The sequence below is a fragment of the Urocitellus parryii genome, chromosome 3, assembly GCF_045843805.1.
Source record: "Urocitellus parryii isolate mUroPar1 chromosome 3, mUroPar1.hap1, whole genome shotgun sequence".
In the NCBI taxonomy this organism is placed as follows: Eukaryota; Metazoa; Chordata; class Mammalia; order Rodentia; family Sciuridae; genus Urocitellus; species Urocitellus parryii.
The window spans coordinates 185,270,676-185,414,854 of record NC_135533.1 but is presented as its reverse complement, the minus strand read 5'-3'; the positions used below and the strand labels follow the sequence as shown (position 1 = coordinate 185,414,854).

Here is a 144,179-nt window from a genome sequence, read left to right as displayed (position 1 = left end):
AGACTGAGGCAGGTGGATCTCAAATTTAAGGCCAGGCTGGGTAACTTAGCAAGACCCTGTCCAAAAATAAAGGATGGGGATATAGCTCAGAGGCAGAATACTCCTGGGTTCAATCCACAGTAAAATAACAGTAATAGTAGTAGGAGTAGTGATAATAATAATAATAATAATAGCAAAAGAAGGAAAAGGAGGAGAAGAAAGGATTCTTCAACCCATCTTATCTGATAATAGATCGTAAGGCACCCATTTCACTAGGGATCCTGCCCTACCTGGAAGGAAGAAAGGTTGTGTAGAGGCCAAAAAGCACTAGACAGACCTTACTAGATTTCCCACCCCCTCAGTCTATGAGCATCAGATCAAAAATTAGCATTTTTGTCCGATCACATTTTTACACTGTTATTAGTACTTAAATCATGCCCATGAGAAAAATTCTCCATGAAAACCCAAAAGAGCAGAACTTCTGCACAGCCAAACACGTGGAGATACCTGGAGGGTGGTGAACCTACAGAGGGCATGGGAGCTACACTTCCCCTCCCACCTCCCCTGCCCTCTGCATCTCTTCATTTATGTTCTTTGTAATATCCTTTGTAATAAACTGATAAATGTATTGCCCTGAGTTCTGTGAGCCACTCTAGCAAATTGGCCAACTGAATCTGTGAGAGCAAATACTCTTTCCAGACAGAATCAGAATCGAATTGAGTTCAGGAACACCCAGCTGGTATCTGATGCAGAACTGATGGCTTGCATGGTGTGTAGGGAAATCCTGCACACATTTGGCGTCAGAAGTGATCTGTATCAGTATAGCTGGAAAAACTGAGTTAGAGTTTATTTTTCCTTAATACCACCAGATATATACAATTGAATCATGTGAAAAAGCAGATTCTGGTTTATTTGGTGTAGGATGTGGCCAAACAGAATTTCTTTTTCCTCTACTAAGGATTGATCCCAGGGGTGTTCTACCACTAAGCTATATACCCAGGCTCTTTTATTTTTTATTTTGAAAGGATCTCACTGAATTGCCAAAGCTAGCCACAAATTTGGTGATCCTCCTGCACCAGCCTCCGGAGTCACTGAGATTATAGGTACATACCACCACACCTGTCTTTGAGCAGGACTTTTTGTGGGGGATGACTGAGGATTGATTTCTGGGGCACTCGACCATTGTGCCACATCCCCAGCCCTATTTTGTATTTTATTTAGGGACAGACTTTCACTGAGTTGCTTAGTCCTTTGTTTTTGCTTAGGCTGGCTTTGAACTAGTGAGGCTTTGAACTGCTTCAGCCTCCCAAGCGACTGGGATTACTGGTGTGTACCACTGTGCCCGGATGAACAGGTGTTTTAAAAGCTTCCCAAATTAATTTATTGTGTAGTGGGGACTGAAAACCATTCTAGATTGGGTTTCAGAGCAAGAATCTGATCCATTTCTTGGTGAATCTTGCTAGCATCTTTTTTTTTTAGAGGGAGCTGTTGTTTCAAGGGGGCCTTGTCCCATAATTCTGATCTACCACATATTTCTGATATTCCTCTTTGGGCCGAGTGAATGCATTTACAACACATGCATGGCACATAAGGTGTCTACTCAAATTGCTTCCCAGATCTGACTTAATACATTTGCTGGGTCAATATAGAACAAATATGTCATTGTCCCTTGCTATCTCTGACTTATTACCCAATGCAGTCCACATAATCTCAAGTAAGGTGATAGCATGCTCTCTGGAACAGTGTGCTCTTAGATTCCATGTTCTAGGTCACTGCCTTCCTCTAGAGATCTTCCTCAAAGAGATCACAGCAAACACCTAATTTTGCTATTTTCCTGTTAAAAGCAGTCTAAAATAATCATTATTAGCTCTTTATTGCAACTAAGCACTCTGATAAGTTATTTTTTTATCAAAATTGTGTCCTTTTTATCAAAATTGTTCATGCTTTAAAAGTTAAATTAAGTTTGCTTCAGAAAAACACCAATTTGCTTTTATCCTTCTTCTTCCCCAATTTCCATTCCTCAAAAGCAACTACATTTATCCCTTAAGGTATTCCTCTGATATCTGCCATTATATTTATAGATTATGGGCTTACCCTGCAGTTTTGTGATTTTTTTTCCCATTTTTGGAAACAATCTGTTGGCTACTTGGCCTATAATCCCAGTAATTTGGGAGACTGAGGCAGGAGGCTCACAGGTTCAAGGCCAGCCCCAGCAACATAGCAAGGCCCTAAACTATTTAGCGAGACCCTGTTTGAAAATAAATAATAAAAAGGGCTGAGGCTAAATAGCTCAGTGGTAAAGCATCTCTGGGTTCAATCCCTAGTACCTCCCCACAAAATATATTGGCTTCCTAACATGAAAGGTAAGAAGTTAACTGTTACTCTACCTCTATCACACAAATACTTCTTGACATTCTAATTTAGGCACAGTCTTTTTTTCAGATCAATATGCAGTAAAATATGTAATATTAGTCACAGCTGGGCAATGTAGTATGCTAATTCTTTTTTTTTTTTTTTTTTTTTTTTGTAGTTCCAGGGCCTCAAACATTCTAGACAAGTGCTCTACCACTGTGCTACATCATCAGGAGCCCCAATTACATTTTGCTTCTTGAATAACTTTGTTGTCTCTAGATTTAATAATGATCTCATTTTTATTTGTTCAATTTTTCTGTGTCTCTTAAAATAATCAATCTTTAAACTCTCTTCCAGAATACATGTTCTGTGAATGTGATTAAGTGCACCAAATACTCTATCAAATTCAGTGTTTTTTAAAAGAAAGATTGAACTGGAGTCCTCTTGTGTATGCTCTAATCTCAACTGATTTACTCTAGATTTGAGATAGCTGATGTCCTAGAATTTCCCTTGATTGTCTTCTCAGGAATAAGCTGATTTCTTGCATCTCATATATTCCTCCTTCTTAGTTTACTCTCTCATTTTGGTAGAGCATATCCTCCAATAGCTTCTTAAGCAACGTTGCATGGGAGAGAAATTATTTTAGACTTTGTATATTCAGAAATATCTTTATTTTAACTTCATAGTTGATGAATAGTTTGGCTGGGTATAGAATTCCATATTGGAATTCATTTTCTTTGAGAATTTTTAAGACATTGTCCCAGTATATACAAAACCCACTGTCATTCTGATAATCAGCCCTTTCCATGTTACCTATTTTTATATTCTAAGAGATTTTAGGATCTTCTCTTTAATCTCATTATTCTGAGATTTCATGGTAATATACTTTAGCACAAGTTTGTTTTCATTTATTTTCCTGGCTCTTGGTGGGATCCTTAGTCTGGAAAAAAGTGTCTAATATTTCTGGTAGTATTCCTGAATATAATTTCCTCCCCTCTGTTTTTCATGTTCTCTCTTTCTGGAACTTCTATTATTTAGTTGTTGGATGTCCGTGACTAGTCCTATTTTTTAACGTTTATTTTCTGTTTGAATTTTTGCCGATGTCTGGGCTTGGCACTGAAATCACGAGCCACCACACACCTTATAGATTCAAACAGCAATTCTTTATTCCCGAACTCACAGCCGCCTCCACACAGGTTCAGGGCAATCTAAAATCTGTCCACCCAATTTTCCTACTCCACGAGGCTTTTTCCAAATCCCATTTGAATCTCACGAGAACTCAACGGGAACAAGCAGCAGGAACACCCTAATCCCAGCAGCAATAATCTTCAACCTCCAACTTCCCTAAAACCCCTATTGTCTTAAACTGGGAACGCCTTAAACTCAAGGAGCGGGAAACTTCCTCAAACCTGATCAGCTCTAAACACGGATCCACCCTAGTCTTTGAGCAAGGTCACCTTTCTCAAAGACACATGCCATGTCCAAGGCAAGTCCATTTAACATGGGGTACGCTGGCAAGGAAATATCGATGCGTCATTCCTATTTGGCAATGGCCCTCAGCAAATTTTAATTCTTCTTTCTGGGAATTTTTCTTTGTGTGAATTTTATCATTTAACTCTTCAATTGGGGTTTTTCATTTATGCTATGATGTTTTTATTTCCCCCAAAACTCTTTTCTTTCTGTTTGCTTTTTCTCTTAGATATGCTTTCTCAATAATATGCTTTCTTATCTCTAAGGATCTTGACAATATTAATTTGAAGATTTATTTTTCCTTCCTACATAATTGTTTTCTCAAAGTGGCTATTTTTCCCCCCTTCTTCTGTTATTGTGGTTCTCCCTGTTTTATATGGGAAATTTTCCTTGAATGTTGGTGGCCATTGGTTTTATTTTGTTTGGTTTCATTTGTGTTTAATAATCCACTGTAAAGTTGATCAGAGTCTTTTCATATATGGGGCAAACTGCATTGGCTCTGGGTTAAAGAACCCCTGAGGTCAGTATTTAGGCCTTTCCTATTAGGTTGATCAGATATCCTCATAAAAGATGACTCAGTCTCCTGCCCAGAGGGAGATAAAATCTGATTGCAAATGTTCATGCAAGAGAGGATTGGATGGGTGGATGGGAAATATCTTATAATACTGTTGAATTCCTGCACTTAATATTTTGTTTTTGTCATGACAGTGTCTCCTTGACTGCTTAGGTGTTTCCAAGATTCAGTGACTCTATCTTATCTGTTCTCCATAGAATAAACTTTCAGACTTCTGCCAGAGTGAGGGATGGGCAGCTTGACCAATGTAATGGAATGGAGAAGGGAATATAGGAACTTTATTGCTTCTTAAACAGCTTTGAATCAGTACTCTTTATACCAATACTGGACTCTTTGTACTAGTACTCTTTGTACCAATACTGGGGGCGGGGCGGTTTGCTGAGGATGAATTAGGGCCTCACACATGCAAGGCCCATACTCAACAACTGAGATATGCCTCCAACCTCTCAACACTCCTTTTATACCTTGTTTCTGGAAGGTCTCACCAATTCCTTAACTGTTTAGTGAGTCTTAAATTATCATTTTCCACTATTGGTTTATTTAGCTTTCTTAGGGTTGCCAGTTGATAGCTCCTTGTCTGTTTTGTCTTCTTATCTCCAAAATTATGTTCCTGTAGCTTCCTTCTTTGATCCAATCATTATTGTGGATTTATACCTTTGAAAATTATTGAGGCTGCAGTCAGGCTTTAGGAAGAATGTGGTCAGTCTACCATCTTTACAGAAAAGCCATTAGAGTCTCATTCCTCACCATGACTTGAGAGGTTGTAAAAATTATTATCCCCATTTTACAGATGAGAAAAACGCATTAAATTACAGGTAGTGTAAGATTCAAACCTAGAACTTTTGAGTCCAAATCCATTGTTCTTTCTATTATTCCTTTCACTTTTTAGAGTTAAAATATGAAGGAAAAACTTTGTCATGTCAGTTTAATTATATTAGAACCAAAGAAATTATGTAGTAATGAGATGAATATAAAGCAAAAAAAAATCAGTAAAATTATTTATTTTAGTTTGAAAACTGAGAACTATGTATCCCTAAATAATTTCCCTTAATAAAATTGAACCACCTAAAATAATATAGTCTCAAACCTCTATCAAAGCATTGTATTTCATAATCTCAGAATTACTAAAGTTAGACAGTCATTTCTTACTTATACTACCTCTCCCAAAGGCTACAATAAATTATCTCAAGAACATTAAAGGATCAGAAACTTGCCAGGCCTACTGGTACATGCCTCTAAGACCAGCAACTCAGGAGGTTGAGGCAGGAGATTGCAAGTTCAAGGCCAGACTCATCGATTTAGTGAGATCTTGTCTCAAAATAAAATAAAAATGAGCTGGGGATGTAGCTCTGTGGTACAGAACCCCTGGGTTCAATCTTCAGCACCACAACAAAAAAAAAAGAAAGAGAGAGAGAGAGAGAGAGAGAGAGAGAGAGAGAGAAAGAAAGAAAGAAAGAAAGAAAGAAAGAAAGAAAGAAAGAAAGAAAGAAAAGAAGTTTGTACATCTTACATTATTTTAAAATTATTAAATTTGAAGCCAGGCTATGTTAGAAAATTGGTCTGCTAAGCAATTGGTCTGATTTCCTATTTAGAGAATCAACATGAAAACATTTTTGAAATTTCTCCTTTCCATGTATGAACATTTTCATGGAAACTTCTGGCAGAACTTAGCATTATTCACTAGTTAAACCATGTTGAGTTACTAATTTATATTGCTGGATGTTTAGATTTTGTATTTATTTATTTATTTTAATCTGAAAATTACCTTATTTTCTCCAAAAGAAAGCTTTTATACACTTTTTTCTGGCTCTGAAATACTGTTTCATAACCATAGAACAAATATTTCTTTACCTCCCTATGTTCCATTTCATAAGCATGTATATTTTAAATGGCATTCTTGATAGGTTTCTTTGACCTCCTTAACAGAGCCACTGATAGAACTCTGAAAGGCTTATTAAATATAATAAATGTTTTCTAAAAGTAGATCCTAATTCCTACTCATGTTCAACAATGACAGTTCCTTGAATTTTTATAAGGTGACAGGTCAAATGTTGAGACTTGGCATTTGATAGAGTTTCTTGTATGACTTTAAGTCATACTAATAAATACAGGTCAGTCATTATCAAATGGTATTTCTATCCTTGTTTGAGAACTAAGTTTAGATTAAGTAATCTTTTGAGCAATGTAGATTTCTTCTGCTTTTCAATTTTGTCCTTGGGGAACACTTTTTTCTCATTTTTTAAAATTAGTTACACATGACAGTACAATGATCTTGACGTATCATACATTTGAATCAGATGGGATATAATTTCTCATTTTTCTGAGTGTACAGGTTGCAGAATTACATTTTTTATTGTTTTTAGGCCTGGCTTTTTTCTGGGTTTGCCATTTTAGATTTGATTCTAACATGTGAACAACTATAACCAAAGGAATGGACTGCTTTGAGAATCTTTTTTAACCAGAAAGACAGAAATTCAGTCATGCTTCAGATCATAAATCTTATTGCCAAAAAATTTCCCAAGGGATAGCAATTATGTATTTGTGATTATTAGGAGATAATAATCTGAATGATATGTGTAGGAAAATGAATATTTTTTGGTACCAGATATTGAACCTAGAGGCACTTAACCACTAAGCTACATCCCCAGCAGCTCCCCCACCCTTTTTAAAAAAAATTTTGAGACAAGATCTCACTAAGTTGCTTCTGGTCTTGCTTAATTGTTGAGGCTGGCTTTGAACTTGCGATCCTCCTGCCTCAGCCTCCAGAGCCACTGGAAAAAAAGATTTTAAGGCAAATGGTGAACTGATCAGACACACCCAGTTGTTTGAGGCTACCTGCCCCAAATAGGAGGTGTATGTGCATGTGTGTGGGTATGTATGTGGGTATTGTCCTCTGGAATTAGCAAAACTATAGTCAGTGGTCTATAGTCAGTGCTGGGTTCAATATTGAATAGAAGTTCCTTCTTCTGGTCACAAAATTAAACGGCCAGCATTGCAGTGTTCAGTACCAGTAATGCTCATGAACAATTTTCAAAGTCTTTCATCTGAGACATTTTAGGAGTAGGCACAGGGCTTCTGAATGCATCATACAATTGGACTGGAGCCTGGAAAGTCACTCTGGTGTGTTTGAATTAGCTGTTGCCCATGAATACCATATTTTTTATATTGGAACATTCCTTTCCCTTCTTAAAGGGACCCAAGAATCTATTTTGTCCCTTTTTTCATGTTCTATCACAGTTAAATGTCAGTTTCAAAAGTCTTAAAAAAAAAAAACACTTTACTTTTATCCTCTTACAAGACTAGAAAGCGATAAATCAAGAGGGCAAATGCTGGATCTGCAACTTAAATTAGCTAAAAAATTTTCTTTCAGCTTATGGAATCCTCTCTCTCCCTCTCTCACACACGTACACCGTGTGTATATTATGAGTGATGTTATTTATGAAGTTAGCACTGTGAAATGAGCACATATTGCAGCTTATTTACAACACAGGTAATATTTGAACACACCGCTTGTATGCTTTAATTGATCACACAGCAAGATGAGCTGTGTTGATCTGAGAGGGCAGAATCAGGTAACATGCAGTTAATCTGATGATTTCAGTGTTTTTGGAAAGACTGCAAGTATTCATTCATTAAAATTGTGGATATTTCCTACATGTTCCAGACTCTATTCTAGGCTCTAGGAATGTGCAGATGAAAAAACACAAGGTTGTGGAGGAGACAGAGCGTATAAATTACGGTTCATGAAGCAAACGCTGTAAGAATGTTTTAGCAATGTGCTAATGAAACAAGAAATAATCAAGAAAGAGGTTTCCAGGGAAAGAAACATCTCAGTTAAACCTTGATGTATGAGTAGAGGTGGATGGCTTAGAAAAGGGTCAAGTGCATTCCTGGAAGAGGTGCCACAGCATGTCTTGATTGACTGAATTTGATTTCCAAGATGGATAGATGTAAGTCAACTGAATTTTATAAACTGGGTGTTTGTATGTATGGGACTAGTCTTGGTGTCATCTTTGATTCCTCATTTTTTTTTTTGCATGTTCCATAAGCAAACTTTCAGCAAAAGCTATTGGCAAAATGTATTGACTTTGTGTTCAAAACACATTCCAAATTGGAACACTTCTCCCCATCTCCATGGCGACTACCCTAATCCAAGTCACCATCAGTTTTTGACTGGATTGCCACAAAAACATCTTGATTGGTTGTATTGGTTTTCTGTTGCTATGAAACAAATTATCACAAACTTAATGCCTTAAAGCCATGCACACTTATTATTCCACAGTTTCCACTGGTCAGGAGCCTGGGAAGGCTTAGCAAGATGTCCCACCCAGAGTCTCACGCACTCAAGATGTTGCTAGGCTGCATTCTTATCCAGAGGTTCAACTAGGGAAGAAGCCACCTTTGAGTTCATTCGGATTGTTAGTAAAATTCAGTCCCTTGTGGTTACATAGCTGAGAGTTCATCATCTTGCTGGCTGTTGGCTAGGGGTGACCCATAGATCCCAGAGGGCTCTCAAAGTTCCCTGGCTAGTGCCCTCTCTACAGGTAGTTCACACCATGGTGGTTTTTACTTCTTCTGTGTAATAAAAATCTGATTCCAATCTGCTGAAATGAAATCTTATGTAACATAACCTAATCAGGAGAATGACAGCCCCTCATCTTTGTTCTCTTCTGTTGCTAAGAAGCAGGCCGCAGTTTCTGCCTGTACTCAGGACGCAGTTCTGTTCATTCAAGAGCCTGATGCATTGGAGGCCAAGTCAGGGTATGCCCACCACATTGGGTTCCCAACTTCACTCATGCTTTCCCACAGTGTCATTTCTGATACCTTGCTCAGAATGACCTTTTCAAAATGTAAAATTAGCTGGTGTGGTGGGGTACACATGTAATCCTAGAGACTCGGGAGTCTGAGAAAGGAGGATCAGAAGTTCGAGGCCAGCCTCAGCAATTTAGTGATATCTTGTCTCAAAATTAAAAAATAAAAAGGGCTGGGGATGTGGCTCAATGATAGAGCATCCCAAATAAATAAATAAATATAGATAAATAAAAGACTCTAAAAAGTCTTCCCTGGGTTCAGTGGATCCCCAGTACAATTAATAAATAAATATAAAACCAACAATTTCATTCTTTCACTCACAAAACCTGAAAGGCCTATAAGATCATGAATACAGGATCACTGAATCCCTTGCTTGCTTTGTTTTTCACCAGTCTTCTCCTTGCTCATTCTTCCCCAGTCACATGAGAATACTCACTCTTCTGCAAACATGACAAGCATAGTTTTTGCCTGAGGGTCTATGCGTCTGCTATTTTCTCTTCCTCACTTTATTCCAGCAGATCGATGTGACTTTTTGTTTGTTTTCTGTCTCTTTCCCTCTTATTTTCCCTTCCCTTCCAGGACTGGAGATTGAACCCAGGGTTCAGTGCATATTAAGCAAGCGCTCTGCCACTGAACTACATTCCCTAGCCCAGATGTTTACGGTTTGAATCTTCTCTGCATTCAGGTGTCTATGAAAATGTCATTTCCTCAAAGAGCACTTCTCTGAGGCCTCTAGTCTACAATACCCACTCCAGTACACTCTATATCTTTACCCTGCCTTATTTTCTGCAGGTCCTTATCTCTTATGGTCCTTATCTCCCTGTGTAGTTTAGAATATATTTATCTGATTATTTTATTTTTACTTGTAAGTTGAATTTATTTTTAATCTGCTACCTAAAACACAAAAATTGTACATATTACTAGAGTACTATGTGATGTTTCTGTATGCATGCACATTGTGTAATCAGGTTAAACATATCTGTCTCCTCCAATATTTATCATTTCTTTTTTGGTAAAAACATTCCATCTTTTCTTCTAGCCAGGAGTGGCGGCACATACCTATAATCCCAGTGACTCTGGAGCTAAGGCAGGAGGATCTCAAGTTCAAGGCCAGCCTCAGCAACTTAGCACGGCCCTAATCAACTTAGTAGGACCCTGTCTTAAAATAAAAAATAAGCAATGCTGGAGATGTGACTGAGTGGTTAAGCATCCCTGGTTTCAATTCTTGGTCTGTATAAATAAATAAATAAATAAATAAATAAATAAATAAATAAATAAATAAACAAACCAAAGTCCTTTCTTCTAGCTTGCACACCATCACCATCTATAGTCCCTCTACTGTGCAGTAGTAACACACCAGAACTTCTTACTCCTATCTGACTATAACTTAGTACTGGTTGATCTGCCTTTCCCCACCTTTCCCTCTCTCTCCTACTCTCCAGCCTCTAGTAACCACAGTTCCACTCTTTATATGAAATCAATTTTGCATATGCCACATATGAGTGAGATGATGTGATACTTGTCTTTCTGTGCTTGGCTTGTTTCACTTAACGTAATGATCTCCAGTTCCACTCATGTCACAAATGACAGGATTTCATTCTTTTTTGTGGCTTAATAGTATTCCATGGGGTATATGTACATGTTCTTTTCTTAAAATATGTTTTTAGTTGTAAATGAACACACAGTATCTTTATTTATTTATTTGTTTATTGTGATGCTGAGGATCGAACCAAGTGCCTCACACATGTGAGGCAAGCACTTCAACTTAGTAGATCCTCAGGGTCTACACTGAGCTACAGCCCCAGCCCCAGCCCCAGCCCCAGCCCCTATGTACATGTTCTTAACCCATTCATCAGGTGATGACACTTAGGTTGTTTCCATTGGCTACGGTGGCTAGTGCTGTAATAAACATGGGAATGCAGGTGTTTCTTCAACACACCAATTCATTTCCTTTGGATATAAACCCAGAAATGATATAGCTGGATCATATGGTAACTTACTTGTTTGAGGAGCTACCATACTGTTTTACATAATGGTATACTAATTTACATTCCAACCAACCATGTGCAAGTGTTCCCTTTTGTCCATATCGTCATTCTTGCCTTTCTGATTACAGCCATTCTTATTGGAGTAAGGTGATATCCCACCGTGGCTTTGATTTGCATTTCTCTGATAAATAGATGTTAAACATTTTTTTTTCATATACCTGTTAGTCATTTGTATGTCTTCTTTGGAGAAATTTATTTACATCTCTTGTCCATTTTTTTAAAATGGGTTATTTCTTTGTTGCTATTGAGTATTTTGAGTCCCTTGTACATTCTGGACATTAACCCTTGTCAGATATACAGTTTGCAAATATCTTCTGTCATTCCACAAGTACTGTCTTCTTTGGGATGACTGTTTCTTTTGCTGTGCAGAAATTTTAGTGTAGTCACATGTGTCTGTTTTTCTGGTTGTTTCCTGTGCTTTGGAGTTCTTGTCTAGAAAAAAAAAAAATCTTGCCATTTAAATGGCGTAAAGAGGAAAAATGGAGAAAATCAGCAAAACCAGAAGTTGATTCTTGGAAAAGATTAACAAAATTGACAACAGTTACCTGGACTGACAAAAAAAAATAGAAGAGGGAAAATTCAAAATAGGAATGAAAAAGGTAGTACTACCAATCTTACCAAAAAAAAAAAAAAGAGAGAAAAGTGTTATAAGAGGATACTATGAAAAATTGAACAATCGTATTCCAACAAAGATAACTTAAACAAAATGGTCATAGAAGGGCTGGGACTGGGACAGTAGTAGACCACTCCTGCGTTCAATTCCCAGCACAGATATAAAATGTTTGGTACAAACAAGAACAGAATTTAGAGTGTAGAATTAAATTAATAGTTAATCATTTGACAAGCAGATTCAATGGGGGAAAGAATAGGCTAGTGCAAATGGTGTTGGCACAAATGGTGTTCCCAGGAACACCTACTTCATGACATATAAAAATTTCACTCAAAATGCATCACAAATACCTAAGTGTAAGAACTAAGTCTATAAAACTCTTAGAGAATGCATAAATCTTTATGATTTTTTGGATTAGCAATGGTTTCTAAGATTTAATACCTAAAGCAAAATCCCCCTCCTTCTGAAATTGGATTCCATGAAAATTAAAAACTTCTGTGCATCAAGAAAGTAAAATCAGGAAGGGAAGAAGAGAAGTTCAGTTGATTAGACAAAGGGGAATGAAAAGAAGGGAGGAAGAATAGGAATAGGAAAGACAGTAGAATCTAACATAATTTTCCTATGTACACATGTGAAAACACCAAAGTGAATCCCACCATCATGCCCACCTACAAGACTGGGGTCCTAATTAGAATGAGATATTCCATGCTTGCATAATTTTATCAAAATGGATTCTACTGTCATGTATAACTAAGAAGAACCAATAATATTTTTTTAAAGTAAAACCAAGCAAGGCCCTTAGCAACTTAAGGAGACACTGTCTTAAAAAAGGGCTGGGGATGCATATCAGTGGAAAATTGCCCTGGATTAAATCCCCAGTACCCAAAACAAAACAAAAAGGAAAGAAAGCAAAAGAGAAAGAGAGGGAGGGGGAGGGGAAGGAATGTGAAATCAGTCAGGGGCTGGGGGTGTATCTCAGTGGTAGAGCACTTGCTCAGCAGGCCTAAGGTCTGAGTTTGACCCCCAGTATTGCAAATAAATAAATAAATAAATAAATAAATAAATAATAAAAAAGGAAAGTTAAGAAAGTAAAAAAGAAAACCCATAAAATGGGAGAAAATATTTGCAAATCATATACCCCAAAAAAAGGCTGAAGGGGATCAGAATACACCACCCTAAATTATGCTATTTGGGCATAAGCATTATTCTGAGCTGAAGGCAAATAAGAAATAGCGGACAGCCACACAGTGTAGTGCTTACCTGTAATCCCAGTAACTCAAGAGGCTGAGGCAGAAGGGTCACAAATTTGAGACCAGCTTTAGCAATTTAGTGAGATCCTGTCTCACAATAAAAAATAAAAAGGGCTGGGGATATAACTCAGTAGTAGAGTGACCCTGACCTTAATCCTCAGTACAACAACAACAACAAACAAAACCAGCTACAGAGACACTTATGGGACTCCTCTCAACTCACTTCTTTAAGCATTTTGTAGATTCTTAAAAAAAAAAAAAAGATATATAATTTGCATATGATAAATCCACAATTTTAAAATATACTTTGAGGGTTTTTTTGGTGAATTCATAAAGTTACATAATCATCACTACTATCCAATTCAGGAAAATTTTCATCACTCGTAATAGAAATCACATAATTAGCAGTAGCTCCCTACTCCCTCCACCTACCAGCCCCTGAAAATCAATCATCTCTTTTCTGTCTTTATAGGTTTGCATATTCTGGAAATTTCATGTAAATGGTATCCTAAAATATGTGGCCTTTTGTGTCTCTCTTCTTTCACTTAGAAGATTTTAAGGTTTATCTATGTATTAGCTGAATAGTATTCTGTTGTATGTATATATCACATTTCATTTATTCATTTATCAGTTAATGGACCTTTGCATTGTTTCTACTTTTGGGTTATAATGAATAATATTGCCCTGAATACTCCTGTACAAGTTTTGGTGTAAATGCATATTTTCAATTTTCTTGAGTATATGTCTGAGAATGAGGAGCCATAAGAACTCTATGTTGGGTTTCTTTGTTTTGTTTTGTTAGGAATTGAACTCAGGGCTTCCAGCATGCTCAACACACACTCTGCCACTAAGTTGCATCCCCAACGCTTTTTCTTTGATTTTGAAACAAGGTCTTGCTAAAGTGCCCCAGCTGGCCTCAAACTTGCAATCCTCCTGCCTCCGTCTCTGAATCTCTGGAATGATAGGCATGAGCCACTGCACCTGGGGAGACATAGCTCTTTATAGAGTCCAAAGTAAGGGTAGGAAATCAAACCCATAGCTAGACCTGTGTTGGATTCATTCTTCCTTAGCCTTCTTCTGATCATAGTGACTGCAGTACCCCAGAAAACCTTTTCCTCAATTCCCTTCCCTAGTAAATGGGCTCTGCTCTTTACCCAAATGTACCCCACTCCTCTCAAGAAAAAATTCTACCACTATTCCTTTAGCTTCATTTTCATTCTCTCCTGTTTTTATTTTTCCTCTGCTCTCTTTCTTGGGTCATCCCTATTTTCCTTTCTCTTTTTATATCTGCTGTTTCCTTAATCCTCATTTCTACATCCTTCCCTTCCCTCCCACCTCTTCCTTATAATGTTCTATTTTTCTCCTTTCTCAACTGACCATCATGCAGAAATAAAATCTATTTTCAAGTATTTTTATAAGAACTCTGAGCTTTTTCCTTTCTTCGCTTAGGTGAAAAGAAAGTGATTCTGATGTTTAATGTTTCTTTAAGGAAAAACAACTCTAAATTAATTACATGGTTGGTTTTGCTGTAGGGGATGTAAACAGCATTTTAAAACAAAAAAAAATATTATCCACCCACACTATGTGACTAGATAGAAATAAATAATTGAGTCAAGATACTTTCGTGAACATTATAAAGTGATTTGTAAATATGAGCTGACGGTGCTGGTAAACACTGATAATATCTAGTGTGGTGGTGTTCACTGACAGTTCTTAATTATCAGGCTGTTCTGTGTGTAGACATGCCTCAGTTAACCATTTAGGCCACGAAGCAAAAGCCTCCTACACAGGCAGTTTCACTTGACTCATATAATCCTGAGCATATTTTCCCTCAGGAATGTTCTTTTCAAACTAAATAAAAAAAAAAAAAAAAGAATACAGGATGGGTTTGCAGATTCCTCTCTTGTGGAGCCATCTTGAGAATGGTGAATGATTGTCTTTGATCTCTAAGAGTGAGTAAGTACAAAAAGAATACCATTAACCTCAAAGTTGTCATCTTCTTCAAACAAAATGCTGGTCTCTGGCTTGAATGTTGAAAGATTCACTGTTTTCTTATGTGAGTGAGTCAAGAGAAAAGATTTCTTTTTTCTTCCTTATCTGTCCTTTTACAAGAAGAGTTAATGCCATTTGCTGAAAAAAACATTCAGAAAAGGAACTGGTTAAGTTTCTTAAGGAACTGGTTAAGAGTCTTTATGATTGAAAATCTAGCTCCCTAAGTAGTAGTGTCAGTGCAATGAGGCATCCGGATAATGATCTCAGAAACTTTCCCAAACAATGTGGCTATTTCATTAGAAGGGGGAGGGGGGAAAAGGCTGACTTAATTCCTCAGTCCATTCCTAAGAAGCCATCTATCCTGCCTTGCAGCAAAGTGCTTTACTCTGGGGCCTTCCATGGTGTATTGGCAAAAGACTGTCGTTGGAGGATTCAGAGTTACTTTGGGATATTAAGTGTTATAGTCACTCAGAGGACAGCTAAGGAGGTGGACTCCCATCAGCCTCCCTGCCACTGACGATTCCAGCGTCAGCCAGCTGACATCTTTAAGATCCTTCAAGTAGGGTCTGAAAAGCTTGGTATTTGCTTGTGATGTTGCACAAGGCCTCTGTGTCTGAGTCTGTGAACTGTTTACCAAAAATGAGTTTCCGATTTCCTGGACAGACAAGGAGACTGTTTGCCAGTTTGCCTTGCAGGTAGTGGAGCCTATCATACAACTGAATCCTAACCAATGGAACAAGCGCAGCAGCTTGTGACATTTCTGGGCCAAGGCTTTTAAGAAATAGGCATGTCTCCTCCTTTGCTCTGTTTCTTCCTTTGCTGGCTGGATGCGGAGGACAGCGGAGGCCTTGGGGGAAGGCAGAATTACTCAATAAAATTAACATAACACAAAGGGGCCTGATGTCTGGGGAATGCCACCCACCCGCCAGAAAGGAGCACCATTGAAGTAAGAAATAAACTTTTAATATGTTTCAGTATTATATATTTGGATGTCTATTTATTACTGCTGCTAGTATGATACTATGCCCTAGTCTATTTGGGCTGCTACTGCAGATCACCATAGACTGGGAGATACAAGAGAAACTTACTTCTCACAATCCTGGAGGCTGGGAGTCCAAGATTAACTAATTCAGTGTCTGGTGAGGGCCTAAAGCTCACCTGGTGGGAATCCTCTCAGGACTCTCTCACTTGTCCCATTCATAAGAGTTCTGCCCCCTGACCTAATCACCTCCCAGAGGACCCACTTTCTAGCCCACCACTTTGAGTTAGGATTTTAGCAAATGAACTTGGGGGCAGGGAAGGGTGCAAGAATTCCCACCAAAGCTCCCTAACTCCTAAACCGCTGGAGTAGCTAGCAATTACAGGAAGTGGTGCTCACAGATGTGCTTGCACCAAAAGCATAATAAATGCCATCTCAGAAACATAATCCTTCTACCTTTTCTTCCTTTCATTTCCCATTTTTACCTTATCATTGGCTTACTATTTTTATGTTTTAATTAATATACTTATTGGTAACATGGTTTCTTCTTCAAAATTCGTCCCTCATCTTTCACACACCAAATTTGACTGAATTTGGAGAAACATTATCAGGAAAAGATTGACATAAATTCTCCAGGGACAAAAATGGGTATGGCACTGGGAATTTGGTGAGACACCCAGTGATAAGCGGAAGGCCCTGAGGAACAGGAGGTGTTTGAATTGTTTCTATCACTGTGATGTTGAGAAAAAAGCAGAGTCCATTAGGGACAATGGTGGGTTAATCTCAGGTATGCTGAGTGTTAAAATTTTCATTCAAGAAAAGGAACATTGTTTACATTCTGTCTGTGTTTTCAGTTGTCAAAAGGAGATGTAGGGGCTGGGGCTCAGCTGTAGCTCACTTGCCTGGCATATGTGAGGCACCGGGTTGATTCTCAGCACGGTGTATAAATAATAAAAGGTCTATCAACAACTAAGAAAAAAAAATTTTTTAAAGGAGATGTAGTTATGACATTAACAGCAAGCTAGATAGCATGAGCCATCTTATTTGTAAAGTCTTTTTTCCTTGATGACTCTTGGGCAGGATTCAGGTTAAAAAACAAAACACACACAAAAAAAACTGATCCAGCCAGGTTTTGTGGTGCAGGCCTGTAATCCCAGCAGCTCCAGAGGCTGAGGCAAGAGGATCACACATTCAAAGCAAGCCTCAGCAATTTAGCAAGATGCTAAGCAACTTATGTAGAACTTGTCTCAAATAAAAATAAGAAGGGCTAAGGATGTGGCTTAGTGGTTAAGTGCCCCTCGGTTCAATCTCTGGTATTGAAAGAAAGAGAGAGAGAGAGAGAGAGAGAGAGAGAGAGAGAGAGAGAGAGAGAGAGATGGAGGGAGGGAGGAAGGGAGGGAGAAAGGGAGGGAAAGAAAAGAAAGATGAAGTTCATCTGATAATTTCTACAATGGTTTCTTTTTTCGGTACTGGGGATTGAATGCAAGGATACTCTACCATTTAGCTACATGGCCCGCTGCCCAATCCCCTTTATTTTTTTACTTTGAAACATTTAGGTTGGTCTCAAATGATTCTCCTGCCTCAGTATCCTGGGTTACTGGGATTATAGATGTGCCACCGCACCTGACTAAATTAGTTCATTTACCCCATGCAGATAAAAATATGAAGCTTTAAAAATTGTTTAAAGATATAGTTTTTTAAATACTGAATTATGAGACAAGTGTAAGTCATATTTTATTGTAAGAGAGCAAAGTTAAAAATTCAGGAAATATTTATTGAGTCCCTTTTATAGGTTAGGTGCTGTTACACTTTTGTTTTCTATAATTTAACCAAATCTATGCATTTTATTTAAGTTTTTTTGAGAGGGTAGTTGTGTATGGACAGAATGCCTTTATTTTTATGTAGTGCTGAGGATCGAACCCAATGCCTCACACAGGCTAGGCAAGTACTCTGCCCCTAAGCTATAGCCCAGCCCCTATCTATCCACTTTATTTTTAGACAAATGCATACTTGTGTCTTGTAGGTTTTTGTGACCTCGAGTTACATATACCATTAGCAATGTGCACAGCTGATAGTAGATTAAAATGAGTACTTCGTGTGTGTGTGTGTGTGTGTGTGTGTGTGTTGTGTTACTGAGACTCAAACTCGGGTTCTCTTACATGCTAAGCATGTACTCTACCACTGAGTTCTGTTTCTACGAAAAATAACCATGACCACCTCTTTTTTTTTTAGCAGTGCTGGGGATTGAACCCAGGACTTGTACACATGTTAGGCAAGCACTCTACCACTGAATTAAACTCCCCAGCCATTCTCACCTTTCTTCATTGTGTCATTTTAGTGAGAAGTTCCAGGAAACAGACTCAGAGTTTGAGATTTTCCTATGTAGGTTAATTGGGGTGTGCTCTTAGGAATAGCACTTATGAAGAAGGAAAGCAAGACTGGGCAAAAGAGGATACGAACCCCAACATAATTACAAAAGAGGTCTCAGTTGATCCTACACAGAGTTTTAGATCTGGAATGGCGCTTCAGAATTGTTCCAAATTGAGGCAAAGGGTCTGGGTCTTTTGGGATGCTGGCTGTCCCCAGGGAGTTATGTAACCTTGCGCAATGTAACTTCCGTTGGCCCAGGGCCACTCTTGGAAAGGAACTGAGTTGTAAGCTATCAGCAGCCAATATTCAGCAGGTGAGGGAGTGAGTTCCTTGATCTAAGAGGGATTTGGAAATGACATATATCTGCTGTGTGCATATTAGATGGGACTCTATCGTTTTGTCATAAAAGGATACAAATAAATTCCAGTAAAAAGGAAAGAGAAAAAAAAGTAATAAAACATTATTGTGGAGAAAGGAAAATATAGAAGAAATAATAAAAATAATAAAATAAGTCTGAAAAATAACATTTATTTTGATCTAGTACATATAGATTACGGCTTCACAACCCAGGGCATTCTAGCCCAACACAGGCATTAAAACGGCCAAGGTCACCAAGTACATCAGAATCAGTCAGAGTTTCGGAAAACACCTGTGAATCATGATTCAGAGGTTTGCACTGTAACCTTCAAAGCACATTAAAGTGATTGGAAATTCATTCTGCGAAAGTATTTACCAGCAGAAGTCATCCAGTAAGAAGAACACCTTCAGATCAGGAGGAAATAATATGATGAATATTGATTCTGTGAATGAAGAAATAGGTGTAGCAAATTTAGGCATGGTGTATCTATGGATTGCCAACTTTTAATCATCCTCTGGATTATAGACTTGGCTTTGGAATCCATTATAAAATTTTTTTTGGTAGCCCCTTGACATCTTGGTTTGAGTTCCCCTGAGACAAAGATTCAAGGGACAGTTGTTCACTGGGGAGTCGTAGGAAACGTTGGTATGTAGAGAAGTGCATGATACAGCAATAGGAAATGCAGCCAATCCAAGGTTTGTTAGGAGCTCAACCCCACGGCAAAGCCTAGAACACACACTTCAGAGTGATCCAGACTCAGGGGTAAGGAAAATGGATTATCAATCACCGGCTTTTATTGGTCCTTGGTAATGGCTGCTCCTGCGTGTATTGATTCTCTTAAACTTCAAGCCTGCTTTGTGCATAGGTAGCCAAGTCTCCCTGAGCTTTAAGAAATGATCTCAGGGATGGAGAGGCAGATAACATTTGGAAGCTTGTTGAAAAATGAGATTCCAAAACATATTTTGCTTATTACCATATTAGAATTGGTTTCTTCCTATTTTTTCCTGTGTGTGTGTGTGTGTGTGTGTGTGTGTGTGTGTGAGAGAGAGAGAGAGAGAGAGAGAGAGAGCATGTGTGTGTCTGGTACTGGGGACTGAACCCAAGAACTTTGTACTTTCTAGGCAAGTGATTCTCCCTGTCCTTTTTAAAAATTTTTAATTTTAACGTTTTTAATTTTAACATCCTGTCCTTTTTAAAAATTTTTAATTTTGCCAATTGCCAATTGCCAAGGCTGGCCTCTATTTTGTAATCCTCCTCCCTCTGCCTCCTGAGTAGCTGGGATTACAGGCCTGTATCACTGTGCACAGTTTAGAATCAGTTCCTATTCACTGAAAACATCCTAAATTGTGGCCAGGAAAGAACCTATCTGTATGCTGAGGGACCATTCTGAGATTAAACATTTGGGCCTGGAATAAACATGGGAAATAAAGTTGACAGTAGCTTCACTAGGCACTCAAAGCTGTGGGGAAAGTCCTACATAGGAGAACCATAGAAGTAGTTTCTTCACTTATTCATTCATTCATTTGGACCATGAGACACTGAGCTGGAGGATAATGGAGTGGAAAGTTTTCAGGTGGCAGTTACCTTGGTTGGATGCCAGGTGTATTACTCACCGCTCATAATGCTCCAGCTGGTATTTACTACCCAACAAAAGGGGAAAGAAAAAAAGCTCTTTTGCTGATTTTCAGGTCACATTGTGCACAAGGTGTGAAAGATGAAAGGTCACCATGGGGGAAGAAAGAAGTTTCCCAGAGTTTTCAATTAGTTTTATCACAGGACATCAATTATTCCTACCATTTTAGGGAATATAAGTATCTAACGTGTTTTTGACTCTTTTTGCTAAATTTTACTTATGAGCCTCATATCTGAGGAAATAGCATTTTAATCGGCTCACTTCCCGAAGGGCTTGTTTCCTCTTCTTGACTCAAATTACTGGTGTGTGGTCAAGGGACAAGCTTTGCTCTCTCTTCCCTCTGTGGGAAGACAGCTGGCTGAGGAGCAATGTTAGGGAACCAAAAACATGGAAAAGACTGAAGCAAGCACTGTCCTGACCTTGAACATTCTCTTACGTTTTTACTAAGGACAAAAAAAAAAAAAAAAAAAAAGCAGCCAGGATCATATCACTTAAAAGGAAGATGTTCAATTGATTTATTCAACAAATCTTTATGTATTTATGTATATTATACAGAGTGCCAAGAAGAATGCAAAGATGTGTATGCCATGTTCCTTACAGAATTTATTAATGTTCAACACATAAGGCAGGACGCAATTAATTACAACACAAAATGGAAATAATGTTCTGATATCTGTTGAGAAAATCAATAGTGCTGATAGCCCTCCCTCATTAAATAATTCATCCCTTACATTTCACATCACATCATTTAGCAGTTTTTAAAATTCTGCCCTCAATAGTTTCCTGAGGCTTTTTCCCAAGTCCATTGAGAATATATTTAAGTCAAGGAAGGAAATCTTCAGAGTGGTGCTTCCCAAACTTCAAGTGTACAATTACACATGATTCTGCATGTCCACCAAGATCCCCACATGCTAAGACTGCTGTTCCTCTAACCATCTCTTTTGTTCCCTATAGTTCTTGTCGCACATTTCAGCAAATACCTGAAGATTCATGATTGTAAAATTACTTTTAAAACTATCATTGGCACTCGGAAAACTAGCTAGAGAATTCTTACAATATGGTAAGTAGTTCAGGTGATCACAAAGTTGTAGGGCATATTGAATGTTAAGATACTGTCTCCCCAACATTTACCACTTCTTGATGCTATTCTATGTGTTCAAGCCTAAAGTGGTTGAGTCATTTGCTAAATTTTGTGTATTAACCTCCTATCTGAGGAAATAGCATTTGAAAACACATAAGCACATATCTTCTGCTTTCAAAAAAAAAAAAGAATGAAACATGTATCTTTATATTTTGCCTCTACAAAAATTTCTCAGGTCACATTTCCTCAAGATTATTGAATTTGCTTTGTAGAGTAAGTTCTTTTGTCAAGAAGGATGTGAAGGAGCTGAGGTTGTAGCTCAGTGGTAGAGTGCCTCGCATGTGGAAGCCACTGGGTTTGATCCTCATCACCACGAAAAAATAAAATAAAGATATTGTGTCCATCTACAACTAAAGAAGTATATATATTTAAAAAGGGTGTGAAATTGAATGCTGACCACGTGCTATAGAACAGCAGTTAAGCCTCACTGTTGTATAATAATTCTAGGACAATGGGTGGTGAGAGTTTGCTGTTAATCTGACCTAATCCTCCAAAAGAAGCACTACCAATCAGGCATAGCCTGCTCTCTTGGACATATCTGGTCCCATTTAGTAGGTGAACATGGCAATGAGTTCTACATGACTTTATCTTCCATATCTTAGGCCTTTCTTAGAAGAAAGACCCTGGTGGGAGCTCCTCTCATTATCTGGTGCATCCTGCACATTTCCAAGCGGATCTTTTCCTCCTCTCCTTTCCCCCTTGACAGCTCTTCTTTTCAAACTTTCCCACCTTGTCCTTTGGAACTTCTTCCTGTGCACCTTGATCTTAACACAAACACAAGTCTGATCAAGTCGTAGTGTCTTAAAACCCTCTAAAGAGCTCCCCATGGACCTCAAAACAACATTTTGAACTCACATGATGCAGAAAACTGCTATCTTTCATCTGCCAGCCCTGAAATGTATGTTTCCCCTTTAGTCGGCCTCTTTTGTCCCTGAAATGCACTTTGCTCTCTACCCCTGGTTCTTCAAGTGCTGTTTCCTCTGTCTGCAACTGCTTTTATTCCTCCATAGGTCTCACCTAGCAGGCTGTATGTCTGGGACACCCTCCTTCACCTCAGGACTGAGGTTGCAGGGCTTTGCCTTCCCTCTCATCCACCTCTTTTACACTGCCGAGTACTTTTCTTGCTTTCTTGTCTACTCTCCCTGTCAGGCAGAGAGATTCACTAGAAAAGTACCATCTTTGTCTTGATCACAGAGTATCCTGAGGACCTAGTACACAGTCATTTTTTGGTAGGGCCTCTTCATGAGCACACCTGCAGTTTAATGCTTGGAAGATATCATCTTGTACTCATTAGTAATCTTTGAATTTGTGTTTTGTAAGTGAGGTCCCAGGGCACAGTGCAACATGCCTTCAGTGTCCTGAAGTCTAGACTTCCACCTGATCCTGTCCCCTTGGGATACTCATCCCCATGAGCATAGTGACCACTGCTGCCCTCCTCATCCATGTGGGCAAATGAGGAGGACCTGTGCCCAATTGTGGAATAATGTTCAGGGTCTGCAGTATCTGCAAGGGTCTGTATTCTCCCTGAGGGTGTTCACATGCCCGAGGGAGCCTGAGGTTAAACAGCAAGTACAAAAAACACAACAACAGGTTGAAAAGGATGCTGCAGAAGGAAGGAAAACAACTTTCCCCCACTTTCTGAACCAGGAGCCCTGCATTTTTATTCTGTACTGGATTCCACAAATGACATAGCTAGCCTGGGCCCTCGAAGAACATTTGTTGAAGTGAATCCATGTCATCTGAAGAACAAAACTCATGTTGTTCTCTCAAAGTAGTCACCTACAGAGGTTTTCTGACAGTGTTATCATTTCCCCAGACTTCCTCAAACTTCTTTTTCAAAAAGTAACTCAGTTAGGTGTGGTGTCACAACTCAGAAGGCTGAAGCAGGAAGATGGCAAGTTCAAGGCCAACCTGGGCAATTTAGTGAATCTCTGTCTTAAAATGAGATGTGGGCTGTGGGCTGTGGGGATGTGACTCAGTGATAGAATGCTTCTAGGTTTGATCCCCAGCAAAACACACACATACAACACACACACACACACATACACACACACACACACACGCGTGCGCGCTCAAGGTGAAAAACTTATTTAACAATGATTCCTTGAGTACTTCCTATGTGGTACGTTCAGATGTATAATAGTGAAACTATTCAGGCAAGACAGTGGAAAATCTACTCTTGGAATTACTTTGGAGTGAATTTACTTTTTGAAAGAAGTCAAAAGTCTCTGGGGGGGCCATACCTCATGCATAAAGTGAACCATAAAGCTAAATAATATAAGTAATATGACTTGAAACTAAAACTTAATAACTATAGAGCTATAAGTTAAAAATGTTGGGATTCTTATGAGAATCTTAAAGTAATTTCCAAATGTAAGTTAAAAAAAATATATATATATATATAATGTGCGTGTGCGCGCACAAACACATATATGTGTGTGTGTGTGTGTATATATATATATACACACACACACACATATATATAATTTTTTTTTTCTTGTGGTGCTGGGGATTGAACCTAGGGCCTTGTACATGTGAGGCAAGCACTCTACCAACTGAGCGATATCCCCAGCCCAAGTTTTTTAAATATTTTTTTTAAAAAAAACTTAATAGCTGGGACTGTGGCTTAGCAGTAGCGCACTTGCCTGGCATGTGTGAGGCACTGGGTTCAATTCTCAGCACCATGTATAAACAAATAAAATAAAGATCTATCAACAACTAAGAAAAAAAATTTTTTTTAAATCGAATAAAGACTATCCTAAGGTGACTACTACCTCAAAGCAGAAATTACAATTTAAATAGCAGAAGTTCTAAACTAAATACATTTTTAAATTTTTAATTATTTATTTAGGTATGGGGAATTGAACTCAGGGCCTCGCACATGCCAGGCAAGCACTCTACCACTGAGCGACACCCCCAGTACTTTATGAGACATGGTCTTGCTAAATTTCTGAGATTGACTTCAAACATGCAGTCCTTCTGCCACAGCTTCCTGAGTCTCTGAGATTACAACATACTTCACTCTACCCAGCTAATACATTTTTTTATAAAGCACTTTTATGTCATTTCTATCTTCTTTTTCTTATACATTACTTTTTCATCTAATCCCATACAGAAAAGAAGTCTGCAGCTGATCAGAAGGTTATTATTAGTAATAACCTGTTTCTACAATCACATGATTCTCATATTTTCGCTCATGATTTGTTCATTGCTCTGGTACAGCTTCCAAATTATGATTTTACTCATCAGTTAAAATATCTTTGTGGTAGTGTGATAGTGTGTAGCTCAATGGTAAAGTGCTTGCTTAACATGCATGAGGCCTTGAGGCCTTGGCTTCAACCTCCAGCACAGCAATATAAATAAATTTAAAAAAATAATTTTTAAAACTTTTTTTTTTTTGTATTTCACAATACTTTTCTTTTTATGCTAGCCACTTACTAGCTGTGTTGTCTTAACCTCATAGCATTGTTGTGAGGACTAAAGAACTAACATATGCAAAGAACTTAGGATATTACCTGGCATGTGATGAATGCTACACAAGAATTTTATCATAAGGATTGCATTGAATCTGTACATTGTTTTTTGGTAGTATGGCAATGTTTGACAATGGTTGTTCTGCCTATCCATGAACACGGCAGGTCTTTCCATCTTCTGAGGTCTTCTGTAATTCTTATTTATTTAATAATAGTAGTCATAATTTTTTAATATTCTGTCTGATAATTTCAGTGTCTAAAATCTTTTTATAGGGCTGAGAATGTAGCTCAGTAGTAGAGTATATGCTTAGCATGTGTGAAGTCCTGGGTTCCATGTTTAGCACCAACCAATCAATCAATATCTTTTTTAAAAATTTTATTATAGTAATTATTATTACCTGGCCCTATGGATAGCTCAGGAAAGGCAAAATTTTATTAGTGTAATTATTATTACTTGGCCCTCTGGATAGCTCAGGATAGGCAAAATTTCTCTAAATGAATAAGTGGTAGATATTTTAGGTTTGTGGGTCAGATGATATCTACTCAACTTTGCCATTGTGACACCATTCTCTAAAGGAACAAGAGGTAGATATTTTAGGTTTGTGGGTCAGATGATATCTACTCTACTCAACTTTGCCACTGTGACACCAAACACAGCCTAGACAATACCTAACGCATGAGCATGGCTGTATTCAGACAGAAATTCATTTATAAAAGCAGGTGATCAGATGTGGCCTGTGAGCTATAGTTTGAGGCCCACAGGCTAAGCATTTTACATGTGGGTTTGCATGTGGATGGTGCTGCAGCCTTCACCAGGAGTCAAGATTGGGAAAAGCTAGGTGAGGTGGTGCATGCCTTAATCCTAGTGGTTCAGGAGGCGGAGACAGGAGGATCGTGAGTTCAAAGCCAGCTTCAGCAACAGTGAAGCACTGAGCAACTCAGTGAGACCCTGTCTCTAAATAAAATACAAAATAGGGCTGGGGATGTGGCTCAGTGGTCAAGTGTCCCTGAGTTCAATCCCCGGTTCCCCCCACCAAAAAAAATAAAATAAAAAAGAGTGGGGAGAAACAGCAACCTTGGTCATCAGAAACCCAGGGCACAATACTCTTAGGTATCTGTAGATATTAAGGCCAAAAACGAGGGCACAGCTGGCATCCCCAGTGTGGCTGGTGGGATCAGAGAGGCAGGCTGCAACTGGAGAACAGACAATAACTCTACATATTTCACTTTCTAGAATTCATTTTGTCCTGACAAATTGATTCAGTGAACACTGTATTAACATCTACTAGGGCCTGTGTATGCAAAGGCTGATTATAGATCTGTAGTAGGCCTACTGTATACCCTGTGTATCCATACAAGGTCCATATTTCAACCAGCTAATAGTCAGTAGTCATCTGTAATTTAATCTTTTTAAAACTACAGAAAGGTGTTGGGGATGTGGCTCAGTGATAAAGTGCTTTCCTGGCATGTTTGAGGCCCTGGAGAAGACCACAGAAAGTTTCTTTTGGAGGTGACAGATCCAAATTGATTCTTTCTTTCTTTCTTTTGGTGGTGGTACAGAGGACTGAACCCAGGTCTTTACGCACACTAAGTGTTCTACCATGGAGCTATAGCCCCAAGCCCTTTTTTCAATTTTATTTTGAGGAAGGACCTCACTAAACTGTTCCAGCTGGCCTCAGACTTGCAATCCTCCTGTCTCTGTCTCCAGAGTCCCTGGAAATACAGGTGCGCAGCACTTACAGCAGACCCCAGATTTCTGTAAAAATTTTTTGCTCTTTCAGTTTTTGGTGAGCCTAAATATTAGTAGAAACTTGAACCACACAGTTATTCTGGCCCCTGACCTGTTTGGCAATCACTTCCCACAGGTCTGGCCTCAGAGGAGCCAGGAAGTTAAGATGTATCTTTTTGCCCCCTTTTTTCCTTCATATCAGATCAGCATGCAATATTCTTGCCTAAGTAAAAGATGGATAAATAGATATGGATGGGGTGTTTGTTGGCTCTATGAATATGATGTCTTCACGCACCTGGCAGTCAGCATGCTCTCTTTTGCAATCCTCTTCCAGTTTTGCACAGCACACTTCTTAAGAAAGCAAAAATTCCCTGCTTGAGTACAAGGTATTCTACATTCACATTGTGCTTTCCAGAGGTAGAACTTTTCCTTCTATCCTGAGGAAGAGATGCCAAAATAAATTTTAATTCATTGTTTGATTAAAGAAATATGTCAATGTCAACCAGGCATGGTGGGAGCACATGTCTGTAATCCCAGCTACTTGGGAGCTGAGGCAGGAGGATTGAAAGTTGGAGGCCAGACTGGGCTATTGAGACCCTGTCTCAAATTTAAAAAATAAATAAATAAAAAGACTGAGGATGCAGCTCAGTGTAGAGTACTTGCTTAGCTTGTTGGAGGCCCTGTGTTTGATCCCCAGTACCCACCCCTACAAAGGTATTGATGTTAACATTTTAGTTTATTTCCTTTCCATCATTTTATTATTAAGTTTTTCATATGTTACCTTCAGCTGATCATTCAGTAGTAATATTTGACTCTAATAAAGAAAAAAAATGTCCAGGCACAGTGGCGTACTCTGTAATCCTAGCAGCTTGGGAGGCTGAAGCAGGAGGATCATGAGTTCAAAGCCAGCCTCAGCAACTTAGCAAGGCCCTAAGCAATTCAGGGAGACCCTGTCTCTAAGTAAAATATTTTTTTTAAAAGGCTGGAGATATGGCTCAGTGGTTAAGCAACCCTGTGTTTAATCCCTGGTTCCAAAAAATAAAAATAAAAAACTGAACTGCTTTTTCCTTCTACCCTTACACCCTCAACACCACACTTTAAACAGGAGATGTATGTGAACCCCACACACCCCACACACCAAGCAATTCTCCAGGGGACACCAACTAGTGTCTGACAAATGAGTTCAATTCTTATACTAACTGGAGTTACTACAGATCCTCTGGAATTTAAGGGCTCAGTCCTACAAAATTGCCCCACACTTTAACCACCAATTGTAAGTAGAGGTTCTCAGCTTTTCTCTATGTGATTTCAGACAAGAGAGCCCCACAATCCTCTTAGATAAATTTGCTAGAGTACCTCAGTTCTCAGAGAAACACTGTTATCATCCAGATTATTATAGTCTAGTCAGCCCTCAGCATCCATAGATTCAATCAACCACAGATCAAAAATATTAGAAAAAAGAATTGCATCTGTACTGAACACATAACAGTTGAATTTTCTTGTTATTATTCCCTAAACAATACGGTATAACAACGATTCTCTAGCATTTACATTGTATTAGGTATTACAAGTAATAAGAGATGATTTGAAATATAAAGGAGGATGTTCAGAGGTTACATGCAAAAATACTATGCCATTTTATTTCATTTCTTTATTGTTTGCAGTACTGGGGATCAAACGTAGGGCCTTGTTATATTTGGAGCAAGCATTCTACCACTGAGTTATATCCCCAGCCCTGTACTTTGCCATTTCATATGAAGGACTCAAACACTCATGCATATGGGCATTTGTGAAGGTTCATGGATATTGAGGGATGACTTTGTATTAATAACAGATATGATAAAGGATATTAATGAAGAGCCAGATAAAGAGATATATGTAGGAAGGAAGGGTCCTAGACCCAGGAGTTTCTGACTCTGTGGAGTGGGGGTATGCCATCTTCCCAGCACATAGATAACTTAACCTACCCAGAGCTCTCTGAACTCATTAATGCAGGAATTTTATGGAAGCACTTGGTATTATCCTATACACGTGATCTATTAGTAACTCAATTTCCAGCCCCTCGCCCCTCTCTGGAGAATAGAGATAGGGCTGAAAATATCAAACTTCTTATCATGTCTTGGTCTTCTGCTGACCAGTCCTTATCTAGAAGTCCACCTGGAATCACCTCATTTGAACAAAAGATGTTCCTATCACCTAGGAAATTCCAAGAAATTAGTCCAAACATCAGAAAAGATGTACCTCTCACCCTATCACTTAGGAGATGACATGAGTTTGGGGAGCTTTGTGCCAGGAATTGGGGGTCAGAGACCAAATATTATTATATCACAGTATTTGATGCTCTAATACAGTTTGTCTGCAGATAAATGTTGGATACCATACTACTCCTTGGGAATACAACAGTGAATAGACACTGTGCCCACTTTCATGGAACTTACTGTTTGGTAATGTGGACAGACATTAATAAGTCATCTAAAAAATAAGGACAGCTTGCAATTAACAAGTAGCAAGAAGTACTAGAACAGAAATGAAAGTTTACAAGAATGTTTTTTTCAAACTTGCTGGTCACAAGAATCATGTAGAACTCATTAAAATGATAGACTCTTTGGCCCTATTCCAGACCTAATGAATCATAATATTTCAGGAAATCCATATGTTTCACAAGTAACCCAGAAGATACTTAAAATTTATTTATTTTTAATTTTTCATAGTGCTGGGGATCAAACTCAGGGCCTCATGCATGATAAGCAAGGGCTCTACCACTGACCTATACCCTGAGCCCCAGTAAATTTGGGAAATCCTGCTCTAACAGAATTTAAAACAAAAACAGAAACTCTCGTTTCCAAGCAAGCAGTAATATTAGAAGCTTCCATTCTAAAGAAGGATTATTTGAAAGGTCTTTGAAGATTTGTTATAATAATTGGCAGAAAACCTCCAACTTAAATGTGTGTTTGCTGATGCTGGTGACCTATGGACTTAAATGCTACCTTTATGTAACCCTCATTAGGTTGCTAGGCAATGGGCAACTCTACCAACTGGGTTTTGTTTCCTAGGTGTAAGACTTTCTGAAACTCCTGCAGTTTTCTTTCTCTTTGTTCAAATATTCTTTTTGTTTCCCTTATCCAGAAAAGATGCCATGGAGAATATCCACTCTAACAACTTCACATTCTTCCTTTGGACTCCCATACTCAACAGATTCCCTGGAAGGCCCAAGTTTAACCCATTTGGTTTCTGACTGGGTGTCAAATAGAGAAGGGGTTCTCATGAACAGATTTTGAATATCTTTATACTACAATTATACTTTTCAAAAAAAAATTTTTTTTTTCTTATTTCGGTCTCACCAACAACCTGTGCTGATGAGATGAGCTGGATTCAAAGGAGCTGGCTGCAACATTAAACTAAGATAACGGTGAAGAAATCACCCAACACAGGGACAAGAATTTCTCAGAGGGAGGGTGGGACTGTTCTGTGACCCTAAGGATCAGCTTCCATGCTGGAAGGCTCTAGAAAAAGAGAGCATGCACCCAGAATCTCTTTATTTTTATAGAGAGGGACACACAAAGGATTTTTGATGGAATGTTCTTCACCAAATAAGGCAGGGCATAAGGTTTCAAAGAGGGTTGTCCAATCCCAATGGGTAATGCCCAAGTCCAGGCCTAGAGCAAACTTCTTGGCTGAAGGAAGGTGGAGGCCACTTGCTTAGCCCAGCGCGTGGCGTGGGATGCCAGACCAAACACTCACCTTACTCAAGGCTGAGAGAGGTTGCTCAGCTCACGGGCAGGGTGGCCTCCCACACTGCAGTACTGGGTATGGAACCCAGGGCCTGAGGGACGCTAGGCAAGTGCCTTACCTCTGAGCTGCCTCCCCAATCTCTGTTTTTAGTTTTTGTTACTATTAATGTGTTTGGCTTTTTAGAAGTGGTAGTTTGAGATGTTCTTATTGCAATGCATAAAATTTTCCACTAGTATTTTAGATTAGTTTGTTCTAAAAATAATGTTTATTTTCTTTTCTCAATATAAAAGTAATTTATTCGTTGTAGAAACTGTGAAACCAAAAAACCTATAAAGAATACATTTTAAAAAGAGGATGTAGGGCAGGTAGACGATGAAAACTGCAGGAGAGGGTCTCCCTACCAGTGGAGAAATTCTAGAAACTTGGATCCCCAGGATTCCCTATGGTAGGCACAGCACCTTTAACTCTGCCAAGTATTTTCTTATCTGATACCTTATTAGCCTTTGTGACATCTTTGGATGAACAGAAGAAGAGTTAATAGATTGACAGTCCTTAATTTGAAACCCTAAGGCTATGTATATATATGATATTTGTTTATTTTTCTATTGCTACATCCCCAGTCCTTTTTATTTTTTATTTGGAGAGAGGGTCTCTTAAATTTCCCAGGCCTTGAAGTTGTGATCATCTTCTTCAACCTCCTAAATAGTGAGGATTCCAGGCATGGGCCCCTGCACCTAATTGTTTTTAGTTTTTTTTTAATTAATTAATTTATTTATTTATTTAGTGCTGAGGATTGAACCCAGGATTGCCTCACACATGTTAGGCAAGCACTCTACCACTGAGCCACAACCCCAACCCTGGGGTTTCATATCTTTTCATATTTTAGATAAACACTATAAAGCCAGTTATGTTATTAAAAAAACCAAAGTCAGGGACAATATCCTGTTATTAGATTAATATTTCTGCAGTGAGATCTATGGATATTCATAATAAAAGGGAAGAAAGATTATAAACAACCTTATGTCAGTTTGGTTAAGTTTGGGCAGCCAAATGTTTTATGAAAAAACATTAATCTGGGCTGGGGTTAGGTTGGTGTGGTGATAAGAGCCTTAGTCTAGTATGCATGAAGCCCTGGGGGTTTCAATTCCCAGCATCACAAAACAAAACAAAAATCATTCATCTTTAAGAGCTGTGTGGATCCTGCAATGGAGAAGGGCTTGTGGTCTAGATTATTCCCATTTCTTGGTAGAGGAAAGGGAAGTGCAGAGCAGGTGCAATGTTATGTGGAACCAACATAACAAGATGATACAAACCAATTTAAACAGTTATCTCAACATGAATGCATGATGAAACTTTGTTTTGATTGATTTAATTCCATGGCAAGAAATCTTTTCTTCCATTTCTGGCTTCCTATTCTATTGTACTTTTTTGTGTGTTTTCCAAAATGGGATATTGGGATGATTTCCTCTTGGGTTTAGGTGTGTTCCTTTCCAAATTTGTAGCAGCCATATTCATGGACTTAGTTGAAGGACTTTCATAAAAGGGGTATTTATTGTAATTTAACCAAATGTAAAGAGTGGTTCTCTTGATATAACATGAGCCACAGGGATCTGTCTAGCCCAAGAAGAACAGTCTTCTGAAAGCGACTGAAACATAAACATAAAGCCAGTTATGTTATTAAAAAAACCAAAGTCAGGGACAATATCCTGTTATTAGATTAATATTTCTGCAGTGAGATCTATGGATATTCATAATAAAAGGGAAGAAAGATTATAAACAACCTTATGTCAGTTTGGTTAAGTTTGGGCAGCCAAATGTGTTATGAAAAAACATTAATCTGGGCTGGGGTTAGTACACCACCAGGTGTACTTAGGTGGACTCTGACTTTTAAAGAACACTACCTAAATCAAAACACGTAACAATATTTAGAAGAAATTAGCTGGCACATCTTGGAGTGCCAATGTACACTATTCTATACTGGCCACCGGTTACCCAAATGGTAGATCACAGCATCTGAACCTGATATCTGACAAAGTTACATGCTCAGTGACTTTGAACTGACTTGAAAAAACTCAATATTGCAAAACAAACAATGAGTTGAGTGTTAGCCTATGCATGGCTTAGTTCCAGGACCCTTCCTAACTCTCTGTGTTATTTAACCATGGTAGTGCTTCTAGTCTTTAGTTTGAATAAATGTAATTCCTTCTGAATACAAATGTGCATAAAGGAAATGAGAAACAGGCATGCATATTGTTTTGTATATATTAGCAAAAAACCAAAATGATTGAAATTCTAAAGTAAAAGCCACATGGTGGCACATGCTTGTAATTCCAGCAATTGTGGTGCAGAGGCATCAGGATTGCAACTTCCTGAGAACCTCAGGGACTTAGTGATAGCCTGTCTCAAAATAAAAAAATAAAAAGAACTGGGGATGTAGCTCAGTGGTAAAGCACCCCTGGGTTCAATCCCAAGCACCAAAGGGGGAGAGGGAGGAAGGAAGGAAGGAAGGAAGGAAGGAAAAGAAAAGAAATTCTAAAGTAATGATTTTATTAAAGATGCTGAAGCCAGCACAATGGCACATACCTATAACACCCAGATATTCAAGAGGCTTAGGTAGGAGGATAACAAGTTTGAGGCCAGCCTGGACAATTTGGTAAGGCCCTATCTTAAAATAAAATAATAAGGGCTGGAGGTGTAGCTTGGTGGTAGAGAGAATGTCTAGCATGTACAAGGCCCTGGATTTGATTCCCAGTATTAAAACAAAAGGTATGCAGCGATAAACTCTTTAAAGCACAGCAACATTGAACCACTATAGAATCACAAATATGTAAAACTCAGGTGAATGTAAAACAATCCATCAATTCCAGATGATACAATGTATACATCAATTGTCTATATGTTTCTTTCTTTCTTTTTTTGGTACTGGGTGTTTAAAGAGCAAAATCCCCTGTCATTGCTTAGGGCGTTGCTAAATTGCCGAGGCTGGACTCAAACTTGGTGAATCTCTTGTTATCAGCTTTCTGAGTTGCAGGGATTACAGATGGGGGCCACCATTGCTGGTGTTTATATGTTTCTTTTTGTTTTTAAGTTAGGTTTATTGAAGTTTTATTTACTTATAATAAGTTTCATTTTAGTGTACAGTACTATGAGTTTTGACATAAAGTTGTATATAAAGTTTTGCCTAGAGTTGTGTAACCAGCATCATGATCAAAAAATAGAATAGTTCCTTCACCCCAAAAATGTTCCGTATGTCCCATTGTATTCAGTTACCATTCCCCATCCTTAACCTCTGGCAAAAAAAAAAAAAAAGTGATTTGTTTTCTGCTTCTGTGGCAATTCATTCTTTTTGAGAGTGAACTGCATTTTAACATTTGGAGTACTAAAAGATATTTAACCAATCTGTCTGATGGATGGGCATGTTAATGATTACCAGTTTTTTCCTACCAGGAATGTTTCAGTGAACATATTTGAATGATGCATATTCCACCCACAGTTTTTGATAAGTGAAAACAGATGAAAAAAATTTGTTTAAGTTTTAAAGAGGAAAAAGTATCTTAAGAAATGATGGTGTAACACTTTACATGAATTGTATGTCTGACATACATTCCATGTCATATGTCACTTAATCGTAGCCATCTTTGTCCTTCTGTCTCTCTGGACTTTTTTTTTTTTTTTTTTGGTACCAAAGATTGGACCAGGGACACTTTACCACTGAGCCACATCCCTAGCCCTTTTAAAAACATTTATTCAGAGACTAAGTTGCTGAGGTTGGTTTTGAACTCATGATCCTTCTGCCACAGCTATCAGACCTGCTGGGATTACACCGTATCCAGCTCTGGATGACTTTAGACAACAACAGCCCTCAAAGATGTCTGGGAAGTATACTAGCCTAGGAGTTTTGTCTCGTCAGTTGATACAAATAAGTTTCTTGAACTATATCTCTCCAGCCCAGAGCTCTGTTTCAGCTCCAGGACTGTTTTCCCATCTTTCCAGGGATATCAAATGCAATATGTTCATGGTTTTGTGTAGCCTTTGATTGTTCTGCATTTTCTACATCTAATGAATCATTAGGTTCTATCAGTTTGACTTCCATACTTTTATATTTTCCATTTCCTTTATCATTGCCTTTGACCATGCTTTATAACCCAGTGCCATCCAATAAAAATATAATGTGGGCTGGGGATATAGCTCAGTTGGTAGAGTGCACAAGGTGCTGAGTTCAATCTGATGATGATGATGGTGGTGGTGGTGATGATGATGATGATGGTGGTGGTGGCAGCCACATATGTAATTTTAAATTTTCTAGTAGGGGGCTGGGGATGTGGCTCAAGTGGTAGCGCGCTCACCTGGCATGCGCAGGGCGATGGGTTCGATCCTCAACACCACATTAAAATAAAGATATTGTGTCCACCTAAAACTAAAAAATAAATATTTTAAAAAAATTTCCAGTAGATACATTAAAGCATCAAAAGAGAGTCAGACTTGGTGACACAAGCCTGTAATCTCAGCAACTTGGAAGACTGAGTCAGGAGGGTTGCAAGTTCAAAGCTAGCCTCAGCAAGTTAGTGAGGCCCTAAGCAACGCAATGAGACCCTGTCTCAAAATAAAAAATAAAAGGGCTGAGATATGGCTCAGTGGTTAATTGCCCTTGAATTCAATCCTTGGTACCAAAAAATTTTTTGGATGGCTCCTATGTGCTGGCACTCTGGGATGCTTGCAGTAACAAGGTGGATACAGTCCACAGTCCCTGCATTGGAGTTTTCATTCTGATAGAAATATAAGCTTCTCAGGATCCTGGATTATAGGCCCTTTCTCTGATGGCAGTCCACCTTTTTTCTACCTGTGGTGCTCAATCAGATCCTGACAATAAACCTTACTGAGTGTTTCTTACAGGTAGGTGCTGTGCTTGGGGGCTCTCCTGTAATCTTTATTGCAATCTTGTGAGGGGGATGTCACTTTTATTCCTAAAACAACTTCCATAAAGGTCATCAAGGTGAGGAGACTTGCCTAAAGATAAAACTACAGGCACAAAAGGAATCAGCTTGGAGCCTGACTTGACTTCATCAGAGTCACCCTGCCCCTCAGCTCAATGCTGTTGATCTTGCTGTCATCTCTGCCTGTAATGCCCCTTTCAGCCTCTTCCACTCCCGCTTATTTAATGAAATTATAGCTTAAAAGGACACTCACCAAAAAAAATCCAATTTTTTTCTTTACTTTCACACTCAACATAGAAGACAGAATTCTGAGACTAAATGTGTGGGGGTGTTTCCCCACATATCAAGAATCTCTGGAGGACACCAACTAGTTACCTTCTATCTAATCTACTCAGTTCTGTCTACCTGGAGGCTGAGGGCTCAGTTCCATGAGACGGCTCCCACTTCACGTTAGCAGTAAGTTGTCACATATACTTCTGATCAAATGTCTACAAACAAGGGTTCCTGTGACCACTTCTTTGAGTTTGATAATGTGTAAGGATGACTCAGATAACTCAGGGAACACCCAATTTACCAGTTTGCTATAAAAGGTTTTACAAAGGATACAACTGGACAGTCAGATGGAGATGAATAGTGCAAGGTATCAGGGTTGAAGCCTGGAGATTTCATGTCTTCTTGGAGAACCTCCACATATTCAGCAATGTGGAAATTCATCAAACCTTGTTGTTTCAGAGGTTTTATTCCTTCTTTCCTTCCTTCCTTCCTTCCAGTTGGTACTGGAGATTGAGTCCAGGGTGCTGTACTACTGAGCTACATCCCCAGTCCTTTTTATTTTTTTATTTTGAGACAGGGTCTTACTAAATTGTGGAGGTTACAGAGTTTGACCTAGCCCACCACCCCTTCCAGAGGTAGTGAGTGAGGATGAAAATGCTAGCCCTTTGATTCTCCAATCACTTGTTTTTGTTGTTGTTTTTGGTGACTTGGCCCTATTCTGAGATTATCTTAAACTCCATTCTAGGTGAGCTCAGGATTTTAAGCTCAGGCAATTATCAAAGTGGTTTGTTTTAAATAACAAAAGAACAGTAGCATGACTCAAGAAATTCTAAAGGCTTTACAAAGCTCTGTGACAGGAAGCAGGAACAAAGACCAAATATATTCCATGTTATATCCCATATGCCATCATCCATCTTGAATCAATTTAAATCTATTGTATTTCGCTGTAGTTTTTCCATACACTTTGATATACGTCTTCCACAGTGGACAGCCCCTTTCCCTCCCAGAGCCAGCAAAGCTTATCCCATGACATACATTGTTGATATTAGTGTACCCTATCAATCTCTTCCACTCTGAATTCCACCAGATTAGGGACTAGGTTTTTATTATTATTATTTATTTATTTTGGAAAATTTATCTATATGCCTAGCCTACGAAATAAAGAACAATGATTATTTACACATTTTTCCATTTGTCTTTCCCCGATTGAGGATGCACAAGCTATTCTTGAAATCACTATTCCAAAGACTTTAGTTTTCCTTTGCTAGTTTCAGAAAATGATACCCCCATTTGGCACTTTGGCATGCTGAATATTTATTTATCATAACTGGGAATTGAACTCAGGGATGCTTTACCACTGAGCTATATTCCCCAACTTTTTTTTTAGAAGTTTTTATTTTTGAGACAGGGCCTCTCTAAATTGATGAGGCTGGCCTGGAACATGCAATCTTTTCCAGCCTTACAAGTGGAGTTGCTGAGATCACAGGGATGTGCCCACACTGAGGTTTTTAATTTTTTTTTTTATTTTATATTTTTCCGTCCCCCCCCCCCGTAACGGAATTGAACTCAGGGAAACTCAACCACTGAGTCGCACACCCAGCCCTATTTTATAATTTTAAATTTTATTTAGAGACAGGGTCTCAATGAGTTGCTTAGCACCTCGCTGATGCTGAGGCTGGCTTTGAATTTGCAATCCTCCAGTCTCAGTCTCCTGAGCTGTCCTGAGCCACTGGGATTATGGGTGTGCACCATTATGCCTGGCCCACACTGAGTTTTAAACTGAAGGACACTGAAAATCTCAAAAGCAGTCTCAGCACCAAGGGCTCTGCCTTTCTCTTGTCTCTGGTCTCTCTCTCTCTCTCTCTCTCTCTCTTTCTTTTCCCCTTTTTAATATTTTTTTCAGTTGTAGATGAACACAATACCTTTATTTTATTTATTTATTTTCATGTGGTGCTGAGGATTGAACCCAGCGCCTCATACAGCGCTTTGCCACTAAGCCACAATCCCAGCCCTCTCTGGTTCTCTTTCTCCCTCCAAAAGCAGAGAAGGGCTTTCTCTAAAGTTCCCTTATCTGCCTAAAAGGTAGATTCTCCCAGAATGAACTCATTTGTCATGAATCCTCTTCCTGGAATCTCATCAACTAGAGAAGATTAGCTGCTTCACAGAAGACACTGAAGGCTGATAGAAGACACACAAACTATTACCTATTCTCTCCAAGTCTGCTCTCTGGCTACTTTTATTAACCTGAGAGGCTATTTGCATAACAAGACAAACATTCTTCACTATACATTTCCTCCCATCACCCTCCTATTAACCCTAAGTCCTCTTCCTTTCTGTAGCTCAGGATGCGATGTAAACTTCAATTATGTGGCTCTTTTGAGTCTCATGTTTTGTGGGATACCCATGCATATGTGTGTAATTAAAATGATATTTTCTCCTGTAAATCTGTCTGCTGTCGATTTATTTCTGCTGTCTTTTTTCTCTTCCCCTAGCACCTTGTAGGATCAGATGACTAGAAACATTTAAATTATATGAAGAAGCAAGGAAGATAGTTATCAAAGGATCTCCTGTTAAAGATTAAAGATGGTTTCAGGGACTGGGGTTATAGCTCAGTGGTAGAGCACTTGCCTCGCAGGCGTGAAAGCTTGGATCAATCCTATCAATCCTCCCACATAAAAATAAACAAACAAATAAATAAAGATATTGTATCCTTCTACAACTAAAAAAAAAATTTAAAAAGATGGTTTCAGGCTTTCAAAATGACAAAGAAACTGCTATTTGTCTTTGTGTTGGCTGGTGGAGAACTGTGTTGCAGGAAGATGGTTCACTTCTCAGGCTGAAGATCTTGCCAAGTCCCTGCTAGGATTACCTACTATTCCAGAAACTCAGGAAGTGTCCTGAATTTAGGATGCAATTAAAACTCATTGATTTTAGTTACTACCAGCTCAACTTTTTCTTTTTCTAATGGTACTGGAGATTGAACCCGGTGGGGGGTGCTCTACCATTGAGTTACATGCCAGCCCTTTCTATTTTTTATTTTGAGACAGGGTCTTACTAAGTTGCTGAGGCTGGCCTCCAATTTCCAATCTTCCTGCCTCAGTCTCCTGAGTCACTGGAATTACAGATGTGTACCACTGCACCTGGCATCAGCTCATTTTTAATGATGAATTTGGGTTCACGTTCACATCTATTTAGTAAATATTCCCCTGTGCTACATTTCAGAAAAAAAATATTTAAAATGCTTAGGAGAACAATTTGCCTTTCAGCACCTTGAAACACAATAGCCATCTACATTTGCATAAAGCAATTTTATCTTTTTTTTTTTTTTGTACTCATTGAACTCATGGATGCTTAACCACCGAGGCACATCCCCAGAGCTTTTAATATTTTATATTGAGACAGGGTCTCACTAAGTTACTTAGGGCTTTGCTAAGTTGCTGAGGCTGACTTGGAACTTATGACCTCTTCTGCCTTGGCTTCCCAAATTGCTGGAATTACAGGTATGTGTCACCACACCTGGCCTCAATGTCTTCTTTACTCACTATACCATCACCTCAGGATGAATTTTGGCAGAGCTTGGACCAACTGGGTAACTGAGAGTAATAAATTCTATAATTCAGACCTTTACTACCTTCTTCCTCTAGCAGTTGGGATGAAATGAAGAGTAAAAAAAAGTATATGGCACTACAGAAGTCATTCAAAACTATTTGTAGATTCAATAAACCATGAATTCATTTCTTTTCCATTTTACAAGATGGATGAAGAGAAACCCTCATTATTTAGCAAGATCTGAGGAGCATATATTTTTATTTCAAGTTGGCTGTTTATTACTTTGTCCTCTGGTAGCCAGGGTCTTGGCTCCTGCATTGTTCTTGACCACAGGCTCAACCATCACCCATGATGCTCTTACGGTTTTAAGAAGAATGGAAGTTGTGTCCCACCTGTATATTTGCTCAATGACCCCATGTACTGAGAGTTTATAAGGGCTGAGCATTCTTGTAGGCATTAAGGATATGATAACAAAACAATTAATTGCTGCCCACACAAAACTTTGGAGCACTCATTAGTCTCTCCTCTCTCTCTTTGTATGTGTGTGTAGATGGATGATAAGCCAAATAAAGCATAAAATATATAGAATGTTATGAGGAGATAAGTGCTATGCAAAAAAAAATCAAGCAGAGAAAAGGGAACAGAGGTTGTTCTGTATATACTAATTATGGTTTTATGGGGAGATATTGCTTTGTATGAGAGACCAAACCACATTCTTCAATATAAATTATACTCACTTTGAGAATGATGGTATAGTCACATATGACTGATGCCTTAAAAAGCTTTAGGAGATATTCCTGCTCCCACCTCTCTCTTTTCTTTTTCTGTCTTATGCTTTTTCATTGTTGCTTCTTTTTTGTGTGTGCATGGTACTGTGGATTGAACATAGAGGTACTCTACTACTAAGCCACCTCACCAGCTGTTTTTATTTTTTTATTTTGAGACAGGGTCTTGCTAAATTGTCCAGGCTGGCTTGAACTTGTGATCCTCTTACCTTAGTCTACTGAGTAGCTGAGATTACAAGCATGCACCATCATGCCTGCACTATCATTTCTTTTTCTTTAAGGTTGTTCTTCCTTCCTTCCTTCCTTCCTTCCTTCCTTCCTTCCTTCCTTCCTTCCTTCCTTTATTACGGGGGATTGAACTCAGGGGCACTAAACCACTGAGCCACATCCCCAGCTCCTTTTTAAATATTTTACTTAGAGGATCTTCCTGAGATGTTTAGGGCCTTGCTAAATTGCTGAGGCTGGTTTTGAACTCACAATCCTCCTGCCTCAATCTCCTGAGCTGCTGGGATACAGGCATGTGACATCATGTCCAGCTGTTCCACTTTATTTAGCAAGGCATTAAAATGGTATGATAGAAAGTTCTACTTGATAGAAACTAAAACCTGTTATTTCTGTGAGCATTAGCTTCTTTGTCAGTAAAATGGGGATGCAACTTCGTCTTAGTCCATTTTGTGTTGGTGTTACATAATAACACAGACTGGGTAACTTATAAAGAAATTCATTCTTTCACATTTCTAGAGGCTGGGAAGTTTAAGGTCGAAGGGCTATATCTGGTGAGAGTCTTCTTCCTGTGGCTTCCCCGTTTCTGAAAGCAGAAGGGCAGAAGAGCATGTATGAGAGAGAAACAGAATTTGCAGACTCAAGCCCTTTTATAATCATCACTAATCCACCGTTGAAGTTGGAGCCCTTGTGAGCTCAACACCTTTCCTTAGGCTCCACCTCTCAATATGGTTGCATTTGGGATTAAGTTTCCAAAATATGCTTTCTGGAGACACATTCAAACCAGAGCAAACATATTTTGTGGTATTGTGAGGATTAGAGATGAAACATGCTTGCAAAATGTCACAGTCCCTAATTGTAGGCCTTTAAATATACCTTTAAATGGTAGCTAGTACTAACAGAAGCATAACTACTTTTTGTATAGTTAGTGAACAATATATGACAGCCTAACTGTAAGTCTCTGGGAAATTTAGAACAAAAGAGATTTAGGACCCAAATCAGCAATGGGCCATCCAACAAACTTAGTTAATTATTGATGACAAAGGGCTTTACTAATTATCTTGTTAGAGATGGACATGATGTGAGGTCCAGATCCTCTGGTATGCATATTTGTTTCCTTCTGTAACTGGATTCAGCTCTTCTCAACTAAAACTTTTATTATCTTTATTTAACTAAAAAAGAAGAGAACCCTGTTAACAATGACAATAAGAAACATGCTATGTGGCAAGCACATTCATGATAGATAGTCACTTAATTCTTCAATGATGCTGTGTGAAAGTTTCCTTGATCATCTCCAAGTACAGATATGGGTAACTTGAGAGGTGCCCTATGGGGAGGACTCAAGAGTGCGGGAGCTGTAGTGTTGCACTTGAGCAGGGAAAACACATGAAGATACCTGGCTAAGTGTACCCTTCCTTCACAGACACAGAGTTGGAGTTTATGCCTACAGTACAGACAGAAAAAAAAATTTGCAGGAGTCCTGAAGACCCACAAGTTCCTTGAAAGGGAAGGGGAGGGGGCTCCACTTTCCGCCTTCCTGTAAAACATGTGGTCAGAACCAGGGGAGGTAGTGACCCCCCACCCCACTTCCGAATGTCAGGGGAGCTTCCGACCCGAAAAACTAGTTAGACTCTAGGCCTCGGTCAATTAAGTTTTTACAAAGAGGGGCGGGGCCTGGGGGGGCGGTGTGCGTGTGTGTGTGGGGAGGGGTTGGGGGGGTGAGGATCCTTGCGAGCCTCCGATTGGCTAAGACAAATGTCCATCTGTCTCACCCCCGCCCCACCTCCGGGTGGCCTCCCGGCGGGGCCCGCGGGCGCGCAGAGCAGGCTGGCGGTGCCAAACTGGCAGGGGGCGTGCCGCGGGGGCGTGCCGGGGCGTCCCTGGCGCCGATCGCGTCACGGCCTCCGGCCCCGCCCCCAGCCCTACGCGCTACCTCCTCCTCCTCGCTCCGTGCTGCGCTCGCTCAGTTCTAGCTCCACGTTCCGCGCCGTGGCCTCACTCCCCTGCGCTAGCCACCCCGCGGCCGCCGCGCGGATACACGCGCCTTGCGGCTTCCTAGCCCAGCGCCAGGCTCTCCCGGAGCGCGCCTCGCGCACGGACGCACGTTCGTTCCCTCTCGCGCGCCGGGGATTCGGCAGCGGCTGCGGCTGGCGGAGCGCGCGGGGCAGCACTGTAGCGGCCGCCGCGGGCTGGCGGGCCGGCCATGGAGGCGGATGGGGCCGGCGAACAGATGAGACCGCTACTCACCCGGGTAACCAGCAGGGTGAGGGCGCCGCGGGCGGCGGGGCTCCCCGGCGGGGGCAGGGTGCTGAGCGAGGCAGACAAAGGCGGGGGTGCGGCAAGCGTCGCGCTACGGCCACTTGGTCCCGGGCCCCCTCCGACTCCCGGCGGCTGGCGCGCCTCGCCATCCCCTTTGTGTGGCCGCCCGGGGCGCGGGTGCGAGGGGGCGGGCGGCGGCGCCTGGGAGGCCCAGTCGGGGCGGCGGGCTGCGCGCCACCGGCATCCTCGCTAAGGGCATCCTACGCCCGGTTCCTGCGAGACCCAGCCACCCGCGGGGCCCGCAGTGACCGCGACCACTCCATCCTTTCTCTCCGCACGCTCATCTCCTATTTTCCGGTGTTCTTTCTAGCTGGGGTCGCGGTTCAGGTTGCTTTGGCGCTGGAGTTCAGATTAGCCCCTGGAAAACCCATCTTTTCCTAAGGAGGACCCCGACTTCACCTGTCTCTTGTCCCAGGCAGTGGGAAGAACTGGTGTGAATCTTTCCTCCTTTTTCTGAGCTTCCCCACCCGGTCCATGGTGTGCTTTGTTCGGTGAGTTCTCTGGCCGCGTGGACAAGTCATCTTCCTTCGCGGCCAAGGCTTCTTTTCCCTGTTGACTGCCGGGTCTGCCTCCTCCTCTTCTGGCAAGAATTGGAGGAGTATCCTCCTGTCGCAGGCCAAGTAGAAAGAGAAGGGTGACAGTGTTCCGAGCCCCTTGTGCTGCTCCGCTTCAGGAGCCTGGGAAAATCGCGTGTCCCAGTGAGGCTGGCTTTGAATTTAGGGTTAGAGGGGAGTGGGGGCAAATTTCCAAAAGGTTATACCTCTCATTGGGATGATGGACGAGTGGCCCATCCTCAAGAAACAGACTCACTTCCTGCTTTTAAGTGGAGCACATGTACCCCCATGGTTCTGATTCTCTTCCTAGTTGGTGACTCAAAGGACATGTTAGAAATTTTCCTGCTTCCAATTACTTTGACCAGCCAAGGAGAGAAAGTTGCAGGAAAAATTTTCCAGTCTTTCACAACTAACAGGAAAATCACTTTTCACGTGTTTTTATTTGAGTTTTCCTTAAACCTGTCTCCTCCCTCCTTTAATTTTAAGATTATTGTCAAGGCCTGGGGAAGGAGTCATTCGTTATTTCAGAATGTTCATATTTCTAAATGTAGCGGAAAACTGTTTCCAGACAGGGAAGTCATATAGCAGTGGTTGTTGGGAAGATCCTTCTCGTTGATAGTAATGGAAAAGTGGAAGCTCCTATGGAATTTTTCTGTAATTCTTTCTGTAGTCTTTGAATAAACTGTTGTATAGCACCTTTTCTAAAGGTGTGTATCAAATACACTGTTGCATGTTCTTAGCTTTATTATTTGCATCTGAGTTTTTATAAAGCTGGACAGAAATTCATGTGTTCTTACATATTACCTGCTTAGCAGAAGCGGCATGTAAGAAGACCCTTGCCCTCCAAATCATTCATTCATTCAATGTAAACCAATTATTTACGACCTATTCTGTAGTGTCCAACAAAACAGAACCAGCTTCTTCTCTCTCATAGAAGTTATATTCAAGGGAGGTGTGTGTGTGTATGTGTGGTTTGTGTATGCAGCAAATGGCAAAGGAATTCTCGATAGCTGTTGAAGTTGTGGCAGGGAGGAGAGTTGGAAGATGTACCTCTTAAATCTTGTGGAAAGTAAGACTTGGCTATAGTGATCTATACAAATCAATAATGGAACTCAAATATAGCAAGCTATCAGCCTAAAAATGGAACAGAGGAACAAGAAATAGTATGATTTGAAAACTGGAGAGGAATATTGGTATGCTGGCACACAATCAGTAATCCAAGCAACTAGAAAGGCTGAGGCAGGAGAATACCAAGTTCAAGGACATCCTTGGCAACTTAGCAAGATCCTGGCTCCTTATAAAAAAGGACTGGTTTAAGTAGCTCAATGGTAAAGTGCTCCTGGTTTCTATCCCCAGTGCCAACAAACAAACAAAACAAAAACACAACTTTAATCTTTCCTTACTCATTTTTTCCTGGTAAATGAAAGTCATCAGTGAGATTATGATATTTGTCAGTCATAACTTAACTCATAGACTGCTTAGCATAGCTAAAAAATAGGAATAAATTTATATTAGTAAAAAGTCATCTTTGAAATTATGCAAATAATTTGAATAAATTGATGGCAGTTTATATTACTCAAAGTGGAGCCCATCTGTTCCATAATTTAGGCTCTAAGGTTTCTTCTGCATTCTTTGGTTTCACTCATGGCAATGAGGAAGAAAGGCATTTATCTTACAAACATGCACGTTTTGTTTGCTTTGGTAGAAAACTCATCATTGTAGCTGTCACAATTGATGACAGTCTTATTTTCTAGTACAGGTTAAATTCTGTTATAATAGATTACTATTTAAAAGATTGCTAAGTTTTAGCAAATAATCTTTCTTTTAAGGTGTACATGATTTAATGTAATTCTGTTACTACTGAAATTTTGGAACTGTACCATGGAATTTGTTGTTATTTCTTTCATTTTGTGGATATTAAGTATCTCATGGGTGCCAGATGCTAGGGAAATAAACAAGATAGGAAAGGTCCTGCCTTCAATGAATTTATTTTGGCATTTGGAGTGAACACAGTGATAGCATTTACATGTCATTTATAAGTACCAGTTAAAACATTTCTTGAGTTTATTAGAAATACTTAAAGTTGTTAGATGAAAGATATTAACTCAATTTGGATTTATTGGTGATGGCTAAAATGAAAGGTTTATGTGTACCTGCAAGTAAGCATTTTCTTTGGGATACTGGTCGATAGCTCTAGAGACATGGCACCCCAGGCATAACCATTATCATTATTACCTTTTTGCATTATTCTTGGTATCTTTGGGCCACAGTTCATGGAGTTGTAGGAAAGGGAGAGACAACAAATCTGTCATCTCTCCAAATGAAACTGCAGAACAGTTAAGTTGGATTGAAGAATTGTTTTTTAGGTAATTGGAACTGGGAGTTAGACAGGTTTTCTTTCAAGAGAGCTTAGGGTATATTTTAGTTTTGTTACACTAAACTCCTGTTAGTTGAGTAGGTTAAAATTGAAAGCCAAAATAACCTGGCACTGGAGGAAACTGGTATATTATTTTAGTGGTATGTGGTGTGCTAACCAATATATTCTAAAACCTTGGTAGTTACACTTGTCAACATCCGGTAAAGGGTTGTTTTTCTTCCTCTTTCCCTCCCCTTTCTTATTGTGTCTTACCACAAATATCTTAAAGTAGATCAGATCTGCAGCTGACAAAATGGGTCATTTTTATAAAGGAGCATTCAGGTGTTTCATGAGGTGAATGTTACAGGTTAGTTATGGATCAATGTCATTTTGATTATGATTTTTTTTTTTGGTACTGAGGATTGAACCCAGAGATGCTTAACCACTGAGCCACATCCCCAGTCCTTTATACATTTTATTTTGAGCCAGAGGCTAGCTAAGTTGCTTAGGGCCTCCCTGAGTTGCTGAGGCTGGCTTTGAACTTGGGATCCAGCTGCCTCAGCCTCCCAAGCCACTGGGATTACAGGCATGCGCCACCATGCCAAGCATCATTTTGACTTATATTGTAGTTTCCTCTTGGTGATTATGGTTGCTTCAGCAGTTCCTATTTTTTTTGTTCATGCACTATTTTCAGTTTTGCGATGAGCATGTATGATAATAAAGTCATTCCAACGTTCTAGTTTACATTGAGATTTGCCTCCTTTTTTTTTTTTTTGCACATTTTGTTGAGTTTTTACAATTTGAGAACATTGAGGATTACTTGTAATTATGCATGTGGTAAACCACCAAGAAGCCTATGGTTGACATTGTGTTACAGGTCTAGTAGTGTTGCCTTTAACATTCTTCTGGAAGGCAGAGGGTTAGCTGACGAGGACAGAGCCATATTGACTGATTTAATGATTCTTTTCTTCCATGGACTACATATCTTCAAATGACTGCTATGAGAGTGGCCAAGTACTTTCTTCAGTACTTGAGAGTAGGAAAATGATGTGGTTATGATACATATTTGCGTGTTTTTTTTTTTTGTATTGAGGATTGAACCCGTAGGTGCTCTGCCACTGAGCCACATACCCAGCCTTTTTTGTTGTTGTTATTGTTAACCTTTTATTTTGTGACAAAGTTTGGCTAAATTGCTTAGGCTGGACTTGAACTTGCCTCAAACTCCTAAATTGCTGGGATTACAGGTGTGTGTTACCATGTCCGGCAATGTTTGTATTCTATCATGCATATTTTAAATTTAATTTTGAGATAGGGTCTCACTGAATTGCCCAGTCTGGCCTAGAACTTGAGATCCTCCTGCTTGAGTTTTTACAATTTGAGAACATTGTAAAATCAGTGAGACCCTGTCTCAACCCACCGTATTTGCTATGAGTGGGTGGAGCTTGGTTAGGTGGAGGGAGAAAGTTGTGTCAGGAAGTGCAGAAGGTGAATTGGAGAGTATGAATTCTATGGATGCCTTCTTTAGGCACTGCAAGGTAGCATGAAGCTTGATGAGAGAAGCCTGGGTTGAGTTTCAACTCTCACTGACCTTCCTCTTTTACTACTGTCAAGACCAGATGTGAGTTGTAATCATGCCTGGGATTTCTTTGATTTACATTTGAAACTCCCAGTTGTTTTTTTTTTTTTTTTTCCTTATTGCATCTGGGCATTCATATTGCCACCTTCAATTCAATTTTGTTGTTCTGTGCTGGGGATTGAAAATTTTTAATTTTATTTTACAGTGCTGGGGATTGAACTGAGATCCTTGCACATGCTAGGCAAGCATTGAGTTACATCTCCAGCCCTTTTTGTTTTATTTTGAGACAGGGTCTTGCTAAGTTGCTAAGGCTAGCCTTGAACTTGTGACCTCCTGCTGTATCCTCCCTAGTAACAGGATTAAGTAGTACACCAACATGCAGGGCTGCCACATTAAAATTTGTAGCAGTATTTTTTAGGGGGTAGGTGGTTACTGAGGCTCTAACCCAGGAGCCCTTCACCACTGAGCTACATACCCCAATCCTTTTTATTTTGAGATAGGGTCTCCCTAAGTTGCTGAGGTTGGCCTTGAACTTGAAGTCCTCCTGTCTTAGCCTCCCAAGTCGCTGGGATCACAGGTGTGCACAAGATTATTTTTTAGTAGCTGCTGTTGTTGAATATGAAATATATTGCGCTCCAAAAAAATTTTTGAAGTTGGGCATGGTGGTGAGAATGGTGCCCAGCTACTAGGCAAGCTGAGGCAGGAGGACTGCTTGAGCTCAGGCATTCAGGGGCAGCCTGTGCAACATGGTGAGGTCCTGAGTCAAAAAAAGAAAAAAAAAATCCTTATTTTCATATTGTCTAGAATGAATTAAAAGTCAATTTTCTTCAGCCTGTAAAAATCTTAATTTATTTGAAATATGAGGTTATCTCGTAAAAATTAGACTACAGTCCCTTGTAACAGTTCTTATAGATTTTTTTTCCCTTGATGATTAATTGTTAAATATGATCCTTGTGAGTATGCTTTGCTTTGTACCACAGTAAATCTTATAATGAATTCTGTTTTTTCATTAACTTTGCATGAGAAGTGCTCTGGGTTGTATCCTTGTATTTGGAGTATTAATGGTGCCATAGATAATATGGCACTGTCTAGTTAAAATTCCTTTTAAAAAATAGATGACCTTGAATTCTGTGGATGGGCCTCAAGGGTCCATGAATCCCCAGAAACTGAAAAATTTTCTGCTTGTGTGCATTCTTTCTGCAAGAGGGCCAAATAGCTTTACATTCAGTTTGAAGAGGTTTATAATCTAAAAAAACAGCTAAAGAATGTAATTTTCTTTTTTTGTTCTGTGGATTTTATCCCAGGGGCACTTAACCACATCCCCACCCCTTTTTATATATTAGTTAGAGACAGGGTCTTGCTAAGTTGCTGAGGGCCTCACTGAGTTGCTGAGGGTGGCTTTGAATTTGCAATACTCCTGCCTCAGTGTCCCAAGCTGCTGGGATTACAGGTGTGTGCCACTGCACCCAGCTACTTTATATTTTTAAATTTGAGACATGGTCTCATTAAGTTGCTTAGGGTCATGCTGAATTGCTGAGAATTGCCTCCAACTTGTGATTCTCCTGCCTTAGCCCCTTGAGTTGCTGGGATTATGGGCATGCCACCACCTGATTTAAAGAATGTAAAGACTAACTCAGTTTGGCTTCATGTCTTATTTAAAAGTTCATAGTTTTATATTTTACTGAAATAGTTGTCACTAGTGATTCATTGACCTCACATTTCATTAGTTTGTTTCACAGAATACTAACTAGATCTATAGGTGATTCTGCTAAAAAACTGTTTTGTAGTCAGATAAATGTGGGGTATTTCACAATGTATAATAGTATATTAAAGGCTCCGAGAAATCCAATAATGAATATAACATATTGATTAACTTTGAAAAGAGAATGCAGCCATGTGAGTTAGTATTTCTGGGTGGTTCTTAGAAAATATGTAAAGCAGTAGGTCATTAATATGTTGTATTGTTAGGGGTCTAAGAAAGCAACTCCTGTGATACTGACTAAATCTATTTGAAGATTCAATTTTTTTCTCTATAATTAGAACTCATTTTGTTACAGTTAGATTTGAAAAATTTATCACTTAAGGTGCTTTGGGAGCAACCTGATAGAGCACTGGTTGAATGAGTATGGTCTATTCACATTGTGTGATACTATAGCTCATGAAGAATGAGGATGTACTGTTATGGAGGATGCTGAACTGATAACAACAACAACAAAAAAAGCAAGATGTGAGTTTGTATTATACACTTCTTTTCTCTAATGGGAACATAAGTATGTATTTGTATTTTTTAGTATTTGTGTCAATACACTAGGGAGATAGTAGGAAACTAAAATGTTGCCATAAAGGGTTCATGAGAGTAGGGATTGAGACAAGAGTGGGAGCAAAGCTTTATTGTACACTATTTTCAGTTTTGAGCCATGAAAACATTAGCTATTAAGTAAAAATAGGATAATTTCTTACATTGTTTTATGCTGTGGGTTGGCATACTAACTACTCCACAAAAAGATATATGGATGACTGTTAGTATGTTCTAATGTATATTATCTACCTAATTTTTCATGTTATCCAAGTTATCCCATAAATACTAAGGTTGTTAATACATACCTCTTAGTAAAATCACATGCTATTTGTCTAACTAAATTATATAGTGAATGCACGAGTCCCTTGGAAATGTTGAGTTTGTATGTTACTGATGTCCTGATCCTCCTCACTTTCAACACTTTCCTATCCAGGGGTTTGTTTAGATTAGTGACATATAAAGGGAAGGCAGGATGTGGGAAGAGACTGGGGTGGTGTTGTTACAAATGTGGTCCCTCAGTATAAGGAAATAGTTGCTTGGTTATTCTCAGACTTTTTTCAGCCTAGAGTTTTCCTTTGTGGTCTTTGTACTTCTTTTTGATCATGAATGTACCCATATTATTACATTGGCTGAAATTACTATGGCCCATTTTTACGGGGCACCATTCACGTAGTTGTCCTGTTTTTGCACCAAGGGTACCACTGGAGTTGAGTTCATGGGAATGGTTGTACCCCTGAGTAGTACTGTGGGAAGACATCATTGAAATCATACATTCTTTATGATGTTATGTAGGTACCATGTGTAATGTCCATCACTTCAAAGATGTTAGAAATAAGCCCTAGATATAGTTTCTATTTAGCCAATTTTTAGAAGCCAATATTTGGGGGAAATATTAGATGATTTCCCCCCACTTCTTGAAAATATTTTTGTGTTTAAGTTTGAATATAAACCTCAGTTAAATTCAAATTACAGCCTCTTGGGGAAACTTTTTTTTTGAGATCAGGTCTTGCTGTATTACCCAGATTGGTCTAGAACTACTGATTCTCCTGCCTCAGACTCCTGAATAGTTGGGATTATGATTGTGGTTCACTGTGTCCTGCATTTACAGCTTCTTTGATGAAATAGTTAACCCTATCACACTCCTCTTCTCATTCCATACTGGGCGGGAGGAATGTCATATTTTTCATATTGATGCAGAACTTAATCTAGGATTTATGGTTTTGTTCTTTGCTGCAGTATAAGACAGTGGAGAACAGGTAACTAACTTTTTAGAGAAAGCCAGCTCTGAGCCATCTATTTTATTAGGTATCTCAGTTAGACAATTATCATCCCTACGTTACAAATGTGAATGCACCAACAGAGGCATTTTCTGAAAATTTCCAGGCCTTGAACTTACCGTCCCCTGGCCTTCCATTTTGTAGACTAATCAAAGATCCCTATTTGTCAGTATCAAATATTTAACCATATTAGATAATTTTACTAGTATGATACTAGAAAGCTCTGTTTGCCTCAGTTAATTTGAAGCTTACTATAGGTGTTTCTCTCTATATTTAAAAGTGTTTAATACTGTAAATTTTGTGAATTAAGTTGCTAATATTACATTTAATAGCTGAGTGAAAATTTCCTGTCTTGCCTCCAGATTCCCTCAGGACTGGTGATAAAACTCTTTTGGGTCATTGCTTAATTCTCAGGAAAAAATAATACTTGTTCAGTGAATGAATGTTAGGATGGTATCATAGACTCATTAATTGTTTAATCAACTAAAAATAAGTTAAAGGTTTAATTTTAATTTTAATCATTGAGAAAAATATCTTACTTTACTTGATACAACTGCTTGTAGAAGAAAATCTTCATTGCCTTCATTCCATTGAGTTGGGAATATTGAGTAAATAGTGAATTTGCAATTTGGATCGATTCCAAATAAGTTTTCTTTTATTTATTTTTTTGGTGCTGTGCTGAGGGTTGAACCCAGAGCCTCAAGCATGTTATGCAAGCATTCTACCAGTGAGCTATATCCCTAGTCCCCAGTGTAAGAGTATTTAACTTTTTTTTTTTTGGGGGGGGGGCGTACTCAGAATTGAACCCAGGGGTACTTTACCACTGAGATATATCCCAGCCCTTTTCTATATTTTATTTTGAACAAGGTCTCATTAAGTTGCTTAGGGCCTTGTTCAGTTGCTGAAACTGGCCTCAAACTTGTGATCCTTCTGCCTTAGTCTCCCAAGACCTTGGGATTATGTTCCAGCTAATATATATATAAATTTTTTAAACCAAGATTTTAGGCAAGTGAGTGTTGAGTACCAGTAAAATGAAAATTTTATGAAATATATTTATAAGTTTTTAGATACATTTAATTAGGTTGTTGGAAAACTATTTCTGTATAAATCCTTATATAATTTTTGCTTTATGTGAAGCAGTGACTACTTATTTTTCTTTTAGTTATACATGGCAGTAGAATCCATTTAACAATGACTTTTAAAAATTCGTTTATTTATTTATTTATTTATGGTGCTGAGGATGGAATTTAGTGTCCCATATGTGCTAGACAAGCATCCCATCACTGAGCCACAACCTTAGCCCTAGCAGTGACTTTTAATGTACATAATTATAATGACAAAAAGAGGAATTTGAAATCCCAGATCAGTTATCAGCTACTATATTGAAATTGTGCTATAGTATAATTTCGAATTATTATATAATGGAACTTTCTTTTTTCTCATGCGTTTAAGTCATGTGATTTTAGGTTTGTGGGCCCTTATTCTTCTTGGAGTCTGCTCCCTAATTTCCCTGTCCATGTGTGTTTGTACAGGTGCTAGAACTAGCCAAATGCACTGTTTAATAGGCTCTGTTCAATAATATTGAGTACTTATTTTTGTGCTGTGGATAATAGTTCCCAAATGACCTTATAACTTGTCCACAAGGAGCTTCCTTATCCATTTTTACACTGCCATTAGCAGCGTCCTCAGGATAAATTTCTGTTATGAGTTTTTGTTTCCGGGCAAATTGGTCTTTCTTTTATTAGCAAAGCAATAATGGATTCATTCAAACTAAAAATTGGCCTTCATTTGGTCTTTCATTTTATTTTGTTAAGTCATTTTTGGTTAGTAATGGGAGAGTCAATAACCACACAAACCCAGACCCTTATTTTCAAAGCAGGGTAAAATCCGGAGGTAGCACAACTTAGATGTAAAAGCCCATGTTGGGTTTCAGAGACACCTGAGTTCCTTACCTCCACTCTGCCACCAGGTGGCCTTGCGCTGCTGACATCTTTAACCTCACTTTTCTCATCTGTACAATGAGAATTATTTTACTTAATCTCTTTAGATTTTTTCCAGTGATTAGGGAAAATAATGTGTATCAAATGCTGTATGTCTCTCTTGGAACTTGATATTAATAATCATCCTGTGCTCTTACATTCTAAAGGACATTAAGCAACATTCTAAAGGAATTAGTTTACAGATTGAGGAAATACGGAATAGAAAGTCCCGACTATTTTTAAACCTTGGTGTTGGAATATTCTTTGGAAAGCTGTGAGCATGAATTAGAAATTGGTTTATTGCTTTAAGCATTTCTTTCTTTTTTCTTTCTTTTTTTTTTTTTTTTGTGGTACTAGGAATTGAACCCAGGGCTTTGCTCATACTAGGCAAAGTATTCTACCACTGAACTTACTCTGCCTTTAAGCATCAGATGTTAAAGAATATCATTACAATTTGATAAATAGTTTAGAAGCCTAAAGCATAATACAGTTATTTTCCTTTAAAATATTTAAAATGTGATGTCTTTCCTTTTGAAAATACAACGTACTATAACTAACTTTAAGCTGTTTTAAACAATTTATCTGTTTTAACTATTTTTCTCTTCATTGAATGTATCTGCTATAGATTTGTTACAGATAAGTCAAACTATATAGTTATTAAGCGAGGATGGAGGAAGGGTTATCTATTAGCTCCCCTACATACCCTCTGGACACAATATTTACTTCCTCAGACTGCCTTCTGAGTCTAGGCTTTCTGATATCTGAGATTGCTAGAGAGCTTAATTCTGTTGATGAGATCTTACTGGACCTTTTTAAATACCGTTGAGCCTTCAAAATTAGTGTACAGGGTATTGCAGGACAGAAGAGCTTAGCAGAGTGCTTGGCAGAGTAGGCATAAGATAGTTCCTTGTTGTTCTGTTGATCATGATAAATTATACTTTGGAAAAGGTTCATAGTTTCATCTTATTTGTGAGTCGCATATTTTATATCATTGGTTTAATTTTTTTTTATACTGGAGATTAAATCTAGGTGCACTTAACACTGAGTCACATCCCCAACCTTTTTTAATTTTTTTTTTTTTTTTTTTGAGAAAGGGTCTAAATTGCTTAGGGCCTTACCAAGTTGATGAGGCAGGCCTTGAACTTGGGATCCTCCTGACAGCCTGCTGAGTCTCTGGGATTATAGGTGTGCACCACTATTCCTGGTCATTGGTTCAATTTTTATATGTTAACTTGTTTCACTACCATCTGCTAATGGCACTGACTTAGCAATAAATTGCTTTAAAAGCTTATGTAATGAATATTGGATGTATTAGCCTTAAGGGATTATTTTATATGCCAGTGCTTTTCTATTATGATTGTGAACTTCAAATAGGTGTTATTTGAGATTGTATTTTGTTGGCGGTGAGTTTCAGGTGATTAGAGATGGCTGCTTCTCTCCACATCTACAGTAAATAGAATAATCTGAGTAGAGGAGTAAATTTGTTCATTGAGAAAATTTTTATAAAAAATAATAACATTTTCAGCTTTATGTAAGTAGTCCTAGGAATTGAACCCAGGGCTACTTTGCTACTGAGTTACATCCCAGTCCTTTTTTGTTTTTTGAATTTATTTTTTTACTTGTAAATGGACACAATACTTTTATTTTAGTTATTTATTTTTATGTGGTGCTGAGGATGGACCCTAGTGCCTCACACATGGTAAGCATGCTACCACTGAGCCATAGCCACAGCCCATCCCCAGTCCTTTTTTAGTTTTTAGTTTGAACTAGGGTCTTGCTAAATTGCTAAGGCCTCTAACTTGTGATCCTTCTGCCTTAGCCTCCCAAGTTGCTGGGATTACAGGTATGTGCCATTGCATCTGGCTCCTTTAAGAGGTTTTCAAGTGTAATTAGTATGTTTGAGCTTTTGATGACTGTGGGAGAAGTTTTCAATGGAACCTAGTATTAGGACGGTGTATGTATTTCTCACTTCCTCTGTTCACTCCTGATCATGGATGTCAACATCTGATTCTCAGTCTTTTGTAGATTTGCCAGGCTAAGGCCTGTTACTATCTTGGGTTATTTAAGAGTGCTTGTGAGTGATCTACCTTATTTACCATCACATCCTTTCAGTTTGTTGATTTTTCTCACCTCTTAGGACATTTTCATTCTGTACTGTCATGGTCTTATCTCCTGGGAGTGCCTCTCTATCCCTGTTCCTAAATTTAGATATCCAGGTCTCACTACACTCTACTTTTCCCCTTCATCCCTCTTTCTCTACTATTACCATAATCCTGTTTCTTAGAACCTATTTAGGTAGGACTGTGCCCTTATTTTTCCTGTCTGCTGCCTCCACTTTCTTTCTTGTCTAGCTCAGAATCCATAGTTCTTATCTTCTGTCTTTTTTTTGTTATTTGAGGTCAGTAATTATTGTGCTTATCTGTATTCAACATTTTACTAAGTCCCTAATCCTTAATAATTAGGTTTATGAGGGAGGATTGCTCAAAACAGCTGAAAAAATTAAGTCATACATAGTGTCATAGATTGACTCTGTGAATTCATGTTTTTATCTGGCCACAACACAAACATGGTTACTCCTGTGTTTTTCTAATCTCCTATTTTCTACATTCAATGTTTCTGCTCTCTTCAGGCTGCTTCCCTTTACTCCTCAATCCTGGTAAATATTTCACCTACTTCAGTATTTTGCCTGCTTTAGCATCAGGAGAAACTCTTTCCTGGATACCTCAGCGTATCTTCAACAGAACTTATCAAACCTTTTCTTCCTTTTGCATTTCCTTCCTTGGTGAATAAAACCACTACTCACTTGGTTGCTCAGTGGTTGAAATGTGAGCAGCATCCTTGGTTTTTTTTCTCTCCCTTCATCCAAACTCGAAATCCAGTATATTCAGCATCCTAACCATGTTGAGTCAGTCTGCCTCTCTTCAAGTCCTTTGACCATATAGGTTAGGCCTAATTTTCTTGTTCTTTTTCCTGAAATACTGCAGTAACTTTCTCCTTGGCCTCCAGCTTCCACACATAATTACCTACAGCGTTGCCTTGCAGAAACACAGTGCTGCGTGTCATTCCCCTGTCTGCAGTCCATTGCTCTCAGGATGAGCCTGCACTGTCTCCCTTCTCCACCTCTTTCTGTTGTACTGCTTTTCCCTCCTGTTCTACATTGCAATTATACCCAACTTATTTTACTAGTTATTTGAACATACTGGACTTTTTCTCATTTCTGGAATACTGTGTCCTTGGCACTTGATAAATATTGTTGGATGACAGAGTAAATAAGAGAATAAATGTAAGTGTCTTGTAGAAGGCTAGTTTAAAAAAAATCTCTGAAACATATAAATATATCTCAACACACAAATATGCAAATGATTCAAGTAGTTATAAATTGCACTTAAATGTTTTGTCTAATTGAAGAATTGGCTGATAATGCAAAAACAACATGGATATTTAAAATAATGCATATTATAATTTTAGTAACACAGTTGTATAAATTAACTAGGAAAACATTTGTATTGAATAAGCCTGTGACTTTGGCGCTAACTGTGTACTGTGGCATTCACCTTGTAATCACCTGGTGTCGGGGGTGGGGGGCTGGGGGGTGGGGGGTGGGATTGGTGCTAAATCTTTATATTCAGGTTTTGATTATATTTCACAGCTGTATATTCTTCTCTCCATGTTGCTGGGAGTTACACATGAAAGGCAAGTGACAGTAGTGTCCTGTCTGTGATTGAATTGGTGTTTTTTTTTTGTTTGTTTGTTTTGTTTTTCCTTTCTCGATACCGAAGATTTGAAGACACAGTTCTTCAAATTAGGGCAAATAAAAGTTATACTTGGCAAGGTATGGTGATGTGTGCCTCTAATTCCATCAACTTGGAAGGCTGACGCAGGAAGATCCCAAGTTTGAGGCTAGCCTCAGAAACTTTGCAAGACGCTTAGTAATTCAGTAGTACCTGATCCCAAATCAACGAAGGAAGGAAGGAAAGAATGAAGGAAGGAAGACTGGAACTGTAGCTCAGTTGTAAAGCACCTAGGTTTAGTTCCCAGTAAATGCGTCCCCCCTAACCCCCAAAGAAGCTATATGTGACTTGCCTTGATCATTCAAGTATTTCTAGCGTGGAATATTGTGTTTTGCTTTTATCATCACATACAGGTATCACTAAGCATCTGTTATATACAGACAGAATTGCTAAAATCTTGCATATGAAACTTCTAAATGAGTTGGGAAATGAAAGTGAATAGTATAGAATAAATTATTTCATTTAAATATAAAATATAAACCTAATATGAGCAGTAAAAATGAAAAAAATAGTAGAATGGTACTAATATCTGGTTTTAATAAAATGCTTATTTTTTTGCCTGGAACTTTTCTAAACTTGTTGTGTTCAATATCTTATTGATTTTATAGGCAATCAGTTGCAAGTATTGTTACTCTCTACAGATAGTAAACAATCTAGATACACTGAGGTTAAGTGGTCTACCTAGCTAGTGAATGCAAGAGCCAGGATTTGAATTTAGTCATTCTGGTTCTAGAACATAATATTTTATCTGCAGCCAAAATAAACTGGTCGACAAATTGAACTAGATATGCATAACTATAATTTTTTAGTATGTAGTCTTAATTTTAGGCTAATATAAGTTTTTTTAAAAACACAGACTTTAATCTTGCATGAAAACCTTTTGATATTAACTCTGAAAAATATTAATTTAAAAGTGTTAAACCATGCAGGTAGGGTCTTCTCAATTTGTTGCATTTATAATTTCTTTTTTTTCCTAATATAATTTGTGGAGATATTTCCTGGGTTATAATTAGAAACTATTCTTTAAATACATATATTATTGTAATCACTTAAATTTATGCAGTGCTGTATTTTTAAACATGATGTTTTGATTTGAATCTGAAATGTCCACCAAAGGCCATGTGTAATGGTTTGGCCAGCCTGGGGTGCTGTTGGGAGGCTTAGTTGGAGGAAATGGGTCACTGAAGGTGTGCCCTTGAAGGAGAAATGGTATACTGGCTCCTTCCCATCCCTGCCTCCTCCTCCTCGGTACCCCAAGGTGAGAGCTCCCAATGGTGATCTTCTTCCTCACCACAGGTCCACAGTGACTGAATATCTTGAACCAAAATAAACTTTTCCACATTGTAAGGTGTTTTTTTGTTTTTGATGGTTCTGGTGATTGAACCCAGAGGTCCTCAACCACAAGGCTACATCCCCAGCTTTTATTTTAAATTTTGAGAAAGGATCTTGCTAAATTGCCAGGTCAGACTCAGTACTTGTGATCTTCCTGCCTATTGTCCCAAGTAGCTGGGATTACAGGTGTGTGCCACCTTACCTGGCCTTTTTTTTTTTTTTTTAATCTCAGTTAGATTTTGTCACAGTGATTTTGCTTTTTGGAATTTTACTTCATTTCTTTGTAGAAAAAGCCACCAGCTTTTAAAGTTGTCATTGATTTTCTGAGTGCAATAGCTGTTCTACATTAACTTTATATCTTCCAAAGGTTTTATGAAGTTCCTCATTTATAATCTTCTCTCCTATTATTTATCCTTGTCAATTTATCCTGTTAAAATTACTTTGGTATCATGTTAGTAAGTATTGTGAGGGGAAGAGAAACTCATACCCAAATCTTTGATGTTGAACTTGATGACCTCTAATGGTTTTATTTTTAAACTTGCCTGACTTCTTTAAGCATCAATTTGTGTATTATTGTTAGGCAATATCACTCATTACATAAAAATAATACCTGTTGCTTGAGAACAAATATGGAGAATATTGGGAAAGTTTTGGATTATCCCAACTTGGGAAAATGTTAAATAAAATACCTGGCCAAGTATTTTTCTGTTGTGTTCAGGAGGCATACATGAATTAATGTAAAGTACTTTGCCACTTTGTAATGTGAAAGTTTTAGGGAATAAATAAGGCCAGAAGACTTATTTTGTAATGTTTTTAAAAATTGCATTTAAAAATGGATTTCCAACCTGCTTTTATTATGTTTAAAGTGTTTTATTAAAACTGCAGTACAAGTATTTTATAGAGTAAAATTATTCATATGACGTCATTGAGATTGCTGTACATAGAGAACAGGTATTTTCAGTAAAACTCTTATATGCAGGTTTAAGATATATTTCAGCCTGCATAGTTAAGCTTTCATAAAAAAGATGCATGAAGGCTTTAGTTAATGTTTGCCTATGTGCATGTTCATACTGGCATTTGGGTAAGAACCTGGTAGTTTTAAGTTTTTCCTCAGGAAAATAAGTGCTGGAAATTGATAGTATCTTCTACTTGTTTCTAAATTGTTGATTCTCAATGGGTGTGTATGGACAGGGACAGGGGGACATTTGCCCCTTAAGGGACATTTTTGGTAATATCTGGAGACAGTTTTGTTTATCATAATGGGATATGTGTGTGTGTGTTACTGTCCTCTAGTGAATAGAGACCAGATATGGTGCCCAACATCCTACAAGGTATCCTTCAGTTGTACAGCCCCTACAACCAAGAAGTGCCTAGTTCAAAATGTCAGTAGTGTTGAGATCTGAGAACTCTTGTTCTGAGGGATTAGAATCAAGAATCATAGAGCAAAAAGAGCAAAAGTTTTAAAATAAAGAACACAATGAATAAGTTTTTAAAGTTAGACACTCTTCACTGGCTTGAACGCCTTAGAGGAAGTGAGAGAGCTCATTTCTTTTTTTTTTTTTTTTTTAGAGAGAGAGAGAGAGAGAATTTTAATATTTATTTTTTAGTTTTCGGCAGACACAACATCTTTGTTTGTATGTGGTGCTGAGGATCCAACCCGGGCCGCACGCATGCCAGGCGAGCGCGCTACCGCTTGAGCCACATCCCCAGCCCAGAAAGCTCATTTCTACTGAAAGCCTGAATTTATTTATATATGAGTTTACAATATTAAACCGTATTTTGACTTTGGTAATGGCATATTTAAACCAATTTCAATTTGTTCTTTCCAGATTATTTTGTAATTTCTTAGATAAAATTTTCTAACAAATTGTAGCCCAAGGTGAGACCTACACCTTTATAGTAAACTGGTATGAGTACTCTTAAGTTAATAAGCATTTTCTCAATGGAAATGTAAATCGAACTGTGTCATCTGTCTCTAGTATTTAAGTATGAAGTCTTTATTATTACTACATTATCATCATCTTCATCATTGTAGTACTGGGGATTGAACCCAGGGCCTGTCTACATTTGCTATTCAAACACTCTACCACTGAGCTACACCTCAGCCTCTGAAATATTATTCTTAAGAAAAATAGAGGGACTGGGGGTTTAGCTCAGAGGTAGAATGTTTCAATACCATGTATTTGGTCCTGGGTTAAGTACCCAGCACCAAAACAAATAAGCAAACAAGCAACAACAACAACAACAACTAAAACAGATACTTTGCAAAGTATACTTGTTACTGGGGCATTTTTGTTAAGGCAGACATTTTTTGCCTTATGTAAACTATTTGTGGACTAGATTTTTCAACTATTTAATGCACATCAAATTATAGCTGTATTTTGAAAAGTGGTTCAAAACAAAATTATTTAAGTGCTGTGGGCATGTGAAACAACTTTTAGAAATTGCTGTAAATCTTCTTCATTGTAACATATTGATTATTCAGTGTTACATATAAAAAACTAATGTTAAAAATATAGCTTGGGCTGGGGATGTAGCTCAAGCGGTAGTGCGCTCGCCTGGCATGCGAGTGGCGCTGGGTTCGATCCTCAGCACATAATAAAAATAAAGATGTTGTGTCCACCGAAAACTAAAAAATAAATATTAAAAAATTCTCTCTTTCTCTTTCTCTGTCTCTCTCTCAAAAAATATATTATATATATATATATATATAATCTACTGTATCCTGAATTCCATTTGTAGATAATTGAAACATTTAATAGTACTTTGCCTTTGTGATGATTAAGTTTTTTCTGGATGAAATTAAATGTCCACATTTGTTACCTCAGCTGCCGCAGAGCTTTTTGAAACTTAGAATTTCTTGGCTTGGAGTAGGTGTTCACCCTATACACAGCATGAGAGAAAAAAATTTCATTTTCCTAATAGCCACTAGGTGGTGGTCTTACATGGTGGAGTCTAAATTTTAGTGGTGGTGAAAGCTGAAATGGTTGCCCAAATTAAGCAATGTGAACTCAACAGTGATATTTAACTATGTAAGGGATATTTAACTATGTGGGCTGGCAGTGTTCCTCACTGAAACATAGATTGTAAAATGAGGCAGGTTTCCATTTATTTTACGAGGGTATTTCTTTTCTTGACTGCTTCAAATTTATCTGTGGAAATCAAATTAAGATAATATCTTCATGTTTATTATATTTATGCTGGCTTACTGTCCTATGTTAACATTTATGGTAATAATTTTAATTTTATTATGTGTTACTGATGGCTAGTGGATTTAAAATATTTAAAAATAATTTAGTGAATATTTTTGTGATTGAATAATTAATGTTTTACTTATAAGTCTCCCAAAAAGACATGTGAATAAATAAAATTTTATTCGAGCAAATAAGATTTTGTGTAATTTAATTTAGGACAGAGTATTTGACCTTTTGGAACATCATGGGCTTTGAAGTCAGAGAACCTGGGTTTGAATAATAACCCTTTATGTTACAGTGTTAGTCAGCTTTTCATTGCTATGACCAAAATCCCTGAAAAGAGCAACTAAGAGGAAGAAAGATTTATTTTGGCTTCTGATTTCAAAGGATTCAGGACATGATCTGTTGGCTCCAAGGCAAAACATGGTGGAAGGTTGTTGACATGTCACAGAATTTAAGAATGTGTCAGGTATGAGTAGTAGAGCAAGAGAATTTATTATGAAGAAAAAGTAGTACACACTTGAAAGTGGGGTGTGAGCCATCTTGGTGAGTTGACTCCTCTTGGTCTGGATTTTTAACATCTGCAGGGGGACAGTAGCAAGGGGCCTGAACTGGAGCTGGTGTCAGGGCTGGGGTATGGAGTTCCACAAGGTGTTCTTGTGCTTTTTTTTTGCCCCCACCTCTTCTAATCATGCTCTTCCTATCTTGCAGGTCTCATTAGCATCTTTAGTCACCTGCCTCTTGCTATTATAATGAAAGTAAAGTCATTTCTTGGTCACCAGAGTCTTTAATGTGTGTATTCCTAGATGTCTGTGGCCGTCTTGAGTTTTGATAAAACTGGGCAAGGATGCAGGTGTAAGGATATGGGCTGGATTTCTCAGGAGTTGCTTGTTCTTTATTCCAGTGGTTTATGAATTTCTTTTTTTGAAACTCAGTGTTCTCTCTGTATGCCTAAATTCTGATCTTGGTACACAGTGGGTTTAGAATTCAAGCCCAGTCTCCCTCAGAATGTGGTTTTTCCTCTAATTCCAACTACATTTAATGAAATTTAATAAAATTATATTTCTAACTATAGGGTTAAGACTGGGGGTGTGTGGGATTAGATAAGATTATTTCTGTAGGAAATAAATGTCCTTTATTTGCTTTGTTAAGATACAGAATTTGATGGTACAGAGGAGCAAATCTGTGTGAGCAAATCCAAACAGCATATTTTTAGTTTAATTTACATTGAAAAAAAATTTTTTTTTTTGGTACGGGGCATTAAATACAGAGGTGCTTTACCACTGTGTTGTACCACCCCCCCAGTCTTAACCCTATGATTAGAAATATAATTTTATTAAATTTCATTAAATATAGTTGGAATTAGAGGAAAAACCACGTTCTGAGGGAGACTGGCCTTGAATCCTAAACCCACTGTGTAATAGCTCTGGGACCTTGCGTAAGTTGTTTAACCTCTCTGACCTTTAGTCAAAATTGAGTATAAAATGAAATATTTGAAGGTTTAACCTGTATGACAGAACATATATGATGGTATTTGGCATAGTGTTTAAACTTGATAGATATTCAATAAATGTATTGTTTTCCAGAAACCCAGTATAACAAAGACCAGTGGATTTTGTTTTTGTTGTAACAATTTACAGTGTGTTCATTTAAAATACTTTCAGATTCCACATTGCAGCTAATTTAAGAAATGAATACTAGTTGAATTTGTAGAATCAAAAAGGAATATCTACAATTACTGAAAAGAATAGTGAAACATGCCTTCTTTTTCTATTTGTGTTGGTGTGAACCTGGATTTTCAAAATTCTTCAGCCAAATCATGAATCACATCAGATTGACTGTAGAAGTAGAGATGAGAATCCAGCTCTTTTCTTTTAAATCAGATTTATTTATTTATTTTTTTTGGAGCTGGTGTGAACCCCAGGAGTACTTAACCACTGAGCCATATACCCATCCTTTTTTATTTGTTATTTTTGTGCAGGGTCTTGCTAAGTTGCTTAGGGTCCCTAAGTTGTTGAAGCTGGCTTTGAACTTATGATCCTCCTGTTTTAGCCTCCCAAGTCACTGGAGTTACAGACTTATGCTATCACATCTGTTTAAATCAGATTTTTAACGAGATTTGTAAAACTATAAAACAAAGTCACTCTCACTAAATTGTTTTATTTTTGAAATTAGTTATTTTTTTTGTTAAAAATATTATATATTACCAGGCAATGTTTTTATTATCTTTAAAATGATTCTAAATAAATATTTCAAAGTTTTATCAGTGTTATTTCTATATGATAAATATAGACCCAACTCATCAAAAAAAAAGTCCTTTGAGGTCTTCAGTAATTTTTGAGTAGAGAGATATCCTGAGACCAAAAGTTAGAGGGGTGCTACTCATTTCCTCTTTCATTTCCAGCCATTATCCATATGAATATTTAATTTTTGGTTGAAATGATACTGTAAACCATATGATTTGTTAATATTATTATTAGTAGTAACCTATTAGGCAGTAAAAATTGAGAACTACTGAAAAAGGCAGAATTCTAAATTTTGGGGTCTTTTCTGAAATTAAGTGACAAGGGTAGATTAAGCCTATCATATTGTTGAAAATCTGTTTTCTCCCCCCACCAACACACACACACACACACACACACACCCATACACATATATCCTTAGAGTATGCCCATAGACTGATATTATATAAAGATTTCCCTTAAAAACTGATTGCTGCTTTCATCTTTCAGTATTTCCAAGTGGCCTATTACTTTACAAATCTGTTATGCTGTGACCCACGTAAGTTGTAGTTATTAGCTTGGAAGATTAGGCAACTTGGGAGACAGTGATTGGCTGTACCATAAAAGTAACTTAGAAGAATTCATCTCAGCAAAGCACAGTGACCTAAATCAGATAGGTACTCACTGTCCCTGGACTTCAGGGGACTACTGCATTATATTATCAAAAGAAAGGCGTTTCCTGTGTTACTATGGAGAGGTTTCGTCTGAAAGAGAAGTTACCTGTATGTACTACCTTGCTAAGGTCTTATATTTTATTTACAAGCAAACTTGAATTTTTCAAAGTTTAATAGTGAAGCTTGGAGAAATGTCAGACTTGATTAGCACTGGCTTAGAATAGTATCATCCTTTGTGCCCTTGGCCGTGGAATTCATCTGCTGAAGAGTAAATCCTGTGTAAAGTTAGAAATGTTTGTAGCATCTTTATTCTTCTGTAAGATTAGTTTTTGCCATAGTTAAAATTACTTGAATGAAGCTTTAAAAATTGCTTGGCTAAGATATTAGAAAAGAAATCACTTCATCTTAGTGGTTAAGTATGTTTTGAAGCTGAAATTTTGATAGCTGTGAAATTACTTGATTCATAGTCATGATAATCATAATTTATGGGAGATGTTAGTTTTGGGTGATAGCCATATGTCTTATATAATAGAAAATTTAGTTTGTGGTAGGGATCTCTGATGACTGTTCTAATAATGATTTTGTAAACCTCAGGGTGTCAAAGAGGGTATTATACTAGATTAATGCAATATTTTAAAATAGTCTATTAACATTCTTTTTTTCCTTAATTCTTTGGCTTTAGTATGCTAAGTCTTATTTTTTTTTTTTTTTGTAATTTAACCAACAAAAAGTATAGAGTTTATACAAAGTATAAAAATTATGGAATTTTTTTTCAGGCAAGATAAATGACTATAAGGAATTAAATTGTAAAATGTGTCATTTAGTTATTTGGGAATTGAATTTTGTTTCATCATATGTTGATGTTGAATTTAAAAAAAAATTATAAGCTGATTTATTAAATATTAAAATATTGAGTGCCTGTTTATATTTGAGCTTTAATTGTGTCCACAAGGAATTTTTGAGTGGATACAATATAAGTTTTTTGCAGTCTTGTCCTTTGAAACATATTGTTTAACGCATATTTATTAAAAGACTAATGGCAGACAAATACTGCTTGAGTCTGGAAATGTAGTGGTGACCATGACAGGCAAGGTTCCTTCTTTCTTGTAACTTATTGTGTGGGCCTGGGAGACAGTTAAGAAAGTTGTTTCATAAATTTGTAATTATAAGTTAATAAAGAAAAATGCTATATGTTCTTGGCATATATTATAATGACCTTGTTCTGTAGTGTAATTGATTAATAACTCATATAACTGGCACTCTAGAGACCTGGATTTTAATTTTAATTCTTTCACTGAAAGTGTGATCTTATTCAAGTCATTTAGACTTTGTGTATATCTTTCATTTTTCTAGATTAAAAAAAAGAAAAAAAATTGAACTGGAAAAAATAAAGCCCATTTTATATCTATGAGTCTATGAGATCTTGTTTATTCATTAAGAATAGCAAAGATAACTCATTATCTCTAGATTTTTTTATGGAGAGTCACTTCTTAGTTGTAAATTAAGTGCTAAGCTGGACATTTGATTATATGACAGTTTTTCATTCACTGAGGTATCTGTAGTATGTGGAGTAATAAATTTTGTTGAATGAATGGTTGAGATCTTTAGTTCCTATGCCTTAAGGAAGTAAGACTTCTTTCACTGTTAAGGATTCCTGGGGAACAGAGGTATTATCAAGGGGAAGCACAGATAAACAAAAGACCATATTACTGAGAGATTTCCTCACTTCCTCTCCTGTTGGGTTTCAGCAGGAAGATTGTAGTAGAACCTTAAGGATACCCAGCTAATGGTAACCCCAAGCTGATAGAAGATGGGGGACCTTGGCAAAACATTTCAGAATGATCTTGGCAGAACTTCTTTTTCTGAAAAAAACATTTTCTGATTCTATGCAGAATGTTTGCTTTTCTTTACATTTTAATTATTAAAAAAAGTTAAGAGGGAATTATAAAGTAACCATCTTTGGAAAGAGATCATTTTTGCCAATGAATATATACATACTTGATAACCCTTATGAGATTCCTGTGTGTATCTTGGTGTGTGTCTACTGATTAACACTTGGAGTGTCTGCATCTCCTCATGGAAGTAGTGTGACAAGTATTTGTTTTATAATTTCAGGTAGAAAACTGAGGAGGTCTCTAATTGTCTGTGACTCTTGTATTCTGTAACAGTCTCTAGACTGCATGGATCCTCTTTGTTATTGGAGGCTATTACTGCTTTTTGCTTTTTTTCCCCCTGTCCTTTGAAACTTTCTTCAAATTCAAATTGTCTAATTGAAATTCAAATTTCAATACAAAGCCATGGCACTAGAAAAACTGAAATATCTGAGGGCTGGGATTGTGGCTCAGCGGTGTGCTGGCCTAGCACAGGTGGGACCCGGGTTCAATCCTCAGCACTACATAAAAATAAAGGCATTGTGTTGTGTCCATCTACACCTAAAAAATAAATATAAAAAAAGTCATAAAAAGCTTCATTAAAAAAAAAAAGAAAAACTCAAAGAATATCTGAAAGAATAAAAAGATACCTGAAGTATGTTAATATGCAGGATTGACTCACTTTAATACTAAAGAAATTATTTATCCTTGGTTTCAAAATTTTATTTATAAAATGATTGAGTAGCTTGTGTTCTGGGTCATGTATCATAGCTTATTTAGCTATTCCTCTATTAAGGTTATTTCCAGGGTTTTCCTATCACAAGTACTGTTGTAGTAGTGCATTTCGTATAGAGAGATTTAAAACTTTTTTTTGTGTGTGTGATTTTAGATATTTAATTAATATGCTGTTCTTTATGTTGAAGTGCAGTGGTAGCATTATTATCTTATTGTATGAATACAAATTTGAAAACAAGTCTAAATAATTTCCTTTAGGAGGATTCCATCCTACCTTGGTATAATGTGGATGTCTTTATTCTTCTGTGTTTTTGAACATTCCTAGTGCCATGGTTTGCTTTCTTTCTAGGTAGGCTTTATAAGTAATGACCTTTGAGACTTAGCTGGGTTTAAAATGAAACATTTTGATGTCAAGGGTTGCTTTTACGGTCAACATTTTTAGTTTTCTACTATATTTTTGGAAGCAAAAAGAGAAAGAAAAGTCTTTTCTAGATCCAAATTTTAAGATGATAGTAGGGGATGGAAATTTGAATTTAAAAAAATGTTTGATGTAATAAAAAGTGAAACACTGTGATTGTCTTTGCACTTTAGTCCTTTTTACCAGAGTGAGATGATTTTAGCAGTTCCAGGTTTTCCTTTACGGATGTTTAATATGTAAATACAGTTTTTGTAAACTTTTTAAAAAGAACACAAAATTGTACTCTACATGAAGTATTAACTTATTCTCTATTAAGAAATATGACATATAAAGTATTTCCCTAAAATTATAGGATTTAAGATACACATGCTTCTTTTAGAAAAGCACTGACCCCTTGAAATACCCTACTACCCTACTCAGGGATTTCAGTATGTAGTCATATATAACCTTCAGACTTTTGGATTACTTATCCTGTATCAAGAAGGCCATTGTGGCCAGGCATGGTGGCACATGCCTGTAATCCAAATGGCTTAGGAGGCTGAGGCAGGAGGATTGCGAGTTCAAAGCCAACCTCAGCAACTTAGCAAGGCCGTAACCAACTGAGTGAGACCCTGTCTCTAAATAGGGGATGTGGCTCAGTGGTTAAGCACCCCTGGGTTCAATACCCTGTAACCCCCCCCGCCCCCCCCACAACCCCCCCTCGTGCCCCACCCCCAGCCATGGCCAGTGTGTGTAGCCCGCTTGATGCTGGCATTTATAGGAGATGTTGCCTTTCCTATTCATTTTCTTTTTTTTTTTTTAAAGAGAGAGTGAGAGAGGAGAGAGAGAGAGAATTTTTAATATTTATTTTTTAGTTCTCGGCGGACACAACATCTTTGTTGGTATGTGGTGCTGAGGATCGAACCCGGGCCGCACGCATGCCAGGCGAGCGCGCTACCGCTGAGCCACATCTCCAGCCCCTATTCATTTTCACAGTCAAAAAACTGGTGATGCTTTAAAGGAGGGAAGAAAGGCATGTGTAACACTCCCCCCACCTTTTTTTTCAATGTTAGTGCTATAAGATTTTTAGGCTTTAAAAGTTTTAGTTTTAGTTTGTAAGGCAAGTTAAACATGAAAATGTTATAATTGAAAACTAAAGATAACAATAAAATAACATTGTAACTTGATTGTCTTTCAAACCCAGTTCCTTTCCCACAAACAAGTAGTTAACAGTTTGGTATGGGTCCTTTTAGATCTTTTCCTTAATATAAGTAAATACGTATGGAGACATGAACATATAGAAATAAAATTTCGGTTTAGTCCTGTGAGTTTTTAACATGTGATCTTATTTCTCTATAATGTATTGTTTCACTGAATCTGTACCCTTGATCTTTTTGTATTAGTACATTTAGATCTACTTACTTTTTTTTTAGGTCTGTTTTTCAAAATGTCATAGTGTTCCTTAGTACACAATGTGTACTATGTGTTCCTTAGTGTATCTTCCTTTTATTGACACATTTTTGTTCCATGTTTTTCATTATTAGGCATCTGCTACAATGAAAATAAGAGTTCAGAGAGGTTGAATGACTTGCCCCAGGCTTCACAGACAGTGTCTAGTGGGAGCAAGCTGGGTAGAGCATGAGAGATGTTGATGAGCACCCTGTTTTTACATTCCAGTTTTTGCACATATGGAAATATTTTTCTATGATAGATGTTTAAAAGTCAAAGGGTATTTTTTTAAAAACTAAACATAAGGTAGTGATAAAATGTGAATTTATTAGAAAATAAATAATAGATTGCCTAGCAAACTATTTTCAGTGTTAACCAAGTAGGGTTGTTAGTAGATCTCAATATGTAAGTATGGTTAAAGAGAAATAAATGATTTGTTTGTCTGAAGGTGAGAGTTGATTGTATTGTTTTGCTTTCTATCCTGGCAGTTGTGCTGGCTAAATGAAAGTTTAAAACGGGAACCGTTAATTCCTTTTGGAATAGACAGTATGCTGCCTCTCAGGATACAATTTCTGTCTCTAGGAGAGAATTTGTCTTTTGTACCTATATGTGCTTAGGAATCGGATGACATGCTGTTGTTGAAGGCTAGCTAATGGTTTTATTTAGAGTGTGACTTCGTTAGTAGTTGATAATTAATAGCTACTCATTCTTGGGTTTTTGGCATTAGGTTTGGTTTCCTGCTTGGCCTTTCCTTATTTCTAAGGAAGTGTGAAGAACTATGAAGCCGTTTGATTAAACATATATGCTGTTGTCTGCCTTCCTTCATAGTCCATTACGTGAAATTGTTATTCTATTTAGCCTGTTTCCCCTCCTTTAAATGTGGAGCCTTAGCAAGTCATAACTTCTCTTACTTTCCTGTATAAATCAAATATTAGTGTTTCAGAATCATGTACAAGTATCTCTTGATATCCAGATCTCCTTTTTTTTTTTTTTTTGATATTAGAAGGTCTTAATATACTGTGCCTGGTTCTGAGTTTTGGGTAACAAATAGTGGAGTTTGGACAGCAGGGAATTTATTTGAAAAATTTAGCAAATCAATTCAGTTTGAGTTTAGATAGTGTGAATTTAGACATTAAAAGTTTGGATAGTGAGCCAGGTGTGGTGGTACACTCTTATAATCCTAATGGTTCAGGAGGCGAGGCTGAGGCAGGAGGATTCCAAGTTTAAAGTAAGACTCAGCAATTTAGTGAGGCCCTAAGCAACTTAGGGAGACAATGTTTCAAAATAAAAAAAGGCCTGGGGATATGGTTCAGTGGTTAAGCACCCCTGAGTTCAATTCCTGATTAATAGTAATAATATTAATATAAATTAAAAAAAATAAAATTTGGATAGTGAAGGAAAATTGTGTATAAGATTACTTTATATATGCTTAGAGAAGGCTTCAAGCTGAAGGTTTAGCACTGTTAAGTTTAGGGCAGGTGTTCCCTTATAGGACTCCTCCAACAGCTCATGCTAAACACTGATCCAGAGCCAGCTACAGCTGATCCTATCTGAACCTAGAATTGAACTTTTTGAGAGAATGGACTTTGTTCATCTGTGGCACACAATCATATGTACTAAGTTCATAATATGTAGTTAATGATGATTATAATATTCTTTTCAAAGTTGTTAGAAGTTGACAAGGAAGTTAAAACTGAAATTCTATTCTTTAAAAAATAGTCTGCTGGGGATGTGGCTCAGGCGGTAGCACGCTGCTCGCCTGGCATGCTTGCGGCCTGGGTTCGATCCTCAGCACCACATACAAACAAAGATGTTGTGTCTGCCGAAAACTAAAAAATAAATATTAAAGAAATTCTCTCTCTCTCTCTCTCTCTCTCTCTCAAAAAAAAAAAAAAATAGTCTGTGTATCTGGGTGTGGTGGTGAAATGCCTATAATCCCAGCAACTCTGGAGGCTGAGAGAGGAGGATTGCGGGTTGATTTGAGGCCAATCTCAGCAATTCTAGCAAGGCCCTATAAAATAAAAGGGGCTGGGAATGTAACTTAGTTGAAAAGTAAGTGCTTCTGTGTTCAATCCGCAGACCGCACACCAAACAAAACAAAACAACAACATAAAATTTACAATATATATTACAAAAACATGCTTTTTTTTTCTTGTACTAAAGAATGGAACAAAACAAAAAGATTGATAAAGGTGAATTTTCACACCTAAAAGGTAGAATTTCCCTAGAGTTTAAAATTTTGGTATAGCTTTTCTTTCTTTTGTTTTGGTATCAGAGATTTGCCTTGATAGATTGCTGAGGCTGGTTTTGAACTTGAGATCCTCCTGCCTGCCTCATCCTCTTGAACCACTGGGATTATAGGCATGTGTCACCATGCCCAACTTGGCACAGCTTTTCTTTTGTGGGAAAATAAAAAAAAATCCTAGCTTTCATTGGTTTAGTTATTTTATAAGTGAAAATGGTACTATATTTTGGATCTACTTATATTTGACAATTTTGTGTCTAGAATATTGCTGTTAGTTAGAAGGCGTAAGAGCAAAAATCAAGAAAGCCTTCATATTAACATGTAAGTGTTCCCCTCACAACAGACTTTCATGAATCTCTGGTCCTGGAAGTTCTTTCTATTGAGGATAAAGTAACTTACGCAGAAGACCATTTGAAAATCTTTGCCACCTCTGTTCTTACTGTGAGATTTTGAATGGTCTGTGGACTTAAAAGTACATACTTTATAAGGATTATAGTTAGCTCTAAGAATTCATTTCTTTGAGAGAAAATAGTCTTGTTTTAAAATTTTTTGCCCACTTTGAATGATGTACACAGTATGTTCTCAGTATATATTTTATTTCACAGTAATAATGATTTGTTTTTAGGGTCCTGATGAAGAAGCTGTTGTGGATCTTGGCAAAACTAGCTCAACTGTAAACACCAAGTTTGAAAAAGAAGAACTAGAAAGTAAGTTTGTTAAAATAATATGCTTATTAGCAGCTTAAATTACTGATTGTTTGTTCTTTAAGTTTTACCTACTATTTCTTGAGACATTTTTCTTTTCTGTTGTGGGGGAGAGCATACATTTAGAAGAGGGCTGGACACTTTTTCAGTATAGTGTGGAGAATAACAGTGTAGCAAACTCTAATGCAGCCACCATCTGTGTCTAGAAATGGAACATTCCCTGATTATTTATTTGCTAGACAGACTCTATCATGGCATAAGATGGATTTCAGAGAGCATCTCAGACTTCACCAATCATTATTATTACTTGGAAAACTGAATGGCCACAGTTAATTCTATTGTTTCATTTCTGGCAGACTGGTTAATTTGAATTATAAGCATGCCGGAGTGCCCGACTAATAAGCCATAGTTATCATTACTTGTCATCTACATGCTTATTTTATAGGTCTGTTACATCAGCCTCTTAAAATGCTATAGTAACCCCTGTGCAAAATTGTCAAACAAGGGAGTTACTGGTCCAGCTACCTTCTCTAGACAGGAAGAAATAATTTTAGATACACAGAGCAGCTGCCAAGGTAGTACAAGCCACTCCTGTAAGCACTTCACCTGGGTTCTCCCAGTATCAGGAATGTTGATTTTGCATAGTCATTGAACATTAGTGAAAGTATAGAAATGAGCTAGGTTAATTACTAACTTAATTAGTAATTGGTTAACTGCTAGTTTACTATTAACTAAACCATAGATTTTATTTAGAATTCACAAATTTTTCCCCATAATTTTTTTTTTTCCTCTCTGTTCCAAGATCCAGTTGATCCAGTTCAGGGTTCAACCATACATTTAGTTGTTATGTCTCCTTAGTCTCTTGACAGTTTTCCTTCTTTCCTTTTAGAAGAGGAAAGAAGTCTTTCATGTTATAGTCTTTTCTTGTTATAGTCTTTCATGACTATAACACTTTTGAAAAGGAGTGATTAAATATTTTGTACAGTGATCTTCAGTTTGGGTTTGTCTGATATTGTCACATGAATAGACTGACATGGATAATGTACTGTGGAAGGAATGTCTGTGAGCATGACAGCAACATGACTTATTGATGATGTCAATGTTGAACACTTGATTAAGTCCCTATTCATAGAAAATGTTTTGATAGACATTTTGGGGATCTCTTTAGGAATTGCATGTTAAAATCTGAGAGCTGGTTGTATACAGACTGTTAATCTGTTGCTTTTAAGAAGGAGGTGGAAAGAGACAAATAAGAGTTCTCATTTATACCCTGAGATTTATTTATTTTCAAATAACTTTAAAAGTCTAGGTTTAGTAGGGCTTCTTTGAAGAAGGAGACAATCTGTAACAGAAGACATTGAAGACAAAACGAAAGTAGAAAAAGGAATAAGGCCCAATCTTCTAATCTTTGGATTTTGGAGTATTCTTATCTAGTTTATCTGGCCTTTCTGAACTGCAAACTCATAGAATTTATTTTTATCTTGGTGCATTGTGGCTTGTGTGCCAAGACCCATTAGTACTAATTGGAGTAACAACTTTATAATTCCCAGTGCACAGGGATAGGAATTTTACTCTTTAATTTCCATTCTTCTTGGTATTCAGAAGGAAATATTTATTTTCACTGAAATAAAATGGTGAAGTCACTGAATTTTGCCATTGTTTCTTTGCTGAGGTATAATTCTTATGAAGTGGAATTTACCCCTTTAAAGTATGCTCTTCATTGTTTATATCCACTGTATTGTGCAGCTGTCACTGCTTTGGTTCCAGGAAATTTCTGTCATTCCCCAAAGAAGTCCTATATAAATAATTTTGAAATTCAGAAATTTCTGATAAAATTTTATTTTTAATAATTTGAGATTTAATTTCTATACAGATTTATCAGATGCTTATTACTATGTGCTAGAGAAAGTGCTGGCTCAGCTTCCTGAATAGCTGGGATTAGAGGTGCACACCACTATGCTTGGCTGCTTATGCACTTTATTGACATTAATGTATTGCCAACTGAAAAAGACATCAGTGTCGCCTTTTTCGCCTTAGCTGGAAACATGAACCTTAGGCAGCTATCCAAACTTTTTGCTACTCTGTGTGTGTCCACAGATGAACTCAGTATCTCTATAAGTATTGATTTTGGGGTTCCAAGGAAATTTTAGCCATAACATTTACAAATATAGAATGAATGACTGATAAATATTTATTTCTTCATCATCTTAATGGAATTTGTTAGGAGAAGAATATCATTAAATTTATTATTTCAGCATATTTAAAATTTTGTATATAAAGGCAAAAAGTAACTATATTAGATGTTTTTTGTGACTCATTAGTTCAACTTGTTGTTTGTGTCCCTCATTTTAGGGGAAAGGGATTGGGTGTGAACCCAGGGGTTCTACTACTGGGCTGTATCCCCAGCTCCCCCCCTCCTTTTTTAAATGAAAGGGTCTAAGTTCCTGAGGATGGCCTTCATCTTGTGGGTGCCCTGGCTCAACTTTCTGAGTCACTGTGAGCCACGGAACCTGAACCTTGTCCCTCTTTACTCAACACAACTTAGATAGAAACCTCTCTTATTAAACTTTTCAAAGAAGTCATATCCTTTTCTCTCAACAGTTGACATACTGCTACTTGCTCTTTTGTTCCCTGATTCAGTTTCTTTTAGTGAGCGAAAGCAGATACTACCTTTCATAACTTGGTTTTCTTGGTTAAAATGTAATCAGGATCATACAGTATTAGTAGTAGCTTTTTCTGTCTTAACAGCATATAGTAACTGCATTGCTTTTTATCCGACAGTTTCTATCCTTTAGTTGGAGTGTTTAGATCATTTGCCTTTGATTCAATCCTTAGTAATTTGGATCTTTATCCAAAACATCTAAAATAAGTTAATATTTATCATTATTAACATGTCAAATGTATTGAAAAGTATTTAATAATCAATAAATGTACCATTCAAAGGTTACCTTTAAATGTTGAATAAACTTATGTTTGTATAATACTATTTCATATGAGCTTAGCTCTTCTTTCTCAAAATATCTTTTTAGAGGTACAAAATAATGCTTATTTACATAGATAATCTATATATCTTATAATAATTAGTGGTATTACCCTTTGGGCATACGAAGACTTGGGTAACGAAGACTCTCATTGTTAGTTTTATGAACTTTTAAATAATTCTTTGTTAACAGTAAATTTTGGTACACTTTTGTGAATGCCAGCACTTTTCTCTTTTGGAAACCATCAGTGTGTTTCTGAATCTTTTAATAGGTCACCGAGCTGTGTATATTGGAGTTCACGTCCCATTTAGTAAGGAGAGTCGGCGGCGGCACAGGCATCGTGGGCACAAACATCACCACCGGAGAAGGAAAGATAAAGAATCAGATAAGGAAGATGGACGGGAATCTCCTTCTTATGGTAAGAGAAAACAGTTGGTCTGTTAACAGTTTGAATTTTTATCCTGGAAAGTATCTTAACTTTTTAATTGAACCCATTCTTTTAAAAATTATATTATCTGTGGTAATTTAGCCACATTATGTACATTGGAGATACCAATTACAGAATTTTCTTTGAACAAGAAAGATATTTGGTTAATAGGTGAAGATCTTGGTATAAATGAAAAATTGAAGGTGGAGGGCTTTTGTTTTCTTCATTGTTTTTCAACCTTGGCATAATAAAAGGTGGGCTTTGTCATTTATCTTTCAATTTAGGAGGATTTTATTTCCTTTTCTCGCCATTACTTGCATATGTATTGAACAGACATCTGGAATACCAAGGTTCCTTACAGGAACCTTATGTCCTTTTAAACCATAATTTTTGGCTAGAAGCTTTTATTCATGAGGCTATATTACTTGAGTATCTGCTCCGAAAAGAGTGCTCTCATTCGACAGTATTGTCTATGTAGAAGAATAGGGACTCATTTGTTACATAAAAGCAGAGAAGTATGTAAGTGCTAACAGAAAGCAGATATAGATATAGATGTAAAGGAAAGAGAATGTTAATCTCTAATGTCATAGGGATTGAATGTGGTGATTTAAGTGGCCCTGAGACTCAGTGGGAAAGAAGAGCCCCAAAACAATAACTGTGCAGGCATGATACTTCCTTGACATACAGGAGGTCTTCAGTTTGTAGGCTGTTATGGGCCCATGTGGCCATGTCTGCACTGTAGTCTCAGTGAGTGCTTTCTAGTAAAGCTATGTGAGCTGTACCCTTACAGGCACTTGTGTGCTATGCTAAAGCAAGGTTTTTGTGAAGAACCATAAAATGAAAAAATTACCATGTATAATATAGCTACGACATGAACATGAGACAAATACTGATGGCCTAGTAAAATAATGGCATAATTTGGCATGAACATACTTTATAAACAGAAAAATTGTGCTGTATATGGGTAATAATGAGTGTAATGCATTCCACTATTGTCATGTATTTAAAAAAAATATTCAGTTACAAACATTCCACCTATCCTTTGACATGTGCTATTATTTAATTTTTGCAATAGGGTTTTTTTTTTTGTTGTCATTTTGTGGTGCCAGGGATCTAATTCAGGGCTTCCTACTTGCTAGGTAAGCACTCTACCACTGAACTACACCTTCAGACCTTTCTCATCAGTTTTAAAAGATAGATATTATGTATTTTATAGATTAGGAAACTTTAGAGAGGTTAAATGACAGGCATCTCTTTAGAACCTCTAAGAGACAGTGATGACCTAATAAAATATTAAATGGTCATGCAGTCAGCAAAGGCCATGTAGCTGGCAAAGGGAAAATGGATACCACTTAAAAAGGATGGCTTGTGAACTTTAATATGAAGTGATTTTAGAAATATTTCACTGTTCCATATGATGTACTTGTCCAGTTTAGCATATCTTAGTGTCATCTGGGAGAGGATCAGTAAACTTCTATAATTCATACTCAATAAAAGCACATAATATTTTTATGAATGGAAATACTTTTTTACTAATCTATGTTTACATTTTCACTAAGGTTGGTAACTTGATTTTTCAAGCAACGATATGGGATTAAATGTCTAAGTATAGTGGTTTGAAAAATAAATTATGATGTTGGAAGTATTTGACTTTTTTATATAGTAATTATTCCTAGAAAAGATATATGTCCCTGAAGTGGATTTATTTTAATTATTAACTACCAATTTGTGTCCTCTAAAGTGCTATGAATGATGTCCTTCTTTCTTATTTCTAAAAAAAGATTACACAGGATTTTTGATTGTAGACATAATGGAATAAAAAGGACTGACTTTTCGCTTCCATTTTATTTTGTACTTTATCCTTTTTGTTATTTTTCCACTGGTTCTTCTGCCACTAGCTTTAGTTTTTATTTTTACTTTTTTTAAAGGAACATTTTAAAATATTCTAATTAGTTATACATGACAGTAGAATGCATTTTGACATATTATACATACATGGAGTATAACTTCTCGTTCTTCTGGTTGTATATAATGTAGAGTTACACTGGTCATGTAATCATATATTCACACAGGGTAGTGATGTCTAATTGCTTCTATTTTCTACCCCCATATTTCCCCTCCTTTTACTTCCCTCTAACTAATCCAAAGTACCTCTATTCTCCATGTCCCCATTGTGAATTAGCATCTGCATATCAGAGAAAACATTCGTCCTTTGGTTTTTTGGGATTGACTTATTTTGCTTAGCATGTTATTCTCCAGTTCCATCCACTTACCAGAAATGCCATAATTCCATTCTTCTTTAAGTCTGAGTAGTATTTCATTGTGTATATATACCATAATTTCTTTATCCATTCTTTTGTTGAGGAGTATTTAGATTGGTTCCATAGTTTGGCTGTTGTGAATTGAGCTGCTGTACACATTGATGTGGCTGCCTCACTGTAGTAGGCTGATTTTAAGTCCTGTGGTTACACCAGTTTGCAGTTCCACCAGCAATGTATGAGAGTACCCCTCACCAGCTTTATTGAGGTATAATTGACAAATACAAATTATATGTATTTAAGATACATAACATGATATATGAATACATTGTCAAATGATTACCACAGTCAAGTTAATTAGTATATTCTCATGTCACATTGTTGCTTTTTTGTGTGTGGTGAGGACATTTAAGGTCTACTTTCTTAGTAGACTTCAAATATTCAATTCAGTTTTATTAACTGTAGTCACCATATTGTATATTAGGTCCTCAGAATTTAATATTCTTGTAACTGGAATTGTACCTGACCTTCCATTTTAAATAGATAGAAAACTGGATATAATATATGAAACAAGTTATAGTTATATTATATAGGAAACAAGTTATGGTTCCAGATGTTGGGTAACAGGCAGCACAGGACTGTGATAGCTAAAAGAAGCAAATGAGATTGCCTTGAGTTTATTGCCTAAACATAGTTTTCAGGCCACAACACGGGAGGGGGACCTGCATGGAACCTAGCAAACTCTTAGTAGTCATGGGTTAAAGAAGCCATCGTAACAGAAGTAGAGACTATTTTGAACTCACTGAAATAAAAACACACTATAGGCAAGTAACTGATGTAGAGTCTTCTCCATAGGGGATGTGATTCTGAGGTATGCATGTTTCTTTCAGCCTGGCACTGTGCAAAGTGAGAACTGGAAGATGCACCTGAAGCAGTGCTTGGAGGCAAAATTGTGCCACTTAATCCTTTCATCAGAAAAGGAAGATGAAAGTGATTTAAGCTTTTGACTTAAGAAACTAAGGAAGAAAGTAGAACAAATTAAATCCAAAATGAGGAAAAGACAACAAAATCAAAATAGAAATGGATAAAATAAAAATCAGAAAAATAGTTTCAAGATTCATTTGGGCCAAAGTCTGGTTCTTTGGAAAGATCAGTAAAATTAATAAACATTCTGATCAAGTTAGGGGGAATAAAATAATTTTCTGTACCAACACCACTGAAAGGCTAATAAGGAATCATTATGAATGTCTTTGTGCCAACAAAATGGATAGTTTAGATGAAATGGGCACAATCCTTTATGAATATAAACCACAGGGCTGGGGTTGCAACTTGGTGGTAGAGTGCCTGTTGAGTGTACATGAGGCCTTGGGTTTGATTCCCCAGCACTTCAAGAAAAGAAAGAGAGGAGGGACTAAGGAAGGGGAGGGAGGAAACGAAATAGGATATAAATGACCAAGCTGAAATGTATAAACTTATTAAAGATATTGAGTATTGAGTTTGTATAGTCGAAAAACATTGTCACAATAAATTTACTGCCAGATGGTTTCAGGAATGATTTCAAACAAACATGTAAAAAAAGAACTAATAGTCTTTGCTAGAAAATTTAAGAGAAGGGAACACTTTGTAATTTCATGTTATGAATTCAGCATTACCCTAATATCAAAACTAGACAGATGTTGCAAGAAAGTGAAACTACAGACAAAATACTTCCTGTGATTGTAGATTCAGAAATCCTGAACAAAATAAAAACAGATCTTATCCTGCAATATTTAAAAAGAATAATATGTCGTAATAGACAGACCTAGGCTGAATAATGCCTCTAAGATATCTATATGTTAATCTCTGGAACAAGTACGTGCTGCCTGAGATGGCAAAAGGGACTTTGCAGACATAGTTAAGGATTTTGAAATGGGGATGTTATTCTGTATTCTGCAGGTAAGCCTGATATAATCATAGGTGTCTTTGGTAATAGAGGAGGTCAGCATATCACACTGGGCATAGATGTGAGGAAAGAAAAAAGTGGTTGTAGTATTCAGATCTGGAAAAGTTAAGAGACAGGTTTTCCCCTAGATCCTCTGGAAGGAACCAGCCCCACCAGCACTGTGATTTTAGCTTTGTAACACTCATTTTGGACCTCTGGTCTACAAAACACTAATAAGAGAATAAAATTGTGTTGTGTAAGCCACCAAGTTTTTGGTAATTTGTTATGGCAAAAATACGACACTAATTTGATAACCAACTGGGAGTGTAAGGTTGGTTTAAAATTTAAGCATCTATCAGTGTAAGTAAGTAGTACAAAGGAGAAAACTTATATAGTAATTTTAATACATCTAAAATAAACCTTTAACAAAATTCAACTCCCTTTTATGATAAAACTTTAATTAAGCAAACTAGAAATAGACAGAAACTATGTCAAGCTGATAAAAAATAAAACCAGTACTGGGGATTGAACCCAGGGGTGTTTTTACCACTGAGCTATAGTCTCAGTCCTTTTTATTTTTCATTTTGAGACAGGGTCTCACTAAGTTGCTTAGGTCCTTACTAAGTTGTTAAGGCTGGCCTGGAACTTGAAATCCTCTTGCCTTAGCCTCCTGAGTTGCTGGGATTGTAGGTATGTGCCACCATGCCTGGCCCTGGCCTTTTTTATTTTTATTTTGAAATAAGGTCTCACTAAGATGCTTACAGCCTTGCTAAATTGCTGAGGCTGGACTCAAACTTGTGATCCTCCTGCCTCATCCTCAGGTGTATGCTTTCAGTATCACTTTTAATGGTGAAAGATTAGTGCTTTTCCCCTATGATTAGGAAAAAGGCAAGATGTTCTCTTTGACCACTTTTATATCGTATTGTACTTGAGCACCTAAAGGGCATACAGATTACTATGAAAGAATTTGAATTGTCTTTATTACACATACAGGATCATACAGGTAGCAAATCCAAAACAGCCTCCCAAAGTGTGGAAGGAACTAATAAGATTGCAGTCTATAAAATCAGTTCTTTTTCCCTCTAGGTACAGTGCCACTTATGGAAGCACTAGTAATATTCTTTAAGAATAACTGGCAACAAATGTGCAAGATCTAAATGCTAGAAAGTTCAAAACAGTAGAAAAATTTAGTCATATGTTTTTATTTCTTCTGTATAGGTCCCAGGGTATTCCTTCAGTATGAAGACCATGTCATATACATACTGGAAATTTTTCAGATTGCCTCTCACCTTTCTCCTTATATTTTCCTCTTTCTGGAGCTCTTCTTGTTAGACCTTTGTATTCTGTTCCATATTGCTTAACCTTTTGTGTTTTCCGTCTTTGTTTCTCATTCTGTATAATTTTCTCAGTCTTTTCCTTTAATAATTCTCTCTGATCTGCTCCTTAACCTGTTGTCATGTCCTGTTTATTATATCCACAAATACCTGGAGGACATTTACTTAGGCTTAAATGTTCAGTGTGAACTCATTTCTCATATTCAACAGTTTGATTTTTTTTTTTTCACATTGAAAGCCTTAGGCCCCTTAACTGTCTCAAACTAATATTTATGCAAGTTTCTGTCTTTAGGGATCCTGTACTGCACACATTGTCTATTTCTAGATGTTGTCAATTGGATATCTGCTTCTTGCAGTGACCTGTCCTACCTCTCAACCCCTAGCTCATAGCTTTGTTTTTCCATGGCAGTAGGGACAGTTAGAAAAGTTAGTTCCTGTATACTTGTAACTTTGAGTTTTTCATTGTTTTTTTTACACTAGGAGATTTTCTTTTTTTTTCTCTTGAACTTAGCTATATTTTATATTTTTATTGACTTTAGTTATATTTAAATGTTCTGTCTTATCTAACATTTCTATTCATTTTAATTGTTTTTGGTACCATGCTTTGAATCCAGGGGCACTTAAAAACTAAGCCACATCCCAAGCCTTTTAAAATTTTTATTTTGAGAGAGTTTCACTAAGTTGCTTAGGGCCTTGCTAAGTTTCTGAAGCTGTCTTTGAACTCCTGGTCCTCTTGCCCCAGCCTTCCGAGTCACTGGGATTATAGGTGTATGCCACTGCACTTGGCTCCCATTTTTTTTTGTTGTTGTTGTTTGTTGATGGACCTTTATTTTATTCACTTATTTATATGTGGCACTGAGAATTGAACCCACACTTGCTAGGCAGGCACTCTACCACTGAGCTAAAACCCCAGCCCTTCCAGGAATTTTTTTTTAAATATTTTTTTACTTATGATAGACACACAATATCTTTATTTATTTGTGTATGTGGAGCTGAGGATCGACCCCAGTGCCTCACACATGTGAGGTAAGCGTTCTACCACTGAGCCCCAGCCTCTGCCCTCCCATGCGTTTTTTTAAATTAATTAATTAATTTTTTAAATTGGTAGTTCAAAACATTACAAAGCTCTTGACATATCATATTTCATACATTAGATTCAAGTGGATTATGAACTCCCATTTTTACCCCAAATACAGATTGCAGAATCACATCGGTTACACATCCACATTTTTACATAATGCCATACTAGTAACTGTTGTATTCTGCTACCTTTCCTATCCTCTACTATCCCCCCTCCCCTCCCCTCCCATCTTCTCTCTCTACCCCATCTACTATAATTCATTTCTCTCCTTGTTTTTTTTCCCCATTCCCCTCACAACTTCTTATACATAATTTTGTATAACAATGAGAGTCTCCTATTTCCATGCAATTTCCCTTTTCTCTCCCTTTCCCTCCCACCTCATGTCTCTGTTTAATGTTAATCTTTTCCTCCTGCTCTTTCTCCCTGCTCTGTTCTTAGCTGCTCTCATTATATCAAAGAAGACATTTGGCATTTGTTTTTTAGGGATTGGCTAGCTTCACTTAGAATAATCTGCTCTAGTGCCATCCATTTCCCTGCAAATTCCATGATTTTGTCATTTTTTTAGTGCTGCATAATACTTCATGGTGTATAAATGCCACATTTTTTTAATCCATTCATCTATTGAAGGGCATCTGGGTTGGTTCCACAGTCTAGCTATTGTGAATTGTGCTGCTATGAACATCGATGTGGCAGTATCCCTGTAGTATGCTCTTTTAAGGTCTTCAGGGAATAGTCCCAGAAGGGCAATAGCTGGGTCAAATGGTGGTTTTGATGAGAAAAAATTCCTGACTTTGAGTGTAGCACTCCATGTTTTGGATGTTGCTTATTTTTGTTTGTTTTAGATTAGTTATACATTAGTTTGACTTTTTTAAACATATTTTTCTTTGTAATGGTGATCTTGTGATAACTTTTTTTGGGGGGGTCTGGATTGTTGGTCCTAGTTTTCTTCTAAAATTATAATATTTTAATAATCAAAAGAAAATTTTGATGAAATATATTTGTTTATAGCAACTATTTCACTTTGAGAACTGTGAATATATATTTGAGTGAGTGGAGGAAAACTTTGTATTTAAATTTTATTTTGTCAAGATACACCCTCCCAGAGAGTTCAGTTCATCCTTGGAACTGAAGATGATGATGAAGAACACATTCCCCACGATCTCTTCACGGAAATGGATGAACTATGTTACAGAGATGGAGAAGAATATGAATGGAAAGAAACTGCCAGGTAATGCTGCTGATTCTTATATGCTGGGAAAATAAAGATAGATTGTTAAAAATTGACTTGACTTGGTTTCTTTTGATAATAAGTTGAAATTATGGGATATATCAAGTGCTTTAAATTAGTTAACAGAGAATTTCCTTGTCAGTGTCTGGAAATTTATCTTTAATTTTTCTCCTTATTTTCAAATCTGTTTCCTTAATTAACCCTTCATCTATTTATTTATTTATTCAGTAAGTATCCCTTTATTTTATTTTTTTGTGGTGTTGAGGACTGAACCCAGTGCCTCACACCATGCTAAGAGAGCACTCTACCTCTGAGGCAGAACCCCAGCCCTAGTCCTTTATTCTTTTAAGTTTAAAATAAGATTAGAAGTGGAAAATATGAAACTCTAAAGTTTGGGGTTTTTTTGTAGGCTGACTTATGATAACTAAAAAAGAAACATTGTGAACCATTGGCCTAATTTGTGAAAATGTGTTTGTAGTGAAAATGTTGTTCCGGGGATGGGTTTTTTTGGTTACTTTTTTCTTTTTATAAATGAAAGTGTATGTTTATTAAAGTTCAGAAAATGGAATAGTCATTATTTATAAAGTATTTTTATGTATTATTCTTTTAGATGGCTGAAATTTGAAGAGGATGTTGAAGATGGTGGTGACCGATGGAGTAAGCCTTATGTGGCGACTCTCTCTTTGCACAGTCTTTTTGAACTGAGGAGTTGCATCCTAAATGGAACAGTCATGCTAGACATGAGAGCAAGCACTCTAGATGAAATAGCAGGTATTGAAAGGGTATAAATAGAGAAATAATGGCATTAAGAAAATAAAGTGGCATTTTATATATTTATGTAACAATTCTGTTAAACTTCTGTTCTCAGAGGCAGTAGGAGGAATAGACATATAAATAAAGATACTTTTTTTGGGTCTCTAAGAAGTTTTGAGATTAGAATGTTAAAATGGACAGATATGACTATAGTATCAAGAAGAGAGTGAATAATACCATAAGCAAGTATGGAGTCTCTGCAAATTCAGAGGAATGAATTTTTTTTTTTTCCCTTTGTGTTTTGGATCAAGGTGTCTAGAAAAGATCCACAGAGAACATTAATTGTACAATTTATTCATAGAATTTGAGTACATGGGAATAAAGAGCAGGGACTACAAGAGAAAAAGTGTTCCAAAGGAGGAGGCAGTGGGAGGAAAAGTCTAGGGAAGTATAGATAGATAGGTGTGAATCCCAGAAAAGCCAATTCTGTGTGTACATCCATATCTTAAGTAGTGGGAGCTATATTGGGAAAATAAAGATAGATTGTGATGAATTTTGAATTATTGGGGGAAGACAATTGGGTTTTATCAGGTGTAGGTATTTTGGTGATCATAGTGGTATTTAAGTTTGAGGGCAGTGAAATCTAGAGGGATGCTCAAGGAGTTCTGGCAATAGTGCAGGGTAGCTTTAGATTAGGAAGAGGATAAAACAGAAGTCAGTCATCCTTTTATTCTCTAGGGATAGACTAAGCTAGAAACAATTCTATTGGTCAGCTGTGGCAGGTATTGCAATGCAAATGAAGGAGAGAGATTTAGAGGATAATGTGGAAATAGAAGTAGAAAAGGATGCTTAGGATATAGCTATTTGGTCACTTAACTAAAATTCCTAGAAATGAAAATGAAGTTCAGAGATAGTAAATTTGATAGTTTGGCTTTCACTGTAGCATTTGATCTTCAAGGAAACTTATAAACTAACTGGAATTTTTCAGACTAGCATATTTCAAGGTTACTTGATCATTAGATTTGACCATGTGCTACAAATCTTTAAATTGTAGAAGTTCTTATTTTGTCTTGTACAAATGGTCAAAAATTGAGTTAGGATTAGGAATATTGAATGTATACATATGGGTCTTACCTTGGTTTCTCATTGAACATGTAATACAACGTAAATATAGTATAGTTCAGCGTTTACTTGTATGGTAAACTGTTGTCATTGTGTTATTGTTATAGTTTACCTTCTAGGTTGGTTCCTCCAGTTTTCTCTCAGAGTAATCTTATTATAGTTTTGATAATTTGACTCTTTTTAAAAAAAATCTCAAATTAGTGCCACTGTTTGAAAATATTTATGCATACTTTGTAAAGTAAAAATAGCCCAGTTACCACGGTGATGTGTAAGGTGGCATTGCCATCAGTCTTCATTTTTCACATCCCTGTCAGAGCCTGGTTATTCCTCCTCCTAGGAGTTATTGCTTCATGACGTTTTATCTACTTATTTCCTCATTGGTTTTTTTTTTTATTTTTTTTTATTTTTTTTTTTTATTGGTCGTTCATAACATTACATAGTTCTTAATACATCATATTACACGGTTTGATTCAAGTGGATTATGAACTCCCGCTTTTACCCCGTATACAAATTGCTGTATCACATCAGTTACCCTTCCATTTATTGACATATTGCCTTTCTAGTGTCTGATGTATTCTGCTGTCTGTCCTATTGTCTACTATCCCCCCTCCCCTCCCCTCCCCTCCCCTCCCCTTTTCCCTCTCTACCCCTTCTACTGTAAATCATTTCTTCCATTTGTATTCTCTTGTCTTACCCCTCCTTTCCTCTTATATGACATTTTGTATAACCCTGAGGATCGCCTTCCATTTCCATGCAATTTCCCTTCTCACTCCCTTTCCCTCCCACCTCTCATCCCTGTTTACTGTAAATATTCTTCTCAAGCTCTTCGTCCCTACCCTGTCCTTGTTTACACCCCTTATATCAAAGGAGTCATTTGGTATTTGTTTTTTAAAGATTGACTAGCTTCACTTAGCATAATCTGCTCTAATGCCATCCATTTCCCTCCAAATTCTATGATTTTGTCATTTTTTAATGCAGAGTAATACTCCATAGTGTATAAATGCCACATTTTTTTTATCCATTCATCTATTGAAGGGCATCTAGGCTGGTTCCACAGTCTTGCTATCGTGAATTGAGCTGCTATGAACATCGATGTAGCAGTGTCCCTGTAGCATGCTCTTGTTAGGGCTTTAGGGAATAGACCGAGAAGGGGAATAGCTGGGTCAAATGGTGGTTCCATTCCCAGCTTTCCGAGAAATCTCCATACTGCTTTCCAAATTGGCTGCACCAATTTGCAGTCCCACCAGCAATGAACAAGAGTGCCCTTTTCCCCGCATCCTCTCCAGCACTTATTGTTGTTTGACTTTCTAATGGCTGCCAGTCTTACTGGAGTGAGATGGTATCTTAGGGTAGTTTTGATTTGCATTTCTCTGACTGCTAGCGATGGTGAGCATTTTTTCATGTACTTGTTGATTGATTGTATGTCCTCCTCTGAGAAGTGTCTGTTCAGGTCCTTGGCCCATTTATTGATTGGGTTATTTGTTATCTTATTGTCTAATTTTTTGAGTTCTTTGTATATTCTGGCTATTAGGGCTCTATCTGAAGTATGTGGAGTAAAGATTTGTTCCCAGGATGTAGGCTCCCTGTTTATCTCTCTTATTGTTTCTTTTGCTGAGAAAAAACTTTTTAGTTTGAGTAAGTCCCATTTGTTGATTCTATTTGTTAACTCTAGCGCTATGGGTGTCCTATTGAGGAATTTGGAGCCCGATCCCACAGCGTGTAGATCATAACCAACTTTTTCTTCTATCAGATGCCGTGTCTCTGATTTAATATCAAGCTCCTTGATCCATTTTGAGTTAACTTTTGTGCACGGCGAGAGATAGGGATTCAGATTCATTTTGGTGCAAATGGATTTCCAGTTTTCCCAGCACCATTTGTTGAAGATGCTATCCTTCCTCCATTGCATGCTTTTAGCCCCTTTATCAAATATAAGATAGTTGTAGTTTTGTGGATTGGTTACTGTGTCCTCTATTCTGTACCATTGGTCCACCCGCCTGTTTTGGTACCAGTACCATGCTGTTTTTGTTACTATTGCTCTGTAGTATAGTTTGAAGTCTGGTATCGCTATACCGCCTGATTCACACTTCCTGCTTAGTATTGTTTTTGCTATTCTGGGTCTTTTATTATTCCATATGAATTTCATGATTCTTTTATCTATTTCTACAAGAAATGCTGTTGGGATTTTGATTGGCATTGCATTGAAATTATAGAGAACTTTTGGTAATATCGCCATTTTGATGATGTTAGTTCTGCCTATCCATGAGCAGGGTATGTTTTTCCATCTTCTAAGGTCTTCTTCTATGTCTTTCTTTAGGGTTCTGTAATTTTCATTGTATAAATCTTTCACCTCTTTTGTTAGGTTGATTCCCAAGTATTTTATTTTTTTGGGGGATATTGTGAATGGAGTAGTTGTCCTCATTTCCGTTTCAGAGGATTTGTCGCTGATATACAGGAATGCCTTTGATTTATGCGTGTTGATCTTATATCCTGCCACTTTGCTGAATTCATTTATTAGCTCTAATAGCTTCTTTGTAGACCCTTTTGGGTCTGCTAGGTATAGAATCATATCATCTGCAAATAGTGATAATTTAAGTTCTTCTTTTCCTATTTTTATGCCTTTAATTTCTTTTGACTGTCTAATTGCTCTGGCCAGTGTTTCGAGGACTATGTTGAACAGAAGTGGTGAGAGAGGGCATCCCTGTCTTGTACCAGATCTTAGAGGGAATGCCTTCAATTTTTCTCCATTCAGAATGATGCTGGCCTGTGGCTTATCATAGATTGCTTTTACAATGTTGAGGTATGATCCTGTTATCCCTAATTTTTCTAGCGTTTTGAACATAAAGGGATGCTGTACTTTGTCGAATGCTTTTTCTGCATCTATTGAGATGATCATATGGTTCTTATTTTTAAGTCTATTGATGTGGTGAATAACATTTATTGATTTCCGTATATTAAACCAGCCTTGCATCCCAGGGATGAATCCTACTTGATCATGATGTATAATTTTTTTGGTATGTTTTTGAATCCGATTCGCCAGAATTTTATTGAGGATTTTTGCGTCAAGGTTCATTAGAGATATTGGTCTGTAGTTTTCCTTCTTTGATGTGTCTTTGTCTGGTTTCGGAATCAGGGTGATGTTGGCCTCGTAAAATGAATTTGGAAGTTCTCCCTCTTTTTCTATTTCCTGAAATAGCTTGAAAAGTATTGGTGTTAGTTCCTCTTTAAAGGTTTTGTAAAACTCTGCTGTATACCCATCCGGTCCTGGGCTTTTCTTAGTTGGTAGTCTTTTGATGGTTTCTTCTATTTCCTCTATTGTTATTGGTCTGTTTAGGTTGTCTATATCCTCCTGGCTCAATCTGGGCAGATCATAGGACTCAAGGAATTTATCTATGCCTTCACTATCTTCTATTTTATTGGAGTATAAGGATTCAAAGTAATTTCTGATTATCTTCTGTATTTCTGAAGTGTCTGTTGTGATATTGCCTTTTTCATCCCGTATGCTAGTAATTTGGGTTCTCTCTCTTCTTCTCTTCGTTAGCATGACTAAGGGTCTGTCAATTTTATTTATTTTTTCAAAGAACCAGCTTTTAGTTTTGTCAATTTTTTCAATTGTTTCTTTTGTTTCAATTTCATTAATTTCAGCTCTGATTTTAATTATTTCTTGCCTTCTACTTCTTTTGCTGTTGTTTTGCTCTTCTTTTTCTAGGATTTTGAGATGAAGTATGAGATCATTTATTTGTTGGTTTTTTCTTTTTTTGAGGAATGAACTCCAAGCAATGAATTTTCCTCTTAGAACTGCTTTCAATGTGTCCCATAGATTCCGATATGTTGTGTCTGTGTTTTCATTTAACTCTAGGAATTTTTCAATTTCCTCCTTGATGTCTTCTAAAACCCATTGATCACTCAGCAACCTATTGTTCATTCTCCAGGTGATGCTTGCTTTTTCCTTTCTTCTTTTATCATTGATTTTCAGTTTCATTCCATTATGATCAGATAAGATGCATGGTATTATCTCTACCCCTTTGTATTGTCTAAGAGTTGCCCTGTGACATATTATATGGTCTATTTTTGAGAAGGTTCCATGTGCTGCTGAGAAAAAAGTGTAACTACTTGATGTCGGGTGGTATAGTCTATATATGTCAATTAAGTCTAGGTTGTTAATTGTGTTATTGAGTTCTATAGTTTCCTTATTTAACTTTTGTTTGGAAGATCTGTCCAGTGGTGAGAGAGGTGTGTTGAAGTCTCCCATGATTATTGTATGTTGGTCTATTAGACTCTTGAACTTGAGAAGAGTTTGCTTGATGAACACAGCTGCACCATTATTTGGGGCATATATATTTATTATTGTTATGTCTTGTTGGTGTATGGTTCCCTTGAGCAGTATGAAGTGTCCTTCTATATCCCTTTTGATTAGCTTTGGCTTGAAATCTATTTTATTAGATATGAGTATGGACACTCCTGCTTGTTTCCGCAGTCCATATGAGTGATATGATTTTTCCCAACCTTTCACCTTCAGTCTATGTATATCTTTTCCTATCAAATGCGTCTCCTGTAGACAGCATATTGTTGGGTCTTGTTTTTTGATCCATTCTACTAGCCTGTGTCTCTTAATTGGTGAGTTTAAGCCATTAACATTTAGGGTTATTATTGAGATATGGTTTGTTCTTCTATCCATATTTGTTTATTGATGTTACTAAACCTGATTTGTTATCCTCTTTGACTACTTCCCCCCCTTTACTGTCCTACCTCCCATTGTTGGTTTTCAATGTTATTTTCCATTTCCTCTTCCTGTAATGTTTTGCCAAGGATTTTTTGAAGAGATGGTTTTCTAGCTGCGAATTCTTTTAACTTTTGTTTATTGTGGAAGGTTTTAATTTCATCTTCTAACCTGAAGCTTAATTTCGCCGGATACACGATTCTTGGTTGGAGCCCATTGTCTTTCAGTGTTTGAAATATGTTATTCCAGGATCTTCTAGCTTTCAGAGTCTGTGTTGAGAGATCAGCTGTTATCCTGATTGGTTTACCCCTAAATGTAATCTGCTTTCTTTCTCTTGCAGCTTTTAAAATTCTCTCCTTATTCTGTATGTTGGACATCTTCATTATAATGTGTCTAGGTGTGGATCTCTTATGATTTTGCACATTCGGCGTCCTGTAGGCTTCTAGGATTTGGGATTCTGTCTCAATCTTCAATTCTGGGAAGTTTTCTCGTATTATTTCACTGAATAGACTGTTTATTCCTTTGGAATGGAGCTCTGTGCCTTCCTGTATCCCAATGACTCTTAAATTTGGTCTTTTGATATTGTCCCATAATTCTTGGATGTTCTGCTCATGGTTTCTTAGCAGACTTGCTGAGCTGTCTATGTTCTTTTCCAGTTGAAATACTTTGTCTTCATTGTCTGATGTTCTCTCTTCTAAGTGATCTACTCTGCTGGTAGTATTCTCAATTGAGTTTTTAAGTTGGTTTATTGTTTCCTGCATTTCTAGAATTTCAATTTGTTTGTTTTTTATTACCTCTATCTCCCTGTGAAATTGATCTTTTACTTCCTGGATTTGTTTGTCAATGTGATCTTTCATTGTCTGATTTTGCTGTCTCATGTCTTCCTTGAGACTCCAGATCATCTGAAGCATATATATCCTGAACTCTTTATCTGATATTCCATCTGTTGCAGCTATTACCTCTTCTAAAGTTGAGTTGACCTGCATTGCTTGTGGTCCTTTCTTTCCTTGTCTTTTCATACTGCTCGCGTTTCTTTCTGCTTGGTGCAACTGTTGTGTTTTGAAATTTACCCCCTATTTATTTATGTTGCTCTTGTATACTTGAAAAGTCTCCCTTGCAGGTGCGGGCGGCGGCTGTGCCCCTACTCCAATTGGGGTGACGTGTCTACCACGCTGGCGGCTGTCTGGGCCTGTTCCGGGAGTGGAAGGCGGCTCTGCTCTGTCCCTATTCCAATTGGGGTGTCGTGACTACAATGCTGGCAGGTCGCTCGGCCTGTTCTGGGCGTGGGCAGTGGGCTTGGCTGGCAGGATTCCACCTAATGGCAGTCCCTAACCTCTCTGCTTGCTAATTAATGGCTTCTCTGAGGCGCCACGCCTTCTGTAGCTGCGGGGCAGGCCGCGCGAATCAGTTGGCCTGGATCTCCGGGGTCCTGCTGCTGGCTGTTTTGATGTTGCAAGCTGTTGGAGAGTGGTGGTGTATTCTTCAGCTTTCCCGGATGGTGGCCGCTGACTGCCTGGATGGAGTGTCCGCTGTTTTGATGTTGCACTCTGAAGGAGAGTGGCGGTGTATCCTTCAGCTTTCCCGGATGGTGGCCGCTGACTGCCTCGGTGGAGTGTCCGCTGTGGGGGATGGGACTGTACCGCTTCCTTCCCCTTCTGAGAACCCGTGCTCGGCCCAAGGGTCCGTGTGGGCTTGGCTGGTGGGATTCCACCTAATGGCCTTCCCTAACCTCCCTGCTTGCCAATTAATGGCTTCACTGAGGCGCCACGCCTTCTGTAGCCGCAGGGCAGGCCACGCGAATCAGTTGGCCTGGATCTCCGGGGCCCTGCTGCAGGCTGCTGTCCTCATTGGTTTTTAAAACCTCTGAAAGAGTGAGAGCAGAAACTTACTTCGCTTTTTATTTTAAACTTCTGTGTTCTCCGCACATTGTGAGCACTTAGTAAAAAGTTACTGAGTGAATGTGTCCAGCTATTCATCTACTGGAACAATTTGCAGGAGAAATATGAGATATTTTAATATTATTGTTAATAATATTAATAATATTGTCTTCATGGGAAGTCAATATTATGAAATACTCAGCTTGGTAGAATTCATTGCATCCTAACAGAAAAGCACTTTCCACCTTAGGAAGGCTATTAGTGTAAAACAGTAACTTCTCTGTAAATGTAATGGTTTTTAGTGAAATAAGGGTCTCTCTCAGTAATTTATTCATTTTTACTGAATGGGTAATGTTCATATTTATCTTTATGCATATTATACACTATTAGGAGAGAGTAATACTTCTTGGAGCAATCTAAGGATCTCATTTTTGTTGAGATTTCACTTTGGAATTTGTTTTTTCCTTTGTTACAGTCATTTCAGGGTTTGCTTAGCCACAATAACTGTTGTTTTTCCTTTGAATAGACATGGTATTAGACAACATGATCGCTTCTGGCCAGCTAGACGAGTCCATAAGAGAGAATGTCAGAGAAGCTCTCCTGAAGAGGCATCATCACCAGAATGAGAAAAGATTCACCAGTCGGATTCCTCTTGTTCGATCTTTTGCAGATATAGGCAAGAAACATTCTGACCCTCACTTGCTTGAAAGGAATGGTGAGATAAGTTGTGGCATCCAGTTTTCGCTAACACTTCTAACAGCATTCCAGTATGTTACAGTTAACATTTGGAAAAAGAAGGATGACATTTCCAGAAAATTATATAGGTCATTTTATAATTTTTAGTATAATTTGTTATTGTGCCTATTAGAAATGTCATTTTTTTTTTTTTACAACATGATAGAATCATCTCTAGGAATCACTTGGATACAAACAATTAAGCCTTCACTCTGTTAAAATGAAACAAACTAATTTCCTTTAAGTAATACTTAAATGGTACCACTGATTCCTTACCCTGAATTACTTCTCCTTCTGCTTTTTTGTTTCTATTCAAGGTGACTTGTTGTATACTTGATTAAAGAGGCATACATTTTGTTTTATAATTTTAGTTCAATTTTTTAAAAATTCTAAATCTTGTTGAACCTTTATACCTGTATGAGATTTTTTTCCTGATAATTTTCCCCCCACCTGAATATATTATATTCTCTGGGCATAAAACAAGTGTTGTTGGCTTGGTGTTTCTGATTTCACTGCTCTTTCTTTATACAGTTTGTGGAAGGTTTTTATGACAAGGCCTGTCTTACACCAAGGGTGACCTATTGGTGTCTTTCAGGATATTGAGAATGGCTCAGGCCCAGGTACACATGCCTCAGCTCTCCACCCTCTTTTCTGGGCTGGTAGCAGGTCATGTGGGATGTGGAAACAGTGTTTTTATATCCATTTCCTCTGTTCGTGTCTTAAGGCTGGCACGTTGGAAGGGTCGCCTTTCCTTGTTTTCTTGGGGTTCTCTTTTGGTTCTCAAGGAGAACTTTGATGACAGCGAATCTGGAAGACCCAGGTGTGAGGATTAGAGTGGCTTAGGGAGGGTCATTATTGCCTCTAACTGCTACTGTTACCCAAAACTTATGAGGATTACAGTCATGGTGAGTGGAGTGTGGCATACAGTGTCTGTTCATCTTTTCTGACCTGAAATAATAGTATGACTTTTAAGTGTTGTATGGGCAAATAGCCATGAGTTTAATATATGTCAAGTTGACAGTAATCATCTTTTGCAGCTCAGTGTATTATACTTAATCTGACTCCTTTAAATCTGTTGAAAATTATGCCTTGGTGCATTCAAGGAACCTTTAGAATGGGATAAAAAAGTTTAGAGTAGGGTAAAAAAACTTAGGTTTAATTAAAAGCAAGCTGTATGGGACCATTTACCTTTCTTTTTCACCTTTCATATAGTGTATGTTCTCACGTTTGGCAAAATGAATTCACTTACCCTGAGGCACCCTATTAAATCTTTATTCCTCTTATGCAATGGTTTCTGATTATCCTCCCATTTGTAATTTGATTCCTTTTAATAATAATAAGATAATAGCTGTTTTCTTGTAAATGCTCTTTCATCATGTTATTTTGTTGTATTTGTAATTTAACAGTTTTTCTGCATGTACCTTATTTTTCTTAACTAAATGGTTGTTGTTTATGGATTAAAGGTTAATCTTTTAATATTTCTGGGGTTTCTTGAGCATGCAGCTTTGATCATTTTGGTCATGTGGGATTGATTGTTGTATTTCTCATGTTTTTCCTAAAAAAGAATGGTATTCTTTTAAGCTGTGCTTAAATATACCATAAGACATACCTTAAAAGAAATATAGGGTGTTTAAGTCTGCATGACATTTCGAAATATTATAGACTTACTATCTTATTGTGTTGTGGGTAAAATGCTTTTTTTTTTCTAGTTAATTTAAAGATTGTATATGGTTAAACGTGCCTATTATGTTAAAACAAACACTTTAGGACATTTATTAATAAATATCTTTGGAGAGTTCAATAATTAGTATCCTTTCAAATTGACCTAATTTTCTTTTTAAAATAATTGATACATCTTACATATTAAACTTAACTTGAGCACTACCAAGCCCTTGGCTCAATGTTATAAATAATTAATATAAGGTTAGAAACTTTTTAGGTTAGAAATTTTTAGATTAGAAATTTTAGGTTAGAATTTTTAGGTAATATTAATGTGGGCTTTTGTTTTAAGACATCTACAGCTGTTTTGTATAATGTAGGAAAAATGCACTAAATATAAATTATTAGTTCTAGTAAGTTTTTGTTTGGATTCTATTTTTTATATTATTTTTGTATTCTCAATTGCCATTTATTATTTAAGCAGTAACTTTATATTGATTTTTGTTCCTTGTAAAAATGACAGGGTATTGGTCATCTAATTTGTAACAGAATATTGTCCCCTACAATCTATCATTAACATTTTTTTTAAATCTATGTTCAGGGAATTAATCAGTTAATTAAATAACTGATTTAATTAACTTAAATAACTTTTCAGTGATTTTCTAACATTTAAAATCTGATTGATTTGCTAACCCTAACAGCATGAATTTGAAATATTGGGTAACTTTAAAGCTTGTGATTTATGGTGTAAATTGATTTTTGTGTCTACATATGCCGTCTGCAGTGAACTTCATCATTTTTCATTTATTTGTTTTATCTCAGGGGAAGGCCTTTCAGCCTCCCGCCATTCTTTGCGAACAGGTCTCTCTGCCTCAAACCTTTCATTGCGAGGAGAATCGCCTTTATCTCTTCTTCTCAGTCATCTTCTTCCTTCTTCAAGAGGTGGAACCCCTGCAGGCTCAAGGTGTACAACCCCAGTTCCCACCCCTCAAAACAGTCCTCCTTCCAGCCCTAGCATCAGTCGCCTGACCTCCAGAAGTTCCCAACAGAGTCAGCTTCAGGCCCCAGAACTACTGGTTTCACCTGCCAGTGATGATATTCCCACAGTAGTTATTCATCCGCCCGAGGAAGACTTAGAAGCACTGAAAGGCCAGGAACAGAAGAATGAGGAAAATGTTGACTTAACTCCAGGCAACTATCCCAAATCCTCCATGTGTGGTGCTTTCTGCCTCTGGATCACTTGCACTTGGAATGCCTTTCAGCACATAACTTGAGCAGCATATGTAGATAATGCTAATTATTTATCTTGACTTCTGCATGTTTTTTCTTTATTGTAGAAAAGAGTAGAATTGTTAAAAATTTGTTATTAAAAAGAATTCAAAGAAGACTATACATAATTTAAGCCCTCAAAACTTTTCACTGAAACTTTAGAGGTCAAGGCAGTCAAGATTTTAATTTTCCTTTTAATTTTTTTTTTTTTCTTTTAAGAATGGTGGCTTTTCTTGAGCAGTTCACTCATAAGGCAAATGAACATATACGTATAAAGACAGTGAGATGAAAATAAAGGCAGGATTTATGTTCTTTTTTCTCATTTTGCCTCTGAGAAGTTTGAGGTTCTCTGATAACTGACTTCTGGAATTCTAATTTCAAAGCTGCTGTTATATTTTGTAACAAAGTTTAGTTGTCCCTTGTTGAATGTCATATTCAACTTTAATCCAAAGTATCTGTAAGATTTGCAGCACCAGAGTTGTTCCTACAATTATGTCTAGGATATATATATATATATATATATATATATTATATATATTTATATATTTATATTTATGTGTAAATTAGGAATTATTTCTTAATGGGCATAAAGGGTTATAGCTTATTTAAGGACTATAGATTATGGTAATTTAGGTTCTTTCTTATACATTGGTTATATGAACATTTATTCTCATAGTTTTTTAAATGTAATTTGTATTTAGAAAGTACTTTTAGTTAAAAAAAAAAGAAAGTGCTTTTAGTAACTTAAAAAAAACATTTCAGATAAGCATCAATGATATATACTAATACTAACTAATGTTTTTTTGCAGTATTGGGGATTGAACTTAGGGCCTCAAGCATTATAGGCAAGTGCTCTATCATTTGAGTTATATCCCCAGTTCCATTTTTAAAATATATTTTGAGACAGGGTCTCCCTAAGTTGCTGAGGCTGGCCTCCAACTTGTGATCCTCCTGTCTCTTTCTCCTAAGTAGCTGGGATTATGGGCTTTTGCCATCACACCTGGCCTAATTGTGGTTTTAAACACTTCAGTGGCAGTACAGAGATTCAGTTACCCTATTCAATATACAGACTTGTGTAAGTTGGGTATGTACACCCGTTTTAAAAAACTCAAATAAAGTTAGTTTAACTTCTCTGAGTCTTACTACACACAGCTAGTAAGTGGAAGCCTAAATTCTACTAATCATTGTTTCCTACCACTTTACAAAAAAACTCTTTCCCCCTATTGCTGTATCTAGGTATACCAAGTATATTTAATCAAAGGTTATTCTAGTTGCAGAAAGAATTTATGCACACTTTTAGAAGTACCAATGAAGTTTTGTGGCTAAATAGTTGTAAGATTAATTATGATTGTAGTCATAATTGCAATTGCTTGATAGTAGGTACCTAGGTATTTTTCAGATATCGTATTTCTAAATTTTGTAATAGTATCTTAAGTTTGGTATTATCTCCATTTTACAAATGAAGGGAAAACAGAACTGTCAGTATCATATTGTAAATGACCAAAGCAGGGATTTGAACTTGGCTCTACTTAAAACAAAATCTATTGTGTCCTATTTCATTGTGACTTTTATTCCTTCATGAAAAATGTAGATTAACAATGAGGTAACTGGACATAAAGAAGACAAAAAACACCTAGAAACAATTACTTAGAAATAGTGAGTATTCTTAACTAAAAAGAGCTAGGAAGATTTTCTCCTTTTTCTGGGTCAGAAATGATTTTCAACTTTCATTTATTTTTACCTGTGTCAAATTGATTGGTAATTCTGAATGTTTCTTGTTTTATCAGATCCTTTGTTATGAAATAAGGGTCTCTGAAATTTTAGGTAAAAAGGAGGAGGCATAAGAGTTCACAGTGTTGTGTTATGCCATCCTAAGGAAATAAAAGAAGCAATTAGCTGAGAATTGAGAAGCACAGGTGTTGTCCAACCATGCTATGAATTTTTGGCAGTGAGTTTATCAGCTTTTCTGAAGAGAAGAAATTAAAATGGAGGGAAGGGGGGAATTTCTAAAGGCAAAAAGAAACTCATAATTTTTGTTAAGAAGACATCTGTAGAAGGTTGGTATTTACTGAAGAAAAATAACAAAAACTGCTATACATTATTTCCTGTTTAATCAAGTTTGGTGCTTAAAGCACCTGGAAACTCTAGTGGAATTTCCTTGATGTCTGATACCACCTTCCAGGAGGAGAGTGGCCCCAGCATCATATTGGAAAGGCTAATGTGGTAGACTTGTGTGTCATGAAGTCATGATTTGTGCATATCCATAATAAAAAAGGAGGTAGTTTTCTATCAGTTATTCTTGGGAGAATAATTATTTGCAAGAGACATATTTAGTGAGTATTTTTCCAAACTCGGTATTTCTCAGCCTTACATTGTTGACATTCTGACTGAGTAATTCTTCCCTGGATGGTTAGGTGGGAGGAGGTAGACCTGTGTTTTGTAGGATGTTCAGCAGCCTCTGGCCGCTGTGTACCAGCTGCCAGTATCACCCCTCATTGAAAACCAACTATATCTAAATATTGCTAGATGTCTCTTGGGGCATAGTTTTCCCTAGTTGATAGCCCCTGCTTTATTTCTGTTTTCAAGTTTGTAATAACAGAAAACTGATACCTTTGAGTTATCTTTCTCTGTTAGACTTGCTATTTGAAAAAAAACAATATGTGAAATAGATTTACCAGAGTATGATTTAAAAACCATTGCTGATTTTATTTATATAATCCTTTCATTCTTTCCTTCCCTTCCTCCGGCCCTCCCTCCTTTCCTTTGGTCCTTCCTTCTTTCCTTCCTGTACTGGGAGTTGAAACCAGAGGTGCTTTACCACCGAACTGCGTTCCCTGTCCATGTTATTTTTTATTTTGAGACAGAGTGCTGCTAAGTTAATGAGACTGGCCTTGAACTTGTGATCTTCCTGCCTCAGCCTCCCGAGTCACTGGGATTGTAGACACTATGCCTGACTTTCTTTTTTTCTTTTTAAAGAGAAGCAGTGTTATTAAGAAGATGAAGTGAATATTTGCTAACTTGAACAGCTAGGTTGTAGAAGAAAGGATCTGAAAATTCCCTTTCTGACATCCTCTAAGATGTGGACCCCATTGATAGACATCTTATTCTTTCCTCAAGAGTCTCTTTTAAGCAAATAAATACAGTCTTTCTGAGTTATTTGTGCAAATGGTTGAGAGCTTTATTTTTTGGTGACTTAATTCTGACCCCTAGGAATTCATTGTAGGAGGAGGGAGATTTGCTTAATGGATTAAGACAACAGCTTTAATTTAGCTGAGGTTTGGAAGAACTACCCAGGAGGATTAAGGTGGAAAGCTCTAATGTACACCTGCCATGCTAATTCTGAAAGAAGAATGAGGCTAGCCAAGTCACTTCAGGTCATATCCTCTAGCTTTGTCACCATTGAGTTCCACATCATTTTTGTCTTCCCCTCATTTGAGTTCTGCATCATTTCTTCTTGAGTCTTCACTTTCCTCCACAGCCCTGTCATTCTGCTTCTTTCTCTCAAATCTGGTGGTTAGAATTATTCTGGAAAACTATGTCTTAAACAGCTTGTATATCCACAGATTAAAGACAGTTTAGCACTTAAAAGTCTGTAATAGTAGCAGTCACCACTAGGGCCTTATTTAGACTCTTCTTGATTTTTTAAATGTGAGATAGGTGGAAACCACTGAAGAATGCTGGTAAACTTTTCTTCCCTCCTTGGGCAAAGGAGAGACACTGTTTTGGAAGTTTAGGGACAAAGGTTAAAGCAGAGGAATCTTAACAGCATATGCATGTTAACCTAACATGAAGGATGAGTTGTCTTAGAAAGTAATTTTTATTTCAGAATTGTTTATCTTTTCCAGAGAATGAGCTGAATAGAGTGTGCTTACTTTTTGTACTAAGATTCTTTTTTTAAATTCTTTTTTTAATATTTATTTTTTAGTTATAGGTGGACACAATATCTTTATTTTATTTTTATGTGGTGCTGAGGATCAAACCCAGTGCCTCATGCATGCTAGGTGAGTGCTCTACCTCTGAGCCACAATCGTAGTCCCTGTACTAAGATTTTTAAGTCACCATGATATCCTCACTTATGCATTTAACAGATATGGATATCACAGAGGTCACTGAGTTTATGTGATAAACCCTAAAGATTTAATTTCAATATTAATTAATTAATTTTTTTAAGTGCTATGAAAATAAAAACTCTTGGTTGCATTGAGTACATCTTTTGTGCTTAAAGTTCATGAACCTGACTACCAATATGAATCTCAAAGATCTAAGCATAAAATAAATTTTAAGCTAATTTTTATGGATCATGAGCTTATTATAAGTGGCACTATTAAAACTAAAAGTAGTATTTGTTGTATTTCAATGCCCTTTCCTTTATGATATTCAGTGTTTTTAATATAGTTCATATTCTTGGACTAGAAAATCTTTGGTGTTTTGAAAAAAGTGAGGTGCATTTAATTGTAGAATTCTGTGCAATCCACTTGAATTTAAAATTTTTGATATTTGAACTTTTTGCCAAACTTGTAATGGTAAGCTGGGTTTTCAAACTACGTGGTGTTTTTTAGTTGTTTTGTTCTTGTGAAATGTTGCTGTTCAATGTCACTTGAATATATTGTTGCTTGAACGTATATTCCTATCATGTAATCCAAATAAGTATCATTTTAATCTAAAACTAATTTGATAGGCTTATCTGAATCAAGAGATTGAGTAAATTATTTAATCACATGGCTAAAAGTGGTAGTATCTATCTGTCCATCTATCTATTTATTTATTTTGGGGTACCAGGGATTGAATTTGTGAGCACTTGACCACTGAGTACATCCCCAGCACTATTTCGTATTTTATTTAGAGACAGGGTCTCACTGAATTTCTTAGCACCTTGCTTTTGCTGAGGCTGGCTTTGAACTCACGATCCTCCTGCCTCAGCTTCCCAAGCTGCTGGAATTACAGGTTGTGCCTCCACAACCCATGGTAGTATTTGTTTTAATACAGATTTCTTTGATATGAAACCTCTGACTTTGCACTGGGAAAGTAAAAACTTTGCTTATCATACTTTAAAGTTATTTTTCGTAGGAAAAATGACAGTAGTCTTTGTACATAATAAAACTACTACAGGAAAATGAAAATTCTTAAGCAAATTGTTAAGATTATGAAAGATAGTGATAAATTCAACATACATTTAGTAACTCCTAAACTTTGAAAGACTTTATATTGTTATTAGCGTGAGCATGCTAAGTATAGTTAGCCATCACTAGGCCTGATGCCATTCACATGTATGTCATAGCTATGAAAAGTGTATTCCTTATGTATTTGTAGTGGTGATCAGACTCAGGTCTTCTTTCATCTTTGGTTCCACACTGACTCACTTTTTTCTTTTTTTTGGAAAGGCCACCATTTATATTATTTTACATACTAAGATATGCAGTTTCATTGCTTAAAATGTCATTCTAGTTTTGCTGATATGTACTAACACCTGGCACTTTGTTTTTTTAAACCTTGCACATTTGCTTTTATAATAAAACCACCACTTTCAGGATATGAACAGAGTTAGGCTATGAAGTGAATTTTCCCCTTACTAATTGGAATTATGTTTTTTCTTAAAAATAGGCATTTTGGCCTCTCCACAGTCAGCTCCTGGAAACTTGGACAATAGTAAAAGTGGAGAAATTAAAGGTAATGGAAGTGGAGGAAGCAGAGAAAATAGTACTGTTGACTTCAGCAAGGTAATTCTGCCATTTATCACCTTTAAATTTTCATAATCATTCTGAGAAAATAACTAGCCATTTGTGGCTTCATTAGCATTGCTTATAAAATATTTTGGCAGACTTGGTGCTTACATACCTACTTGTGATATATGTGATATGTTCACATAAGAACAGAAATTGTGAGAAAGGCTAATTTCAAGAGTTTGAATAAATACATGCTTATTAGTTTTAACAATTCTGAAAGAATAATATGAAAGTAATACAGTATTTCCATCTATACCTACCCATAGATGTGACACTTCTGTACTTTTTGAACTTGTTCTGGAGCTACCACCACTAGACAGGTCAATTCTGGGACTGATGTTAGGGTACTAATGATCCAGCCTTTCCTGGGCCATCCCAGAATTACTGTCTCATGGTGTTATTGCTCTTTGGAATGCCACTGGGAAAAATACTGGTGCTTCCTTGTGGCATGGATTTAAAAGGCATGGATTTAAAAAATGTATGTGTATAATATATATCTCTTAACTGTGCTAAAGCACGGCAAAAAACAACTCAGACAACAATTGAATTTAAAGTATACTTCATGAATCCTTTTTATAAATGCTTGATTACATGTAGGCATTGGTCTTTTCTTATGATTAATTTGCTACAGGATACTCATGATACTGTAATATTTTTGCATTCAATGTAAGGCTTTTTATTAAATGTGATTATGTCAAGATCCATTTTTTTAAAGCCTTTTATTCCGTCGTGCAAAGTCTGCAAGAAATCTACATGATTTGCATTGTAACTTTGCTGAGAGTCTGACTCTAAAATTATAGAAAGCCTGGATTAGAGAGTTTAGCTATACAGAATGTCTGTTGTACTTTAAATATATGCTAATTTATTCTTATTTTTACTGGTGCTATATTATTTCAGCTCAGTGAAAAGTATTCATAGCTAAATTGCATTTTATTCTTGTTAAATGAATGGATTAATGTGATTTATAGTATAGATCTCCTCTAGACATGGCAGTTGCCGTTTATTTTTGTTCCTCTGTCACAGTTTTACCTTTTTTTACTTGGCCTATCCTTGTGTACACCTCCTTGTCTCCTGTTGGGCAGGAGTCTGCCTCCTGGCACTGTAGTTGTGGCACACTGGGTGTGGGACTCAAGAGGCCCGCTGTAAGTGCTGGTTTTATTTTTAATAGATAGCCCTGTAAGTGGTCGTTTAGTGACTTGTGTGAAACTGTATAAATAAAGAAGCTCACATACTTTAGTATCATGTTTGTAACCTTTTCCTTGTAATTATACACAGGCAACAACTAAATTTCACTTATTATGGCATTATGCTAAATCTGAACCAATAAAGACTATAGATTTTAGTTATAAATGACAATTTCCTCCCATTTAATGAAAATACTGGGCAATGTTACAGTTGTTTTTTTTTTTTTAAGGGAAACTTATAAAAATATAAAGGAAATAATCATTTCTTAGATTAAATAATAGAAAATATTGAATGTTTTAGCACTGTGTATAATTTCATGAACCATTGTTAGTTTGTGAACTACATGTCCTTAATAGTTTTTAATGAATAGTGCTATATTCATTGAAAATTTTCTTAAGTTTATGTGTTTGATATAGATTTTCAAGTAGTAAAGATTGTGAGAGTTTAAATAGTAATATTGATAAATGTATTTTGCTTGCTTTTGCATTTTTCGTCCACTTCATTCTCTATTCTTGTGAAAGTTTTGGCATTTATACATCTTTTAGATCATAAGTATAGTATTCTTGAAAAGCAATTTTCTTTCCGATTTCCCTCTAGATAGTCTTATAAATATCATGCAAACTTTATTTTTAATTATCATGAATTTGTCAATAGGTTGACATGAATTTCATGAGGAAAATTCCTACGGGAGCTGAGGCATCCAATGTCCTGGTGGGAGAAGTAGACTTTTTGGAAAGACCTATAATTGCCTTTGTGAGACTAGCTCCCGCCGTCCTCCTCTCAGGGTTGACTGAGGTCCCTGTTCCTACGAGGTAAAAATTGGTTCCAATTAACATTCTCTGAGCATGTTCCAACCTAAAAATTTTTATTCACTGAAAGAACAAGCATCTTGCTTTGTGTAATGAAAGTTTTTTAATTATTAATATTCATTCTGGGTACCAAAATTCTTTGAGTATTAGAGCATAACAGTTATCTTTCTTTTAGAGCTAAAAAATAAAATAACATCATTCTTTTAAAAAAATTTGCATGTGTATCTTTATAAGAAGTTTGGCATCTTAGGATCTTCAGTTTGAAAACAGTGAGCCATTTAATTTTTTATTTATTTACTTATTTTGGTGCTGGGAATTGAACCCAGGGCCTTGGTGTCTCCTAAGTATCTATTGTACCATTGAGCTATGTTCCCATGCCCAGTTAAGCATTGGAGACATATTATTTAATGTAATGCAAAACATTGTAGTCAGAGAAAATGGAGTTGAATTCTTTCTCTGTCCCTTCTTTTTATGGAAGTGGGGTCAAGCCTTACTTAAGTTTTCTATTTCATTTATGAAGTGAGGACACCTCATGGTTGGTTAAATGTAATAATACCTTTGAATTAGACAAAATGCTTTGTTCTGTCCTGTAAAAATTTTCTATTCAGTGAACATCATAAGTAAATGAGGGTGGTGAGGAGGGTAGTATCTATAAGAACAATTTGCAAGTTGTGTGTTGTGTTAATCAGTTTGTTAGTTATGCAAGAGACAGTTCTATAGTTTGTTAGCTTTAGGAGCTTAATTTTAGATGAATCTCATTTCTAAAATATATATTTTTTATAAATGAATTTGAAGAATTAATAGGAACTGATGGAAATATACTTATTTTCAATTTGCTTTACTGAGGGATTTTTTTTTCTTCCTCTCCCTTTCTGTGTTGTGGATTGAACCTAGTGCCTCCCACATGCTAGGCAAGTTCTCTGCCACTGAGCTGTACCTCAGCCTTCAGTTTTCATTAATGTTGCAAGTATTGAGATAAGTGAGAAAAATAACTCTGCAGATTCATATGTAAATTCCCATAAAATGGGAGGGTGAATACTTCTAAGTTTGAACAAGTGTGAATATTAATATTTTACTGTAGTGTTAGCAAGGTTATAACCAAAGAGAAAATGAAATACTTTTTATTTAGTCACTAGAAAAATAGAGTTTTTCTGTTAAATTTGGAGTATAAGTAAAAATTATTTTTCCCTTCAAAGGGAATTGTTGACTAAAATCACATATTTATAATATTAAGTGTTTTTGTTGAGAACTGCAGATTTGAAGAATTGCATATTTTTTTTGTGTACAAGCTTGTTTGTTTTTCCTTCCTTTCCCTCTGATCTTCCCTTCTTTACAAATTTTGTTTTTTTTGTGTGTGTATACTTCTAACTACTTATTTGACAGAACTTACTCACAGATATTTAATAGGATTGATATTCATTGTATATACTAATTTATTTTTGTTGTTAATTCAGACCAGATTTGTTTAATCCAAAAGAAGATGGGGATTAAATGAAAAACACATTCTTCATTACTATTTGGCCCCAAGGGTGATGTGATCTGACTGCTGCACAGATAGTTAATTTTGAAGGCCTTTGCTTAGCTCTGTGATCTGCTTTACTTTGAGTTGCCATTGTTTTAGTGGTTCTTGTAGGGGATTGAAAAAGAGGTTTGAATGTTGATTCTGTGTTTGCATTTGAATGATCTTTTCAACAAAAGTTTGTATAGATTCATGTATATGCTTTTTGTTTTTGAATTTATGTATTTTAATCTTCCCTTAGGTTTTTGTTTTTGTTACTGGGTCCAGCAGGCAAGGCACCACAGTACCATGAAATTGGCAGATCCATAGCCACTCTCATGACAGATGAGGTACTGAAATAACAGTTAAATACCTTTGAAATACACAGTTACTATGGGATTAAATCATAGTCTTCTCTTTCATAGTGCAGCTTATAAAATTGTCTTTAATGTCTCTACAATTTTATATTTACTTTTCAAATATTTGTCTTTGGTAAGGATCAGTGAGCATTGATATTTTTAAATTCTTATTTTTAAACATTTGAAATTATTGACTACTTTCTTTGAGTTTTAAAAGGTTTCCTAGCTTAGATTTCAAGAAATTTCTGAATTTATATCCCCAATCCTTTTTATTTTTTTATTATGAGATCAGCCTCATTCAGTTATCTTTTATGATTGTTGCCCAGGGTGGGTAACTTATTTTTGATATCTAAAGTGAATTTACCATTTTAAAATTCTTATACCCAATTTGTTTTTCTTTTTAGATTTTTCATGATGTAGCTTATAAAGCAAAAGACAGAAATGACCTCTTATCTGGAATTGATGAATTTCTAGATCAAGTAACTGTTTTGCCTCCAGGAGAGTGGGATCCTTCCATACGTATAGAGCCACCCAAAAGTGTTCCTTCTCAGGTGAGCATCCGGAGCTCTTCTTCCATGAGTTACGTTTTTAATTAAAAAAAAAAAAAACAAACTAGATAAAATTTCAGATTATACATTGCTATGATTAAAAATTCTTAAAAGTATTGGGACATTGCTCTGTGGGAGAGCATGTACCACTGTCGTGTGTGTGAGGTCCTCAGCTCAGTTGCTAGGTGGCAGAGCTCCATTCACCTTGTCTCCATTATCTTCTTACCCTTATGCCCACCTCTCTGGGTGACGATTTGTTGTGTTTAGTTTAATTCAGAACATGGAAGTATGCACATGTAATATAGTCTTTCTTTTTTTTTTTTTTCCCCTTTTGTAATGTTGGGAGTTGAACCCAGGGCCTTTGCATGCCAGGCAAGCACTATTCTACTGAGCCACAATCCCAGCCCCATAATACAGTTTTATTTATTCCTCTGTCTTACCAAAGGTTTTCATACTATATATAATAATGTGTATCTTTTTTTTATAGAGGATGAACATTTCTAATCTGAAATCCAAAATTCTCTAAAATCTGAAATGTTTTGAATTCTGACATGAAGCTTAAAATGTTTCAGATTTTGAATCTTGAACCAGTAGAATCAGTGCAAATATGTTTAAATTTATAAAACACTGAAATTTTTTTAGTTCCAAGTATTTTGGATAAGGAATACTAACCTGTATAATAGTATATCCTGGAGATGTGTTCATAAGTAATGATGGAGCTATTCCTTATTCTTTTTTCTATAGCTGCATTCTGTTCCATTTATGGATGTACCATTGTTTATCCTACTCCTGGGCTCTGGTTATTTTCAGTCTTTTGCTATTACAAACTGTACCATGGTACTCACAGGCCATTTTAGCCTTATATAAATATATCTTTAGGATAGGTCTCCAGAAATAGGTTGCTGGTTCAAAGGGGGAGTCATTTATAATCTGAATAGATATTACCAGAATCCCTTGTTATCTTGAACTGTTTTGAAACTCTCAGTGATAGAGGACTGCCTGTTTCCCTACATCCTCACTAACAAACTTTCAGGTATTTCTCAGTCTGATTGGTATGTTTATCTTGCTGATTATCTTTTAATGAGGTTTTAATATGCATTTCTTTAATGAGTGGGGTTGAATATTCATAATTATTGTCTTTAATTTTTTAATTTGTCTTAGTTATACATGACAGTAGAATGCATTTATGTACTTTGATATATCATACATGGATGGGAAATAATTTCTCATTTTTCTGAGTACAATGATTATTGTTTTGTTCATTGCCCTTTACCACCTTTTTTTGACCATTGAAAATCATTCATTGATCCTTTGGAGTTTGTTGTGGTGTGTCATATGAGATTATGCATCAGACTTTATCTTTTTTTGTACATTGTTGCCTTGTTATCCCAGGTCATTAAAACATTAAGCATTATACCTTTGATTAATGATGTGGCCTTCACATTAATTAAATTTCCATCTACATTTGAGTCTGATTCTTGAATTTCTTTTATTTTATATTCTGTTTATTCATGAATTAATTCTGTACTACTTAATTTTTTTGTGGCTTTTTGGTATATATTAATATGTGGCAGGTCCAGACTTGTTTTTGCCTGTTTTTTTTTTTTTTTTTTTTTTTTTTTCCTTTTTCCTTTCCTCCTCAGTTCTCTTGACTGGCTTTGCATGTTTAGTTTTCTATATAAACTTTGCTTTCTTTGTCCAGAAATAAAACCTTCTGGTTTTTAGAGTTACAATTACAGTTAATTTCCCAGTGAACTGAGGAAGAATTGACATCTTTCTGACACTGAATCTTTTTTTTTTTTTCAAGAACATGACATGTCTATCCCCAGTCAATTTTCTGTTTCACATTGGTGTTTGCATCAAAGAATGTCAAAGTTTTCTTTATCTATACTTTGCCTGCTTCTTGGAGAGCATATTCATAGAATACTTTGTTTCTAGTGTAAATGAGGTCTTAGTTTCATTTTTGTGTGTGTGTGTGTGTGTGTGTGTGTGTGTGAACTGTTTTTACATGTATGTGTTTTTTGTCCTAAAACCCTTCTTCCTTATCTTGCTTCTAACTCTTGTCAGTGTCTCCAGTGTTTCCCTTATTAAATAAGATACTGATATTGAGGCCAAAATGTACATTTTGTACCAGTTATTATTTTATTGAATTTTTTAGTATAAATGGATGTTGAATTTTTATCAAATGCCTTTCTAGCACCTGTGGCAATGAATTATATTAATTTTATTTGTCAATTGTTTGGTAAATTTTATTAGTAGATTTCTTAATGTAAAATACTAGTATTGTTAGAGTGAGTGCAGCTTGGACTAGTAGGCTGTGTCCCTATTCTATTTAAGATGTTTGCGCCATTGTAAGTAGAGTGGTCTACAGATTTTTGTGCTATCTTCATGTGTTGATATCATTATTCCATTTGTTTCATAAAAACATTAGTTTTCTTTTGTCTACTGTTCTTAAACAGTTTAAATGATATGGAATATTTTGGTTTCAAAAGTTTGGAAGAATTACTTTGTAAAATAGTTTGATCTTGCATCTTTTGTCATATGATAGAGTTTAACATCTTGCTTATTTCTTTTGTGGAATTTGGTTTCTGTAATTTCCATTTTTTTCCTGGGGTTTGTTTTTATAAATCATGCTTTTCTGGTATATTATCTGTTTTATCCAAGTTTTTAATTTATTTGAAAACAGTTGTGCATCTTGCTCTATATATTTTCCCTTAGATTGTGAAGTTTTTGTCTCCTTGTTGTTTAGCTAGCGGCTAATCATCTATCATATTTAAACAGCAGCTTTTAAAAAATATATATGACAACAGAATGTATTTTGACACATCATACATAAATGGAGTATAACTTTTCATTCGTCTCATACACAGGTCATGTAATCATATGCACATAGGGTAATAATGTCAGTTTACCTTTTTTTTAAAGAGTTTTTTTTCTTACCTCAGTTTCTGAATTTATTTGTTTGAAAGACTTGTTTTTACATTTGCTACCTTTGACATTTGATTCATCTTAATTTTTTTTGTAATATGAGTGCTTAATTTTTTATATACTTAAATGCAATGTAGAGTTTTCCATTGTTTTTGTTTTCTAGGAATTCTATAAATTTGGTTCCTCTTTACCCTAGGGTGATTTTAATTTTGACATTTTCAAGTGGTAACCTTATATTTACAGATAAGTCTTGTAATTTTATAAATATTGGATATGTAAACCAGGCCATATAAGTCTGTGGTTGAGCCAGAGCCTTTGACTTCAGGTGACTTCCTGGGACCACATTTACTCTGCCTCATTTTCTGTCTCCTTCCTTTCTCTCTTGCTTCCCTCCTTCCTCTTGCATATATGTGCATGTGTATGCAAACATGTACATAGTCTTTTAGTTTAGTTACCTCTTGAGATAACAAATTAAAAGCTCAATCCTTTGTCTTCACTGTGAGAGAGAGACTCCTATGTCATGGCAATGGTACTCTTTAAAATGAAATATAGCAGGAAATTGATTTTCATTAAAACATCTTTAATAAACAATTCTTGTGCTACTTTTTAAAGGGAAGTATTTTAGTGAAAGAAAAACAGCATTTTGAAAATTAGTGTACATTTCTCAGTAGTTGGTATGAACAATATTTAAAGATTTCTGGTGAGAGAGAGAGGTTTTTTTTGGAGACTATTCATAGCTATTGCTGAAGAGTAAATGAAATTATATGTTTACATGCTTAGAATATAAGATACAAAAAGCTAATCATAAATTCAGAATACACTAGATTCTATTCATAGTGTAATTCATTTTTTCACAGTGTAATTTATTTAATGAGACATTTACTTTAGGAAGCATTTTTCTAGATCACTGATTAGATATATAATCCATATAAGGTCCGATGTTATTACCTTCAATTAAAGGTACCACTTCAGTTTTTTAAAAAACAGATTTCTGAAAATGTGTTTTTATGAAATTCAGGAAAAGAGAAAGATTCCAGTGTTTCCCAATGGATCTGCCCCTATATCTGGTGAGACTCCCAAGGAGGCTGCTCATCATGCTGGGCCTGAGCTGCAGAGGACTGGACGGTGGGTACCCAGATACTGACATCTTTTTGAAACCAGGGTTTGATTTGATGAAAAAAGCATGAACATTTTGTTTTTCTTTCCAAGTATTTGGAACCTAATATTATATAGTCTTTTTTATAGTGTTTTTAAAAATATATATTATTGTATAAGTTCTATAGTACTGAGCAAATTTTATATGCATTTAAAAGTAATTTTAATAGTACATACCAAACTTTAGTTTAAAATGGAAATAATGGACCATATATTTAGAAATTGCAGTTATTTGGTATATAGGTTAATTTTCATTGCCTCTACTAAGGTTATTAATGAAGGGTTAGAGTCCTTATAGAGTTCATCATATCAAATTTTGGAAAGAGGAATTATAATGAATGATTTTGTATTATGTATAGATTTATATATACTATTTTATGCACACACACATATATGTAAAATATCATGAGGTACTATAGAATTACATGGACAAGCATGATTCAATTGTAATATTCTCTGTGGAAACCTTTTTAGAAAAAGTAAAAAAGTTAACTTTTGGAGTAAAGAATAGAATTGTTGCCAGGTATAAACATCTTTACAATGTTTTAAAATATTTTGTAGAAGTAGATAAATGCTGTGGTGTTTCCATATATATGGGTATTGATGCTGTTTTGTCTACTGGGGAGCAGTATGGAACTCAAAAATCGTGAATCTTAAAATCTTTGCTTATAAAACTAGGATATCATATATAGACACTGTATTAGGGATTTTGATGACATGTCTTAAAGGGTCCTATGTATAAGAAAAATAACCATGGGTATACTGGGTATAAATTAAACTCACAATGTGACTCATTGACTAATGTATTAGTTTCTATGAATATAAAAGAATAAAATACCATTGCTGTGTAGACAGTGCTGGTCTATTAGCTATCATTTCTTTGAACTTTATATGGAGATAGGGTTATTCTCTGAATTAGACCCCCCACTAATCTCACAGTCACCTTAGAGCCTCTATAAGCCATCTGTTAAATAACTAGTTATTGATTTGATGTTATAGATACATTGGCATCTTTTTATTGTAAGCTAATTTCCCTTGCTATCAGATTATTTATAGAATAACTTCCAACACTTGTAAAGGTATGTTTAGGATGTATTTCACTATTAGCTTTAAAATAAATAGAATGAGAAAGCTCAGAACATCCAAAGCATTTGAAAGTTTACAATTAATTTATTAATTAATTGTAAAAAAAACTTCTTGCAATTGGTATTTGAATTATTACCTATTTTATGACACAGAACTTTTTTGAATTATGGATTGAGTCACTAGCATCTATTCAGTGTACCTACTATCCCCCAAGAAGTATTTTAGATAATGGAGATAGGTTACTAAACTCCTCTTGTGGAGCTTATATATTTTGGGGAAATTTTCAAGTTAGATGTATCTAAAAGTCTGAATTTTTTTTTTTTATTTTTTTGTAGTGTGGAGGTTGAACCCAGCGCTGCTCTACCACTAGGCTACATCCTTACCCCTTTGCATTTATAAATATAATATAGATTTTAATCTCATAGGTTTATTAATATATGTACTAATTTGACTACATATGTAATAAATTAAGTATACTGAAATAGCTTTGTAGGTTTTGTCCCTAGACAGAAATAATTATATAATTGAAGCACAAATTTTTTAAAGTTATTAAAATTATTTAATAACTATTTGTGCAACTAAGTACAGCATACTACATTCATTTTAAAGGATACTTTGATTATAATTGCATTCTTTGTATTTCTAACAGTGCGTTTAAGATATATAATGTAGACAATAATGAGTAGAATTGATTATGCGTATTTTCATGAATAGCTAGGTTTTGTTTATTGTATATTTCTTTGCACATTTGTGTCCAAAGTTACATTTACTCATATAAAATCATTGCCTGCAGTCTTGTCAGTATATAGTCTATTAAAAAATGTGTTTGTCTCTTTTAGCTTAATGAGATCTATCTTTCCTCTATCATCAGTAGATTAAATGAGTGTATCTTCTATAAATTATACTGTTGTTTTTAAGTTGGATTTAAATTTTTGTTGAGAAAACGCTAGGCACCAGCAGTTTTATGTAGCCCATAGTTTTAGTGTGAACTAGCTAGAATCCTCTAGTGTACAGTTTGACGAGTTTCATCTCACCTATTTAGGCTTTTTGGTGGTTTGATACTTGACATCAAAAGGAAAGCACCTTTTTTCTTGAGTGACTTCAAGGATGCATTAAGCCTGCAGTGCCTGGCCTCGATTCTTTTCCTATACTGTGCCTGTATGTCTCCTGTAATCACTTTTGGAGGGCTGCTTGGAGAAGCTACAGAAGGCAGAATAGTGAGTACCAAGATTGGTAGTGGCCAGGCTCTTAGCTCTTCAGAGGCAAGTGTCTGTATGCATTTGTCTCACTATTGGTACTTTTATTTGAAGAGTCTACCCACAGCAAGATTAACCTGTCCCAAAGCAGACTTCCCCCAAAGGTAATTGCTGTGGAAAACATGGGGAAGCCATTTGAACAGGAGAAGATGCACAGTTGAGGTAAAAAAACAAAAAGCCAACAACAAAAACTTATCCTGCCTTGCTGGATGGAATGGTTTTATAATTGAGTAAAAGGCTTGCATTGTCTCCTGGTGGGTGGGTGGATTGTGGGTGTTGTGGGTGGGGGAATTCATCAGTGGGGCTATTTCACCCTGTGAGGTATCATAGAATTAGTTAGAATCATATGATTAATATGAATCCATCAGCCCTGGCTGGTAGGCCCAAGCTAGACTATTTGGAAGAATAGAACATAATTGTGGAGATGATGGATTTTTGAAGTGATATTTATTTTAATTTTGCTATTAATAAATCTGTGTGAAAGTAGCAAAGGCTTTTATTTGGAAAATATAATTGAAAATTGCCTCTTACTTTTGATATGACTAAAATGAAAATTTTAATGTATTACTGTATTAGGAGCTGTGGTACTTTGTAAAATTTTGAAAAGTCTTTTTTGGGGGGCAGGGTTCATGTATTTTAATGACCTTTAAATGAGATGATTTATAATTTGTAAGTGTATTTTTACTTAATAATATTTACTCTTGAGTTAAAATTTATATTTTTATAGATAAAAGTTAGAAAAAATATCCAAAGCTAAGTAATGATAATTATTCATTTGAAGTATTTGATGACCTGAACACAAGATAAATCTGAAAACAAAAATTTTCATGCAACTCTGAATTTATTTTTGATTATTTAGATTCTTCTTACCTTATTCTGTATTCAGTATATCAAAAGCAGATATTTTTAGTAAGTTGCTATAAATGCTGTCACAAATTGTACATGTAACTGCTGGTCCTTGTGGAAATGTGTTTTGTCTGTTACTTTCATGAATGTGCTGCTTCTTTCTTGTGGACTGTCACTACCTGCCCGTCTCCTTCTGCTGTTTGATACCATGTGCATGTGATGTGTGTTAGGCACTGGAGGAGGGCAGACTAGTATAAAAGCATGTGTCTCCTGTCCTCAGGATGCTAACCTAAGTGAAAGAGAATGATAATATATACATGGTTCCTACACTGTGGTTTGCTGTGCCACATGAGCGGTGGGAATTGGAGTAAGATAAATAGAAAAAGCAGGAATATCATGCATTTGTTTTCATTTGCTTTGTTGAACTTTAGGTAGAAATGGACATACTAGGAGGTACAGTTTCAGAGTTTACAGAGTGATAAAGGGGGAAATGTACAGATTGGGAAACCATAAATGAGATTTGAAACTGAAAATAGTGGAGGTTAACAAGGAAGATAATTTATAGGGAGAGAAGGAGAAGGAAAAGTGGTAAGTAACCTGGATTTATGGAATGGAGGAGAGATGGGGTAGAGGGGAAGGGTGGAAAAGGAAAATGACCCAATAGATTGGACCCTAGAAGAGAAATGAGGATGGTGTAATTTTGCAGAAGCCAAACTAGAAGTTTTGAGGAGGAATAATTAGAAGGAGGTGTTCAGTGATTTAGTACAGTCATAAAGGAGAACAGCAGTGAGGTGTGAAGAGGGCTTTTGATAGGCATAATGGAAACTTAAAACTGTAGAGTGTGGTAGACAAGACATTGCAATGGGGCTGTGATTTCCTAAGGGAAAGACAGGTTTTAGTTTGGGAATGAACTAGAAGTTGGGCAAAACTTAGAAAAAAATAGTCTGGGTAAGGGGAAAAATACATCTGGATAAGGGAATGTTTTGCTTTTGTAGCTATGGCAGTGAGGAAGAGGTGAGGCTGTGAGGAAGGGTTTTCAGTGGCACCATTTGTTTTTTAAACCAAGGTTGAGGGAGGGGAACCTTAATTTTGTGCCCATCTGCTCCTGTTAATTTTTTTTTCATCTGTTACTCTCCTCTTCTCAGTTTCTTTTCCCCTCAATATCATTTACACTTTTTTCCCTTAAGCTTAACCAAAATTCATTCCTAAATATTTTGGGGTGGCTTACCAGTGTCTTCTAGCACAAACTGGTTTCCCATAGGCAAGAAAATAAATTATCTCATACAGTTAACAAATGTATTATTAATAAATATGGATGCTTCTCCATTATGTTGCCAAGAGACAGATTTGTATGTGTTTCATCCTGTTTTTATTCTGATAGTTGAATTATACTTTTGTTGTCTTTGTTACTTTGTGACTGCTCTGATTTTGGAAGATACTTGTTACAGTTGATAATGAGAACTGCTATTATTTATTAAATACATTCCAGGTGCCATATACTGTGCTTGCTGGGTGTTTCTACAAATACCACTTAAGGTCTCCTACTTGTAATCTCCTCCCATTTAAAAATGAGAAAGCTTTGGCTTTCAAAGGTTGTGATATAGCCAGAGCTCAGTGCATGGCACTAACCAGTCTTCCACTTTGGATCTGGTCCTGAAGCCCTGCTCTCTTTGCCTGCTGCCTCTTATTTCAGGAGTGTTGTCTTGAAAACTTCCTTTTCTTGTCTTTACCAACTATGTATGGGCTTTCCCGCTCTGGGTAGTACATTCCACTTGGCTATGGTGTTTGTGAATGGTAAACTATTCTTTCTTTCTGACCCTTTCCCTTTGTCTAGTAGTATGGCGTATCATCACCCCTTATCATCTCATAACCTAATTAGTTGGGATGTTATAGTGGTGGTGGTACATTTTTCTCATCTTTTTTTTTTTTTTGCCAAATTTTAATGATAAGATACTTTCTCTATTATGGTTGGTATGAATTTTTTTATGGAGATTTTGTTTATGTTAAGTATGTCATTTTTGATATCAATTGATTAGGTTTATCAGTAGTTTATATATGAAATCTGCTTGAAAAATAGGGTCAAATGTTAATTCCTTATCTATTTGAAAGATTCTTTTTTGTACCTCTGTATTGAGCATTTAAATGTGTTTTTTAATGAACTATTTCAGACATGCCAGAGATATTAAAAATAACACACATCTTTAGATAGAGTTGAATCCCTGATATATGTCTTCTCCATTTACTATTTGCATCTCACAGTATTGCTTTGAATTAAGGATGATTGCAAAAAAATTCACTTTTAAATATACCAAAACAAATCAGTTCTCTCTGTGTATTTGGAATGTATTTGTAGTTTTCTGTAATGAAATTTTAATTTTAAGAGCTATAAGTTTGTGCTTCCATTATATTTGTAACTACTTGGTTTGTATTTTTATTTTACAGCTGTCTAACATGTATTATATTAGGTAAGAAATGTGTTTATGATGTATTGCTTCTATTCATTTCTTTTTTCCTTGAACAGAGTGCAATAGAGTCTCTCTTTGGAGCATCATTAACTGGGATTGCCTATTCATTGTTTGCTGGGCAACCTCTAACAATACTGGGGAGCACAGGTCCAGTTCTAGTGTTTGAAAAAATTTTATTTAAATTCTGCAGGTAAGTAATAGTTCTCTATTCATCACGTGTATTTGTACAATTATATATTATTGTTTATTAGCAACTGAAAAGTTCTGATCAATATCTGCATTTTTAAATTTTTTGGGCTGCACTGTGGTTGGCCCCATCAAGCCTTCTACCACCATCCCCACCTCAGTAACTTAGAGATGAGGAAAATAAGATTGCCCATTAATGCAAAATCAATGTATTTTGAGTACTGATAAGCAGATCATAAAAGTCCTTTGTTCTAGCAAATTTCAACCATAAGAAGATATTCATCTGAACTATTTGTTAAACAATACGTTGTTGTTATACAGGAAGTTTAGAAAGAGGTAATTTTACCAGTCAGTCCTGTTTAACAGATATGAGACTGAAGCAATCAGAATGAAGTGTCAGTTTCCACTGACTAGGTTATTTATGGTGTGGAGGTAATACAGGGGATTGGAGTTGGTATGCTTTGAATTCAACAGGGCCAATACTGTCTTTTTATGACATAAATGCAATTGAACATTTTAGCCTGAAACAACTTGATGCTTTTAAATAATTGGTTCATCTAACTCTTGTTCTGATTTTGTACCCACTAAACAAGCTGACTCTGATTCTAATCTGTCATGAATTGAAATATAGTAGCTGCTTGTTTGAAATTTAAAAGAAGAAATCACCTTTCTCTGGTTATAATGGTGGGAGAGGAGGTGGCGGTGGTGATGGCAAGACATTGGAGCTATGTTTTTACTGTATTGATGTGTAGCTTCCTGGTCTTCAGAGGGAGTCAAATACAATTCTTTTTTTATCTGTCATTTATTTCTCATAATTGATTCCTAAAATGAGGTCTATTAATTTTGAAATATTTATTGCCTAATAGATATGTACTATGAATCTTTTATATAAATGTAATAACCAGTAAGTCTTCATTCAGTTGAAGTAGAAAAGTAGAGCATTATCTAATCATTATTTTGTTATTCTATAATTCCTTCTCTCTCTTTTTTTTAGGAATCATGTTTTGTTCTTATTGTTTATTATGAAAATTTTAAGGTACAAGTACTATTCCTTATATATATGTTGATTATGTTCACATTTTTATTTCTGAACAGAGATTATCACCTTTCCTATCTGTCTTTAAGAACCAGTATTGGTCTGTGGACTTCTTTCTTGTGCATTGTTTTGGTTGCAACAGATGCGAGCAGCCTTGTGTGTTACATCACTCGGTTTACAGAAGAGGCTTTTGCAGCTCTCATTTGCATCATATTCATCTATGAAGCTTTGGAGAAGCTTTTTCATTTAGGAGAAATATATGCATTTAATATGCACAACAACTTGAATAAACTGACCAGCTACTCGTAAGTGCTGTTTCTCACCAATATTAAAAAATATTTTTGTCAAGATGTCAGAGCCTAAGAAAAATGCCTTTTGTGTTTTCTTTTTTGACAATATAATGCCCACTGCTGTATCTAGCAACAACTACCAGCCATCTAGTAGTTGTTATATTTGTTTCAGGTGAGATTTTACCAAAGCTTTCAGAGGACATAAATGTAGTTCATCAAGTTCATTCATTTTGTTCACTGAAATAAATTATATGTGTGTATTTTCAGTCTTCTGTTTGAATTGTATTGGTCTATTTAAATTTGTTTGGCAGTTAGCCCACCACATATTTGCTTTAGGCAATAATATTAGATTTTAATTCTTTAACTACATAACCACATCCTACATGTATAGTAGAATGTGGAATTATTTTTTATATTTGTATATTCCCCACATTTTGTGTCTTAATTAATATTTTTGAAACTTATTAGCATATAGTGAAGTTTTGTGGTAGAATTTTAGTATATTTTGTGTTTAATGGAGTGTTTTCCTTGCGAATAAGAAAAGTATTATTCAACCACCAAGATGACAAAAAAAAAAAAGAAAGATTAGAAGAAGGAATGAAATGAACATAATCTAAAACTCTAGAATAAAATAGTATTTGAAAAGTGACATATAATAGTTTAAAAGATTGGTGAATATATTTAGATAAAAGTAAAGCAGACTGTTAAAACTAGACATATCAAAGAAATGTCTCTATTTGTTGTCTTTCATAATCTTGTTTGGTATAAATGTGGTGTTTCATTTGATTGACACATATAGGGATATGTGGTCATCTAAAGTAGAAAGGGTGCATACCTTTTTCCTTCTCTCCACCTAAGCCTGACCTGAGATCCTGTATCTTCCCCTTTTTTCATACTTTTGTTACTTTTTTCCTTCTTTGTCTTCCTAGTATACCCTCAATTTTGATAGATAAAATAGGGAAGGGTATGAAATTCTGTATAAGTACTGACCTATTTGAAAACATTAGAGATACTTTGATTTTAAATCTGTGATATGCTGTCTTCATTGTTCTTACATGCTTTGCTTTACTTTTTTTTTCATTTTCTCTCTTTCTGTGCACTTTTTCCTTTGACCTCTGAATGATGGCTTTTATTGTTAGTACCAGCCTTAGAATTATGTTTCCTTTTGATTAACTGAGTAGCTGCATGTGAACAGCATCTACTCACCATACAGCTTGTGAGCATTGAGCATTGTGTTCAGAGTGTTTCTTAATTCTTGTGAATATACTAGTGAACGGTGTTAATACCATAGCCCCTTTCTTGTCTGAAGACACTGAAGCTCTTGGAGGTTAAAACTTGCCTTAGATTAAACAGTTAGTAAGTAACAACACCTGGGTGTACTCCAGATCCATCTTCTCATCTTTTCTCAAACAGTTCATTATCTAATTTGGGAGTAATCATGTTTGTTTTTATTTTTTAAATTTATATTTAGAGGTTCATTTGCTAAGTGTTTCTAGCTTATTTAGGCAGTTGAGATAGTTCTAAATATGAACTGAACTCTGATCTTATTTTTCTTAGTACTGTCCTGATGAAAATTTTTATTTATTTGAGAGTGAATCTTAAATTCATTAAAGGGTGAATATGAATATTAGGTCTAGTGCGAGCACAAAAAATCAATAGCAGTGTAACTTTTATTGGGAATAAATACATGTTGTATTGCAGGGATAGGAAGAGACAACAGTGACTGCTGTGATGATTGAGGAGATAGGATTTAATGGAGAATAATCTTGCCAAACACGGTGGTATCTTAAAATTTTTAATTATTTTAGAAATATTTTTTGTCCTCTTAGATTAAACAAACAAACATGTTCCCCCCAAGGGATATATTTAACCAATTTTATAAAGTAAATATTTTATGTGAACTAATTTTATTAATATCATACCAGTCTTATTCCATTCTGTTGTTTGATATGTGTCGTTTCTAGTCTCCATGCTTTGCAACATGGAAAAAAAATTAAGAAATTAAAAGCTACCACACCGTGCGGTTGATTGAGTAAAATGTAAGCATGAAATACGTGACTTTTAATTCACCTACCATGTTGGGTGCAGTGCCTGTAATCCCAGTGGCTGGAGAGGCTGAGGTAGGAGGATAACAAGTTCAAAGCCAGCCTCAGCAACTTAATGAGGCTCTAAGCAACTTAGTGAGACCCTGTCTATAAATAAAAAATAAAAAGGGCTGGGGATGTGGCTCAGTGGTTGAGTGCCCCTGGGTTCAATACCTGGTACTAAATAGTTAATTAAATAAATAAAAATTTCACCTACTGTGATTTTTCAGATGTGTATGTATTGAACCTCCTGACCCTAGTAATGAAACTCTAGAGCTATGGAAGAAAGAGAATATAACAGCACACAGTATTTCCTGGGGAAATCTCACTGTTTCTGTAAGTATATTACAAAATGGAGGATGCTATAAATATTGTATTAAATTAATTCTTTAGTTTTTTTCAGATTATTCTTATTGTCTTCTTGATCAATGGATTTATGGTATGTTTTCAAAATATAGTGTTTTAACCAAATAGGAGGTCCCACTTTTTTGTGTATCATGCACTAGATATTATAGGCTAAAAAGAATGAAGGTTAGGGTGATAAAAAGACTATACTGCACTTCTCAGATTTTTTCAAAAGTTATTGAAAAGATGTGAACATACTTGTGAACTTTGTTTAACTCAAGAGTCTAGTCTGATTCAAGCTCTTAAGAAAACAGGAAGGAAAAAGGGCAAAATGTGTTATAAGCATCTGCTATATACTGAATACTATTATAGGCACTTGTATTATGTTGGGAAATGTTGTCCTTGCTCTGTAATATCCATGGTGTGTTGCTTATGAGCTAGGCATAAACATATTAAGTGAAGTCAGCAGTCAGAATTAAAACAAAGATCCCCTGAAATTCTCTAGAGGCATTTTTTTTTAATAGGGGGATTATATAAGTAACTGAATCCATCCTTTCTCACTAAAGGTGATAGTTAGCCCCTAACTAAATAATTTGAAAAAATATCTGAAATTTTATCCTATTGGTAATTTAAGGCTGTGCCATCCAAACAGTAGCCTTAACATGTGTCTAAGTTTAAATAAAATTAATTAAAAGTTCGGTTTCTGAGTTGACTAGCCACAGTCACTTCATACAGCTTTTGGCTTCTGTATTAAACAGTGCAGATATATAACATTTCCATCACAGGAATTCTCTTATGAATCAGTACTATTCATAGCAACTTAGAGACATATTTTACTGTTTTGTAATTAGCAAGCTATTTTTTGTTGTGGAAGAGGTATAGCTGATTGAAATAGTCAAAAGTGACTTGTTAAAAAGAATTTGCTTTGGGGCTGGGGTTATGGCTCAGTGGTAGAGCACTTGCCTAGCATGTGGGAAGCTCTGGGTTCAATCCTTAGCACCACATTAAAAAAATAAATAAATAAACAAAATAAATGTATTGTGTCTAACTACAACTAAAAAAATAAATGTTTAAAAAAATAAAAAAAAGAATTTGATTTCTGATTGCTGATGGGCATCCTGTCTTGACATATATATGTCTTTCCAATATATGTTGGTTTTTTGTTTTTTGTTTGGTACCAGAGATTGAACTCATGAGCAGTCAGCCACTGAACCACATCCCCAGCTCTATTCTGTATTTTATTTTAGAGACAGGGACTCACTGAGTTGCTTAGGGCCTCATTTTTGCTGAGGCTGGCTTTGAACTCGTCTCGATCCCTCTGCCTCAGCCTCCCAAGCAACTGGGATTATAGGTGTGCGTCACTGCGCCAGGCTCCAGTATATTTTTTGATATTCATTTTGCCATGTTGGTGGTGGCATTCTTTTTTTAATAGCCTTTAATTTCATGGATTGGAATTAAAAATAATGGAATCTTTAAAATTTTCTTTTGATAGTTTTTTTTTTTTTGTTATTGTTAAAATGAGTTATATTTGGGGCACTTCCTCTAATCTCTAAATTTTCTTCTAAAGGAAAATCAAGTCAATGGACTTCTATCAAATATGATATATTTTGTATTATGTTATCAATTTGGTCAAAGGATATATTATTTTAATGATTACTTCCTCATGAAAGACCATGGTTTCAATTCTAAGATCTTGAGTTTGAGTCAGAAAATCCAGCCACAGATTTTGTTACTGATTTCAGTTTGTTACTGCAGCCATCTATTCAGCATTGTAACAGGGCATAAGACTGATTTTCTGTTTGCTGCTTTGGTATAAGCCACCTATTCAAAAATACATGAAAGACAGTAAATTGTGGACCAACAAGAATGCAGATGAAACATTTCATAAATAATATTCATTATAGTCCTTTTACTAAAGGGAATATATAATTGAAGGAAAGGAGGACATAAGTGAAATAGTCTTATTTCATTGACTTAGACAAGTCACAGCATCTCTGAACTTAGGTGCTGTCTTACAGTTCATCGATGATGTGTTATATACAGTTGACTTTGCAGTGCCTTTTCTTGCAAAGTGAAGCATAAAATTTGCATCTTAGAGTCAATGAAGTTTATTAATTTTATTGGATGTTTGAAAACTTCCTCTATTTTCTTTTTTCCTCCCCCTTTTTTTTCAGGAATGTAAAACCTTTCATGGTGCATTTGTAGGATCAGCTTGTAGTCCTCATGGACCTTATATTCCAGATGTGCTCTTTTGGTGTGTCATCTTATTTTTCACAACATTTTTTCTGTCTTCATTCCTCAAGCAATTTAAGACCAAGCGTTATTTTCCTACCAAGGTAACTGGGATGTAATTTTGGGAATTCTGGTTATCATGTTTTTGGTTTTCATTTTCTTGGTTTATTTCAAAATAGCAGTATATCATTTAAGGTTAATACTTTGCCAAGTAATTATAAATTACTTATACTAAAAATGTATGATATGTGTCTGAGCTCACAGTGGGAAGATACTGATACCAAGAAAGCAAAGTTTAGTTGTGAATTATGTAATCATTTGGAAAGAATTAGGTATAAATGTATGTCACTGCCATTATCAGTAATTAAAAATTCCATTCATACTTTTTAGTGATGTTTTGCCTGTGAAAGAGATGAATTATTTAGAAAGGGGACATACTTTTTGTTTATATTAACATAATGCCTTTAACATAGGTGCGATCGACAATCAGTGACTTTGCCGTATTTCTCACAATAGTAATAATGGTTGCAATTGACTACCTTGTAGGAGTTCCATCTCCTAAACTTCATGTTCCTGAAAAATTTGAGGTAAGGATTGAAACAAGTGGCTTTTTTTCTTCCTTGGGAATGTCAAACTACTTTACAACTACTTTAAATATGAGACACTCCTCCCTTAGTATGTGTAGTCTTTTTGAAGAGCTGATGCTTTGACAGGAAAAATTATATGTGTATTTCTCACATATGAAAAAATGAAATAAAAAAGAGATGAGAGAACCTATTTAGGAAAAGTATAAAGTTCATACATCAAAGCAAATGAAAACATCCATGGTGAAGAGTTGGGAGCCATTTAAAAATGGACTCTGCTTTCCTAGTTGGATCTATCTCTTAGTGTGTTTTCCAGGGGAAAAGAAACATCCTTCAAAGAAGTAACCTAAACTTGAATTTAGAAAAATGACAGTGGGACCCTAGTTAAATTTCTAGAAGGGCCATGTATCTGACAGTAATTGGAAAGCTCCATGTAACATTTTCCAGCAAAATCAGGAAAAAATAAAATGTTTTCTATAAGAAAAATATGTAATGCAAGCCTCCATTTGAATTGTTTACTTTCATTGGCAAACTTGTATCCTATTGAACAGCCTGGGTTGGAACTGTGTAGTTTAGATGCTGATTTGGGGTGTGGGGTGGTGGGTTGCTGCAGTTGGGGGGGGCACTTTCAAAGGACTCACAAAGACCTAGAAATGTTGAAAAAATTGAGAAAAAGTTATGCCATGAATGCATAATGTATATTTACACAATGGTTTATTACTCATTACTGTAAAATAACACAAAAATTTATTGTAAAAAATAAATATTTATCAAAACATATGCAAACAGACTATATATGCTATCATTCATAGAGAGGTGTAAATAAATGTAAAGAATGGGATATTAAATTATAATTTTGAAATTTACTATAGTACCTACTGTTGCCAACCTCAGCAACTTAGTGAGGCTCTAAGCAATTTGGTAAGACCCTATCTCAAAATTAAAAAAAAAAAAAATTAAAAGGGCTGGGGATGTGGCTCACTGGTAAAATACCCCTGGTTCAATTTTTGTCCCCTCACTCCCCACAAAAAAAGTTACAACTGGAATTTTTGACCACAAGGAGATTGGTCCCCCAGCTAATCCTCCCCAGATACTGGATAATCGTCAGTTCTGTAATTTTTTTCTGGTCTGTAATTTTTTCTATCTCCCTCTGTTTGTGATGTATAAGAGGAAGCAACTTTTAAGTTTTGTTACTGGTTACATTTATTTTTGCATTTAGTAAATTATGTGACTTCTTTTGGAAGAAGTTGGCTTAATGGGATCTGAAACAAGGTATATAATGGAAATAATTTTAGTATGCTTTATCTTTTATTGGGATCAAAAAATTAACATTATTTTAAAAACCAGTGGTTTCCAAAGTACGCATGCATGGATGGAAAATAATCTACCAACAATATTAAATTTAAAGATAAGAAAAATTAATCTTTGTTACAGGTATAGTAATATAGTATATGAGTGAGTATAGAGCAGTTTGGTACAGCTTATTTTTAATTTTTTGTTGCTAAATTTGGTTGTGAAGAAATGGCTACTATAGGAAAGTCACTGTTTTTACCAAGTTTTATTATAAGAGTATGTAAGAAAATGAAGCTAAATTATGTTGATTTAAAATATTGATATAATTTTCTATAATTCTGGTTCCTAAATATATTTCTGTTATTTATTTCTTTATTCAGATAGCAGTCTCAATTTTGAGAAGCATCAAATGTATTTGGGGAGACAAATCAAGAAGTAGTTAAGAATGAAAGCATTGTGTAAATAAAATATTTTTATTCAGATATAGAAGTATGAAGCAGTTTTATATATAGCTGTAGGAAGATTGGAATACCCGAACGTTGAAAGTATTAAGTTTCCCTTTTGTACTGTCAAATGATTTCATGAAAAATAGCCTGAATATTAAATCTAGGTAATAAAAATATATTTAAGTTTCAATACATCCAGTGTCCTCCAAGAGCCGTAAACTCATACAGTCTTTTAAAATTTTTTGTTACAAAAATAAGTTTCATGTTAACATCATCAAAATGTGTTAATATCTGATGCCAGCTTTTTGTCAGTAGTTGTTTTGGAAAAATACTGTCCAAAGGGCTGATTCAGATTCAGTACCATCCTGCTAAGATCACTAGCACAGGATCTGTATAGCAGTTTAATTTGGGAGTTGATCAAGTAGGTAGATTGATTTCTGGTTTGCTTGTCCTGTTGCTGCTTAACAAACCTCCTGAAAATATGATCTCTAAACAACAGCTCTTTGTTTGTTCGTAGTTCTGTGCCAGTAGGGACTGTGCTTAGCTGAGTAGGAGTCTAGTTTCTGGATCTCACCTGGGACCTTTCACGTGGCTGCAGTCATCTGATGGTTTCCTGATGTCAGCATGGCTGCATTCACTAATCTGGGGCTTCAGCTCTGATGGTCAAAGTAGAGGGAGTGGTTGTAGTCTGCCCTACCCCTCCTGCCTGGCTCGCCCACCACATTGCTTCTTGTCTTCAAGAAGCTTAGTTTATCTAGGTTTATTCAACAACATAATCATCTTAGGGTTCCGAGAGCATTAAGAGAAGACGCTGCAGGTTTTCTTGAGGTCAAGACTTGGAAGTCGGTGTCACTTTGGCCTTATTTCATGGGTTAAAGTTTTAAGGTCATCCCAGGTTCAAGGGGAAGGGAAATAAATTCTGCCTCTAGATATAAAGTGGCTAAGTCACATGGCAAGGGGCATGCTTGTAGAAACGGGAAGAAGTCCTTTGGCACTCTTTACAAATAACTGAGTACACATCCCAAGATTTAATTCAGTTCTTTTCTATCCCTTAGTATTTCTTGGAATAGACCCAGTCTATGCTGTGGAGATTTAGTGCAGTAGAGAAATGAAACTGTTTTTTTTTTTTCTTTAATTTTTTTTAACAGCCTACTGATCCAAATAGGGGCTGGATCATAAGCCCATTGGGAGATAATCCTTGGTGGACCTTATTAATAGCTGCTATTCCAGCCCTGCTCTGTACCATTCTCATCTTTATGGATCAACAAATTACAGCTGTCATCATAAACAGAAAGGAGCACAAATTGAAGGTGATTTCCAACTTTTGCCTTAAGTGTTGTGATTTCTTCAAAGGTTTATGGTGTTCCCAAATTAGAACATTAAAAGATGGAAGATGGAAATTAGTTTCTTCCCTTTGTATAACTAATATATAATTTTAAGCTGAAAGACCAGTTTAGACTAATAGATATTCATGTTTATTTCACTTTTCAGAAAGGAGCTGGCTACCACCTTGATTTGCTCATGGTTGGTGTTATGTTGGGAGTTTGCTCTGTCATGGGACTTCCATGGTTTGTGGCTGCAACGGTGTTGTCAATAAGTCATGTCAACAGCTTGAAAGTTGAATCTGAATGTTCTGCTCCAGGGGAACAACCCAAGTTTTTGGGAATTCGTGAACAGCGAGTTACAGGACTAATGATTTTTATTCTAATGGGCCTCTCTGTGTTCATGACTTCAGTACTAAAGGTAAAGTCTCTGGTAGCATTTAAAAATCTTATTTATCATAACATTTATACTTAGTTGTATGAAAATGAGACATTGAAATCAGTATCTAAAAAATCAGTTTCATTTCCTATAATTTACTTTGGAAATAATATTTGGTAAGGTTTTTAGCATAGTAAACATTTCAGTGCTGGGTGTGTCCATTTTAAAAGTAATGTAAAAGGGTGGTATTAAAGACTAGCTTTGGGAGGAGTTGATCAGTGCTTAGTTATGATTTAAAAGGAGAGACTATTCTCAGAATTTTGTATAAATATTAGAGGAAGTCATATTGAAAGATAGATGAAAGTTATTTGACTAGTTTTTTAAAAAATAATGCTATTTTTGAAGTTAATGCATTCTGTCTGATGCACTCTATGAAACAAAGGTAACAAATACTCATTAGAAAAACGGGATTACAGGCATGCACTACTGAGCCTGGCTTGGAAATTATAATTTTTTATAAAAATACCAAATGGGCTTAGTATTGTTATTATCAAATTAATTTAAAAATAGCAAATTACATGCCCGTAATCCCAGGGCCTTGGGAGACCTAGGCAGGAGGATTGCAAGTTTAAAGCCAGCCCAGCAATTTAGTGAGGCCCTAAGCCACTTAGTGAGCCATTGTCTCAAAATAATAGTAATAATAAAAAGGGCTGGGATGTGGCTCAGTGATTAAGCGCTCCTTGGTTCAGTCTGTGGTATCAAAATAAAAGGGGAGGGGCAATTTAAAATTAAATTCTAGCATGATGAATATCTTATATTTCTAACACATTCAAACAGAAGTGTTTGGAGATGTGGGTGGGAGGAGTCCTCAGGATTTTTAAGAGCATAAAGGGGTTCTGACATCAAAATATTTGAGAACCTTTAATCTAAGCCTGTCTTTCAGGATGAGTTTAGCATGCTTGTGTTTATCCTCCATTTCCACACTCCCTCTTACCGCCTGCCTTGCGTGGTTTATACTTCTAGTTTTATTGTAAAGGTACTAACATTTTGTGCTGTCATTATAATTAAGCCTTCTGTGCATTAGAGTAAGTTAAATCATAAAAAGTAAATCTTCTGTAAACTCATAATCACTATTATGATGATAAAAATATTTACTGAGGACTAAGCAGTGTATTGGCCAGGAACTCCACCTTATTTCACTAAATTTTTCTACCATTTTCTATATCATTACACTGATTTTTAGTCTTATTAAAATTATTATTACAGAATTGTTTTTAATTACTTGGATAATCATATCTTTAAAAAATTTCCAGGAATTATTCATTCTGGTCATTCCCGTTCCTTAGCATTCTGAAGTTGCTTTTTGGATAAATATTTTTAAAAAGTTCCCTGGGGGAGTTGATTATCTAACACCTCAATTAACCAGCCTAGTTGGTCTTTTCTAAGGGTGATGAATTACTGCTTTTTCTTCCAGGGTCTCCTTAGAAAAAAAACATACTAGGTTGGTGAGTTGAGGTATATATGAATTTCCTTTGTAGTTGCTGAATCTTTTTTTCTTACAGGCCTCTCCCTTGGGTCATTATGCTTTTTAGTAAATTGATGGGGACTGTTAATAGCCAGGCTTCACTACAAATGCCTAGGTATGGGCCAGATAGGTGATTTGGGATCTCTCTAACTACCAGAGTAATGAGGATTTTATTCCAGAGGTGGATTTCAATTATTGTAATTAGTAAATGCTATGTACAGTATTGGCAATGAAGGGGAGGTATGCACATAGTAATACAAATGCTCTTTGAGTTTCAGGTGCTTTTCAGGTTTTTTAAATGTATATGAAGTAATTTAATTTTCACAGCAATCTGATGTAGAAAGTACACTACAGAAAGATTTTCTTTTAAAAATTACCGAGGCTTTTAAGCCGAGTATTCTATCGTACTTTTGATCTTAACTACTGAACCTATTCCTTTGTAGAAGATGAGCAATTTTTCAAGGATCTGTTGTTTATTAGCAGTTTCTTACATGTAAAAATGTGAAATTGGTCTAATCCTTATCACTGATCTTTTACTTCTGTCACCATATATTCATTTCTGTGAAATGGTTTTTGTAGCATGAGTTCTAATTGTGGTCCTTTTACTTACAGTTTATTCCAATGCCTGTTCTGTATGGTGTTTTCCTTTATATGGGAGTTTCCTCACTGAAAGGAATTCAGGCAAGTCTTAAGTATTTAGTGAATTTGTAGAAAAAGTTAAACCTATATTAAATTTGAAGAGACTGTTTTCATTATGGTACTTATTCTCAACTCTTTGGTATTTTAAGAGCTGGTTATTTTTCTAACTGATGACTTCGAATCCACAATTGCCAAGTGATTATTGCTTACAGCGCACATTTTTTTTTCTGTAAAGAATGATATCAGGAATTAATGTGATCCTCATCTGTCTTTTAATTAAACTCACTAAAGACTACTATAGTGAGAGGGAGGATCAAAAGGATTGGAATGTTGTTTCTAACATGTAAAATGGCAGTTTCAGTACTTAAGGAGAAAAGGTAGGTATTAATTTCCCTATAAAAATGGTGATGCCTGCCATTTGTATGGCACAATGTGATTTGAAGACCTGGCACAAAAAATATTTCCTGTGATCCTCAAAATGATAGTTGTGAAGGAGAAAGGAAGACATCCTAATTTCATAATTCAGGTAACAGAAATAGAGGGATTGAGGAAGTAGGCAGTGTAGCCAGTGATTTCCCTTCTCTTGTCTTATTTATAACAATTCCTGGAGAACAAGCTCATAAAACTTACTCAGGTTTGCACAGATGGTAATGGAAAACATTTAGATCAGCATAGTTAGCCTCACCTGATCACCTCTTCTATGCCAAGGCTGTGTTCTAAGGTGCCAACTGGTGGCTGGCAAGACTTCTCAGAGACACCAGCTTCATTTTATTTTATTATTTTTATTTTAGCCTGGGTCTTCTCCCCGTTGGTCAAGAAAGAATCTAATTATCTCACTTGATTTTCATAACAGTTTTCTGAGGTGGTAGGGCTCATTTTATTTCCAATTTATGATTAAGGAATTTAAAGCTTAAAAAGACCAATGAATTTGCTCAAAGTTTCATTTTCAGTGAATGAAGATTTAGTACTTGTTGCTTTGAGTTGTTTTTATAAAATAAGCCATGTTATATATGGAAAGATCCTTAGAAGTCATTCAGATTGTTGTTTTAATCATACATATTAGAAAACAAGGTTAAAGAGATGAAATGACCAGTGAATTGATCTATTTTAATCCCCCCAAATTAAAATGTTTTGCTTTGAATTTTCTGATTAAGTTAATTGTAGTAGTTGAAGTGAGTGCCTTTATTTATTTATTTTTCTCTCTCCTTGGATCCAGAGATTTTTGGCTAAAGAAAGTAATCTCGGGTATTATCAGAACATACCATTTAAATTTAATACAGAAAACTCTAAAATTGGGTAGAATTTCTTTTCCTAAATACCAGAAACGATATTTTGTTTAAACTTTCTTTTTTCTTCTCCATTCTCTATGTAGTTTTTTGACCGTATAAAGTTATTTGGGATGCCTGCCAAGCATCAGCCTGATTTGATCTACCTCCGCTATGTGCCTCTCTGGAAGGTCCATATTTTCACAGTCATTCAGCTTACTTGTCTGGTTCTTTTATGGGTGATAAAGGCTTCAGCTGCCGCAGTAGTTTTTCCCATGATGGTAAGTTTTTTTCAGACTTTTTTGGTCACTATTTAATAACATGATTGTTTATGTATATTTTCATTGTAATTCTCTTTATATTTATAATTGCTGTTGAAAAAAGGAATAGCCCATTTAATGCTTCTTGGATGTCTGACAATGTGGACTAACTGTTTCTAGCTATAAATCAGTTGTTTTCCAATTTGAATTTTCTGGTCAGTTAAAAAAATGACTTTTAAATCTCTGTACTGTAGAGCTCTGCTTTGGTATTTTTTAACAATTTCAGAATTTAGAACATTTTTGTTGAACAAATGAGATAGACAGATGTAAAAAGCAAAGCATTCAAAACAACAGGTGTTTTCTCTCTCCTTCTCCCCTTCTCCCTTTTTGGCAGGGTCTTCGAGGTTGGGCTTAAACCCATGATCCTGCAGGTTCAGCTTCTCAATTGATTGGGATTTAGAGCATGTACCATCTTGCCTGACAGAAGCCTTTAAAACAAAAAAATTTTTTTTTTCTGGCTGGATATTGAACCTAGGGTCTCCTCCCATACTGCCACTGAGCTACATCCCTGAATGAGTCCTTAGTAAGATATTTCAATGTATCTTTTTCAGAAATTGACAGATGTAGAAGTTTAAAAGTTATAAAGACTGTAGATGACTTATAAATACCATGTAAAAATTGGTTATGTACATGGCTATAAACATCTTTATAAAAACTAAACTGTAGAAATTATCCAGGTAATATTTCCTGATTGCAATTAAATTGCATGTTAAAAAGGCATTAATATAACCTTACATATTTGGAAATTTGACCTTGGATAGAAAATTGAGCTAAAAATCTATATAAAGTAACAAAAGGGAGACTTTCATAACAATGTGTCTCTAAAACTTTAAACATAGTTTGTTATATTCAAAGGAAGATGTGTATCCTGCATTGCTTTTATTATTCAAGAAGATGTAAAATAAATATAGCCAGGTTTAAATTGAATTTAAAAAGACTAAAAACCCTTAATAAAATTAATGAGAATTGTATTAAGGTGGCTAGAATTAAAAAGACAAAAATGAGTTGATATTTTCTATCTCTGTAGTAGGGCTAAAAACAGAAAATATCTTATTCATAATAATAACTAAAATCAATGAAATATTTAAGAATAAACTAAAATGAAAAAAAGAAAATAAGAAATTTAAAGAAAAGAAGCTTTGCAGTAGTGTTTATATTAGTTTCCTCAGGACACTGGAACAGCGTATTACAAATTGTATAGCTCAAAACAAAAATTTATTGTCTCACAATTCTGGAGACTAGATGTCCGAGTCCAGGGTGTGGGCAGTCCCCTACTCCTTCTGGAAACCCAGGGGAGTTGGTACCTGCCTATTAACTGGCTTTTGGTGGTTTTCGGGCAATCTTCGGCATTCCTCGGTTCGCAACCACATTAACTCCTGTCTGCCTTTGTTGTGACATGGTTCTTCCTGTGTGTCTGCGTTGTCCCTCGACTGTCTTACAAGGACACCACTTGGAATGTATTAGAAGCCCACTTTACTTCAGTATGACCTTAGCTTACTCACATAAGCAATATTCCTATTTCTAAATAAGGTCATATTCTGTGATACGGGGGTTAGGACTTCAGCTTGCCTTTTCAGGGGGTGGGGATGGGGAGATTAAACCCAGGGCCTTGCACAGGCTAGGCAAATACTATACAACTGAATTACGTCCCTGGCCCATTTTTTTCCCTTTAATTTTGAAAGAGACTCTCAAAAAATTGGCAAGGTTGGCCTCAAACTTGCAATTCTTCTGCTTCAGACTCCTAAGTAGTTGGGATTATTTCAACTTGTTTAGTATGGGACAAAATTCAATTCACAACATTATTTAAGGATATAGAATAATAAGACCTGAACCAATAGGTATAGCATGTTCTTTGTTTTGAATACTTAATAACTAACACATCTACAAATTTACCTGAATATATGGCAGTGCTATCACTTGAGTATCATAAGCAGATTATTTCAGAGGTGAAATTTAGTACATAGTGTTGGAAGAGTTAAGTATATTCTTGGAAGTACGTTTGTTTGTACTCTATCTGTCTTGTATATAAATGAATTCAGGATTTAAATGGTAAAAAAAAATTATAGTAGAGTATTTGTATACCTAAAAGATAATTGTTTTTTTATATCATAAAAGGCATGATAAACAGGAAAATGATATTGTGAACTGGGAGAAATATATGTAACACAAGGCAGGTAGAGGATTTGAATCCCAGTTACACAGAACTCATGAATTCATAAACAGAAGGTATAAAAACCAATAGGAAAATACAGGCAAAAGAAAGGAGATAACAAGTGAGAGAAGAGGAAACCCAAGCGGTTTAAATGCTTATTCACAGTCAAAGAAAAGCAATTTTATGTCCTTTTTTGCAATGTGTTTGAAAAATTAAAACCTAGTGCTGGCAATAGGTACTCTAACCATCATGTTGCTTAGGAGGTGGGGTTTTTTGTTTTTTGTTTTTCTTCTTCTGTACTGGGGATGGAACCCAAGGGTGCTTTACCACTGAGCTACATCCCCAGCCCTTTTTGCTTTTTATTTTTATTTTGATATAGGGTCTTGCTAAGGTGCAGAGGCTGACATTGAACTTGCAGTCCCCTGCCTTGGCCTCAGTCTCTGGGATTATAGGCATGCTGCACTGTACTGCGAGTTTTTTTTTTTAATATTTAATTTCATGTAAAGTCATAAAAATCATCTTTTTATTATGATATTCACAATGCTTACTAACCTTTATAAGTTCTATGCAGAGTGCGAGTGATTTATTCAGGAGAATGTCAATTTTTTTTCTTCTTTGTACTTTTAAAATTTTGAGCAGACAGTTCAAAAAGATATATGACTCAGTTTCTTTGCAATAAGACAATGTATGAAATAATCTTAAACAAAATATATTTCTTGTCATTTAGAAGATTTATTAAATACTTCTTTCCTCTCTAAATTATATAATTCATATTATACGTTACTATTTTCTCTCCTCCCCACTTTTTTAAGGTTCTGGCATTGGTGTTTGTACGCAAGCTCATGGACCTGTGTTTCACAAAGAGAGAACTTAGTTGGCTTGATGATCTCATGCCAGAAAGTAAGAAAAAGAAAGAAGATGACAAAAAGAAAAAAGAAAAAGAGGTAAAAAACAATAATTATAGATTTACATTATTCCCTTCTTTAATATTTTGTGCCATACAGTGAGCACTATTTACTTGAATCAACATCTTTAATCCTCATAAGAACTTTGTAAAGTAGGGACTGTTATCATCCCCATTTTGTAAATAACGAAACTGAGGCAGGAGAAGTTAAGTAATGTGTCCCAAATGCTAGCTCTTACTCATTTCACCCTCTTGCCCCTCATTGCTCTGACACATGGATACTTTTAAAAAGTTACATACTGTGTGCATTTAACAAAAGCAAAATTAGAATTTTTAGAAAGAAACATAGACATATTGAGACATAGACAACAGAAAATAATACTATATTGCTCTATCATCTGATTTAACCTTAAATACATGAACTGTATTATTTTTAGCATACATTTTAGGTTTAAAGGCATTTTAATAATCTGATATACCAAAGGGGATTTAAATAAATATCTTTTTGTTAAAAAAATTTAATAAAGCTTTAGTCTTTTTTTTTGTTTGTTTGTTTAAGGTAGTGCCCAGCTATGTTATCCAGGTTGAGAACTTGTGGGCTCAAGGGATCCAGCCTCCCAAGTAGCTGGGATTATAGGCATGTGCCATCACATCCAACTAAAGGTTTTATCTATATACTATTATGTACCACTAGTTGATTTGTATACTGAGATTTAAATATTAATAATCTGAGTTTTATTTTTTATTAATGTGGTCGTCACTTTAATAAAAAGAAGTAGAGATTGTATATGTAGAACATATAGCTTTGTTGATTCTAATTTCTTGCTCAGTTTTCCCTTTCAGAGTTTTGAGAAGCAAAGATAAGAAAGATATACATTTTTTAAATGTTAGTCTTTCTTAAGTAGAACTAGTAAAATTACTGGTCTTCTTTACTTTTCAACGAAAATTATAAGTAGGATATTACTTTGAATGAGGCTCCAAAATTTTAAAATTAAGAGTTATTTTCTTTAAAGTTATATATGTAAGTATGTATTAACTTTTGGTGATTTTTTTTCCCCCCAAATGTTGTATAATTTATTTATAAAATACTTAGGTCAAATTGCCTGTTTATTACTTTTGTTCAGTTAGAATAAGGCCCAGTGGCACAAAATAGGGAAAATAAAACAAAACAAGGATTTATTCTCCCACGTAGAACTCTCAAACTAGTGTGATGGCTCCACAGTTATTAGGGATATCTTGTTACTTTCCTCTCATCCTCATCATGTAGTCTCCATCCTCAGGTTTTCCTCATGGGTCAATATGGCTCCTAAACTCTAGCTATCATGTTAGCATTAGAGGCAGCAGGAAGAAGGAAAGACCAAAGGCAAAGTAGACTTTACCCTGGAATTGTATTTTAAGGAAGGAATCTTTCCAAAAATTTCATTCAGTAAGTCCTGCTTATACTATGTGGCCCCATTGAGTTACTGGGAAGTTTAATGTAGGAGTTTTTTGTTTCATTTAAAAAATCAGGGTATATTGCCACCTCCAAATAAGTGGGGTTTCTGTGTAAGGAAGAAGAATATAAATGCTTTTTCAGTCTCTCCTACTGCCTTATCCCCTGCCTCCATTATTAGCATGCCATAGTTTGATGCCATGTGTGCTGTGCAGGTGGTCCTCACCCTGGGATGGCTTCCCCTCCAGAAGACATTTATCAGTGTTTGTAATACTCTGTTGTCACAACTGAAGGGGCTGCAAACTGCCATCTAACGGGTAGATGATGCCTAGGAGATTGAAAAATATATGATACAGATCTCCCCACCCCTATCTCCCCTGCCATAAGAAAAATATCATTAGGCCTCAAATGTCTGTGTTGCTTGGGTTTCCAAGTCTTTAAGGTGTTCCTTAGTAGCTGCCCCTTCTGGGAGTATTCTGGGAGAAGTAACCCCTTCTTGTGTGCTCTTAGGAAGCTGAAAGAATGCTTCAGGATGATGACGATACTGTGCACCTTCCATTTGAAGGAGGAAGTCTCCTGCAAATTCCAGTCAAGGCCCTAAAATACAGGTGAGGTGGATGTTTTGTAAAAGTTATTATATACACATGTCAGGTGCATGAGTAAGTCATGTAGTGCTTCTTTAAAGTAGTGATATCTGTTTTTAAAAAGATGATAAAATCTGTATCTTATCAACTAAAGGGAAGCTTCCTGTAGTTTGAAAAGGAAATCTCTTGGTCCTTGCCCAACCAGGTTACAGGCAGAAACGAAGAAAAAGCTGGACTTGGACCAGCGCCTTACATGAAAGCTCATGTCAAGCTAATATATTTTACTTGTCTTCTATTATTCTTTCTATCCTGGTGAAATTTTAAATCAGTTTCACGAGTTTCAGACTATTTCCATTTTCTTGGTAACTTTGCTTTTTCCTTTCTACCCTTTATCAGGACTGGAGTCAGTGTGCACTGGAAAATAAAATGATTGTAATCCATATGGTAACCTTCCAGATATACCTATGTTTAGAGACCCTATAGCACTCTCTAGTTTTCACAGGTCTGAGGGCTCATATTATGGAAATTGTATTAATAGATTTTTTTTTGTATAATTCATCAGTTTTTATTTTGGTGAACCATTTTTTATTTAAATTTAAGAACAAAAGATGCAGAGTTTGGGAAATGCAAACTTGTACTTTTTTGAGGGGGAGTCGATACCTTTTCCCATATATCTATTCCATTTCTGATAAGCTATTTATAGAGAATTCAGTTTTAGAATGCACATCTCTGACCAGTTGATTAGCCTGCTTCAAATTTTTTTTATTTTTAACTGTCTGATATTTAACCAAAAGAATGGATATCTGAGTTTTTCCTTTTGTCTTTTAAGTGATGAACCATAATTCTGCTTTGATTAAAAATTGAACCTTGAGAATGCCAAGAAATGGCTAACCTGTTTATTTGCCAGAGTTTTACATCTTAAATAGTTCTGGATTACTTGCCATGAAGATCAAATGAGATAATATATGAAAGCATTTGGAAAACCTAAAGCCTTATAAAATATGAAAATAATTTATATAACAATGTAAATTTATAACAATAAATTTATATAGAAAAAATTTTCCATTTAGTTTTATTTTGAGGCTCAGTAAAATGTATGCTATATTGAAAAAGATTGATTTCTTCTAATGGGAAAGTTCTTACTTGAAGGAGGAAACTTCTTCAGGAATTCCTTTCTTTCATTATTTGAAATTCACAACCAAGTGAATAAATTGCTTGCTCAGCTAGGCAAAAGTTTCAGATTGGATGGCTCTGCCATTGTGACTGGGCACTTAAATTTTATGTACTTCTGAAAAAGAAGTCTTGGTAAAAAGTACAGCCGCCATTCCTAGAGACTTCTCAGTGACCATGTCACACTTTCTGTAATCTTGAATTTGAAACAACTTTCTGATTTAAAGTATAAACAAAGATAACATCTTTTAAGTGACTACTATTTATTATTTTTGTAACCCAGCTGCCATCACATTGTTAATTTAACATGATCTAATTTCACATTTGCATTTTTAGCTTTTTTTTGCATGAAACATTTCTTTTCATTAAAAAAGGACTTGCAAATATATTTCTGATAACTTCATGATTCATGATACTTTCATATTACTTGTGCTGATATCCTTGCGCCTCAAATTAATTATTTATGGATATCATCATCATTGGATTTGGGGTCGGGAAGTCATTTTTTTTTTTAATATTTATTTATTTATATTTTAGTTTTTGGCAGACACAACATCTTTGTTTGTATGTGGTGCTGAGGATCGAACCCGGGCCACACGCATGCCAGGCGAGCGCGCTACCGCTTGAGCCACTTCCCCAGCCCCCGGGAAGTCATTTTTGCAGTAACTCATAGAAACATAGAATGTGATTACATTTGTCCCTTATAATAAATGGGCATTCTTTTGATTTTGATACATTTGATAAAACAACACTTTGACACAAAAATGTAAATGCCAGCTAAAAGTGATATTTATAAAGTTGTTTTTCTTTGTCAAAATATTTTCAGAGGTTTATTTTTAATTGTGAAGTGTCACCTTTTCTAATTTTTTTTTTGATGATTTGTAAAGGCTATGAAAAACAAGGGTTTTTAAAAATTATTTTCCTTACATATTGTAATATTTATTTGATATTAAAATTTGTGCCAATTATAAAGGCTTGTTAATTGATTTTATGGTTTTTTTAAACTCCTAAGCACATTAATATATCCTTTTATATTATTTCAATAATTTACTTGTGACCAAGATGTTTGCAGGGCATCATTGCAGGAGTACTACTGATGCCCCAAATCAAATTGTGAAGCCAAATTCATCTTACTCTTCATTTTGATTATAAAGGAAGATGTAATTCTCCATGGGAACTTTGTAATAGAACCCCCAAATTCTGATATCTTTGTAGGCCTTGGTTTAAGTGCATGGCAAGGATTTTCTCAGTTTTAAGTTGATGAAAGCAAATAATGACATAGATAAACAAGAAAGACAATATTAATGCTTTTGCATATACTAACCGAAAAGTGTGTTTGTTCTTCAGTGTTGATCCCTCAGTTGTTAATATATCAGATGAAATGGCCAAAACTGCACAGTGGAAGGCACTTTCCATGAATACTGAGAATGCCAAAGTAACCAGATCTAACACGAGGTAGTTATGATTATTTATGCCTTTTCAAACTTGGCAGTTTTCAACTTAACATGTTGATATTGATGCAGTAAAACCATTACATTTAACCTAATTTATATTCTTGCTTATCAAAACCACTCTTCTTTCCTTTTTACTTCTCTCCCTTTTTGCTTTCATCCATCATTTTGTTGTGACAATAATCAAATGTAGATAATGATTGTGGTTTGTAATTTCCTTTTTAAATTTATAGTTGTATCATTTGAAATTAATTTGAGCTATTTTATAGTAAAATATGGAAAAATATGTAGGTCAAAACTATATAAAGCAAGATAATTACAAGAGATTAAACATTCCAATTGAATACCACCTGAGTCATGTTTTGTGATGGTCCAAGAATAAAGAAAAACGATTTCATTTTGTTTCGCTCTGCTGGTTTTTTTTTTTTTTTTAAGTGTATAATTTCTTTGGGTGAGGTAAATGTTTTCCCTAAAGATATTTGGAAAGAAAATTAATTCATTGATATAAAAGCATTTAGTTTCATAATGGACCATGTATTGAAACTCAGAGAACCCTTGATGTTGTTTCTTGTTACGGAACACTTTTTTCTTTTTTTGCTCTCACTTGGAGGCCTGAGACCTCAGGAATTCTTTAGGTCTCTGTAGAAATGAGGCATTGTCCTACAAGGCTGTCCTACTCATATTCAGAAAGTCTCTCGTATAACTTGCTGTGTTGGGTGTTGGAGTATTCTGCCTGGGCTTCAGATCAAAACATTTCCAGGCATGCAAGCAGTGTAGCTATTTCTAGTTAGTTGCTATCTTTCTGAACTCTTGTCTTGTGATAAAAATTAATTAGCTTTTTCTCATTCTTTCTCTATTCTCTTTAGAACCTTTGTTCTAATTATCTCTATCTTATGTCTTTCTTTTCAATCATTGTTTCTCAAGTCCTATCTTTCTAAGCTGAGCTGTTTCTTTCTTTTGTAAAGTTTTAAAGTTAAATTCTTTGTCATTTTGGATCATCCTGAACTCATATTCTTTTTACTGACACTTATTTTTTATATCCTGTCAGCACCTTTGGGCCAGATTGCAAATTTTTTTTTATGATAAACATAAAGGCCTTATAATAATATTAACATATCTTTTATACTTTTGCCTTTCATTTGGATTGCTCCTCCCTTCATGAAAATAAAGAATGTCTTGGCTATGTCATTTAACAGAAAAATCTTTGGGAGCCCTCCTTTCCTTCAGACTTTTTGAATAAGGCAGCAACCCATAGTGTATTTCTGTACTTTTCAGTAAAATTTTTTTCAGAATCCTGATATTCCTGTCTTAGAATAAAAATCAATTATTGAATCCATATACGTGGAATCTCAGAGCGTTTGATGTTAACTTGAACATATAAGCCAAGTAGGCATGGTGGCACATGCCTATAATTCTGTCCAGCTCTGGAGGCTGAAGCAGGAGGATCATGAGTTCAAAGCCAGCCTCAACAACTTAGAGAGGCCCTAAGCAACTCAGAGACATTCTGTCTCTAAGTAAAATATAAAAAAGGGCTAGGGATGTGGCTCAGTGGTTAAGTACCCCTGAGTTTAATCCCCGGTACCAAAAACAAAGAAAAAGCATATATATATGCGTGTTGGTCTTGTATTTGTAAACCAGATTTAGGGGCAACAGTTTTGTCAGTTTGTTACCTATTGTAAGAAATTGATGCTTATATTAACAAAGGTTTATATATTGCTGGATTTGTCAGTGAAGTAAAAGTCAGTACTACAACTGTGTTCACACATGAAGTAAAACATAAATCAAATGTAGTCACATACAGACTCAATTTAAATAACTTCTCTTTAGTTATAAGAAAAATATGAATTGCAAGCAAAAACATGCAATTTTTAAAAACTTGAGGATTTTTACTGTGCTTTTTTAATTCAACTTACTGACACTAAAAAAAAGTAAAATTATAATAGGAAGTCATAAATTAGTAGTGTTAATGAGCATCTCAAAAGGTTTACTACAGATACTTATTGTTGGATGTTTTCAACATCCAGTCTTTGTTCTTTCAGTAATCATTTTTTCTCATTCTTTGTTTTAAACAGTCCAGAAAAACCTGTGAGTGTGACAATAAATTTTGAAGATGAACCATCAAAGAAATACATGGATGCTGAAACTTCGTTATAGAATTAAACCAACAGGAATTATATATAGATATATATATATATCTCTATATATAATGTGTGTGTGTATGTGTGTGTGTGTGTGTGTATGTCATGTCACTATGTATAACAATATTGTATGTCATGCTACTTATGCATGACCATTGGGTGTTTTGAAGTAGAATCTGAAGTTTGTAGTAGGCACCATGGATATTGTGTGTAATAATGAAATGGTCTCTTGGAAGTGAGGTACATGGTTCTTATTCAAATATTTATTCTGTTGGGGGAAAGTTTTTCTGTTCCGCAATAGAAAGACGTGGGGAAATGCATTCAATCTGCTTTTCTTAAATCTCTTTGTTCACAGCAGCAATTCATATAAACCTCAAGTGATACGTACTTAGTCCATATATTTATAATTTTTACTTGAGTTTCTAAAAATTTTCAGACTATTTCACTTTTGTTAGTGCTTTATAGGAAGAACAGGGAGTCAGTATGCCCATGCTATGGTAAAGTACTATGCCATGGCTTCTCCGTGCATTTCATTATGTAGAGTCCATCATGTTTCACAAGTGATGGAATTTTCTTGACCCTAGAGGTCAAGTGGGAACTTTCTAGAAAGGAAACTATCGTTTTTAACCTTTGTATTTTAGGAATTTTTTTTAAAGCTTAAAATTTAATATCTAGGGTTCCTTTCTGACAGTCAAGTAAAATTGCAAATGATTTGTAATAGCACCTGAACCATTGGTAACTTCATGAATTTTAGAAACTATAAAATACCAGTTTGCAGTAATTAAATTTTGCTACCTTTGTAGAAATTATTTTCTGAATAGCTGTACTTTTTAAAAATTCACAATTTCCACTCTGTTCTTTACCATTGCTCTCTTAAAGTAGTTTAGTTTATATCAGGTTCAAGTTCTTGCTTATAGGTAGTATGATTAAATAATCAGGAGTCAGAATTCTCTCGAATGGGTTTGTGATCAGTATTAATTATTAAGGCTGACCTTTTACTTTCTGTTAATTCTTTCTATTGCATAGATTGTATTTAATAGGTGGTTAAACACAATTTCATTTAAAAATATTTTATTTATTTTAATTGATACGATACTTAAATATTATAAAAACATTTGAAAAGGTAATACATAGAGAGTAAATCATTAATGTAAATACTTGGTGCTCACTTGCATTTATGTTTATTATCTAAAAGCAGTTGACAGATTTTACATCTTTGATATAAAGCACTGCCATATTTCTATTTTAAAAGGAAATTAGACATTTTATGTATAGCTCAGATTGATGGCATTCTTCCTATTTTGTGTTACTTAGTTTTTCTGAGCTGCCTTTTTAACTTTTAGAAAATTGTTTTAGCTATCTTTTATATACTCTTAGCTCCACACAAAATAAATAAATGTTCTTGTGAAGCCTGTAGGACTGGATGAATGGGGTTGTGAAACTGATTTGGCAAGAGAATAATTTACAAAATCCAAGTAAATATTGAGAAGCCATAGAAATACTGAAGATGGTGACATGAATATTAGGATGAAAAATTTAATGTAATTCTAATGCTCCCTTTATTCATTTATAATGAAAGTATAAAAGTATGAGTAATTGATCTTATAGAAGATCATGAGAAATGCCAAAAGCTGGTATTTTAGCAATTCTGAGGTGTTTAGATCCATTCTGAACTAAATAATAACTATTGTAATTTCCCCATCTGAGACTGTTTTGTCAGAGTTTATAATAGATTGAACTTCTGCCTCAGATGAGATGTTGGAAATCTAGCTGCTTTTTCTTTAGAAATTGTAGATGGCATCATTTGGTACTGCCTAAAAAGAGTTTTAGACTCTTGGCAATTGATGGAGAGTATTACCCATGGTGCTGATTATTGTTATGAGCTTCCATTTCAGTGGTTCCTTTTCATTCATAGCAGCATAGTCATTTCCAAAGTCCCGGTATCTGCTGCTATTTTTAAAAATACCCTGATGTATCTAAACTAGAGGATTTCCTCACATCATTTCCTTGTGTTTGGACATCAAAGGGTTAGCAACTGTACTTATTTTACAGGAAGTGGTTTTTAAAATTTAAACTGAAAACTACCTGGGATATAGTGTTTCTGTGATTTTATTTAATTATGTATAGTAATTGTCCAGTGCCAGAAAAACCATGACTTGCAAAATTCTTTGCGTTCAAAATATTTTACGGTGTTTCTGATTCCTTATTGGTTTCTGCTTGCTTTTGACTACTTGACTTGCAAAATGATATGATATGACTACTCCTCCATTGAAGATCGAAGGTAAACTCATGTTTAAGTAATTGACTGCTTGTTTTAAGTGATTATGGTATTTCTTCCACTTTTTGAAAATTACAATCATGGATAGCATTCATTGCAAGACAGTGAAAGATATAATTTACTATATATATTGATTTTTAAATGTTGCCTTAAATAGGTGTATATGAGCAGTGGTAATTGCTATGTACTGATTTACCTCAAGGTGCAAAATAGTTAAACCTGTACATATTCCATTTACAAAATAAATTCAAATAAACAGCCCTGCACTTTCTTAGATGCCTTGATTTTCAGAATAGAGCTTAGTGCTACTGAATACCCTGGCCATAGAGCCGCCTCAGGATATTCTTTTCTCCACCATATTTTTATTTATTTATAGATGTCTGTTTACAAAGACTATAATAAATTCTGATGTTGACCATTTGAAATTTACTTTCTTCTGATGGCTGTTTCAATCTAAAATAGCAGCTTTTGAGAAAACAATGAACGAAACTTCCTTATGATAAAAGGATGATTCTATATATTTTTTAATAATACTAGGTATGTCGAAATGAAGCACAGTCTTTCAAAAGTGTATTGAGTGAGTGTGTTGTGTGTGTATGTGTGTGATATTATCAATCTTAAATCTCTTAGGTTGTTTAAAGATGTGGCGTACCAATGTTCATATTTGCCAAGTCTTCTGTAAAACATGTAGGATATAATTTTTATGTGCTAATGCATGTATTTATAAAGATTTGTTTACCACTCAGACTTAATAACTTTTGTTTTCTACATCCAAAAAACATTTCTTGTTTCTTTCACATACTCAGAGTATCTGTGTGAATAAAATAGCTTTCTAACTTTTTCCTTTCACAAAGGCAGGTTCAAAATTCTGTAAGAAGAAAAATGGTCTCTGAAATTGAGGTATACCACCAGAGCTTGCTAGTTAGAGGATTATGTCATGTACATGAGTTCTGTAAATGTGCTCAACAGTTGGTGAATCCTGTTTTTAAAGTGCTCAGACTTTGGATATGTAAGCCATGGATATAACATTGTAATTCAAAATGTTTATATTAAATAGCAATATTTTAAATTTATTTATGTAGATCACATCATTGTTATCGTATGCAGTGCAAATATGTGAAATGCCCTGTTGTTTATTCCAACAATTATTTATTTTTAGAAAGTAAATTTAAAAAGTCTTTAAAGACATTCAAGGTTTAAAGTGGTGTTCAAATTTTAAGATTTGGCAATTTTAATGTAAAGTCTTTTCTAACTTTAGAAAGTAAAATAAGTGTCAATTACAGGAAAACGGTTAGAAATGGAATCATCTAAAGATTATCTTTAAAATTAAATTCAATTAGCTCATATTTAGAGTACTTGTTAAGCCCCAGGTTTTTTTTTTAATCATAATTTTTTGCACATTGATTGGTTTTTGTGCTGTGGCTTTTTGTTGCTTTATCAAAGTTTTTGTTTTTGCAGGAGGGAGGGCATCTTCCAGTGTTTACTACATTTAAAAATTGAATTTTATTGTTCATTTGTGTAATATTTGATACCTTGGTGTAATTTCACAGTACAGTTAACAATTTTTATGACTTTTATAATTACAGTGATATTTTCTTTTATAATAAAATCCAAAGTAAATTAAACATTAAATTGTAGAACTGTTATATTTCATTTTTATGAAGTACAAGTCTCTACCCAAGTCTATAATGTGAATGATCCTGCCTTTCAAATTTGTTTCATAATTGTTAGAAGAAAACTATTTTTTTGTAGATGTTATTGAAGTTGAAAGAGCAATAAAAGTCTACTTAATTAGTTGTTGGTTATTGTCTTGACTTTGTACTCCAAGAGTGGCATAGCTTTCTCAGCTTGATATATGGGGTAGGAGAGGAAGGAAAATGAGGGGTTTCTGCCTCTTACCTCCTAGTATACTTTAGATGAAGAGAAAAAGCAGAATCAGAAAAGACACTGAAATAAATAGTGTACCCATTTTTGAAGAGCAGCATTAATCCTGATGGTTTTATGTCCCCTGAAGCTTAATTAGTTCTGGTATATTCACCTGGATTTGGCTTTCATCCCTTTTCTATGTTCCTGAAATAGGATTTTTCCCTTTTGTTTTTCTTTTTATTTTCTTTAATAAGAATACTTTAACAATACACAACCTGAAGTACTGATGTATCTTTGGGTTCACTTATTATTCATATCAGAGAAATATTAGGGAAGGGTGCACCATATTCATTTTAAATCAAGGTTGGGAGATTTTGTCAAGTGCTGATACACTTAATGTTCATTTTGAGGGATGTTAAGGTAGGATTGAGGTAGGACTATACCTGAATAAATTGTCAAGGGAGCATCCTTGTGGTTAAGATGGGACTCTAGACAGTCACAGCATAGGTTCTACTGTCTCCATCACTTACTAGCTCTGTCACTTTGGGCTCTTCAGGCAATTTGTTTACAATTCTAGGATGAAAAAAGGATGTGACGAGTGGGTGAAATAATATGAGGAAATAACTCGGAATATATCTGGGACAAAATTTAGCACTCAATAAATTTGATACTTAAAGCTCCATGCTGTTTGTATCCTTTTATTGCTTTATCTAATGCAGTTGAATTTTTCTTTAAGAATCTGCAGATTTCAAAAGGCGAAGTGACTTGCCCAAAGACATAAAATGAACTAGTGGTAGTTGTAACATAAAGACCTCTTGAATCCTAGGTCATATATTTTCACAGCACCATTTCTCATTGCCCGAGATGCAGCATGCTCAACTGAGAATGTTTTTGTGCCATATGAGTAGCATGTTGCATTGATTTCCTTTTCAAATTAGATCTTTGCTTTGGGAGAGAATCAATTTGATTTTGAGTCCACAGCATTTCCCGAAATACCCCCAGATTGCTCTTTCCCACCCATTTTATTTCAGTTGCTAAAGATTAGGCATCAGAAGTCTAGGAAAGTCTGCAAAGATTGGGAGACCTGTTCATAGATTGTTCAATGTCCAGGCAAAGACTGCAGTAGAGTGCTAAGCAATTCTTGCCACCTCTTGTGCCTGCAGCTTGGGGCTGGATCCTGAGCGTTCTCTGGCTGCTAGGGCAACTCTGGCAGGCGTCACCCGTCGCTATGGCGCTCTGCACGTTGCAGCATGGCCCTTCCGGATTGGCTGAGGCGCTCGGCAAGGTGGAGGAAGATGCCTCGGCATTGGTTCAGCCAGCGCCGGTTGGTGGCATGAAAGGAGGATTTGATTGAAAAACCAACGGTGCAGCGGGCTGAGGTGCTCCGGAGGTTGAGGGGACCCGGAGAGAGCTAGGGGGAGGGTGGGACCCGAAGCAGCGGGTAGCCGCAGCGTCAAAGATGACGACGGTTTGGAGATTGTCCTGAAGGAGGGACCGTCCCTCCCGCGTGGTGAGTGGGGCGGGAGCAGGTGCTCCGCTGTGCCGGCGTGTGGTTTGTAGCAGGGTCTCCAGGGAGTCACTCTCAGGTCCGGGTGGAGCGGCGGCCCGCAGCCTCGGGAGCTAGCTTCACTCCACGGGGGGCGGGGAAGAGAATGCGAGCTGGCTTGGGAAGGGGAGTCACGATAGCCAGTTTCCTCAAAGCAGATGGGTTTGTGTTGGGTGGATGGACGGGCGGAAAGAGCCATCCACAACCTTGGATCAAGGAGTTACTCTGGTTAAATGGAGTCTGAGTGTGTCTG

At 36.1% G+C, this 144,179-nt stretch overlaps 1 protein-coding gene across 7 annotated transcripts; it reads left to right on the top strand.

The window, feature by feature from the left end:
• Positions 1 to 42,254: 42,254 nt before the first annotated feature.
• Slc4a7 (solute carrier family 4 member 7) lies at positions 42,255 to 142,278 on the top strand. Of its 7 annotated transcripts, XM_026406033.2 has the most exons (26): positions 42,255 to 42,516; positions 71,161 to 71,242; positions 74,492 to 74,638; positions 82,331 to 82,469; positions 83,080 to 83,240; positions 91,465 to 91,614; positions 94,155 to 94,523; positions 100,203 to 100,318; positions 102,164 to 102,321; positions 104,079 to 104,166; positions 104,580 to 104,726; positions 108,670 to 108,776; positions 110,935 to 111,109; positions 114,516 to 114,649; positions 115,741 to 115,986; positions 118,286 to 118,391; positions 120,575 to 120,736; positions 121,106 to 121,219; positions 124,104 to 124,265; positions 124,447 to 124,698; positions 126,794 to 126,862; positions 128,193 to 128,366; positions 131,370 to 131,501; positions 133,404 to 133,501; positions 135,995 to 136,102; positions 138,171 to 142,278. In XM_026406033.2, exons 1-26 carry the CDS (start codon positions 42,469 to 42,471, stop codon positions 138,250 to 138,252), a joined length of 3,726 nt encoding a protein of 1,241 aa, XP_026261818.2. In that variant the 5' UTR covers positions 42,255 to 42,468; the 3' UTR covers positions 138,253 to 142,278. The 7 variants fall into 7 exon arrangements, with proteins under 7 accessions (XP_026261818.2, XP_026261824.2, XP_077652370.1 ...); XM_026406039.2 differs by lacking the exon at positions 135,995 to 136,102; XM_077796244.1 differs by lacking the exon at positions 94,155 to 94,523 and having other exon boundaries at positions 91,465 to 91,653.
• The last annotated feature ends 1,901 nt before the right edge of the window (positions 142,279 to 144,179 follow it).

Excerpts from the sequence above, each read along its gene's own strand:
- Slc4a7 (XM_026406033.2), top strand. The coding sequence starts at position 42,469 with ATGGAGGCGGATGGGGCCGGCGAACAGATGAGACCGCTACTCACCCGG. Across the intron at positions 102,322-104,078 it reads GAGGTCCCTGTTCCTACGAG|GTTTTTGTTTTTGTTACTGG; the intron begins GTAAAAATTGGT and ends ATCTTCCCTTAG. Across the intron at positions 114,650-115,740 it reads ATTTTATTTAAATTCTGCAG|AGATTATCACCTTTCCTATC; the intron begins GTAAGTAATAGT and ends ATTTCTGAACAG.